Source organism: Netta rufina, assembly GCF_964035555.1.
Source record: "Netta rufina genome assembly, chromosome: 15".
Taxonomy (NCBI): domain Eukaryota; kingdom Metazoa; phylum Chordata; class Aves; order Anseriformes; family Anatidae; genus Netta; species Netta rufina.
In genome coordinates, this window is record NC_140138.1 from 6,564,952 (window position 1) to 6,695,663 (window position 130,712).

Here is a 130,712-nt window from a genome sequence, read left to right on the forward strand (position 1 = left end):
CAGCCCCCAGAGGTGTTTGGAGCAGGACAGCAGCAGCAGCATGTCCGAGTGTGGAGTCTGGCTGGGGTGGGTCAGGGAGAGGGGCAGTGGCTGGCAGGAGCTCTGGGGGCTGCACAGGCTGGCTTCTGGTCACCTGCAAACCTGGCACCTTCTGGAATCATCGTGTCTCTGCTGCACACCCTGAGGCATCACCAGGCACCTCTGCTTCAGCAGCTGCCTGCCCAGAAGGTGACCTGCTAGGGGAGGACCCTCTCCAGAGCTGGGACAGGGGGAAGCCACGTCCCAAGGTCACCCAGCTTGTCACCGATGGCAAGAGCAGGAAACCCAAGAAGTCCAGCCTAAACTCGTGAGAGGCAGAACTTTGTCAGGAGGCCTCCCAGCAGCACCTGGATGTGCGTGCTGGAGGTGGCCTGTCCTCATGCAGTGCTGGTCCTCTTCCACGCGCCCTCCCGCTCCTCCTTCCTTTCTCCCAAGGGCTCTTTATTTCCCAAGGCCTTTCTAGATGGTTCTACTCCTACACCTTGGGATTTCTGTCTCTTCCAAGAGGCTTTGATGCAGGAGAGCACTACCAAACACTTTGGGCACTCCCAGCCAAAACCATCTTGCTCCTGAGGGCACGGCAAGGCGCACCGCTGCACGAGGAGCAGCCCCTGCTCTGAAATGCCCTGCTCCAAAGCACCCCCGACTGATCTGAGCGGGGGAACAGCAAAGCTCTCCTCTCTCCAGGACTGCAGCAGGAGCTGCAGGACGGGGCTGGATTTGGTGTGGTGAGAAGGGGCGGCTGTTTCACCCGGCTCTCCCAGCCTCTCCCTAGCAGACCTCGATGGAGAAGAGCTGGCACTGGGAGCAATGTCCCGGGGCCGGGGTGGGGCGCCGTGACGTTTGCCTACAGCAACCCAGGGTGAGAAGAGAGCCGAGCTGCTGGGCGGTCAGGATGTGCCTGGTGTAGGGCAGGCTCCGGGCACAGCACCACGGCCCCAGCGTCACGGAGATCACAGGAGGGGTTTGCTGCCCAGGCGGTGGGAGGTGAGTTATCCCTGTGCACGGGAAAAGGGCCTGGCGTGTGGGGTGTCCCCTCCTCCCTCCTGTTTCCATTTCACCCATTCACATAGCCTCCAAGCTCCCCCAGGGCTCTGCTGAAGGGGCCCCCAGCCGTGTGTTCCCCAGCTTCTTAACACTGGCAAGCGTTGACCCTCGTGCACTGCTGATCCGGCACCCCGCATCCCAGCAGCCGCCAGCCCCTGGGGGCCCTGCTGAGAGCTTCAGGGCTCTCCTTGCCCCTGCTCTCCCCCGCTGGGCCCGGCGTCCCCCTGTGCAGGCACAAGCGGCCGAAGGGACGCCCTCTGCCCCACCAGGCCACCTCCTCGCGGCCAGGGGCCCTCACACCTCCACAACGCAGTCGGGTGAGTTTGTCCGGATGGCGTCAGAGATCATCTTGGCTCCCGACTGCCCGATGCGGTTCCCTTGCAGGCTGAGAGAGGGGAGGAAGAGGAGTTCAGGCTTGGACACAGGGTGCAGCAAGATCCCCAGTGGGTTCGAGAGAAGCTCCCCAGCTTTGCACCAGCCTCCAGCATCGCTTGCAACCTCCCCACGCCAGCCCAGACCTCGTGCGAGGACCTGGTCGCAGAGGACTCTGACTTTGAGAGCCCCGAGGCAGCCAGGTGAGCAGCTGCAGAACACCCCTGGGGAGCTGGAAGGGCTGATCCAACTGCACCTTGTGGTATTTTGGGGAGCATTTGACTTTTAGGATGGTTCTTTGCCCTGAAGGCATCCCCGGAGAGGAGCTGTGGGGTCTGGAGTGGCGTAGGGATGTTGGCTGCTACTCGGGAGGAGATCGGGATGCCCTGGCCCCCAGCCCCTGCAGGGCAGCTGGGGATGGGCAGTGCCAGCAGTGGGGAAGGTCTCCCCCACCCCTGCCTTACCATCTGGTTCAGCAGCCACTTACTTGACGTAGGTGAGGCCGTGGTTCCCCTTCAGAGCGGTGGCGATGCAGATGGCTCCGTCCATGCCCAGGGAGTTCTCCTGCAGGCTGCGGGAGGCAGCAGGGTCAGAGCACCGACCTCCAGCAAGGTCTGGGGGCGTTTTTCCTGCCTCGCCCCGGGGAGCAGGGCGTACTCACTTGAGCCTGCGGAGGCTCCGGTTCACCTTCAGCGCGTTGGCCATCGCTTTGGCTCCTGCCACGCCGATGGAGTTTCCTCTCAAGCTGCAAAGGAAGGCAGGCCGTGGGGAAGGACAGCCCGGGGTGACCCGTGGGCCCCGTGCTCTCCGTGGGCGAGAGGAGGAGGTGGGAGAGGCAGCCCCACATCAGCGAGCCAAGGGGCAGGTAAGTCTGCTAGGGTGTGACGTAGGGGGTGCAAGAGGTGATGAGCCAAAGACCGGAGCCTCAGACACCCCCAGGGAGCGGTGTCACCGTGGCGGGGACTCGCTGGCCCCACCGAGCACTTACTCCAGGATCTGCAGACTCTTGTTGACCATCAAGGCCTCCGCTAGGGCTTGGGCCCCAGCTGCACCGATTGAAGCCACCTGAAGGCTGCAAGAGAACAAGAGCCCTTCAGTGCACATCCTGAGGTGGCTGTGGTGCGCTAATTAGGCGAGCTAATCAGACCAGCTGCAACGCCGGGGCCCTGCCACAGCCCGGGCACTCACTGGAGATCTGCCAGGGTGGTGTTGACCTTCAGCGCAGCGGACAGGGCGGCCATCCCCTCATCTCCGATGGCATTCTCCTGCAAGCTAAGACAGGGAAATCCTGCATCTGCCCCAGCCCCAGCACCCAGGAGCAGGGAAACGGGCATCGAGCACAGGGCACGGTGTGCCAGAGTGCCCTGGGGGTCCGTGCCCAGGGGTGCCCAGGACCTGCCCGCCTGTATCCACACTTACTCGAGGCTGGCCAGGCTGCTGTTGGACTTGAGTGCTTGTGCCAGCGCCGTGGCCGCGTTTGCCTGAATGAAGTTCCACTGCAAGCTGCAAAAAAAGGTGAAGGCTGGGCTTTGGGGTGCCCTGGTCCCTCCGGGCTCAGCACCCATCTGCTCACCACCTCCAACGCGGTGGAGGCTCAGGGGTGAACCCATTCACCCAGTGCAAGGCCCCCACGGGTCCATGCAGGATGGCAAGCTCCACGTCTCGTGGAAGGGCAACTCAAGGAAGCCACTTGCCCACCAGCTCCGAGGGAAACTCACTGGAGGGAGGTGAGCGCCCTGTTCTCCTTCATCGCCAGGGCGATGGCCTTGCCGCCTTCGTCGTACAGCAGGTTGGCTGCTAAGCTAGGGGCAGAGGACAGAGGAGACACGAGTCACACGTGGTTTGGGACATCTCCAGCGACACCACGCAGCAGCGTGGGTGCCCTCCTGGCCCCGTGGGACTTACTCCAGCCTCCTGAGGGTGCTGTTGGTCCGCAGGGCGCGGGCGATGGCAGGGCCCCCCTCCTTGCTGATGGAGTTCTCCCGGAGGCTGGGGAAAGACAGAGGCTGGGCGGGGAGCACCAAGGCAGGGCATTGGCTGCCCCCCCCAGCCCCTCTGCCCCCTGCTCTGGGGCTGTAACCATCCGTGGCACCAGCATCTCCACCAGCAGCTGCATCTCCGCTCCCTGCATGGCTGTCTGCAGCGAAACAAGCTGCTGCTGTTCTCAGCAAGAGGTGTCCTCGGAGATGGAAGCCTGAAGTGTGACCTCGTGGTGTGGGGCTGTGCACAGACCGCCCCACTGAAAACAGGGATCACGGATCACAGCGTGGCCGAGGTTGGAGGGGATCCCTGGGCCTATCTCCTCCACCCCCCGCTCCAGCAAGCTGCCCATGCCCATGTCCAGGTGGCTTTTGGAGATCTCCAAGGAGGAGACTCCACAGCCCCTCTGGGCAACCTGTGCCAGGGCTCCGTCACCTGTAAAGCAGCGCTTCCTGGGGTTTAGACAGAGCTCCTGTGATTTCTGTGGGGTGGCATTAGATGGAACAGAGCTGCTGTCACAAGTGCCCTGCTGCCACCCCTCCCTGCAGCAGCCAGTTTTCGCAGCACGTCCCACAGATGTGAGCCCTGCCAGCTTATTGGGGTTTTTCTCAGCTTGTTTCCCTGCTGCGATGGCTTTGTTGTGAGAGACAGCTGAGCTGACACCACCTCATGGGGAGAACTTTAATGACTCCCAACCCTCAGCCTTTTTAGGGACCGAGGCTGCTTTCAGCATCCAGAGCAGTCGTGGAAGCAGCCGGGCACGAGCCCAGCCTGCCGAGGAGCTCCCGTGTCCCCTCTGTCCCGAGAGCTGTGCCCCAGGGCGGCATCGCTGGGATGGGGGGCAGAGGGGCTGCCACTTACTTGAGGTTGACGAGTCCCTTGTTGGAGCAGAGAGCCGCTGTCAGAGCCGCAACCCCGGCGCTGCTGATGGAATTGCTCTGGAGACTGACACAAAGAGGGGGGTGTTAGGATGGGCCGCTCTTGGCACTGCTGGGTGGGCTGCGGGGTTGTGTTGGGGGTTAAAAGCGCCTCTTACACCAAGGAAGAGGTCACCAAGGGGAGCCGAGGCCAAAGGAGCAAACGTGGAAGAAGCAGAGGGCACCCAGCAAAGGGCTTTGTGGCAGCAGGAGGGGAAGCAGCCAGGGGCTGCCGCATGTCGGGGACTTACTCGAGGCTTTGCAGGCTGTGGTTGACCTTCAGAGCTTCAGCCAAGGCGACCGAGCCGTTGTCTCCAACGGAGTTGCTGGAGAGCCTAAGACAGGAGGCCGAGGGAGCATTACCAGCAGTTGTGTCACAGCCAGAGCCCCTGCTGGCAACGTGGGGCCCACAGCCCCCTGCCCTCCAGTGGGACCTAAGCAGCTTTGCTGGCCTCCCCTTGCTGTGGCCATGCTTAGACCTGCTGCCAAGGATTCACCTGACCCAGCAGGAGTGCCACCACAGGGTCCCCATGTCCCCTGGTGTACCTTTGGGTCACGGGAACACCCTTGGGGTCCGACCACAAGCATGAATTTGCTGTGGTCTAATTTCCAGCCCACACACACCCGTGTTGCTGTACCAAAATTGCTTTTTAGCTGAAACCTCTTTTAATGTACCTACAGGGCCTGGAGCCCCACCGTTCTGGAGAGCAGCCTGGCCCCTTGGTTCCCTCTGTGGCTCCCTGCTTCCCCAGAGGTAAGCAGAGCATCTCAGAGGTAAGCAGAGCACCTCAACACCAGGACTATCCAAAAGCCATTCTGGCACACTTCCCACCCTCACCCACGATGTCCCCCTTGGACAAAGCCTGTCCTGACTGCGTAGCACAGCCCAGAGCCCTGCCCTCAGCTCCCAGGGACGCGTGGCATTGGCACTGCCATCCCTCGGCCTCGTGCTGCCCCTGTCGGCTCTCACATGAGTTCCTTGAGGCTGCAGTTCCTCTTCAGTGCTTCTGCGATTTTCCTCGCGCCCTGAGCTCCGATGGAGTTTTTCTGCAGGCTGCAAAGGAGAGGAAGTCACCCTGATTATCAGCCAGGCCCAGGCACCTCTCTGCTGGCAGCACCTGCACCCCCTTCCTCCCCTGTAGGTTACTCTGAGCTCTGGCAGTGCTCTTCCACCCTGAGAACGTGTCAGACTGGGAAAGAACTTGGGTTGTGACAATCTCTAGAGGTCTGGAAGGTCTTTGCTGACAGGGCTGGTGTGGGGATGGTAAACTAGGATAAGCAGCACAATGGGAAAGCCCCGGCTCTGCTGCTTGGCCCCCGTGGCCAGCCAGACACCGGGATGGAGCCAAGCTGGAGCCCGTGCAGGGTCTGCTGGTGGCTGGGAGGAGCAGGGGGGCACCGGGTCCCGGTCACTCACTGCAGGGTCGTCAGCTTGTGGTTGGTGAGCAGGGCCTCGGCCAGGAAGGTGGCACCGTCCTCGTTGATCACGTTGTGCTGCAGGCTGCAAGGAGAGGAGCAAGCTGTGAGCGAGTACCAGGGCGGGTGGCACCTGCTTCATCTCAGCACCCCCAGACATCAAACACCCATCCAGGGCTGCCACCAGTGCAGGGTGAGCAGGAACCCCCCTGATACAGCACTAAGGGGTTCCCAGCTTTGCTGCCCGCAGCAGTCTGCTTTGCTGTTGTGCAGTCCTGCATCCCAACGGAGATTTAGGGCCCCTCTGGCTGATGGGGATTTGGGGCCCCTATTATTTCCGTGCCCCCTGCAGTCAGGCTTGCTGCCCGGCACAGCCGAACCAGGGTGTGCCCAGGAATTCCTCATGAGGGCAGGGAAACCGTGACGTGCAGCCATGCAGGCAGCTCGTCCCATGCCTCTGCTCCTAGGGGTGCTGCAGAAATTGAGACTTACTTCAGGGAGAGCAGGACTTGGTTTTTTTTCAGTGCATCAGCCAGCGCTTTCGCTCCCGAGGGGCCGATGGAGTTGCTCCGCAGGCTGGGGCGAGGCAGGGGAGAGGTGAGCAGAAAGGACACGGTTAGCAAGGCACGAGAAGGGACTGTGGCAGTTCACCAACACGTGCCCAGCTCAGCTGAGTGCTGCTGTGGGATGCCAGGGTCGGGCACGAGGCTGTCCCCAGCTCCGTCGGGGAGCCAGGAGGGGTTTGGTTGCACAGGCACAGCGCGGAGCGAGCTGGGAGGGGGCAACACTTACTCCAGCACCATCAGGCTCCTGTTGACCATCAGCGACCTGGCCAGTGCTTTGGCACCCTTGTTGCTGATCTGATTTTCTGCCAAGCTGCCCAGAAAAAGAGAGCGGGTGTCTGTCAGGGGAAGGAAGAGGCTCTCACAGCCCCAGTGCGGCTGCGAGTGGTGCTGGGATGCAGCTGGGGATGGTGTAGCAGAGGAGAGCGATGGGGAGCGTTTGTTTGGTGGGTGGCATGGCCCTGTCTTGCTGTGCAAATGCTTTGGGGTGTGCTCCCCTGGTGTGGCTCTGCAGGGATGGGGTGGAAGGGGAGTTTCTAGACTTAATTCATGTAGTGAAACACAGAGCTCACAGTGAAGGGGCCTCTGTGTGCAGCCACAAACAAGGAAGGGAAGGGAGATGGGAAAGAGGGGACCCGTCTTCTCGAGGCCACACATCTCCATGCACCAGCTGCTCTAACCCATGCTGAGCCCCTCGTGCCCAGCAAACACCCAGGACCTTGGGAGGTGGGTTACCAAGACAAGCCAGCTGCAGCTTGCTGCCCAAATTCCAGGTTTAAGAACAGCAAGGAGGTAGGAGCCCAGCTAAAAATAACTGAGGGGGGTGGAACTGATTGGGCTTTTGGATGAATCATAGCCTGCACAGGGCTGCTGCTGGCAGCTTGTCCCAGGGAGCCTGGGCTCCCGGAGCAAGGGTAAGGTGCAGGAGCCCCCCACGTGGGGCTGTCCTTGTCACCTGGCACCCTGGGGAGCCAGCAGGACGGCCGCTCCTGGAGGCCCCTCGCTCTGGTTCTCCCCAGGACGAGCTCATCTGGGCCAGGTCCTACCTGAGCTTCTGGATCTGGCAGTCCTTCACGCTCAGCACGCTGCCCAGCAGCTCCATCACGTTGTCCTTAAACTGGTTATTGTCCAGCCTGGAGGAAATAGAAGGAAAGAGCAAAAGCCAAGGTACTCTGGAGAACAAAGAGTGAGGAAAAGACTACCCACAACTGCATAGGAACACAGCTGTCCCGTGGCGTCTGCGCTTCACGAGCAGAAAAACTCAGGCCCAGAAGCAGTCCCTGAGACTGAAGAGCTGGCCCCATGCCGTTCCCAGGACAGAGGACAGCTTCGTGCTGAGGGACAGCGCTGGTGGGCCTGCATCTCTTGTAGACCCCTGGGGTTTTGAGTCATGGGAGCAGTCTGGTGTCCCTGCTCGCTAATCCAAGTGCGGCCCCACTGCGCCTTACCTGAGGTTGTGGCAGAAGAGGAGCTGGGGGAGCAGGCTCTTACAGACGTTGTAAGTCAGGCAGTTGGAGAGGTTGGTCTCCTCCACGCACACGTCGGAGACCTGCAGGAGATAGGCCAGGACGGAGCAGTTCACTGGCGTGAGCATCCCGGCCAAGCTCTCGTTCTTCATCGCCTCCTCCACAGACTTGGCGATCTCCATGTGCTGGATCTCCTGCAGGCAGTGCACGGTGTTCACTGTCCTCGAGGAGATAACGTAGTCCGTGTTCAGGCAGCCCTGGAGGAAGCTGATGGCTTGGCTCCTGAAGCTGTTGTGCTCGTCCTTCGCCAGGAGCCACCCGGAGAGCAGCTTGTTCACCTGGGGGGAGAGCAGCCCCGAGAGGAAGCGCACGAAGATATCGAGCTGCCCGTCCTCGGCCTGCAGAGACCTCTGGACAGCGCTCTTGAAGTGGTTGAGGAAACCCAGCTTGGGCCAGGACATCCCGTTCTCCGTGAAGAGGTCGAATATTGCCCGCTTCGCAGCGGTGTAATAATAAATAGCTGCTAAGAACTCCTGTATGGTTAGGTGGGAAAAATAATAGGCTGTGGAGGACTGCATCTCCTCCTTGAGTAAGAGTCTGCTGCACAAGCTGCTCTGCAGCAAGGAGAGGTCTATGCCGTACGTCTTCATGTCCTGCTCGTAAAACACGTACTTCCTTTTGAGCAGCCCGTAGAAGGCCAGCCTGCCCAGGCTGCCCAGGATTTTCTTGCTGTTGTTCACAGCTTGCTCAATCCTGAGTGTTTCTCGCTGCTTTTCCGGCCAGTCGCTGCTCAAAGCCATTTTAAAGTAATAGGAATAGATTTCTGAGAGGGTCTTAGGAACAGCTGTCATTTCTTGGGACTGATCGGTGCTGGTTTTTAGGTAATAACCAATCGAAGAGCCAGAAATCCAGCAAAAGCCAGGAACGGTGCACATGATGTGTAAGGATCTGTTAGCCTTGATATGATGCAGCACTTGGCTGGACAAGTCTCTGTTGTCCAGGAACATCTGGTCCAAAAATTCTTTCATCTCAGCCGCTCCGAAACCTCGGATTTCTGTCATCCGGTCAACCAGCCCGCCGGGGATTTGGCTGGCTGCTGTCGGCCGGGAGGTGACCCAGACAGAAGCCTCCTGTAGCAGGTTGCCACGTATGATGTTGGTGATCAGGTTGTCCACCTGGATCTCCTTCTTGGGGTCGGTGCACACAACCGTGTTGGAAAAATCCAAGGGAGTCTTGAACTCATCCAAGCCGTCGAGGATGAGCAGCGTCCTGGCAGCTCCGGCGGGGATGCAGTTGGGCTCGGTGACGTGAGGGAAGGCCAGGCGGATCAGGCGCTCTGCAGAGAGCTTCTCGTAGGTGTTGAGCTCCCGGAAGGTGAGGGGCAGCACCAACATGATGTCCCTGTTCATCTCCCCCTTTGCCCAGCTGTGGACAAACAGCTTCACCAGCCTGCTTTTGCCGATGCCAGCCACCCCTACGGTCACGGAGATCCGTGGGGGGATGCTGACCTTGGACAGGGGCAGGAAGAGCTTCTCTAAAGGGATGCTCTTGGAGACGTTCCGGAGGCCTTTGGTGGTTTCGATCTGCAGGATGTCGTGCTCCTTCTGCTGGATGTCGGTCAAGCCTTCCACCAGCAGCAGGTTCATGAGGCGCTGGAGGGGACCCGTCTCCAAGCCATTCCCATAGTAGCTCTGGAGGCTCTCCAGATATTTCTGCACCATCGGCTCTGCCCAGAGAGAAATGAAACAGGAGGTGAGGGGGAGGAGGAGAACCACAAAACAAAAAAAAAAAAAAAAAAAGCAAAAAAAAAAAAAAAAAAGCAAAAGCCTATGCATGAGGCGTGTGCCAGGGCCCTGACTGGCCTCACCTGCAGCCTCCCCCCACACCTGCAGGGCCAGGAGCCCATTTAAGCCCATTTAAGCCTCCCATCCCTGCCTGAGCTGTGCTGTAGGAGCGCTTGTCAACAGCTCCAGGGCGCCTGTGCCTGCCGTGGGCCTTGTTGATCCAGACCCTGATCTGTGCACTGCCTTTGCAGCCTGTCCTCGGGCCCTCCTCAGCGCTCTGTGCTTTCCTGGGGGTCTCTGGCACGTGCCTGGCCCCAGTTTTCTTCCCTGGGCCTGATCCTGTGGCGTGACTCCCTGGTTTGGTCTCAGCCCCATTGCCACAGATCTGGACCCTTGCTTGCACCCAAACCCCAGCAATATTTATATTGAAGTGCAAGATAAAACAGGGGCTCGAGGGGAAGAAGGAGCTGGTGTTTTTGGGGCTGCTGCCTCTGCCTGGGGAGCAGAGGAGATGCCTCAGCTGGGGTGCGAGCCTGGGGGCTGCAGTCCAGCACTACTGACGTGGTCCTCTCACTTTCTGCCTCTTCCCAGGCTGTGGAAGCATCTCAGAGGCTGCGTGGCCCCCCCGAGGCCCTGCCCCATCCCCGCATTGCTGCAGGTGGGTGGCGATGGAGGATCCATCCCCAGGTGGTCCTGTCAGACTGCATGAGCTCCCTGGGATCCACCACCCTCCGAGCACAGGTACGGCATCGCTGCTGCACCCCACGGGGCTCCTGCTCTCTGCTGCGACTCTCGCAAGCCCTGTCACCCCCTTGTTGTTGTCCTTCCTCGCCTGAGGCTGGAGGAGGCCCTGAGCCAGCAGCAACACTGCCACGGGGCCGCAGAGCCCCTTGTCCTGCCCCCCCTGCGCGCTGCCTACCGTAAACAGTGATGTGGAGGTAGAGCTGGGAATTGGTGGTCTCGATGAAGGTCTGCAGGCACTGGGAGGCATAGCTGCCCTTGCCAGCCAGGACATCCACCACGGCCCTCACCTGCTCGGGCAGGGAGCTCGCCTCCTGCGCCCGGCTGGCCTCCTCCGCCGTGAGGAGGTCCAGCCTCCGCAGGTGGCAGATGATCTCCTCCAGGAACTGTGGTGAGATGGACCTCACCAGCTGCTTCTGGTAGCGACTGATCCAAGCCTCTGCGGGAGAGGAGAGCAGCAGGGTTGGCTCTGGTTTGAGGTTCGGGGGTGCTGGGGAGGGTGGCGGTGGAGCACTCGGTCTGGCTGTGAGGGCAGTCCTGCTGGGAGCAGGGTGTAAACCAGAGCCCTCCAGGGGAACCTGACAAAGTCCTGGAGGACAGCATCACCTCCAGGGAAAGTCCTCCTGGAGGCGATGCCATCCCAAAACTGTGGTGTGTTAGGTTTAGGAGGTGCTCGGTGAAGGTGGTGGCTATAGAAAATGGAGTTAAAGAAACCCAAGAACACAAGAGATGATGGAAACAAAGCCTACGTAGAGCAGGGTCTGAGGAACATCGTCTGCCTTCAGAGGCAGCTGCTCTCCCCATGCCACCACAGCAGACCCCAAGCCCTCAGACTGGCAACCACCATCAGTGCTCACACCTGGGTGCCCCACCTCACCCCAGTTTTGGACACAAACCCCACCAAGGCGCTGGACTTCCTTGTCCCACTGCCTGTCCTGCCGCAGAGCCCAGCCACAGCCAGACCCGAGGACCTGCCCGTGTCAGTGTCAGTGTCCCTGCAGCTCCCTCCGGCCACCACTCACCTTCCATCAGAGGCCTCCCGTGGCATCGGCGATCCTGGGGCGAGGAGCGCGGTGTTGGCAGCAGCACGGCTCTCAGCCTGCGCCCACCACCTTCCCATGGACTGCCCGGTGTTCCCTCGGGTGGGCACACAGCAGACAGCACGTCAGTGCGAGCTCTGGCTGCCCCGCTCAGCCCTTATCCATCTTCCTGCTGGAACGAGAGGAGCGGCGTGGGAGGGAGCTGCCTTGAGGTAACACTGCCCTCCCCACCACTGGCACAGGGGGACGTGCACTGAGCTGGTGGCCATCCACAGCCACTGCCACGAGCCCTCGTGGGCCCACTCCAGAGCTGTGGCTGCTGCGTGCAGAGCTCGGATGCCAGCCCTGCCCTGCCTGATTCTCTGACACTAAAATCCAGCAGCATCTGTCTTAGCTTGGGGCTCAGGTCAGCCAAAAGCTCAGACTGCTGTGGGCTGGGCAGGGGCTGAGCCCGTCATGCTGCAGCATCTCTGCCTGCTTGCCCAGACCTTGCTGCAGGCTTGGTGCCTTCGCCAGCACCGCTTCTGCAGGTGCCTTTCTCAGGCACTGTGGCTGCATGAAGTGCCCAGAGGTGTGGTGACACCCCTGTGCCACCCGCAGGGCACCCGGCAAGCGTTAGGGTGCCAGTCCTGTCACCCGTGGGTCAGCAGCACTGTGCGCTGCTCGTCAAGTTTGTTGTAAAGGAAGTTGTGGGGCAGCAGCAGAAAGACAGAGGACCCGTTTCGGTTTCCAAGCCACCTCGTTGCCGTCCAGAACCTCCGTCACAGCTTGCTGAGCAGTGGCAAACACCACATCCTGTTGCAGAGCTGTAGGTGCTCCACTTCAGTGGCAGCGCTGATGAATCGTAGCGCAGACAGAGCTCCTACCCACCCCCTCGTCTGCTGCAGGACCGCTGCCAGACTGCTCTTACTTTTGGTTTGTTGTTTAGAAGCACATCCAGTCACTAAGCCCCATTGTTTTTAAAGCAGAGAGTAGAGGTGAGGAGGGAAATACCGCTGAGCATGCTCCAGGCTTCATCTATATTAGCACTTTGCACCATGCCTCTTCGCCAGCCCTAAAACCATCGCTGTGGCTGTGTCCAGGTGGGAACTGCTCAGCCCGTGGAGCCAGGAGCCCCAGAACCTCCTGGGGCAGCTGCTTTGGGCAGCAGCAACGCAGACGCCGCATCCTAGTGCCCTGGCACAGCACCAGGGCTGTGTAAGTCCATGCCACCTCACCCCGAGGTGTGCCAGCCAGGTGCTGTGCAAGAAGTGACCCAGCTCACAGGCAGGGCTACCCTTGCCCAAACCCTCTCCTGAGCCCAACGTGGGCACCACAGGGGCTTTGTGCTGCCTGCCCAGCAGTCCCAGTTCTTGCTTGCTTTGGTCAAACAAACCTGACCTCTTCCAGAGAAAAAAACGTCAATACAGGTCAACCAAGGGAACCTGGAGGAGATTCTGGTCCGTGGTCAGGTCCATGGTACAAGGCTAGGATGGGGGACAGCCCCTCTGCAGTCTCCCCTGCTCGTCCTGCCAGGAGACCCGTGTGAGATTTGTGTTTCCCGACAGCAGACTTGAGGGGTGAGTGCCCAGGTTGCAGGAGGGAGGAGCGGAGCCGAGTCCTGGAGTCCCTGCACACACCGTGGGGCCGCTTTCTCCTCGAGACCCTTCATGATGAAGGGTGAGTGTGTCGGTGAGCGCGCAGAGGTGTGCAGCGACAGACACAGCTCTCCTACGCAGCCCATCCCTGTCCACCCGCTGGCAAGCCAAGGTTTGAGGCATGGATTGGGTGCTGGTGCTGTTTTAAGGGTTTTTGGGGTGCTGGTGCTGTTTGAAGGGTAGTTGGGTCTGAACCCACTCTCCCTCCAAGACAGAAAGCCAAGTCCTTCTGCTCCTCCTCGGCTGCCCAGCTCTGACCCTCTGGTTTCAGAGGCCTGGAGGCAGCTCAGCTGCCTCGCATTTCACCCCTCAGGCAGCCTCTAGGTCCAATTAAAATATCAGCACAAATTAAAAGAGCGCGGGGAGCAGTTCACAGCAAAATTTTCACCCTTTGATGTCATCTTGTCTCTAACTGGCCTGGAAGATTCAATTAAGTCTTTGCATGCAGCAGCCTCTAGGTTTCTCATCTTTGCTCCGCAACCAGTAGCGTGGTTGAAATGAAAGGGGTTTTTGCTGCTTGCAGTGATGTTTCCCTGTCAGCCCTTCCTCTGAAATGTGGCTGGTCAGGAAAAGCCCTTTGATGGGGGAGAACCTGCTCTAACGCTAGAGATTATTTGATCGCATCCCTTGGTGCTACATCAAAATGTAATCCTGCTGCTGGAAGCCAGCAGCCGTGGCTCAGCTCATCCAAAAACATCTGACACGGAGCAGAAAGCAGCAGAAGAAATGTTGCAGTGGCAGCAATTTTTTTTTCTGTTTCCGGCACGAAAGTTTCCCATGGACGCAGCTCCAGGACTGCCTGGTGGGTGCTGGTTTTCTCCAGGAGGGCAGAAGCTGTTATCTGCAGGGGCCAGGAGGCTGCAAGCACCGCGTGGCCACCCGAGGGGGATCCAGCGGTGGTTTGTGTCTGTCCTGCCTTGCTGCCATGCCCCTGGGGGCACCGAGGTGATAAGAGGGAGAAGGGGAAGCTGCACAGCTGAACTGGCATCTGTGAGCCCCAGGCAGGGAGATGGGGGATTTCGTTTGCAAGAAGGTGGTGGTAATCATCAGATGGGTCCCATGTAGTGGGATGCCACCAGATGTGGGGCTCTGGGGACATGGGGACCCCTGGCTGGGGTGAGCGGAGTGCCAGTGCATGGGGAGGCTTCTGCTGGTGAGCCCTGGGCACGGCGGAGTCCTGCAGAGTGCTTTGGTTTTAGCGCTGCTTTTAGCTTTGCTTTTGTCTTCCAGCAGAAGAGTCGCCCACCTGAGGATGTCCGGTCAGCACTCGCCTTGTCCCTTAGCAGAGCTGTGGCCCTACCTCCTTCGTCCCACTACACCTGCGAGCAGAGGGCGTGTGTCCACAGCACGTCCATGCCCAGGAGTCGCAGACAGGACAGGCTGGCATGGCATGGAGCCTTTGCAGATGCCAGACTGCCTGGAAAACTGTGGAAATTGGCTGATCTGCAGTATTGAGATATGTTATAAAGCTTCTTACGTTAATTAATAGTTGCGTTATTAACCAGGTGCCTCTAGGAGCAATGAACTGTCCATTCCAGTGCAGCTCTGTGCCCCCAAACCAGCAGAAACCCTCGGTGCTGCTTCTGCCTTCTCCTCCTTTCACGAGCACCCCGCTGGGGCTCACTGGTTAATTCGGGAAGCCCCACACCGAGCCCAGCAGCACGGTGCTCCTGTGCTCGCTGTCCCCCAGCCATGGCAGCAGCATTGCTCAGAGAGAAACCAGCCTCTCTTCCCACCATTTCCTGGCACACATGAGGCTGGGTGGCACCTTGCTCCAGCTGGGGCAGGTGGCGTGATAGCTCTGGGTCCCCAGGACCGGAGCAGGATCTGTCCCCACAGCAGCGGGGGCTCGGGGCTGTAGGTAAGGCTGGTGACAAGTTTGGAAGCCGAAAATAGAAAATTGCCCCTGCTCAAGTGATGTGGGAGGTGGCGGTGCTCTTGCTGCAAGGCTCCCTTATTGACGCGCCACCCCAGCAGCAGTGGGTGCTTTGGTTTTTCCCTGCTGCTTATCTGCGGGGCGGGGAGGGAGGGCAGCTCTCCGAGGGGCAGCACATCGCATGCCATCGCCATTGCACTGGGCTGTCCCCTCCAGCCTCTCTCCCTCCACCGATGGTTTGAGCAAATCCTCCCGGCGCAGCACGGGCTGCCACCTTTTGGCAGAACAGAAAAGAATTTCCCTGAAGCATCTTCTGCGTTAGACCCAATTTCGGAACCGACGGATTTGCAGGTAATTCACCCACCTAAGCTTGCACACCATTTTAAGATGCCACCTAATTTTATTTTTACCGATTGCACGTAATGTTAGCAAAAACGATTGTGCCCACACAGAGAGTTTCCTGTGTGCACTCTCCCTCCAGCCCTTCTTTACCAGAAAAGTTTTTTTTACCTCAAAACCACAGGCCCCAGAGGCTGTTTTACCCCAGCCACCACTCTGTAGAGCCTGGCCAGTGTAAAGTGTCACCAGGAGCCAAGGCTGGCCGGGCCTCGCACGTCCCAGCATCGCAGCAGGCAGTGCTCTCACTCCCCAGTAAATATCTTCTAGATGCACCACACCTAACCCCTACCAGGTTTGTTTTTTCCTCCAAAACCTCAACCAGAAAAGCAGGGCCCAGACCCAGCTTGGAGTTAAACAGCAAGCAGTGGAGGTGAGGAGCCGGGGAGTGCCCGCGGGCTGCGTGCTAGGAGCCCGAACACCAGATCTCATCAGCAAAAAGCAAGGATTGATCTACAGGTACCTCCAACCCGACAAAAATGAAGGTAATTTCAGAGAGAAGTTTTCCTGCAGGGTGCTGCTACACCTCGGAATCCTCAAAATGACAAATGAAGCACTTACTGAGCCGACCATGCCCCCGGGACAAACTTCAGCATATTATGTGTCTGCAGCTCACGGAAACGCAGATCCTCTCCCCATGAGCAGTTTCAGCCTCTCTCGCCCCGGGGATCTCCGTTCTCGGGATTTCAGCACAAACAGTGAGCAGGAGCCTGCCCTGTAGCGAGGCCAGCCTCGGCCCCAGCGGGAGGCAGAGCTGAGGGCGCTGAGCTGCCGCGGTGCTGCCCCGCCGCCGAGCCTTGGAGACCTGCCAGGTCCCCCAGGGCTTCGGTCACACGGCGCCTGCCCAGAGCTGCGGTTGTGAACCCCCAAAACCAGCTGCAAGTTCTCAAGAAACTTTTACCCAACACCCAACGTCCTCCGTGCTGCGCTCTCAGACTGCCCCAAATTACGTGCCTGGCCTTGGATTGCCCTCCACACAGCGCTCAAACCGCAGGCGTAATGGCATCCAGCCCCTGATCTGGCTGCCCTCTCCCAACAGTCCCCTGCCCCCAGGGTTCATAGCATCCCTGATGCTCTTTGGTACTTAAATAAGAGCAGGATTAAGCCTTACGTACTGCCCGCAGTGCCCAGCACGCAGTGTCACGCTGCAGGATGCTGGGCATGGGCATGGGCACACGGCCCCTGCCTCCTTGGCCTGCCCTGGCACCTGCAGTTCAGGCATCGTGTTTGGGATCCCCACAAGCAGAAAGAGCACAAACAGGTACCAGAAGCAGCCACTGAGCCTTCGGCCTCACTGTTTCTGTGGCTGGGCCCAGGGAGGGCTCAGTGATCCCTTGTCCTGCAGAAGGACGTGTGGGTGTAGCCCAGCAGAGAAGCTTTCAAGGCCCATCTGGTTTCATCCCAGCCCCAGGACCACCACTCGCTCTTTGATGTGCTGGGCTAGTGGGATGCTAATCTCATCCTTTCCTGTTTACACCACATAAATAGCACGTTCTATTTACGCTACATTTCTCTGGCTGTTTTTGAAGAGGACTGAAGTCACCAAAATGGCACGAACCTGGGGGCAAAACCTGGCGGTGCGTGAGGTGGGCAGGCTGCACCGGGCCCGTGTGTGCAGCCAGCAGCAGGCAAGGGGACAGAATTCGTGATGAGGAACAGATCCCTGCGAGGAGCCACGCATGTCCCCGTTGCACAGGATTGCTCCTGAGCCTCTCCCCCTCTGGCTGAGCTGTGAGGAGCCCAGACCAGGAGAGCCAAGACATCTCACAGCAGCGAAGCTGGTGCCGCCGCGTGTGGCTGCCGCAGCGAGGTGTGCAGCAGCTCGTCCCCACGCTGGGCGACCAAGCGGCACCCAAGCAGCACCCTGACATCCCACACGCCACCTAGGTGACAGCAGCCAAGCTCCAACCAGCCCCACCAGCACCTTACCTCTGCCTCGTGCTGCCTTCTCCACATCCCCGTGCGAGCAGGGCGGGAGGGAGGATGCCCCTAGTCCTGGTGGGAGCATCCTCCGCACCCCTGCATGGCCCTGCTCAGACGTTTCCCCAAAACTTCACTCTCTTGCCACCCGGATGCTCGAGCTTGAGTCAGAAAATGGAAGCTGAGCCCCTGCCCCTACCCCTCCGGGACCCGAGGAGGAGCTGGGGGCTGTGGGCCCCCACAGAGGAGCCGGGGCAGCACCCCAGGGGTGGTGGCGGTGCCCCCCGCCCGCCGTGCCGTGCCAGCCGAGCTGCTTTTGCTCTGTCTCGCTCCTTGCCCCTTCCTGTGCTGTGGGTCTTGCTCGATCTTCCTTCCTGTCGCGGCAGAGCTGTCGGGCTGCCGTGTAGGCAAATCGAAGTGCGGCTCTACCGAGAAACCCACAGCGCTGGTAACCACCCCAGCCCACGTGAGGCCCCGGCCACGGCTGCTCTCCTGGCTGCTGCATCTCCACCGAGCGATTTCAAACAAAAATTCCCCCCAAACAACAGCACCGGGGAGCCCTGCCTGGGCAGAGCTCAGGGGAGCTGGGTTCTGAACGTCTCAAAGCCAGGGCTGAAGCTTTGGGAAGACCCCACGGAGGAGGCTGCTGCCATACACAGCAGCTCTTCCCCTCGCTGGGCTGCACCAGGAAACCGTCGTTCCACTGGTAAATTCAAGTTGCATCTTGAAAACGAGCAGAAGGGGAGGAATAAAGTCCCGTTCTCCCAGAGCCGTTCTTCTACCAGCACCAGAGCAGCGTTTGGGCAACGCTCTCAAGGTGTAACTCGGGTTGCCCCGCGTGGAGCCGGGAGATGGATGCAAGGATCCTGGCGGGTCCCATCTGCCTCGGGCTGTTCGGTCACTCCGTGGGTCCGTCTGCAGGCCCCCAGCGGGTGTCCCCCACTGGGTGTCCATCACCATGCCAGGCCTGCCTGCTGCTGCCTGCACTGTGTGTGGGGTGGGGACAGCGTGTCCTGCGTGGGGAAGGGGTCGCTCCCCTTCTGACAGGTAGCACGAATGAAGCCCCACTGAGATCCCTGATGCCTGTTGTACAGCCCTTAGGTCTTGGGGAAAAGGGACATTTATTTATTTTTTCAGCTAGTATCATGTGCCCATATGTTTGCTTATATATATTAATACGAACCCGTATATATATAAAAGTATATATTAATATAGTAAATATATACTAATTTATATATAAAACTATATAAACATATTTATATAATATGTTTAATATGGTTAATGTATTAATGCATTAAAATTAATTAATTAATTAAAAAATAAATTAATTAATTAAAAAATAAAAATTAATTAATTAAAAATAAATTAAATTTATTTATAAAATAAAATTTAATAAATTTTTTATAAATAAAATTTATTTATAAAATAAAATAAATTTATTATAAATTTTTTAAATTAATTAAAAAAATAATTAATTAAAAAATAAATTAATTAATTAAAAGGTCCTTCGGTCAGCTCCACAAGGTGCTGAGTGTAAGGAGACGCACTTGAAATGCTTTTACACGAACGCACGCAGTATGAGGAATAAAATAGATGAGCTAGAAGTCCTGGCCCAGTCCCGCAACTACGACATCATCGGCATAAGCGAAACCTGGTGGGACGAGTCCTGTGACTGGGGTGTTGCGATAGATGGTTACAGGCTCTTCAGGAGGGACAGGCAGGGAAGGCGAGGTGGTGGGGTGGCGATGTATGTGAAGCAGGGGCTGGACTGTGTGGAACTTCAGGTCGGCGATGGCAAAGTTGAGAGCCTCTGGGTAAGGATCAAGGGACGAACGAATAAAGGGGATGTCGTTGTGGGAGTCTATTACAGACCGCCTGGCCAGGACGATAGCGCCGATAAATTATTCTTTACAGAACTAAGAGAGGCCTCGAGATTAACTCCCCTTGTCCTTATGGGGGACTTCAACTTGCCGGACGTTAACTGGGAGTGCCACACAGCTGACACAAGCAAGTCCAGGAGGTTCATGAAGCACCTAGATGATAACTTCTTGGTGCAGGTGCTAACGGAGCCAACTAGGAAAGGTGCCCTCCTAGACCTGTTGCTAGTAAACAGAGAGGGTCTGGTGGGAGATGTGGTGATTGGTGGCCGCCTCGGCCATAGCGACCATGAAGTGGTTGAGTTCAATATTTATGGTGACAGAAGGAAAAGTGCCACCAAAACCTCATCCCTAGATATGGGGAAAGCGGACTTCAGGCTGCTCAGGGAACTAGTCAGCAAGGTCCCCTGGGAAACTGCTCTTGAAGGCCTCGATGTCCACCAGTGCTGGTCACTCTTTAAGCGATGCCTCCTAGAAGCACAAGATCAGGCAATTCCAAAATATCGCAAGTCAGGCAGGCGGGGAAGGAGGCCGGCGTGGCTGACCAGGAATGTTCTAATGGAGATTAGGCGGAAACAGAGAGTGTTTTGCTACTGGAAGGAGGGCCAGGCGTCATGGAAAGAATACAGGGATGCTGTTCGTGTTTGTAGGGAGAAAGTTCGAGTGGCCAAAGCACAGCTAGAGTTGAAGCTGGCTGTGTCTGTGAGAGAAAATAAAAAGGGTTTTTTTAGATATGTAAATGGAAAAAGGAGAACTAAAGAATACATAGGGCCGCTCCTTGATAGGGAAGGTCTCCTCACAGACGATGACATAGGCAAAGCAGAGATGCTTAACGCCTTCTTTGCCTCTGTCTTCAATGCCGATGATGGGCTTCGGGACCGAGGGTGCCCTGAGCTGGAGGACCGGGATGGTGGGGATGACAAACTCCCAACTGACCCTGAACGTGTGCGGGATTTGCTACTCCACCTGGATCCCTACAAGTCCATGGGTCCGGATGGGATTCATCCCCGGGTGCTGAAAGAGCTGGCGGATGTCATCGCGGAACCTCTTTCAATTATTTTTCAACGATCCTGGGAATTTGGAGAGGTCCCGGTAGACTGGAAGCTGGCAAATGTTGTGCCAATTTTCAAGAAGGGTCAGAAAGAAGACCCTAGCAATTACAGGCCTGTCAGTCTCACGTCAGTGCCTGGTAAAATCATGGAGAAGTTGGTTCTTGGACTTATTGAGGCGCACCTGGGGGACAGAGCAGTCATTGGTCCCAGCCAGCATGGGTTTGTGAAGGGTAGGTCCTGCCTAACTAACCTGATTTCCTTTTATGATAAGATCACCCGTATGGTGGACCAAGGGAAACCAGCTGATGTGATTTTTTTGGACTTCAGCAAGGCTTTTGACACGGTTTCCCATAGGATCCTACTGGACAAAATGTCCACCATACAGCTAAATAAAAACATCATACGATGGGTGAGCAATTGGCTAACGGGCAGGGCCCAAAGGGTTATGGTAAATGGGGCTGCGTCAGGCTGGCGGGCAGTCACCAGTGGGGTCCCTCAAGGCTCCATTTTAGGGCCGGTACTTTTCAATATTTTTATAAACGATCTGGATGTAGGAATAGAGGGTATTTTGAGCAAGTTTGCTGATGACACCAAACTTGGAGGAGTTGTGGACTCAAATGAGGGCGTAAAGGCCTTACAGAGGGATCTGGACAGGTTGGAGAGCTGGGCGATCACCAACCGCATGAAGTTCAATAAGAGCAAGTGCCGGGTCCTGCACCTGGGACGGGGAAACCCTGGCTGCATGTACAGACTGGGCGATGAGACGCTGGAGAGCAGCCTGGAAGAGAGGGATCTGGGGGTTGTGGTAGACAGCAAGTTGAATATGAGCCAGCAGTGTGCCCTGGCAGCCAGGAGGGCCAACCGTGTCCTGGGGTGCATCAAGCATGGCATCGCTAGTAGGTCAAGGGAGGTGATTGTCCCGCTCTACTCTGCGCTGGTGCGGCCTCACCTCGAGTACTGTGTGCAGTTCTGGGCACCACAGTATAAAAAGGACATGAAACTGTTGGAAAGTGTCCAGAGGAGGGCTACGAAGATGGTGAAAGGCCTGGAGGGGAAGACGTACGAGGAACGGCTGAGGTCACTGGGCCTGTTCAGCCTGGAGAAGAGGAGACTGAGGGGAGACCTCATCACAGTCTACAACTTCCTCGTAAGGGGGTGTCGAGAGGCAGGAGACCTTTTCTCCATTAACACTAGTGACAGGACCCGCGGGAACGGGGTTAAGCTGAGGCAGGGGAAATTTAGGCTGGACGTCAGGAGGGGGTTCTTCACAGAGAGGGTGGTTGCACACTGGAACAGGCTCCCCAGGGAAGTGGTCACTGCACCGAGCCTGGCTGAATTTAAGAAGAGATTGGACTGTGCACTTAGTCACATGGTCTGAACTTTTGGGTAGACCTGTGCGGTGTCAAGAGTTGGACTTGATGATCCTTAAGGGTCCCTTCCAACTCAGGATATTCTATGATTCTATGATTCTAATTATATATATATTAATGCATTAATATATTTATGTATTAATATATTAATATGATGTGTCATTAATATATCAGCATGAATATTGATAATATATAATATATAGTATATAATATATAATATATAATATATATTATATATTATATATAAGATATATTAATATTAATATCAATATTACACAAATGGATACATATTACACCAACGGATATATTTCGGGTCACACAATGCTGTGTTTCTGTGGTTTCCATACAAAGGGCTGTGCTTGTTCTCGCAGCATGCTCGCAGCCGCAGCCTGCCCCGGCCCCAGCTTCCAGGCTGGCTGCAGGGATGTGAGGCTCCTTTTCTGTAATTAAAGTGATCCGAGTCTTTCTGTCCTGTAATAATAGGAAGTAACGCTCCCACGAGAGCACAGCCAAACGGGGCTGAATGCAGCTGAGCAGAGCCAAAAGGAGCCGAGCGGAGCCGAGCAGAGCCGAAGGCAGCCGAGTGGAGCCGAGTGGAGCCGAGCGGAGCCGAGGTGCCTGCGGTGAGGCCATGGCGGGCCGGGGGCCGCTCGTCGTGTTCGGGGCCACCGGTGAGCAAGGGCCTGGGGCAGGCTGGGGGCTGGGGGCTTGGCCTGGTAGCCCCTGGCTCACGGCCCCGCTTCATCCCCGGCCGCAGGGGCTCAGGGCGGCTCGGTGGTCCGGGCCCTGCTGGCCGAGGGCACCGGGGAGGTCCGCGCCGTGACACGGAGACCCGGCAGCAGGGCGGCCGCGCAGCTGAGGCGTTTGGGGGCCCGCGTGGTGGCGGCGGACCTGGACGATGGGCGGATGCTGGAGCCGGCCTTGGCGGGTGCCTACGGAGCCTTCGTGGTCACCGACTTCTGGGAGCACTGCAGCCAGGAGAGGGAAGTGGAGCAGGTAGCGCCTTGCTGTCCCAGACCCCTCACCTGGTGGGGGTACAGCCGTGTGGCAGCAGGGTGTGGGTGCTCTCAGAGCCCTTCCTGCAGCCTCGCCAGCCCCACTGGCTCAGACGCATGGTCAGGCTTTGCAAATGGATCGGGTCCTGGTCCTTGCAAAGCCAGAACTCATTCCCTGCACCCATGTTGTCACACAGTTAGATGCCCTGAGACTCAGGGTGGTGGAGGGTGGGCTGACAGCCCCACAGAGCCTTCCCAAAAGGGAGCCAGGACTGTGGCTGCCTGCGCTCTGCTGTACTTACAGCTTTGGGGCCAAAACATGTGGCAGCATCAGAAATCCCGGGGCTTTCCCCAGCGGGAGGAGTTCACCCTAGGGGAGGCTGGTGGCTTCAGAAGGTAAGATCTGCTCGGGCAGGTCCCTGGTAGGTGCTTAGGGTTGGGGTTTGTGCACGTGGCGGAGGAGCTGGAGGGTTTGTGACCCTTTAAAGTAGGATGTGTAAGCGGAGGACTGCTCCACCTGGCTGGGTCTGCTCAGCCCTGGCCAGAGCACGAGGTGTGTGGAGCATGTCCCCTGGATGCTGCCTGCCCTCCCAGGGGAACGAAGGGGAAGGGGTGTGTGGGGATGAAAGCTTGCGTGTGTCCCATGGGAGCCCTGCTTCTCCTCGTGGCCAGTGTCACTCTCCACGCAGGGGAAGCGGCTGGCTGATCTGTCGAAGCGCCTGGGTTTGCGCCACGTGGTGTACAGCGGCCTGGAGAACGTCCAGCAGCTGACGGGAGGCCGCCTCCAGGTGCCCCACTTCGATGGCAAAGGCGTGGTGGAGGAGTACTTCCAGGCCATCGGCGTTCCCACCACGATTATCCGAATGCCGTGCTACTTTGAGAATTTCCTTTCTTGCTTCAGACCTGAGAAGGCCCCACAAGGAGACGCGTTTGTCCTGGGTAAGATGGGGCCTCTCGCTCTGCAGCTCACTGCCCCAACTTCTTCTGTGCTCAGCACAAGCTCCCTGGGCTGGAGGAACCATCCCCTCTGCGGGCTCCTCCACAGCTCAGAACGTAGAGGCTCAAAATATCCCGTTTTTTCCACATCTCGTGTTCAGGGCCAGGGTGCCAAAAACTGGGCATCGCGGGAGCTGGGCTCTCACGCAGGGCTGCGCTCTGACTAGGATCTCTCTTTCCCCTACAGCGCTGCCCATGGGGGACACCCCCATGGATGGGATGGCAGTGGACGACCTGGGCCCTGTTGTGCTCAGCCTGCTGAAGTCCCCAGAGGAGTACGTAGGCCGAGTGATCGGGCTCAGCACCGGCAAGCTCACCGTGGCAGAGTACGCCGCTGCCTTCTCCCAGCAGACGGGCAAGACCGTGGAAGCCTCCAAGGTAGGAAGCCGCCCTCGGTGTGTTTGATGCTGCTGAGGGGGGTGGGAAGCTGGTGTTCCCTGCCAGATGGGACCGCAGGGTGCTCAGTGACACTGCCCAGCCACGTGGCTGAGGATTTGGGAGGCAGCTGCCTCAGGACGGATGCAGAGCAAGCTCCTCAGCATCTGCTGTGTGATGTCCCCCTACACACACTCTCCTTACGCTAGAGGAAGGATGGGCTGGGGGGCCTTGTGGACCCTACCCAATAGACTCGCTGAGCAGATCTTTCCTCACCCGTGGAAATTAATGCAGCAGACTGCTGTAACGCAGCCCTCTTTGGCTTCCCTGCATGGTGTAAGAGAAATGCCCTACAGCCTCTGCCCTGTGCAGACAGTGCTTTTCCTTGATTCTCTCTGCAGATCTCACCAGAGGAGTACGAGAAACTCGGCTTCCCGGGGGCGAAGGAGCTGGCTGCGATGTTCCGTTTCTACGCCCTGAGGCCAGAGCGCAACGTGGAGCTGACGATGAAACTCAACCCCAAGGCCCGCACCTTCCATCAGTGGCTGGCAGACAACAAAGCTGCTTTCTGACCATTCCTCCTCTCATCTTCCACCCGAGCTTTTGCAGCAGGTAGTGGGACCTGGCCGAGGCCGTGAGCCAGGCAGCTTTCTGCTCGTGCCTGGGGGCTGCTGCCATCCAGGGGCACATGCAGGAGCAGCGTGTCGGCGGGGCTGTGACTGTAACTGCCTCACACACTGAATTTAGGGAGGTGTTTAGTGATTTTGGGTGTTTTCACATCACGTCATGCACTCAGCTCCCAGTAGCGTTGTGCCCCACCAGGTACCCACAGCAGTGCCCCAAAGCAGCGCTGGGGCAGGCCAGGGTTTCTCCTTGGACCACGTTCAGGCATCACAGGTAGGCCAGGCCACGTCTGCAGAGACAGGGCCTGCTGCTGACAGCCCCAAGGGGTGAGAGCTCAATTCCTCAAGCCAGACAGCTCCCGGCAGCTGCAGCCCGGTCTTTGGGCTCCCAGGGCTGATTTCAAACACTGCCCTCAGTAGCTGAGTATAACTTTCACAATTATCCAGCCTTAGGATTTAAGACTTGTTTAAAAAGCTTTTTCCCTCCCCCAAAGGTACTGTTTGGGTGAGCTCTGAGCCATGGCTGTCTTCCTGCTTGAAGCCAGGTGTGGGCACAACACCCTCCCTAGCCCTGCACCCCCATCCCAGAGCCGCCCCTCGCCCCTTGCCCATCACTGGGGCAGGGAAGGGAGCAAAGACAAACCCAGAGGCAGGATGGGGGAAGAGCAAACAACGCAGCGAGGCACAGTGTTAAATATCTTTATCAATCTTATTTACATGGATACAGAATCACTTTACAGGCAATTTAATCAGGAGGCAACGCGTGCTTTATTTCAGCAAATTAAGAAGGGCAGGACTACGACATGTTCTTGTTTAGCTGGTCGATTAGTGTGTGGGCTGATGGTACCTGCACGGCATAGCTAACAACAGCGGGCAACTGTAACCATGAAAATACTCACTGCAAGAGCTCAGCTCCTCCTGGAAGGAGCGATCCACTTCACTTGCATTCTCACACATGTAGAACAATGACTCTGACCGATCGTTTATGCTATGGGTGTTGCACTAACAATAAAATAGTTTGTCCAAACTGGCAAAGGGCTTGGTGACAAGCTTGTCCCAGCTCAGAAGCAACAGCATCTCCGTAGTAACTTCAGGTGGTTGAGGAGGGGGAGGAAACCTGAGGCAAAGCGCAGATCCCACCTCTGCGCTTCGTGCAGGAAATCAGCAGGACTAAGAAACCCCATGGCTGCGGAGGAAGCCGGGGCAGCTGGGCTCTGACAAGTCCCAGCAGAAGGGAGACATCCTGCTGCGAGCGCGATGCAGGGCGGCTAGAAGGGCACGGGAGACTGTTGTGAAGACAGGCTTAAAAGCCACGGGCACACCGAGTCTCCTAGGAGAAGATAAGCAGTGCCAAGTTCACCATGCACATCTAGCATTCAGAGGGGCACCTGAGTGAACAGCAGCCATCTCGGGCTCCATACAGCAGACTGCTTCGCTCTGTGCTGGAAGGACAATTCTTTATTTTCACATTTCCACTGGTTTAGATTCTAAATAATACTTTTTTTTTAAACCAAATAAGCTTCTAGCAGCAGTATGGACAGTGGAACAACCTCAGGAGACACCCACATTACCACAAAGCTGGCATCTTCCATTGTTACCATTTCCTAGGACGCTGGGTTGCTTTTGTATCGTGATGAGGGTTGGTGCCGCAGTGCTTTGTGGCCTCCAGCTGGGATTCTCACTGTGCTGCTGACTGACATCCTTCGCTCTCCAGAGCCCGCTGCCAGAAGGATCCATCCCCAACTGCTAAGGTGATCTGCTGCTGCTGGCTCTTAGTTTCCAGTAGAACGTTTCCCTGCAATTGAAGCAAGCAAAATGTTTAATTTCTCCCGAATGCACCAGATTGAGGTGCACAACCCCTCCAGCCTGCCTTGGAGCACGAGCACATCCCACCTGACCTGCAGTCACCCTTTGTCACCCACAGGGAGCAGAAGAGTTTGAAGCTGAGCCCCTGGAATCCAAGGGGGTATTTCCAAGTGGGCTGCTGTCAGCCCACGACCAGCACCAGAGGCTCTGCGGGCCCCTCCTGCACCTTCCAGCAAGGTGCTGCTCCTCCCAGCAGCAGCAGAACTGCCCAGCCCCAGCTTTGCCAGCTCACAGGAACACCCTCAGTGCTTAGAGAAGGGACAGTCCCTGAGGGAACAAGTACTCCCAGGAGCTGCAGGGGAGGCCACCAACCTCCCTGAAGCTGTCTCCAGCGTTTCTGGTGCAGCAACAATGCAGTTGGGGCCCTGTTTTTTTGCTCCAGGTCGCAGGGGACAGCTAGGGCTGGTCACATCGGTGGCTGGAAGGCCTGAGGCTAAGTGAGAAGCAACGCGCTGCTTTCGCTTCTTCCACCTCCCAAGAAGGGCAAGTTCCGCTCGGTGTGGGGGAAAATCAACAACAAAACACAAGAGGCTTCCTACCTCGGATGGGTATCAGGAGCTAAACATTTTCTTAAGTTTGGAAAGGAATCCCTCCTTGTTCTCCTCAGCCTCAGGCCTATCCTCGCCTGCGCCAGCTCTAGCCGTGGCCCTGCCACCTGGACACAAACAGCAAAGGGCTGCAGTCAGATACGTTCCTCAGGCTGCCCCAGCTACGTCTCCCACCAGCAGCCAGCACCCCTGACAAAGGGAGAGAGTTATTTCAGACTGGGAAGGGTCGGGTCAGCTGGTTCTGCCAGCACCCTCAAGTATTTCTGCCCGTGAGGGGCTGCAGCAGGCAGCGAGCTGCGGTACCGGGGCCACTCTGAAAGCACCAGAGAGCCTGGACCCAGAAGGGGAAGAGAAGGACGTCAGCCCAGGTAGCTTTGGTTCTTTCTCTTCTCCTCAGCCCTCCAGCTGCCCAGGGGATTCCTGTGCTCTGCACAAGCAGGGCAGAGGCCTGACAGAACACAAGCACCCAGAACCAAGAGTCTGCCACTGAAAGCAAGTTCTTGACTTCACCCTACAGAAGAAAAAGCTACGCTAGTGGTCCCTGGAAAAATCTGCCCATGTTTCATCCATCGTCTGTGTCACATTTAGGGCAAAGGAGTGCGAAACCACAGCAGGAACCCATTGTAAGTGATTCTCACAAACAGTATCAAGGAGAAACTGAACTCAGGGTAGAATGAAAAAGGCTACAGATATCTCAGAACAAGTGCCCGGATAGGAATCTTACTGGCAGCAGCTGGCAAAGTCTTCCTATATAAAAGAGTCCTGAGAAGTTTTTTTGTCCTTCTGAGAAGTGGCTACAGCAAAAACAAAGGAAACCTCTTTGCTACTCTGTTTTTTCTGCAGCCTAACCATCCATAACAAAACCTAAAATCCTCCCCAGCCTTTTTTGGGACACAGAGGGCACAAAGTCCAGTCCTCCCCATCCTCCCACAGCCAACACCCGAGCTCAGACTGATGCAATGGCATGAAACACTGAAGCCTGTAACAGAACGTGCCTGCATCCACTCAGGGTACTTTCTGCCTCCCAGAGCAAGGACAGGCTTTTAGCAGCAGCCTGTCTCAATACTGCAAGCTACTGGCCTTGGTTTTAATCCACCTTGTTGCTTAATTGCATTTAAGAGATCTCTCCCCTTCCCTCCAAGATGCATCTTTAATGTTACCTGCAGTGGAAAAGACAATCCCATTCACTTCTGAATCAAAGCACTACAAAACATAACATTGGTAAGGATATGGCAGAGTCCACCTTCCAGTATCCTGAACTTCCAATATCACAGGCTTTGGCATGTGAGGTACAGAGGACCTGAATTCCCACAACCACTTGGCAGCTCTGAAAAGCTTACCTTTGCCTAGCTGTATGCAGTCAACAATGCCCTTTTTGGTTTCAACCAAAAATAAACCCCAATCTAACAGGCATTAAGAAGCTCATTGTTCCAGCGAGAGGAAAGAAAACACTGTTTTGCTAGCAGAAAAGACAAAATGTTTGTCTTGCCTTACTGTTCTGCATATATTTTGCCTGCAGCTGCTATTGCTGCCAGATACCTCACCACTGACACTTAAAAAACAATTGCTGGATCCAAGGTTTTAATCTGGGACTGAAAAAACAGCTTTGCAAAGCTCCCAGCTGACTTCATGCCTTCCCTCATGCTGGATGCTCTCTGCCGACTGGAGCCAACACCCAGCACCAACAAACCTTCCTAGCCAAGGTTTCCCCACGCACACCAAGTGTGGCTCAGAGTAACCTTGACAGCAGTACTCCCCTTCAGCTTTCAAGGAGAAACATCCCCACTGCAGCCAGAAGCAAACGCTGAGGACGGATTAGCTCACGCAGAGAGCTGGCCTGAAGCACATTCGCTTTTTCCACCTCTGCTACCATGACAAGTTACTTCTGGCCCAGGGGGAGAAGCCGGCAGCAGAAGGCATTCCTCACCACAGCGAGACTCACCAGAACTTGTCAGGACCTGGAGCATCGCAGTACCTGCTCTTTGTTCACACCGATTTTGCCCAGTGACTATCAGAGCAATGCTCCCTGGGAAGAGGCTTTGTGCCACAGCCCATTAACATCTCACTGAAACTGATTTCAAAGTAACACGCGTGGCAGGTTGTGCTGACACGCCGTCCAACAGTCACCTCGGCTCACCTTCTGCTGTCCCTCAAAGCCCCCGGGATGTGTTGTGCCCTCCCACACCACCTCCCCAGAGAAGGAGCACTAATTCCCCCAGCCCACCTGATGCTGTATTTGTGACTCCGTTCACTGTGCCGTCCACATCTCTCTCGTCCTCAGCATAGCTCATCATTAAGGCTCTCTGGCGATCCGTCAGCCTCCTGCAGGTCAAAGACAGAGCTGGTGGTTACGGCTGCCTTCAGAGACATCACCAGGCTGCCTTCACCTCCTCGGGCAGCACACGCAAGAAGCAGCTACTGGAAGCACAAGATTAATCTGGCATTCACCACGAATCCCTGTGACCAATCTATAAAGAGCAAGCCCCAGTGGAAGAGGAGAGAGATGACCCACTGCAGTTCACCAAACTGTAGGGAAACAGCAAAACCTTTTCAAGTGCTGCGAGAAACATCTGGAGCTGCAGCAGCACAAACATCTGTGGGGGAAGGCCTCAGGAAATGAACTCCCTTGCTGCGTGCAGCAATGCAAACTCAAAAGTTTGCTTCACCACAGAAGCAGAGGGTGGTGAAAAACAAGTGCCAAGGAGTTCAGTTACTTGAAGCTGCAGGTATAAGAGCACAGACGGACGTGTTGTGAGCCAGAACACTGAATTTACATAACTGGGTTCCTGACAAAAAGTGGCAGAAATCCATGTGCGTGACTGTTTATATATTTCTAGGGTTTAGGATTTTTACAGCTGTGTTGCCAAATTGTATTCTCAAAAACAGTAAGCAAACAAACAAAAAACACAACAGAAATCCAAAAGTCTGCCTATCTGCCTCACACTGGGGAAAAAAAAAAAGGCAGAGGAATGACTCTAACTGTCCAAGGAAAATTCAAAACAGATCTTGACAAAGCAGTAAGAATTTTGCACAAAATCTTTCTGAACAATTTTCTTTTTTTTTTTTTTTTGCAAAAAGCTCAACATTTCCCAGAAACTTGCGTTACTTACTGAGGAACTTTTATCTTTATGTGAATGTAGTGGTCTCCGTAGCCATAACTATTAACCTTGGGAATGCCTTTCCCACTCATTCGAATTCTCTGGTCTGGCTGAATACCAGGGGGTATCTGTGAACACACACGGGGCACGTTTGTTATTCCACTGTATGCATTTACATAGTAATTGTGTTGCGTGTTTGTAATCAATTATTTCTCCAGCAGGCTTCAAAATAAGATGGGAGAAATCTGGTAGGTTCATGCATCTGAACATGTACAGAGGCTGAGTTAACATGGACGGGAAAGCTTGTAAAGAACCTAGCAGGGTTCAGCCGACTTCGGAAGGGATTTGTGCAGCAATCCACCCAGCCGCTGCTGTCCCTGTCCCCACACGGTGAGCTGGAAAGGAGGTGGGCCCAAGCAGGTTGCAAGCTACCTGACACTCAGTGCTGAAGAAGTCTGGCACTTGATACTGGGGGACCTGGGAGATCTGCAGTATCTCTGCAGCAAAGTGGGGCTCTGATGTCCCACAGTGATCTATGCCCGAGCTCTTCCACGTAACGGTACCTACCGTGATATTGATTGTCTCGTACAAGCCTTGACATCTGGCTGTACCTCCCAGAACAGCCTGTGCTACTGAAATAAGGAGGTCTGAATGGATATCTGCGCCATTTCTTCTGAACACGGAACTTTTTTGAACCTGAAAAGCAGGCAGTTGCAAAAAGTAGTGAGCAGAACAATACAAAGTTATCACGGTAAACTGCTTGGAAAGGTCTCAGCAGAGAACACCAGAAAGCTGCAGCCAGACCCTTCACCGCCCACAAGCCACGTGGCTAACAAGTCTAGGTTAACGTTCAGTCTTCTAGAAAATCACAGCTCTTGACATAACCTTAGCTAGCCAGAGGCTCAGCGGAATGTTTGCTGCGTATCTCAGCAGCTCCCTCCTCTAATCCCGTCTGTTAATTCAGTGTCACTACGATTCTGCAGAGACAAAGACAACATCGTCTTGTCCAGTACCCTGAAAAAAGGAAAGCCTGAAGAGGGAAGCAGGAACCTTTGCAGTGGCCTCACAAGCTGGAAGAGAATTAAATCCTCCTGCACCACCAAGGTACTGAAAAAAAAAAAGTTTTCTCCCTGACAGAGCCGCATTTAACAGGATGCCTACAGGAGAAGTAACAGGATGCCTACAGGAGAAGAGGGCCCCAGCTACAAAGAATGTGCAAAGCAGCACTTAATGCAAATCTGCAACAGGACACTTGACCAGCCAGCCTCACGTGCATTCCTCCAGCCCTCCTCAGCACTCCCACCACTGCAGGCAGACGCCTCCTTCAAGCCTCCAAGTGGAATTCTTAAGGCACCAAGAACCTGCTCTGTGTTTTGATACACACTCCCACAAAGGCCTCACCCCAGAACCAGCAGCACAATTCTTCACGAGCAGACTCAACTTGTTACAATGCAGAACTTCTGCTATCTCAGAAAGTTCACACGGATCACGTTACCTCAGCTGTTTGGAAGGATCACTTGCTCTTCCTCCTCCCGTTCCCCATTTTGTCGGGCTTCCCAGGCCGTTGTGAAGGGAACAAGCAACCAACTTAAGAATGGAAAAGAGCTGTAAGGATACGTACCCTGAACGTGATGAAAATTTCCTTCTTCCCCACAGGCATCCGAACTGTCTGCCCGTCCTCAACACCTGCAGTCAGAAGAGAGAAAAAAAGAGGGAATGGTATCGTGTTCATCTTGTATTATAATCTGCATGCTACCGGAATACCACAGCTTCCCCGTGAGCTCCCTGCCACTGCAGCAGCGCCCGCACACCACGAGCGGAGGCACAACACCAACCAGAGGCACAGCGAGCCCCTCGCCACGAGCCCAGCACCACGGCCAAAGGGCAGAGGTCTAGCACACACCAGTACCCCAGAGGTGATCCCTACAGAGTTCTCCTGAGAAACGCATCAGCCTAAGAAACACTGGGCAGCCTCTACAAGCTACAGGAAGATTACATGCTGGTCACCCAAGGCGGTCTCAAAGCAGCAAGTCTTCAGTCCCACTGCTTGGTTTGTCCTCTCTGGTGAGGAAAGCAATCAGCAAACTTTTCTGAGCTAAGCTCAGGTTTTAAAGATTCCCACCCTCTCCACCAGCTTCACCAAGGACAAATGAAAAATTCAAGTTAAAATCTTTTGAAAGCGTCACTCTTCAAAAACTGCCGAGAAGGATCCATGCAAGAAACAAAACTTCAGCTCAAAAAGGGCAAAGCAAATATTTTTACCTGCCAGGTACAAACACACGGCCAGAAAGCTTCTCTCATTGCTAATGCCTTCAATTACCAAGCTATTGATCTGCTTTGTTCTGAAGATTAAATTATCTGCAGCAAAGCTTCTTCACATTGCCCTGACGTTTGTACCTGGCAAGTGCCTTGCTGAAATAACTAACGACAGCCCCTTTAACAGACAGCAGTGCACAGACACAGCACTGACCTGCTGGCACGGGAACCATCACTGTCTTCCTCTGTTTGGTTTGCCCCGTTCCTCGACACACCACACACGGGGTTGTGATGATGGAACCACGACCGCCGCACCGTCGGCACGTAGATCGCATTACAAAGGGGCCCGTATTTATCGTTTCCTGGTGAAGAAAACACAGATCATCCAAATATTTAGTACTGAGGTCGTATTTTTCACCTCCACGGCACCGCTGGCAGTGACTGGCCCAGCAGACGTGAGTCCTTCTAATCACACGTACAGCCTGACAGGGCAGGGGAGGGCAGTGTGATCTTTTAACAAGGGCTGGAGCAGAAAACAGGCTGAGAAATCCAAAGAGGATGCTGCCTGTGAGAAGCTGGATCAGGTTCAGCTTCCATCACCACATGCTGATTTCCACTGAAAACCATCACGCCTATGACCAAGCGCCTGCTGGCCTGGGGAAGGGAGACACAACACTTTCATCTCCAGGATGTAACGCAGAAGAACAAGACTCCTCGCAGTGCTATTTCACATGGCGTTACAAACTGTATCTTGAGGAGCCCAAGGACAAGCCACTTGCAGGAATTACTGCTGTATCCAGGAAAAGGTTATGGAGAATAAACTATGGACCAACCCGTCACACAGGGAGACAGTGGGAAAGGCTTGCCTTGTCCTCTGGCCAGCTGTGCCCGTTCTGCACAGCAAGCTATTCTGGCCACAGACTGATCGCCAGTTTCCATTTTGATGCATGGAAAATCAAAAGCCCAAGGCTTGATTATTTCTATACTAACTTCTTTCCTTCCTGTCAGCAGCACACATCTTCTCATTTCATGATTGTCCTTCAGCTATCCTTGCTCCACCCTCCAGCCCTCCACTCAAAGTATGCCCACGTAATGTCCGAATTGTTACATCAGGTAAATATTGTTTACTGGGCACGATACCAAACTGACCTCGTCCTGAAGGCACTGCTTTAGCTGGACAGAACACGCCTTTAACTTAGAAAAAACATTCCTAGCGCAGATTAACATCAAGTCCACATTAACCTGATTTCACCCAAGATAAGCCGATGAGTGCAGTTGGAATTCTTCAGCATGGAGGGGACTGACTTGGCCCAGTGAGGGAGAGAGGCAGGTTCTGCTGCGCTTTGAGCACTCACCATGCCAGTGCCGTTGCAGTAGTGGCAGTGCTGCGCTTTGGTACCAGGCTCGTTCCCTTTCCCTCCACAGCGCTCGCAGGAGTCATTGATGTTCACCACAATCTCCTTGTTAACACCTTTTGCAGCCTGGGTGAAGGTCAGTTCCATGATGTACTGCACAGGAAACAGACGTCAGTCCACAACCCATGTGTGGTGGGGTCTTAAGCAAACTGGAATTTTGCCAAATATCAAATTGTGCTTAAATGCGTCCGGGTAACAGAGGGGGAAAGAAACAGATGGATGCACAACTCGTTCGGAAATGTTCTGCCTCAATCTGGGAAGCAACAGCCTGTCTCATATAAATAAAAAGGATGGCAAACATTTCAGGAACGATGATTATACCATCGTGTAACAGAAAGGAGATTTTAAAAGAGAAAAGAGACAAGTATAAATACAAGTCATGAATTTTTCTGCTCTCAGGAAAGACCTTTAGTATTTCCAAAGGTTTTACTGAACAGAAATACATCAACAGGTAAGGACGGAGGCTTTCACTCCCAAAGAAAGCATCTGCTCTTCCTGAATAAGCTCTTTTCTTTCTTAGCAAGGGGATTCAGCAGAAAAGGGGACTCCACAAAACAACAAGTTCTGTTTGTAACAGGAAGGCCACTGCTAGCTGGAAGCACTGAACACGCATCTGAGGGCATCATGTGAATCCAGGCTGTCAAGACTTAAAGAGCGTTCAGCTGCAGCGCAAAGAACAAGAAATAGTTTTTACGTTATTATGGTCTCCACTGCAAAGTGAAGCCAATTAACTTGCAAAATTAAACCAATTAAGCAGTCAAATCCAATGCTGGAAGGCTTGTTTTATAGTTATAAAGGTATTTTGTGGTTTTCGTCATTACAGCACAAAGCAGACACATGCAAAGCAACTTAGAGCAGAAAAGTTGCCTATACAGAGATGAAAATTGCTTGGCAGCACTAACCGGGTCAGTAAACACCAAAAGTAGCTGAAGTCCACAAAAAAATGCTCGGTCTGGAGGCGTGGCAAGTATATCCATGTGGCTTACCATGAACACCCCCTCACACACAGCAGGACGCTCATGTGGTGATATTCCCAGAGTGAACACTTTGCTTAAACTCACTCCAGGAGCGACCTGGCAGCCCGCTGCCCCGCTCCAGCTCTGCAGCTTCACACCCCCAGGAAACGCGCGCATCTCCTTACCTCCTGCGGCTGGTCGAAGACGTTCTGGAAATCGCCGAAAGGGGACCCCGAGAACTCGCCGAAGATTTTCCTGAAAAGCTCCTCCGGATCAATGGATGGGCCGCTGCTCCAGTACTGGCGCCCAGCACCAGCACCGGCGCCTGTTGCGCCAGGATCAAAGCTGGCTGTGCCATAAGCGTCGTACTGCTTCCGCTTCACCTCGTCGCTTAACACCTTGGGGACAAAGAAAGGTGCCATCAGGACACCGAACAGGTCCTGGGCAGCCCGTTACCAGATGGTGCTCACTCAGACCTTTGTGTCCTCAGAAGAGCGCCCCAGCCTTCGTGATCATATAGATCACCGAAAAGCTTGGCATCAGCAACATGACAAGGTCTTAGTGGTTTGTAACAAGCACAAATAACTTGTGTTCTGTGTTTCACTGCTCATATGTTGAATGAAAGCTGGTGGTAAGAGTGCTGGAGGAAACCTGAAACCCGCCAGAGGGCAAACCAGCACAAAGCAAGGTGGAGCGCAGAAATGGAGCACGGTGGAACGTACCTTTGTCTCAGAAAGCTGGTAACTGCTGACAGGTTTGTTTGTTTGTTTAACCTAGGCACTAACTCCACCGCAGAAACCACCTTTCCCAACTCTGCCAGTCCCTCATTGCTAAGAGCCAAAATGCAAAGAGCCCAAAACATGATCAGGCAAATCAGAAATCTGGGCTAAATAACTCGCTGCAGACACCTCTAGGGCAGATGCCCTCACACCTGAAGCACAAGACATCAAAAATCAGCTGTCCTCTTACAGCAAACACGCACAAGAAGATGGTATCTCCACTCCACCTCCACCAAGAGCTGTCCCCACCTCTCCTCCCTCTCATGCCAGTAAACCCCCCATGTTACCTCGTAGGCTTCTGCCAGCTGCGCAAACTTCTCCTTAGCCTTGGGGTCATCCTTATTCGTGTCGGGATGGTATTTCTTTGCCAGCTAAACGAGAAAAAAAAACAAACATTAGCGACAGACAGCACCAATCTGCTGCAGCCGAGACCTCGCAGGCAGCAGGCAAAGCTTGGTGCCAGCGCCCTGGGGGCAGAAAGCAGCCCCTGGGCGGGCTGGGGGCTGTGTATGGCGGGGGCCGTGCCTGGTAGTAGGCCTTCTTGATCTCCTTCTGGCTGGCCGAGCGCGGCACCCCCAGCACCTGGTAGTAATCCTCCTTGGCGAGGGCCGCCGAGCTGCTGTGGAAGGAGGAGGCCGGGACGCGGCTCGGGCCTGAGGGAGGAGAAGGAAAAGAAGGAGAGGGACGGTGAGGGGGGCGGTGAGGGGGCCCCAGGCCCCCCTCAGCCCCCTCAGCCCCCCTCAGGCCCCGCTCCCCGCCTCACCCGCGGCCCACAGCCCGGCGCCCAGCAGCGAAGGGCGGCGTGCGGCGGGTCCCTGCGCGGGGCCGAGCCCTCGGAGCAGCCACAGGAGCGGCAGCCTCAGCGCCCCCCGCTCCCTGCCCCGGCCCGGCCCCGGTCCCCGTGCGCAGCCCCGCGCGGCACCGGCGGCGGCCCCCAGCCAGCGCGCGGCGCTCCCCGCCGCCATCTTGGCCCGCGCGCGGCGCTGCGCATGCGTCGCGGTGGCGGCGGGGGGCGGTATGGTGCTGCGCATGCGCAGTGGAGGGAGGGCGGTGAGGGGTGGAGGGGGATCGTTGCGCGGCTCCGGACCCCACAGGGGGGCACCGCGGGGTTGGGGCCGCTCTGCTGCCGCCCGGGAGGGGTGCGGGCAGCGGGTTAAGGCGCTGGCTCCTCTCCCAGAGGTGGCCGCGGTCCTGCAGTGAGGGCAGGAGGTGTTCCCAGCACCCATCTCCCTCCTCCATCACCGGGGCTGCCGCCGAGTCCCGTCAGCGGGGAGCGCAGCGCGCACAGCCGGCTGCGAATAACCCCGGCGGGACAAGAGGGGGCGGCAGGACCCATCCTCAGCCTCGCCGCACCCCGCAGGCCGTGTACGGGCACACAGCACCCGGTCCGCAGGCGGAGGAGCCTCGGCGGGTCTCGAACCCGCGGCCCCTGGAGCTGCATCGGGGTGTGTGTGGGGGGGGCGCCGCGCCCGGCCCGGCTCGGGGGCGTGGCCAGCGCGGCGGGGGCGTGGTTAGAGCGGAGGGGGCGTGGCCAGCGGCCCGGCTCGGCTCGGCTCGGTTCGGGCGCCCCGGTGCAGCCCCGCCCGGCCCGGCCCGGCTCGGATCGCCTCGGCTCGGGGGTCCCGGCCCGGCTCGGGGGGTCCCAGCCCAGCCCGGTTCGGCTCAATTCAGCCCGGCCCGGCCCGGCCCGGCCCAGCCCGGCTCGGTTCGGCTTTCCCGGTTCGGCCCGGCTCGGCTCGGCTCGCCATGAACCGCTTCAAGGCGTCCAAGCTGCGGCACACCGAGGCCCGGCTGCCCCGCAGGGAGGTGAGCGCTGGGGGGGGCTCCCCGGGGCTCCCCCGGGCGCGGCGTGGGGCGGCGGGGCCGGGCTGGGGCGGGCGGCACCGCCCCGGTCCCCCCCCCAAAAAAAAATTAACCCGGGGGTGCCGCTTTAGGGCCGGGGGGTGCCGGCCGAGAGGGTCCCGGAGCGGTCCCGGGGTGCTCAGCCCTTGCCGGGGCTCCCCAAAGCCGCTCCGGTTCCTGGGTGGCTCCCAGGCGTGGGTGCGGTGCCAGCAGCGGGCTGGGTGATGCTGCTGGGGGTTTTGGGGTCTCGCTGCTTTTGGGAAAGATTTGGGGCCCCCATGGGCATGGATGCGTTCAGCTCCCAGCCCCTGGGGTTCGGCAGCCTCCTTGCTTTTAGCTTCCCACCCCAGCTGCCCGCGCACAAATCCCGCACCCGCACCCCTGCCAGCACCTGGGGTGTCCCTTTGGGGTTAGCTCGGGGTAAGGGGGGGATGTGGCTGTCCCCACACGTGTGCCCAGCCAGCACGGGGAGCCCACGCTGGTTTTTGGGACTGTCACAGCCCCAGGATATCGATGTGGGATGTCGAGGGCCTGGTGTGCAGGGAGACATCTGCTCGGCCTCAGCAGCCTGAGTGGGACGGGGTCTTCCTTAGGGCATTCCCCATCCGGGTGTGAAGTGTGCCCCAGGGAGCCAGGACCCGTCCCCATGTCCCTCAGGTGTCCCTGAGCGTGGCCGCCTGCTCACACTTGCCCTGGCCGGATCAGGAAGCAGGGCGCAGCCACGAGGATCCCACCTGGGTCTCTTCTCCCTCCCCCGGCAGAGACACCCCGAGGGGCTGCGGCTTGTTATAGGGACATATCGGGGTGTTCACCCCCCATGGGTGCAGGAAGGGTTAAGGGGCCTGCCCCCGAGCAGGCTGCAGTGACAGGGACCGGAGGAAGTGCTGCAGGAACCGCTGCTCTCTGGCAGGCCCCAAAAGGAAGCCGTGCAAAGAGAGGAAGCGCAGCTCGCTCCTCGGGGGCTCGTGCAGCTCCCGTCCTGCAAAGGGCTCCGTGCGGGGCACGGGCACCCGCTGCAGCGTGGCACCGCTCCGTAGCCCCGCTGTCACCTCTGCACGAGGGTTGGACTTGGCCCAGGGTGTGCCAGGAGCTCCCATGGGCACGCGGTTGCGCACCGGTGTCACCGGGAGCGGGTCCGGCCAAGGTGGAGCCTCTCAGTGTCCCATGGGTGCCGTGCTCCAACACAGAGGTGGTGGGGAGCGAGCAGCCAAGTGGGATTTGGGCTCAGGAGCTGTGGTTTCATGGAGAGGCAGCGCTGGGAGCTGGGGTGCTCCCATCCCTGCAGCCCCAGCCCCTCTGATTTTAGGGCTGGAGCACGAGCAGCCGCGTTGCCCCATCCCTCCCTGAGGACGGGACCCTACAAATGTGGCTCCGGGTGGTGCCAGGTCCCTCGGTGAGGGAGCTCTGCTGGGACTGAAGGTCTCCAGCAACGCTGCGTCAATGCTTCGTGCTCTCTTCCCCAGCCATGCACCCACCATCTCCTAACACGGGCTTTGTTCTCCATCCCAGGCCTGGATTGGGGGTCTCCGAGCCGGCTCCGTCGCGTCCTGTGGGAACCAGGTGAAGGCCAGCTGCCAGTGGGTAGCGTTCAGCGCCGAGCCGACAGGTGAGGAAGGGGAGCTGGGATGGGTTTACCCCCGGAGCTGCGGTCCCTCGGGGCTGGGTGGCAGTGGCACGGGGCACAGGAGGCACGCGGGCACCAGGAATTCCCCCATGGGTGCTGGCAGTCCCGCAGGCCCATCTCTGGATTGCAAATCTGGGTGCTCCCCGCCGCATCCCTGGGATTTTTGGGTGCCCCCGTTGGCAGCAGCCGGGCTGTGGGTGGCCGGTGACCTGCTGCCGTGTCTTCTCCTGCAGGTGTGCTGGGCATCGTGCCGCTGGAGGGCAAGGATGGAGCCAAGAGGAGCGTGTCTCAGCTCTGCTGCCACTCAGGTGAGCCGGGCGTCTGCTGAGCCCAACACAGCTTGTCCCGTACTCCGCAGAGCTCTGCGCTGGGGCACCGAGGGGTCGGGTGCCTCCTCCTGCCTCCACAGCAGGCATTTGGCCCCGCATTTGGGGCTCAGGAGCTGCTTCTCAGCCTTGGGGTCACCCAGGGCCATCTGTGTCCTGGGAGAGGGGCTGCCGGAGTCCCCAGGGACCGCCACCCGCAGGCAGGGTGACCCAGACACGTCCCACTCCCGTGTGAGGCAGGGACCTGCTGAGTTGAGAGCCGTGGAAGCTGTGAGCACTCAGGACCCTCTCTCAGTGCCCTGTGCCCCTGGGCAGCTGTGCCTAGCAGGGGGTTTCACCTCTAGAGCTGCTGAGACGTTTCAGGCTTTTGGGGACCTTCCTCCAGCACGCCCTTCCCGTGTTGTGTGCTCCGGACTTCCCAGTGCAAAATGTGAGCGTTTTCCAGTGGGAAAAGCGCCCCTGGAGCATAAATCTAGACTGGACTCACCTCGAGCGTCCTGCAAAAGGCTCCTGGGAGCCACCCGAGGAGCAGCAGCAGAGCAGCCCAGGGGCAGGCAGCCTCGCAGGAGGAGCACGGGAGCAGCCCAGCACCGGGCTGGTGGAGGAGCTGGGATCCTGGTGGCGTGCAGCCAGCTCAAGCGATGAGGGGAACGGGAATGGGAACAGGAATGGGAACGGGAATGTCCCAAACATGAGCATCAAGGTGGGAGCAGGCTGCTGAGCCCGTCCCAGCACCGCCCCGGTGCGTGCTGTGCTCTGCCCGCCTCGGCTCTGCCCTTTCCTGGGGCTCAGCCCATCATCTGCTGGGCTCTTTTCAGCCCCCTTTCTGGCCTTGTTGCCCTTCCAGAGCTTTTTTCCAGCCTCCGTCCTGCCCTGGCAGACATCCCCGTGCCACCCAGCTCCCCGAGCTCCCGGAGGAGCGCTCGGTGGGGCCGGCGCGCGCAGCCAGCAGCTGCAGAGCCGTTAATGAGATTTCAGCACGAGCCCTTTGAAGCCGGCCGTGCCCGGGAAATGCCTCCCTCGGGCATTCGGAGCAGGGGGAGGGATTTTTGGATCCTCCCCGGGGCGAGCACGGCAGACAAGTCGGGAGCTGGAGTGAGTTGCTTGCCTTTTCGTGCCTCCTGGGCCCGTATCTCTGCCGCCTCGTGGAAGCGGAAAAGTACACGGTGACCCAGTTTCCCCAGCGTGCCGAAGCACCGGAGGGGCTGTTCGTGCTGGTGCCAGCCCAGCCTTGCTCCCGCGGGGCTCTGCCACCATCACGCTGCTCAGGGCCGTTACAAAGGGAGCGTTGTGGCCAGCGCGGGGCCGACGCAGGCGCCCTGGTGCCACGCGTGCTCCTCCTGCAGCTCGGCTCCGGGGATGGCTGTTGTGAAACCAGAGCCCAAGCTGGGCGGTGGCACCTCGAGGAGGGGAACGCAGCTGTTGGTGTGCTCAGGGCTCGCCGAGGGGCAGCGTGGAGGCTTGCGGGGAAGCTGAGCTGCCCTAAAATACCTCGGTGGGGCTGGGTCCCCCGAGGGGACCTCGCTCCATGCCTGTGCGCGGCAAGGGGCTGAGACTGGGGGGCAGCAACGGGGGGTGAATGTGCTGTGTGCGGGGGGGTCAGAAGAACAGTGGTGACACGGGGCTGGGCCTCTGCTCCTCTCCTTCCAGACGTGGTGACAGACTTTGACTTCTCACCATTCGATCAGCTCCTGCTGGCTACGGGCTCTGCTGACGAGACGGTGAGTGCTCGGTGCCGTGGGGACCCACGGGGCCGTGCTGTCCCCACCCTGCTGTGTCCCTGGGCTTCGCTGCAGAGCCTGGGGAGGTGGATGCAGAGAGACGGGAGTGCCAGGAGCCTGGGGAGGAGGGTGCAAGCCTCGGAGAGCTGTGTGGGCACTCCCTGGGGTGTAGGGGATGGGGCAGGCTGACGTGAGGGACGGGGACTGAGGTGCATCCACCAAGGATCAGCCCTCTCCTGTCACCCGGGATGCCTGCAGCCCCGATCCCAGCAGGGGTCACTCGATGAGGCTCACCTGGTGGCCCATTTTCCTGGCTCTGGGTAGAAGGCACCACAGCCTGGAAGAGCAGCAAGCACCCTCAGCTGGCTCCGTGCTGGCTGTGGGGTGCAGGGTCAGGGCTGGCTCACCCACCCGGGGTCTGACCCACATCTTCTGGGGTCCGCAGGTGAAGGTTTGGCGCCTGCCCGAGAGCGGCCAGGAGCTGCCCAGCAGCGCGGGGCTGACGTTGGGGCCCGGTGGGGGCCCCGTGGACGTGCTGCAGTTCCACCCCACGGCGGACGGGGTCCTGGCCAGCGGCACGGGGAAGCGAGTCACCGTCTGGGACGTGGGCAAGCAGCAGCCACTGGCAGGTTGGAAATTTGGAGACGCGGGTGCCGTCGGCCGCTGGGCAGCCAGAGCTGAGCTGGCCTGGTGTTGGTGGCAGCACGCTGGCATCACCTTGCTTTGGGTTTTGAATTCGGTGGCTTTGAGTCCAGAAGAACCGGCAACTGCCTCGTGATCCCCGTGTGGCAAACACAGTCCACCTGGGGAAGGGAAACCTGCTTTCTGGGGCAGAAGGGGGTCATTTGGCAACACCAAGCTGCTCGGGTGGAAAACCAGTGGTGCCGAGGGGAGCTCCTGCTGGGAAACTGTGCCAGCCCTGCCCTCCTGCTCTGGGTGCCCAGGGCTGGGGTGGGGACGTCCTGCTTTGTCCTCTGGAGCACGGAGAGGGTGCCCAGCCCTTCGGGAGGCCCTGACCGTGCTTTCCTCCCCCAGCACTGGAACCTCACGGGGACCAGCTGCAGAGCCTGGCGTGGAAGCGAGACGGCCGCCTCCTGGGCACCTCCTGCAAGGTGAGCAGCGCAGGGTGCAAGGAGGCTGCTGAGCACTGCGAGCACCTCAGCGGGCGTCTCCCGTCCTCCTCCTCCTCCGTGGGGTCTTTTCTGGGCTCTGGCTGGCTGCTTGCAGAGTGCTCACTGTCCCCCACGCACCACGGTCCTGGTGGCCACGAACCCACTGAGGAGCGCCGGCTGCTTGGCTGAGCGCAGGGGCTTTGGAAAGGGGGCGACCTCTTCGTGGCTGGCTACCCTGCTCCTGGGGTGCGCACGGTGACCCCCGTTTTGGGGAGAAAAGGCCCAATCTGAGCCCGGTGAGGGGCGCTGAGCAGCGCTAGATGGCGCCTGCTGCTCGGTGCCGGGCAGGCGGTGCGCAGGGTGCGTGGAGGCTGTGGAAGGAGGCTGAGCGAGCAGGACCGAGCAGGAGAGCCTGGCCGAGCGAGCAGCTGGAGCACTGCGAAGTGTGGCACTGCAAAGAGCAGAGCTGGCTCCAGGGCACCTCCCTGCAGCATCCCACCCGTCTGGCTGCGGGGTGCCGGGCTCGCCACGCCGCCCTCAGGGTGCTGGAGAGCGGTGGGAGGGTGGGGGCTGAGGGGTCAGCACGAGCCCTGGCTCTGCTTTGGAGGGAGAGTGGTTGTGGGGGCGTCTTGGAGCAGTTTTGGGGGTGTCGGGGCCCTGGTGAGGCCATGGGGATGTGTCCGTGCCCGCAGCATGGCGCAGGAGCCGGCACTGTGGGGAGGAGGAGGCTCGCTGCAGCCCTCTGCCTAACGTAGCCACACATCCTGCTGGCCATGGGGTCCTTAACCCCTCTCTGTTTTCTTTTTATCTCACCAGGACAAGAAGCTGCGGATTTTTGACCCCCGAGCCGGCCCGGCTGCATCCCAGGTACCGTCCTTCCCGGCTGTGCAGTGCAGGGTGCTCGGTGCCCCCCCCTGCCCCAGCCCTGGCAGGGCTCACAGACGCTCCAAGGGGCCCTGGTGACAACGTGGTGGCACAGAGGGGACGGGGCTGCCTCCTCCTTGGCCCTGGTGATGTTCACCACGTGGGGCTGGCGAGCGCTCCCGGGGGCTTTGGCACCGTCACCTTCCCCCCGAGGAGCCCTGCGGGCACGAGGGCTCCAGGGTGGCTGCGGGCTCCTGGGCTTTGTGTTGCCGTGCAGGAGCTCCTTTGGTTCCTTTGGAGCAAAAAGGCTTTTGGGAACGAGGACTTGCCAAGGGTGAGGCCGGGCAGCTGGATCCGCACAGCTCAGCAAATAACAGTGATTAGGAAATAAGGAGAGGGCTTGGGGCTCGCCGTCAGCATCAAGTTTAAGCAGCCTCTTATTAGAGGCTTCCTGTGGCTTTGGGGCTCTGGCTGCCGCCGTCCCTCCGTGCAGAAGTGGCGGGAGGCATTTGGGAGGGGAGGGAAGCAGTGGAGACCAGGGCAGGAGGGCTGCAGCAGGCTCCGCCGGTCCTCTCACCTCTCCTGCTCCCGGTGCTCGGGTTCTTGGCTCCCAAAAGGCCCGAGGGTGCTCTCTGCGGGCACAAGAGGTGCTCTGGCTCTCGAGGCAGCCGTATAAATACAGCAATAGAAGGTATTTACATACACCCAGCGACTGCATATGCAGCTGAGCGGGGGTGAGGTGCTCCCTGCCCTCCAAATTGCTTTGGGAGCCTCTCAGTGTCGCGGTGAGGTGCCCCCAGCTTCACCCCGTGCCCACCCGTGGGCTGCCCACCCCCCGTTCCTCCCCCTCCAGACCTGCCGGCTTGGGGACCGGCGTTCCTGCCGAGCCGCCAGCTCCGCGGGCTCGCGCCAAGTCTCCTCGGGAGGGTGGACTCCGTCTAGCTGAGCTCTTAAAAATAACGTGTGAATGATGGTGTCTGTTCAAAGCAGGCAGCTCGCTTCCCTCCGCTGCCTGGCTGAGCCAGACCGGGGCCGGCTGCGGAGCCCCGGCCGGCGCTGGGTTTGCCAAGAGAAATCTGCACCTTCGCTGCCGGGAGGCGCAGCGCCGCAGCCCTAACCCCGGCCGGCTGAGGATTGATGAAGATGTTTAGTCTTGGAGAAGTGCTGCGCCGAAGGGGAAAACTTTAAAATGCCATAAATCCTCTGGAAGCTTGCGCAGGGCTGGCTTGGCCAAGAGGAATAACACTCCTGTGTTTTGTTTTTTTGTGTGCTTTTTTTTTTTTTTTTTTTTTTTCTCCCCTGTTGCTGGAGGGCCGGGTTGCTTGGAAGGGCTCCTGCTCCCCGGAGCCAGCGTGGTTATGAAACCGAGTGATGCCGGGGCCGCTGCGTGGTGCCAGCACCTCGCCAGCTCCCCTCTTTGAAGTGGCCCGGGCGGCGCGGCGGTGCAGGAGGTGAGCGATGGGCTCCAGCCAGCCCCGCTCGGAGCAGAGAGGGCTGCTCCTCCGGCTGGTTTTCTTAATTTGCCAAGCCCGCCTCATTAAACCAGTCCTTTTTTAGAGCGGGGGAAAAAGGGTGAGAGGAGCTAAAACAGGAGCCCCTGGAGCAGGACGGAGAGGTCGCTGTGGCGGGGCTGCAACGCCCCACGGTGCTCGTGGGTCTCGTGGGTGCTGCGTTGGGGATCTTGGGGTGGCCAGGAGGTCGTGGTGAGGGCTCAGCCTCCAGAGCCAGGCTCGAAGCTCCTGCAGCCGTGCGTGGGGAGGGCCCGGCCCCCCCCAGCCCCCTCGCAGCTATTTCGGGCATGTCCCGGCCGCGGGCAGCAGCGTGTGACGCAGCGAGAGCGGTGACGAAGGGCAGGGTGGCGCGAGAGCGGTGCAGCCAGGGGTTTTGCTGACCCCAGAGGGTGCCCAGACTATACCCATGGCCACCACGTCCCTTGGGAGGATGGCGGCTTCATCCTGCTGGACCCACAGCCCCTTGTTGCAGCATCTGGGCTGGAAGAGGGAGGCACAACCCCGCCGGCCCCTCTGAGCGTTAGGGCTGTGCTTGCACCCACTCCCTGCTGGGCCTGGCTCCCTGGGGCCCCAAAAGTGCCCCTGGAGACACCTTGAGCCTCAAGCAGGGGCTGCTCAGCCCCACCAGGCGCTGGGGCCACCCTTTTGTTCCCACTGTGCCTCCCCATGCTCCCCGGCCCGGCTTGGGCTGGGTGTGAGCACTGCCGTCCTTGTGAAGAGCTCCCCTGAGTCCCATCCGCTGCCTTGGCCCCGTCCCCCTCCCAAGGCCACGCTCCCCATGCTGCAGCCTCCCACGGGCTCAGGGCTCGCTGCTGCTGTGCACAGTTGTCTCCTTGCCTTTACCCTCTCCTTGGAGACGTGTCGCATCCTCTTCCTCCTGGCTGCGGCCCTTTTGGGGCTCAGTGCTTCTCCCCTCCTGCCTTCACCGACCCTACAACACCTGGGCACGTCCCTCCTGCCTCCGTGCGCTCCCACATCCCCCGGACAGGGCCCTGGGGGTTCATCGTGTGCTGCAGGAGACTCCAGGCTGCGGGGCCGTGGCCGAGCGTGGCCAGGGTGGGACGGGGAGGGACCGAGCTCGTTCTCACGAGAAACTTCCCCCGACAGCCTTTCGGCAGGGCCGGGGGCGAGGGAACAGCCGCACGCGCCGGGCGAGCGCACGCCCGCGCTCACGTTTTAAAGAGCTCCCTCAGAGCCCGCTGCTTGCGGGGCCGGGGCTGGGGGCAGCTGGGGACAATTTGCAGGGGGTCCCCGGGGGTTTGTCCCCATGGGTTTATCCCTCCTGCCGTGCCTGCCACGGCGACGGGGGCACATTTGGGTGCCTGGCGGTGCCCAGGTGGGGACGGGGGGTGCCCACCTCTCACCGTGGCTGTCCCCCAGCCCCCTGCCATGAGCACAGCGGGGTTTGGGGCTCTGTGGCCATGCCAGCAGGGTGATGCCGTGGCCAGCTGGACACCCAGGCTGGGCTCACCAGAGCCCAGTGTGGCACCTCTGCCCCAAATCCTGCCGGAGCGATGGCTGAGCCTTTCTGCCTTCACCCCCACCCCCCCCCCAGCAGCACGGCATCCCACGCCGGGGTCACCCCGGGGGTACCTGACTCCCAGCCTCAGCAGCAGCTTCCTCCGGGCGGGGGGAAGGTCCGCAGCATCCCACATTCCCAAGGAGACCGTGGGAAGCTTTGAAAAAGTTGGCCTAGCTCTGGGCTGCCTATTTATAGCACCGCGCGCTCGGCGCTCTCATGCTTCTGTTCCCCAGCGTAGCTGCACGGGACTGTTTATATTTCCTCTGCTCCGCTTCCCCCCTCGGCCGTCCTTCGCAGGAATGCCTCTGGTATTGCAGACATGGGGAAGTCGAGGAGGATTCGGGCTGAGCATCACGAGGGACGTGGGCGCACGGGCATGCCGCTCCCTCCCGCGGGCGCGCTGGGGATGGCCGTGCCGAGGGGGCAGGCTTGGGGTCTGCCACTGCTTAATTCTGTGGGGCTGGGGCGGTTTGGGGCGCCCCCCCACCCCTAATCCTGTCTCTCTGTGGAGGTGGGAGGCTGCGGAGCCTGGCGGCTGTCCCCCTGGGAGCCCGCTCGCCTTCCTGCCCTTGCTGGGCCGGCGGCATCCTCGGGAGCCTTGCGTCGGCCTCGCCAAGCAGCACAAAGGACGGGACGGAGGCTGGGGCCTCTCCTGGATGTCCCACAGCATGGGGACACTGAGGCAGCGCCGTTCCCTTCCCGCTGCCACCCCACACCCCCTCATCCTGCCCTGGGCCGGTGCCAGCAGCGTGGTGGCTGCCGGAGCATCGTTGCCACCGCATGCGGTGACTGAAGCTCCCCACGGGGAGAAGCCCCGTGCCCCTCGTCCCCTGCCAGCCCCTGGCTGCCCGTGAGCACCGCACGCTGCTTCAGGACAGATCTGAGGAGGGCAGCTTCTAAATGCCAAAGCCACCCTCGCTGGGGGCTCGTGGCCCCTGATCCGTGCGCTGTCCCCTCTCTCCGAGCATCCTCGGTCGGAGGAGCCGAGCTGCAGGCGTGGGGCTGGCCTGCGAGAGGCTGCTCTGCACTCCTGGCCACCTCTGGAGTAAGTGGGATTTGGCAGCAGGAGTTCACATTCTTCTGCGGGGAGGATGCGTGGTGGTTAACCCCCTCGGCTCCTCCTCGGGAAGCCTTTCCCCCTGCCCCCTGTGCCGTGGTTGCTCTCCCCACCCTTTCGCTCCCTCCCGCAGGGGGTTCGGATGCCTGCGGGCTGCCAGAGGGCAGAACCGAGGGGCTCCCCCCCTGCCCAGCCCCACGGCTCTGCCCTGAGCTCCCCAGCCCCGGCCCTCCCTGCCCTCTCCTCCCTTCCCAAGGTAAATATTCCCCGCGGAGGCAGGGATCGCCCCGGCGCGGGAGCAGTTTTTGCTTTGTCTCGGGCTCTCCTAGGCAGCCGAGGAGCCGAAATCCGCCGGCAGCTGTTACCAGCTCGCGCTGCCCCGCCGGGGCTCTGCTGCCAACAGCTGCATCCGACACGCCGGCCGAGCCTCCCCGACCCTGCTCCCCCGCGGTGCTCGGCCACCCCGCAGCCCCCGCGTCCCGCAGCGGCCCTGGGGCCCCGCGGGGAGCAGGGCCGGGGACCCCCACGGCACCCAACCCGCGCCAGGAGAGGTGGGGAGAGATCCCTGGCACCCTCCCTGCGCTGCCGAGCGGCCTCGGAGGAGGGAGCACAAAATTTCTCTCCTCCCTTGGCCCGGGCTGCCTCAAACCAGCTGGGCTGAACCTGCACAAAGGGCTGGGAGAGGCCGGGCTGCCTCGGAGCTGGCGTGACCGGGTGGTGGCGGGGGAGCTGGAAGGCCCTCCTGGGCTCCCTGCGTGCCAGCCTGGAGCTGGAGGTGTCCTCTAGCCTCCACCGAGCCTGCCAGGAGGACGAGCAGCTCAGCGGGGACACGGAGGGGCTGCCAGCATCACCTGGGCTCAAAGCACTGGGTTCTCGCCCGGTTCAGGCAGCCCCAGGGACCCGCAGCTCCCCCAGCTCCAGCTGACCGAAGCATCCTGACCACACCGCCCCAGCCCAGCCTCGCCACCTGCCCACGGCCGAGGACAGGGGTGGGGGTCCTGGGGACGCCCCCCCGGGACCCGGAGCCGCTAGGTGGAGCGGCTCCCGCTCACCTCTGGCAACATCTGCACAGCCTGGTGTCTGAGCCACCTCCGAAACCGGAGCGCCCCGGCCCCAGCCTCCCTGCATATTTGCTGACATACGTACTGCTCAGCCCGGGATGGAACTAATGCAGAAAACATGTTTCCCCGCTGCAGCGTGCGCAACGTGGGCTGGGAGCGGCGAGGCCCCGCCAGGGCGCCGAGCTGGGCCCGTGCGAGGGTCCCGGCACCGTCTGCGCCCCGCAGCAATCCCGAGCCATGCCCCCGGGTGCTCGGCCCCGTCCCACCCAGCCGGGGACCGGCCGCGCATCCCCGGCACTGGCCGCGCACGGGAGCCAGCGGAGCCGGCGCGCGCGGCTATCGAATCTCCAGCTGTGGAGTTTTGGCTGCCGCGGCCGCGGGGCTCAGGTGCAGAAGCCATCTCCCCGCTGATGATCTGGGCTGGCCAGGGTTGGGCTTCCAGCTCTCCTGGCCCCAGCTCCCGGGGTTTCCTTCCCTGCTCAGCTCCGATCCTGGCTCCCGTCCGTCAGGCGGGCGGCGGGGCCCCGGGAGGGCTGGCAGCCCCCAGGCTGCCTCCCTGCAGCCTCGCTTTGGGCCTCTCCTTGTCCCCACGGCGGTGACACAGCCCTGCTCTGCAAGGGGGACGTGCCACGGGCCCCAGGAGCGGGATGGGGCCGGAGGGGTGCCGGTGCTGGAGCTGTGCGTGGTGCAGCGGGATGGAGCCAGCAGGAAAGGGGCACTGGGTCAGGGGTTCTTCAGGGGCCTCCCGTCCCCGCTGGAGAGTGCCAGTGTGTTAGATGTGGGGAATGGGCCCCCCCTGCCCCACATCCTGCCCCACATCCTGCCCCACATCCTGCCGCCGCTGCTGGGCTCGGCTTGGCCAGCGCAGCGCCTTCCCTGCGCGTCGTGCAGGCTGGCTTTGCGCCCTGTTTGTGCTGGCAAGGCGGCCGCGTGCCGGCGCCAGGCAGCGGACGCACTTGGCACCACCAGCACCTTCTCCAGCCCTGGCCGCAGGCCCCGGGCAGCTTGTGCGGAGAGCGGGCGTCCCGCTGGGACCGGGGGCAGCAGCTCCCGACGAGGCTTCTCCAGGGGGCAGGAGAACCCCGATGCCACCGGGTCCCGCGGGCCCCTCTGCGCCGCACGGGGAGCGCTCGGAGGGGCCGGATGCGCTGCGCTGGGCTCGGCTCCTCTTTTCCATGACAGCTCTGGAATGGTTAGCGGTTGGGCTGGCTTCTTGGCGCTCGGTAAAACGAGAACGAGGAGGCTCCAGCGCCTCCTGCGTTGCGGGGCGAGAGCTGGCTGCCGGGCCCTGCTGGGATGCCGGGAACCGCAGGGCCCATCTGGGGGCCACATGGGAGCCGGCCCGCAGTAACTCTTCCCTTCCCGTCCTCGGCACAGCAGCGCTGGGGCCTGGGGGTGGGACGGGGCTGGGGATGGTGCCGGGGAGGGCAGGATGAGGCACAGGCCTGCCGGGGGGGGTCCTGGCCCTGCAGGGAGAGGAGGAGGAGGTGTGGGGAGCGCTGCTGGGCTCAGTTTGCCATCGGTGTCTCGGTAGCCTCTGGACACCCGTGGGGCACCTGCCTCCTGCAGCCGGGATTTGGCACAGATCGAGAGCCCAGGGAAGCATCCGGGGAAGTAAGTGCCTCTCCCTCCCTGGCCACGGCCAGGGTCAAACATCTTCTGGTGCCTGCCAGCATGGAGCAGCTTCTGGGTGCTCTGGCCCCCCCAAACCCCCACGCTTGCCATAGGGGGAGCCCGGGCGGTGCTGGGGGACCCGGGATCCTTGCCATCACGCTCACGTTACCCGCTGCCACCCCCCGCTCATCCCAGCCACCACACCAGCACCTCGGAGGCCACCTCGCCGGCTGGGGACTCGGGACGGTCACTGCTTGGGGGCTGCCCCCACCCCGCTGGCACCGTGGGCACCTCTCGGTGGGGACCTGGAGCCAGCGCTCGGCCCCGGGGCTGGTCACGGCCGTGCTGTAGCCGCACGTGAAGCCGCACGGCGCGGGCGGTGGGAATGCTGACGGCCGTGTCTCCTGTGCCTTGCAGAGCGTCCCGGGACACGAGAACAACAAGGACTCCCGGCTGCTCTGGATGGGCGCCAGCGATTGCCTCATCTCCGTGGGGTTCAGCCAGGTACGGTCCTCGCTGCCTGGGATTTCCCACCCCGTGCCAGGGCCGCGGCGCGGCGTCCCCATGTGTCTCCTGGGCGCCAGCCCGGGCTCCTGCCCGGCACGGCGATCGCAAAGCAAGGGCACCCCCAGCTGCTTTGCGGGCTGCCGGGAGAGGACGTGGGGACGGCCACGCAGCCACCGATGCCGCGTCTTTGTCCCTGCAGATGCGCGAGCGGGAGGTGAAGCTGTGGGACACGCGCAAGTTCAGCGGCGCGACCTTCACCTTGACGCTGGACACCTCGCCCGGGTAGGGACAGGGACTCGCCACGGGGTGGTCGAGGAGGGATGTGGGGCAGCGTGGCAGTGCCGGGGTGGGGACGTGCCCTGCCGTGGCCACCGCCACCCCCCTGTGCTCAGGGACACGCAGTGAACACGGCGGGAGGGCAGGACCTGGCAGGGAGCTCCTGGCATCGGCAGCGCTTGGACACAAAGCCAAGGACAAGCCCGGGGACGATGTGGCTGCGTCCCTGGCACCACGCAGGTGGGGAGGGCGGGAGGTGGCAGTGCTGGGGACAGCGTGTCCATGTCCCCAGCAGCGCCAGGCTGGGGGGGGGAGCTCCGTGCCGCTGTGAGGGGTGATGGCAGCGCTGGCCACAGCACAAGGCAGTGTTTGGGGTGGCCGCGGCCGGGCAGGCGCGTGCTCCGGGCAGCACACGTTGCTTGGGAACGGGGCTGGGCCCCCGGCGCGCTGCTGCGGGCGAGTGAGTCCCTTTGGCACAGCTCGGCCCCGACCCCAGCTCGCAGCAGGGCTCGGCGCTTTGTGCGGCGCTGAGGCTGCCCCGGGCAGACGGGGGCTGGCTGGCGGCGGAGCTTTGCTCGTGGGGCGTCCTTTTGGGCAACGGAACAGCAGGTTTTTTGTGGCCGTGAGGGGTCAGCGCCTCTTTTCAAGGCTCGGTGAGGATGTCTCCTGTCTGCCTGGCACCACCGAGGCTGCGGAGGTGACAAACGCTCCGGTTAGGGCCGGCCTCACCTCTCCCACGCCGCCCCCGTGAGCTGGCCCAGGGTCACGGTGCGGGCAGGGAAATGGGGGCCACACAGAGAGGCAGGAGGAGGAGGAGGCACTGCCTTCATCCCACCAGGGTAATGAGGGTTTGGGACAGGGGCTTTCTGGGCTGTGCTGGAAGCCTCTGCCTGTCCCAGAGCTGCTGGCAGGGCAGCAGGACACCGGGACCCTCGCCGCACGCCGGGCTGGCTCCGTCACATGCGGCAGGGACACCGGGACCCTCGCCACACACCAAGCTGGCTGCGGCACGTGCCGGGCTGACGGAGCTGGCTGGGTGGTCGGGAGCCTCCGGGTGCCGATACGTGGCCTCTGGCAAGGAGCTGAGTGAGCTGTGACAGCAGGGCTGGCCCCTGGCTGCCCCGCAGCAGCCCCGCGCGAGGTGTCAGCCCCGAGCCGGCGCTGACGGCAGCTGGGACCGGCAGGAGGGGAGAGGAACGGCCGCCGGCGCTGCAGGGAGGTGCTGGCACGTCCCCACGAGGAAGGGCAGCGCAGCACGGTGAGCGGGGGAGCAGCAGGAGGAGGGAGGCACAGCAGGAGGCTCGGGGAGCATCCCTCGCCCTCCTGCGAGCTCCTGGGGCTTGCAGCTCGCCCGCTCCCCAGCTGTGCCAGGACAACAGGCAAAGCAGTACCAGGGGTGCTGTGCCCAACCTCTCCTTGCCGTGCCCCAGGGAGAGCGAGGTCGCTGCTGGGAGAAGCACCCCGGTGCTGGCAGGGTGCTGCTGGGCTGCGGCAGCCTCCCCGGGCACCAGGAGTGTCCAGAGCGAACGCCCTCGAGGGGAGCCAGGGCGCACAACACGCCGCCAAAGGGGCTGCTTTGGGATCCTTCCTCCAGAACCCACCCCGCTGCGCCTTTCCAGGAACCACCCCAATCCCTGCCGCTCCTCATCCCCCGCGCGCGTGGGCCTCCGTGCCGGCGCTCAGCCGGGGCGAGCCCGCCCGGCTAAATTGGATCCAGACGCGAGGCCGCGCGCAGCCCCGTTTGCTCAGGCCGGGGTTATTTTGGCTGCCGGCTTTATCGGCCGCCAGGAATGCGGCTGGCAGGCTCTGCCGTGCGGCGTGTCAGGCCGGGGCTTCGCGAGGTTGTGGCTGCGCCGCGAGGGGAGCTGATAAGGTGGAGGAGGAGAGGGGCCGCGGGGCGCCCCGGGGGCGAGCGGGGCCCCTGCTCCGGGGAGCCGGGGAGGAGAGGGAGGTGCTCTTTTTAGCGAGCCGCGCTGGGGCTGAGCGCTGGCAGCCGCCTTTCCAGCCCTCTCCCCACCTCTCCCCGCCTGTAAATCTCGTGGAGATGACAAACCGCGGAGGGGGATTTGGGCTCGCTCCCAGCAGACGTGCCGAGCGCGAGCCACGCTCTCCCTGCGGCGCAACCGCCCGGCCCGGCACGGCAGGGTGCAGGACGGGGAGGTGAGGGTTTGGGGGTCACAGGGATCCCCCCAGGAGGCAGAGCCTGCGCAGGGGAGCTGCACGCTTGGTTCAGGACCAACAGACCCCAAATGGCACGGCACCCGGCCCCGCCGGCACCGGCACCCATGGGTGGGGGCCGTGCTCAAGGGGCCGGGCACTGCGCCGGTGCTGGCCGCGGGTGCTGGTTGTGGGGCACGGGCCACCGAGCGCCGGCTGTGGCAGGAGGGGTGCCAGGCTGGCACGGCGGCCGCGGCCACGAGCCGTGCACGGGCAGCCCGGCACAGCAGCAGCTCGTTTAGGGTTTTTGAGGAAGCAATCAGTGGGCGGGCAGGAAGCTCATACCATTCATTACTGACGCCGGGCCGGCAGGAAGGGGAGCGCGTGCCCTGCCGTGCCCCGCCGCGGGGGCCCCTTGCCTGCTGAGCCAGCCCCACACATCCCTGGGCACCCCAAAATGGGGCAGGAGCGTGGCCCGAGGTGGGGCAGGGGGGGACAGCCCCCACGTGCCCAGCCCCAACGTCCTGCAGTGCCTATAGTCACCACGGCCCCACAATCGGCTGCGTCCCTGCACAGCGTCCCCAGGGGCGAAGGTAGGAAGGGAATCACTGCCCTCATTCACCCCACTTTCTCCTCCATGTCATTGAGTCAATTTGGGGACTTTCTCATCCCAAACCCCGAGCAGGTGAGGACTCTGTGACCACGTAAACCTTGTTCTGAAGGCACGGGGCAGCAGCCGGGCAGATAGCAGCACGTGGCACGGCCCAGCTTAGCCACTTGTGCTGGATGTGTCCCCGGGTGTCCTGCTCATTCTGGGCTGGGGGCACTCCTGGCCCTCCTCCCCAGTCCCTGCCCGGGGGCTGAGTCCCCAGCGGTGCCCAAGGGAGGCGGTGGCAGGAGCCACGGGTGGCCCCGGCCCCTCTCCGCGTCGCCGTCCTCACGTGCCGCCTTTTGCCTTTTTGCTTGCCCGTCGCTGCCTTTGAATCAGGTTTTGTCTCCCCTCCGGCCCCCTTTAATTGGATCAAGGAGCAGCAGGAAGGGGCCTCAATAGGTTATTGTTGCCCTAAATTGTAACCAGCACCGGTGGGGTTGGGTTACGGGCTCAGACTCGGGGTCAGCGGCCAGACCCCGCTGCCGCATGCCCGCAGCCCCGGGCCGGTGCCGCCTCGGTGCCGGGGCTGCCGAGAACAGTGGCTCCCTTGTTGTGCCACCCAAACCTTCCCCTGCAGAGCCGGCAGCCTCCAGCCCCTGCCACAACCCTCTCGGGGCTGGGCCGAGGTGACCGGGTCTTACAAAGTGTCCCAAAAAGTCCCGAAATGCCGGGAGAGCTGGGGAAGAGCTTTTTGGAGGGCTGAGTGCTGGGGCCCGGTGGGGCCGGCCGGGTTTGTGCTGCCTTTCGCAGTGCAAAGTCCAGCAGGGAGGTGCCCGTGGCGTGTTTGCTTGGGTTTAGCACTGCTTGGGTTGGGATTCGGAGGGCCCCGGGTGGTTCCCCGTGGGGACGCTGACCCGGGCTGCGCTCTGTGCTCATCATCCTTCCCTTCTCCAGCTCCTGGGGCTGGGCCCTGGCTGCTGCGAGCCCCTGGTGCTCCCCGCGGGGTGGGACACGGCTCTGCACAGCCTGCAAGTGGCCAGGGCTGGAGCACGAGCCCTTCCCGAGCCCTTCCCGACGGCGTTGCTCACCCGGCCACGAGGCTCCAGCTCTCGTGCACGCTGAGCCACGCGCCTCCACCAGCCCGCTGTCCCCTGTCCCCGTTTATTGGCTTTTATGGGACTTCTGCAGCAGGTTCTGCTGTGTTCCCCATGCCCTGAGCCCAGCGGGGCTCCCCCGTGCGACGCAGCTCGTCCCAGGGGTGCACCCATGCCACTTGGGGTTACTTTTACCCCAAATCCCCGTGCTGGCAGCGCCAGCACCCCCATCTCCCATCCCAGTCCGGCCTTGAAGCCACGAATGCTGGCTATTTCTGGGACTCAGCAGCCATTTTCTATGATTTTGGGTAGCACGGACATTTCGGGGGGTCTCCAACAGCTTCCACCCCAGGGGCAAGGCCTTGGTGGCAGAGCCCTGAGCAGGACAGGTCCCCGTCCCCATCCCCGTGCCACAGCCATCCCTGGAGAGCCCTGCCCTCGCCCCTTCTGCCCCCAGGCCTGTGCTGGTCTGCAAGAAAAGGGTTTTTCCCTCTGCTCCAGCCAGCCCCTGGCTGCTGCCACAAGACACAAGGAAGGACAGAAGCCACCCGACCAGGTGCCAGCCCCGGCGGGGACCGTCCCCGCACGGCAGTGGGGACAGACACTTCCCCGTGGCCGCACGAAGGGGTTAAGCAAAGCCAGGGTGCCTGCCCAGCCCCGCAGCCTGCCCCGCTAATTGCACCGTGTAAAAATAGCCCAGTGCCTGCGCGGCCGCTCCAGCGGGAAGGCGGCGAGCAGCCTAATTGCCGAAATCGCTCCCAGATGGGCCACAGCCTCGTCCCGGGCCTCGCGCTGGCCCGCAGCCGCCTCCGCGGGCGACCAGCGCTCCCCAGCCCTGGCCCCGTCAGCTTTCCAGGAAGCCAGCAAGATTTCTGCCTTTCCACAAGCTCTTCCTGGCAGCAAATGCTCTGCAGCAGCGCGGGGGGGGCTGCGGGACACTTGCACGCACGCCCCGGCTCCCCATGGGCATCCTTCACCCCGGGGTAAGGGGACGGGGACCCGGCACCCCCTTTGTGGCCCTGCAAAGGCTGCGTGTCCTGCTGCGGCTCTGCTCCAGCCATGGGGACGTTGGGGACCCGGCACGGGCTCCCTGGGCTGCTCGGGTGCTGGGGACACCGGGACTTGCCCCTGTGCAGCTCGCGGTGCTCTTCACTGGGCCCCTGTCCTGCTGGTGGCTTCTGCCCAGGGCTCTCGGTTAGCCGAGAACAGCGAGAGGGATTTTTTTGGTTTCATTTCAGGGGGTTTTGCAATCCTTCCCCTGCGCTGATTCAGCTCAGAGGAATTAGCAGCGCCGCACAATGTGCCGCGCTCATCTGCTCCTGGGGCTGCGGTGGAGCTGGCAGTGGCCGGGGGGACTTTTGTGCTGGGGCTAGGGAAGCCGTGAGGGCTTGGGGGGGAGCTGCGAGGACACTTTTTGGGTGCCACAGAGCTCCCGCAGAGCCACACGGGTGCAGATGTGGGTGCTGGGTATCACAGCGGGTCCAAGCACTGCGCTGTGCCAAGCTGCGCCGAGCCCCGAGCCTGGCAAACCTTGAGCAAGTGGGAAAAGTCCCTTCCTTGGGAGAGGGGCACATCGTGAAGCCAGGGAGGAGCAAAACAGCAGCTCCGGTGGGAGCGTGACCCTTGGAAGGGGATGTGGCTGTGCCAGTGCTTGGATGTGGGAGAGGGATTTGTGCTCCCTCCCCGCCCTCTCCAGCCTGGGCGGTGAAGGATGGGGCTGCCTGAAAGCGGGGAGGGGATTTCTCAGCGAGGTCCTGGAGCCGTAGGAATACAGGGAGGGAAAAGGAAGGGGCCAGGAGGGAAGAGGCGTGATGGCTCCTTGCGTGATGGTGCTGGGGCTGAGCCCGTCCCTGCGCCCGTCCCGGCTCGGGGGCTGCGGCAGCGACCGTCCAGAGGCACCCGGCACGGGGCTTGCGCTCCGCCGGGGAGTTTTCTGCTCTCCTCCTCCTCGCAGGGCTGGAAAATATACAAAGCTCGCAGTGAAAATATTTACACAGCAGCAATTTTCAGAGGAATTTGGGATGTTAATTTGAAAAATCTGTGGGGAGAGAACCACAATGGGCCCTTTGAGCGGGCGAGCGTGGCCCTCGCGCCTGCCCGCCCGCGCCGGAGAGGGGCCCCCGCTGCCACTGCGCCGGCCCTAATGGGAGCCAGCCCTGCCGGAAACCCACCTGGGAGCCGGGGGGGCCGCGCCAGACAGCCCCCGCTGCCGCCCCGTGCCCCTAATTGCATCCAGAGCACGCACGGGACCGGGTCAGGGCCACATCCTGCAGCAGCGCGGTGCGCCCGGGGGTCCCGGTAGGCTGGGAGGGGGCTGCAGGGCGCTCACCTGAGCTGCCAGCCCGGGAAGGCAGCAGCCCCCTTGGGTCGTGTCCCCTCTGTAACCCTTTGGGCAGCCGGCCCGCCGCAGCTCCGCTCGCTGCGGTGGTGGCGGCGCTTCAGCCCGCTTTGCTCATTTTCTCCAAATAAAACATACCTCCGCGGGCAGGGACCCAACCTGGAAAATTCCAGCCCGAAAGATAAAGGATTGGAAAACGATTAAAACCAGAGGTTGGAGCAGAAAGCACTTGGCAGCGGCAACCTGCCTCGCGCCGGCCCCGAGCCCCCCCCTGCCGCAGCCAGCGCACGAACACGGCTGTTGGAGGGGCTGGGGGGCTCACACCCAGGAGGGGGGGCCCAGCACGGGCTGCCTGAGCCCCGGCGTGGTGGCAGCCCCCGGTGCGAGGGGGCCATGGCCCTGCTGCGGGCTGAGCAGCTGCATGGCTGCGGATGAAGGCTCGGGCATGGCGCGGTGCCAGATGCAGGGCAGAGCCCCGGGCAGCCCCTTGGCGTGGGGCTGGCGTGGAGAGGAGGAGGAGGAGGAGGAGGAGGAGGAGGAGGAGGAGGAGGAGGAGGAGGAGGAGGAGGAGGAGGGTGATGTCAGGAGGTTATCGAGGTTGAGCCACGCTGTTTGTCCGACGCCCCGCGGCCATCTGGCAGCTGGGGCAGGATGAAGTCAGGCTGGATGATGCGCAGGGCAGGGTCTCATTTGAAACTCGTGAGACCTCTGTTTTGCCGGCAGCTCGCGCTGGGGGGGCAGCTTCACGGGGCTGAAATCTCCAAAAAACTGCCCTGACTCATCCAGTGCCAACAGCAACGGGGAGCACACGGCCGACCTGTCCCCCCCTCTGCAGGGGACACGGGCACTGCCACCAGCGGGGTCTGCCCGAGGGTCCCAGGGGAGCCGGGCTGTGCCGCCCTCGGCAGGGGTCCCGCAGCTCCCAAGATTGCAAACACCGTGCACGATTCCTTGTTGTTATTATTTTATTTTAATTTTTTTTTTTTTTTTACAAAAAAAGACACCCTTCTGGTCTGCCTTACAAAACAGATGTACACAAACCTGTACTAGAAAAAAAAAAAAAAAAAAAAAAGAGTTTTCCCAGAAGAAATGGGAAATAACCGTGTATAAATATTCTCTCAGAGTTCTTAAAGCTTCGATTCCCGGTTCGCCTGCTCGGCGCTTCCTTTGGCGCGCGGCCCGGGGGTCCCGAGGGTCCCAGCACCTCGGCCGGGCCGCGCCGCTCACATCAGCTTCCAGGGAGTTGAGAGCCACGGGCCGTGCTCCACTAAAGGGCCCTTGTTGCCAGCACGTTGATGCCCCTTAGCTAAGTCACCGCTGACTTTCTTTTTAGCGCTAGCTAAAAAAAAAAAAACATTAAAAAGGCCAACCCAAACCCCAAATTAAAAACGAAAACCCCTCTCTTTCGCTACCCACGTTCTACGTAGAGTCACAGAAGTCAAGGCACTTAGTCATGCGCCGAGCGGTAAAATTAGTGTCTACTCCCTAAGTGTGTAAGCCTCTCAGAAATTGCACGTTACGGGTTTGGGCTCTGTGCCTTCCTTCAGTTAACTCCTCGCTGTTCCTCGGCCCGGAGGAACGGGGCCGGGTGCCGCCGCCGGCCGCGCGGGGCTCCCCCGGCCCGGCTGCCCGTGCCGCCTGGCTCAGAAGTAGGAGGGCTTGAGCGCGGTGGTGTTGTTGTTGCTGGGGTAGTGCGCCTGCATGAGCGGGACCTCGCACTCGGAGCCGCCCGAGAGCATCGCGGGCTCCGGCCCCTTGCGGCTGTGGGTGCTCAGGTCCCCGTTGTCCAGGCAGGCTTTCACGCCTTCCAGCTCCAGCGGCCCGGCGTCCACCCCGCCGCCCGCGTGCGCCTTCGCCCGGCGGTGCCGGCGGTAGTACGTGACCGCCGTCACCACCACCACCAGCAGCAGCACGGCGGCCAGCGCGGGGACGATCATCAGGGTGAGGTTGTTGTCCTTGCCCTGGGTGACGGGCGAGTGCTGCTGGTGGGTCATCTGCAAGGTGTGCGCCTCGACGCAGAACTCCTCCTTGGAGACCTTCTCCCCCAGCGGCCCGACGCAGACGCGGTAGGTGCAGTTGGGCCTCAGCGCCCGCACCGTGTACTCGGCGAGCGAGGCCGGTAAGCGGAGCATCACGGGCCGCTTGTCCGGCCCGGAGAGGTTTCGGTAGCTCAGCCGGATGCCCTTCAGCTGCGCTTTGGACTGGACGTAGTTCTGCAAGTCCACCTTCAGGGACGTGCTGCTCACCTGCGTGATGCTGATCCGCCGGCTCGGCGTCGGCGCCTGGGTGGCCGGGGACGGCGTCGTCCCCCTCGCCTCCTCCTCCTCCTCGCAGTACGCCCCGGCGAAGCCCTGCGGGCACAGGCACTGCAGGTGGCTGCGCGCGTCCAGCTGGCAGGTGCCGCCGTTCAGGCACGTGCGCGGGGGGCAGATCTGCGGCGGGGGGCTGCTGGGGGCCGGGGGGGACGCTGAAGGACACGGGCGCGGAGCTGCCGGGGGAGGCCCTGGCCTGCGGGGTGGGAGCGGCGGTGCTGGGCGCCGGCGGGGGGCGGCTGCTGGTGGGGAGAGGCGCGGGGGGCCGCAGCGTGGTGGTGCGCGGCGTGGTGGTGGTGGTGGTGGTCGTGGTGGTGGTGGTGGGGCAGCCGAAGTCGGCGTACTGCAGGTGGTGGAGGAGCTTGCCGGAGTTTTTTGGGGGGAAGTGGCAGCGCGTCTCCTCGGGCCGCCGGAGGACCACGCTGCTGGCGTTCACCCACTGCACGAGCCAGCTCATCTGGCAGATGCAGTTGAAGGGGTTGCCGGCGGCCGTCACGGCCCGCAGCCTGGGGAAAAAGCCGGAGAAGTCCCGAGGGATGGTGTTGATGTTGAGGTTGCTGATGTCCAGCTCCTGGAGGTTGTGAAGGCTCTGGAAGTCCTCTGCCGGCAGCTGGGAGATTTGGGCATTGCCGGCCAGGCTGAGCTTGGTGAGGCTCCCCAGGCGCCGCAGCACGGCCGGGACGCGCTCCAGCAGGTTGTTGGAGACGTCCAGCTCGTGGAGGTTGTTCTGGGTCTGGAAGAGCTCCTCGTCCAAGCTCGTCAGGCCCAGCCCCGCGATCTTCAGCGACTCGATGTTGACGGCGTGGAAGGCCCCGGGTGCAATAGCGGGGATCTTGTTCCAGCTGATGTCCAGCAGCAGGAGGTTGGGCAGGTCGAGGGGGGGCACTGCCCAGAGCTGGTTGTTCTGCAGCTTCAGCTCCAGCAGGTTCTCCAGCGTGTCGAAGGCGGCGGCGTGGATGTGCTGGATCCTGTTCCTCTGCAGGTAGAGCCGCTCCAGCAGCCGCAGCCCGTGGAAGGTCTCGTTGGTGATCTCCTGCAGCTGGTTGGAGGACAGGTCCAAGTTGACAAGCTCCGTTAGGGGCTGGAAGATGTTCTTCTGGATGCTGGCGATCTTGTTTTGCGAGAGGTCCAGGAGCTGAAGGGCGGGCAGCCCCGCGAAGCTGTCCTCGCTGAGCATCGTGATGCCGTTCTCAAAAATGTACAGGGAGAGGGTGTTGGGGGGCAGCCCCCGGGGCACGGTGTGGCCCCGTCTGGCCGCGCACAGGATGGTCTTGGGGTCCTGGCACTGGCAGCCAGCGGGACATGCCCGCGCCGGCTCCCCGGGGACCAAGAGCAGCAGCGTGCAAAGGACCAGCTGGTTCATGGTGTCAGCTCTGCGGGAGAGAGAGGTTTGCATGAGGATACGTGGAGCAAGCAGCGCCGCGAGCACGGCTTCACACGCGAAACGCCCGGCTGGTTTGGCGGTGCTGAGGGAGGGGCTGGATCCCTGCAGTTTCTGGGCCCCCGACCTGGCTCCTGGTGGGACAGAGACAGCCAGGCTTGGGCACGCTGCTGTCCCCACCGCTGTCCCCACCGTCCCAGCACGGCACCACAGCCTCCCAGCCCCCGGCTGCCCACACAGGAGGAACCAAGTGGCCGTGCCACCAGCCCCTCGGCATCTCACCATCCCCTCCTGCCCTGCCCGGGACACTCCAGCCCCAAAGGGACCATGGAAGAGCCCCAAAACCCCCTCTGCGGTCACGTCTCCCCACCGCTGCTCCTGCCCGGGGCGTGAAGCAGCACACGAGCTGCCCACCCCAGCCAAATCCTCTCCCTTTCCCCCGGCCCCCCGGATTTAGGGCCGTCGGCGTCCACGCACCCCCAGCTCCTCCGTGCATGGTGTCCCGGCTCCGGCTCGAGGGGCTGCGTCCCGCGGGGCGAGGCAGCGGGGAAAGGGCCCCTCCTTCCCCCCGGCTCCTCTCGGCAGGGTGCAAACCAAACATGTGGGATGCGCCGCCTCCATCCCAGGACGCACCCGGCTCGGCCTCCGCCAGCGAAGGGGGTGGGAGCGCGCCCGCTTCCCGCACGCCGAGCAGGACTTAACCCTTTGCTTGTGCCGCACGGAGCTGCGCCCACGGGCAAAACCCACCCCCCGGGACCCCTGCCCACGCTGTTGCTTTGCCCCCAAAATCACTACAAGGTTCCGCTTTTTGGGGTGGGCACGTGGCCCCCAGCGCCAGGGCGAAGTGTAAGGCAGGGTTTGGGGTTTTGGGGAGAGGGGGTGAGTGCTTTGAGGGATTCGGATGGCTGCGCGGTCTCCAGCGCTTGGAACTGGAGCTGGTGGTGGCACCTCGAGGTGGCCTGGGCTAACGAAACGCTGCCAGGGCAAGGCTGTGGGGCCAAAGGAACCGGCTGCCCCAGCCCCATCGGGGAGGCTCAGGGTGCCAGGGACGTGGCCACGGGTGGCAGGAGGGCATCACAAAGCTGTCAAGGTGCTGGGAGCGGTGCAGAGCCACAAAACGCCCGCTGATGGGTGCTGCCAGCTCCCTCCAGCCCCTGCGTGCCGCATCGTGTCTGCGCGGGGAAGCAGGGAGAGGACAGCGCTGTGACCTTGGCTGCGGTCCCTTTGGCAGAGCAGAGCCCTCAGGAGGACAGGAGCCCCTGCCCGGTACCGTTCTGCTGCTCGGAGGGCAGCGGAGCCACGTCCCCGGGCTGCAGAGGGGGGCACGGGGCCAGGCGGTGACCCCTCGGCGGGCTCAGCCCCTGGCGGGCCTCCAGCCCTCTCATCTCCCAAATCCCTGGCTGCACGCTGCGACTTGGCGTCCCAGAAAGCTTCCTCTGTTGGCATCCCGGGCTTCTGGCACAGCACCGGCCTCGTCGGGACACAGAGCCCCCGTCCCGCTGGCGTGGGCAGGCGGAGGACCAAGGGGAGGAAGCTCTGGGTGTGCGAGGCCGTAGCAGCCCCTGCTCCAGCCCCTCCGTGCCAGGGGCCCCGAGGACAGACGTCCCGCCTCATGTCCTTGCCTAGGACGTGGCTGGCTCCTCTCTCAGCCCCGTCTTTCAGCCCTTTTAATGACGGCCCTAATTAGCGCTGGCGAGGGGTTGCAGCAGGGCCGTGCTTTCTCCGCCACCCCACTGCTGGCGCTCTGCAGGCCCTAGGGGTGCCCGCAGCCCCCGCAGCCCCTTCCCCAGCACCTCCTCCCCTCCCGCCGAGCCGCTCCGAGCTGTTAATAGCTTCAGGCAAATAAAACCCCCGCGGCGTGCAAGGGGCCCCCGCCGTGTGCGGGGGGCTACCGGGTCGCGCAGCAGCACGCGCCGGCTGCCCCGGCCGCCCCTCCGCCGTGGGGGGCCCCGGCCGAGCCTCACCGGCGGCACAGCACGGCCCCAAAAGCGCTGGGGGGGTGACACCGACACCCAGGGGCATCTCCATACTGGTGCCCCCCCCCACCACCCGCACAGGGTTAAGGCGGCGGCCGGCTCGTGGCCCGGTCTCGGGGTGCGCCCGAGGGTGGGGTGCACCCGCGCCGCTGGGCAGGGTCACCGCAGCGCCTGAGTCACTTGGCCTGGGGACAGCAGCACGGGGAGGAGCTGCTCCATGGCCATGGGGTCACCGTCACCATGCCCCCGCCCGGTCCCATCGGGTGGGTGGCTCTGCCAGGGGCTGCTGCGCCCCGTGCACCGCGGTCAGGCACGATGGCTGAGCTAAAGAATGTGTTGTACAGCCTCAATAAGGGGTTTTGGGGACACTGGGGGTGTTAAGGGGGCTGGGGACAGTGCTGGCACCGCTGTGTGAGCCCTCAGAGGGTTTGGTGCCAGGCAGAGGTCCCAGGTGAGTGGCTACAGGAGTGTGAGGCTGCCAGTGACACCTTGGGGACCTGGCTGCCCCTAGGAGCGAGGAGCCAGCCAAGAGCCCTGCACCAACCTCAGGACTGAGTGGGGAACAGGGGCACCCCGAGACAGCCCCAGCAGTGCCAGGACAGCCTGGGGGCCGGCACAGCGTGTGGCCGTGCCAGGCCACCCGGGTGGGCAGCGCCGGGTGCCGGTGGTGCAGGAGCTCGGGGCTGGGACCGGGTTTTGCAATGCCAGGGTCGGGTTTCGCTGACGTGTCCCATGCTGCAACCAGCTGCTGACTCCAAGTCTCTCGTCCCTTTAATTACGCTGGCATTTCCTCTCCGGCTGCCAGGCTCCGCTCACCCGGCCCCGGGCAGGTTGGGCCGGGCCGTGACCGCGGCCGAGCATCCCGCCTCGCCGGCCGGGCCGGGTGCCCGTGCGCTCCACCCGCGCGGCTCCCGCCTCCGCCACCTCTCCCTCGGCACCGCCGGCACGCGCCAGCATCGCCTCGGCACCCTGGATGGGCTTTCGCAGGGTGCTGAGGGGTTGATCCAGCCCGGGGGCTTGGCAGCTCCATAGGGGAGGGGAGCAGAACGGCCTCGGCGCATCCAGGCGTTGGAGATGTTCTCCTGGAGGTGCTCGGCCATCCCGCGGCCGCCCTGCCAGCGGCCTGCTGCTGCCTTGGCTGGGCTCCCCCCTGCCTGCACCGCAGATACTTGCCGAATTATTCATATTTTCCGGCTGCGGGAGGATCCGGGCTCAGCCTCCCCTGCTCGCGCAGCCTCTGCCTGCCAGCCTGGTGGGCTGGGAGCATCGGCCCCGCTCCCTGCTCGGGGTGGGCACCGTGGTGTCCCCGCCAGTGCACACAGAGCTTGGCAGTCCTGGGGACATGGCAGGGTCACCCCTTTTCCCCGTGTGAGGGGAAGCCTGATCCCAGCCCCGTGCAGCTGCTGGGGATGAGGGGCAGGGCTGGCTCCTCAAGGGGGTCCCCGTCCCCATGCCGTGGGTGACACCCGAGCAGATGGATCCTGCCACAGCCACAGGGAGGTGACCCTGGTGCTCGGTGAGCATCCCTTGTGCCTGGTGCAAGCTCCCACAGAGCTGCTCACCCTCCTGACATCAGGGGCTGGTGAACCCAGGGGTGCCAAACTGCGGCCAGGAGGGGTCCCACAAACTCTCACGTCACACCCCGTGTCACGACGGGTCCCTGAGCTGGGGGTACCCAGCACGGCCGGGACACCTCCTCCCATCACCGCCCGCACCGGCGAGCGAGGCCCCGCATCCGCCCGGCTCCTGGCGCCGAACAAAGCCACCGTTGTTGCCGGCACGCAGCCAAGCCCGGTGGCCACCCCGGCCGCTCACGGGCACCGGCACAGGCACAGCCACGTCCCCGCCGCCGCTCGGGGCCCCGCGCGCAGGAATGCGGGGCCTGCACCGGCGGCCAGCTCGAGTTGCAGGCGCCGCTCCCCAGCCCCTGCACGCGGGGCCCTCCCTAACGCCCCCCAAACAAGCCCGTGTCAGCACGTGCCCCCTCCCGACCCCCGGCGGGGGCGCAGGATTAGCCCCTAATCCCCCTTTTCCCTTCAACCCGCCCTCCGCCGCAGCTCCCACCTCCTCCCCAGCCTCCCCTCCCTATTTAATTAAAGTTTCCGCAGCAGCCCCAGAGGAATGCGGGCCTGGTTATTGCCTCCCCCTTGGCGCCAGCCCCTCGGCCCCGCTCCTGCCCCCGTGACCCGGCCGCGCTCCCGGCTCTCAGGTGCCGGGAAGGGGGGGGGGAAAAACCAGCAGGGTGGCTTCGCCGGGAGCCAACGCGCCCGGGAGCCCGGCGGTGCCGCCCTGCTGCCACGCGCGGATTCCTGCGGCCTGACTGTGGCCGCCGTGTCCCCAAGCGTTTCCTCCTGCCGCATCCCGCCGGGGCGGCGGAGCCAGCCGGGCAGGCAGCGCTTGCGTCAGGGCGACCCGGCCAGGCCACCCGGGCTTGGTGTGGCGGCGAAAAAATAGTAATTAGTGTCGTTCGTCACGCCGGCACGGCCCAGCGCCGTGTGGGCAGCAGCCCGGCCCCAGCTGGGTCAGGACAAGCTGGTTGCCACCACCAGGTCACCGTACAAAGGGACGTGCCCATGGCACGGAGGGGTGACACACGTCTGGCTGGCGCTGTCACCCGAGCATCTCCTCAAAGTGGCACCGGGATGCCCAGGCACTCGGGGCAGCGTGGTGGCTACAAGGGAGGGAGGTGACACGGCGAGGGGCGCTCAGCCCATGGCACACCTGGGGAGGCGAGGAGACCGGTGGCACCCTGGTGACACCCCAATGACACCGTGCTGTGTGACAGCAGGCACACAGCAGCAGCAGAGCTAGGGGGGCATCCCCTTGGCCAGGCTGGCTGGTGGCCCTGCTGGCACACAGCCCCACGGGGACACCAGTGCCTGCTGTCCCCTGCTGCCACATCCCTCGGGACCGCGCTGTGCCCCACCACCACCACGGCCACCCAGCAGCAGCGGGGGGGTCCCTGCAGCCACATCACACCCCCTGCCCGTGCCGGGGCAGCCCCAGACCCGGGGACAAAGCCGTGGCAGGGGCAGGCGGTGGGGGACAGGACCCGCGGAGGCACCGTGCCGGATGGGGACCCCGCCACCGGTCCCCTGGTCCCCGCGCACCCCGGGGCTGCCGACGAAGCCCCTTCCCCAGGCGCCGCCGTGCACCCGGCGGTGCCGATCAGCCCGGTCCCCCCCCCCCCCTCCTGCCTGCACCCCCGGGTCGCGGCACTCACCGTGGCCGGGCCGTGCCGGGCCGGGCCGTGCCGGGCGCTCAGCGCATGGCTGCGGGCGGGCGCTCCCCGCTCTGAGCGCGCCGGGCGCGGGGGGGCGGCTTTTAAAGCCCGGGGGCGGGGCGAAGCCTTGGGGGGGCGGGGACATCTCTCCCGACGCCTCCCCATTGGCTGAGGGAGTCGGGGGAGGTGGCTGGGGGGCGGGGCTTCCGCAAAGGCTCCGCCCCCTGCTCACCTGGGGCCCGGCGCGGGGGCGCCCCAGGGACCCCCGGGGACCCCCAGGGACCCCCGGACCCCGGGGCCTGCTCGGGGAGGGGCAGCCGCAGCGCCCCCAGCACCACCAGGCCCTGGTGCCCCTGTGGCCCCCAGCAGCCCCCCGGTGCCCCCGTGCCTCCATGGCCATGGGTGACCCCAATGCCCCAGCGGAGCCCTGGTGCCCCCTGCCCCAAAACCCAAACCCCAAACCCGGTCCCGGGGGGGCGCTGCCCCGATGTGGAGCCCCCCGCCACCACCCACTGGGGACAAGGGGCTCCGGGTGTCCCCGTGGGGCTGGCATCGCGGTGCCCCGGTGACAGCAGAGCTGTGCCACGCGCTCCAAGGGCTCGCCCTTCATTGCCTCGAGGTGTCCCGGCACCCAGAGGTGTCCTTGTCCCAGCACTGGGCCCTGGTGGCAGTGCTGGCAGCGGTGACCGCAGCCGGGCAGGGGACCCCCGTGCCTGCCGGAGCCACCCCAGCGCTGTTTGCCCAAGTTGTGCCAACAGCCACGGGCTGGGATTGTGCCGTGCCAGCCAGGGCCGTCCCCGGTGTCACCCGGCCACCCCACGATGTCCTCTGCAGCGTCCCCATTGTGGGGACCCGCTGTGGGCACAGGGCTGCCGGGGCTGGGCACCGGCTGGGGTGGGTGCACGGGGCTGGGCGCCTTTGTAGGGCTGCATTTCCTCAAAGTCGTTCCGTGTAAAACCCCGGCACTGCACGTGCTCCCTTCCCCCAGCCGGCACGACCACAAAAATGTCAACCCGAAAGTAATATATTGTCCCTTTGTTCTCCTGGAAGCTGCCTCTGGAGCTTTCTCCTCCACCCGCATCGTGGGGAAGGAAGAGAAGGGCTTTGGTGCTCCCCGTCCCCTCCAGCCACTGGGTGGGACGGGGACGGGGACAGGGACAGGGACGCTTTGGCCAGCCCAGCCGGTGGCCCCGACCGCGGGACTGGCAGGGTGGCGTGTGCCGGCGAGGTGTGCGGCGTGCCGGCTGCGCCCCGCGGCCCCGTGCCCGTCCCGAACAGGCTGAGCCGGCCCGGGCAGCCCCGGGGCAGTGCCACAGCGGGGCCAGGCGAGCCCCGGGCTCCCTCGCCCACATTTGGCATCCGTGTGCCCCGTCCCTGCGCTGCCGTGCCACGCACCGGGTGGCTGGAGGCGGCCACCAAGGTCTCGCGGCCATAAAGCTGTCACGGCGGGGCTGAGCGGGGCAGGGCCGTGCCATGGGAGGCTGTAAATCAGGGAGATGCTCAAGGCCGTTCCCATGCGCCTCACCGAGGGCACCCGGCAGTGCCCTGGTGCTGTGGGCACGGCCGGGAAGCCACCGGCGTGCGCCCACCTGCAGTGATCCTGGGGTTTGGGGCTGCAGCGGGGGAAAGGGCTGAGAGGGCAGGATCCGGCCCCGTGGCTATTGGGGCACTGCCACGTGCCAGGGCAAGGTGCTGAGCCCCGTCCTGCGGTGCTCAGCGCCCTCCTTCCCTTTGCAGGGCCATGATCCCGCTGTTCGACACCGACACGGGGCTGCTGGTGCTGGGGGGGAAGGTGAGGAGCCGCGGCATGGGGGGGCGGCGGGGTGCTCCCTGCGCCCCCGCTTACACCCCAGCCCCTCCGCGTCTCTTCCAGGGTGAAAACCTCCTGTACTGCTTCGAGGTGGTGCCAGCACAGCCCACGCTCACCCAAGGTAAGCAGGACGAGCCCCACGCCGGGCTGTCACGGCCCCCAGCCTCGCCCCCACCCCACGGGTGTCCTGTCCGTCCCCAGTCACCCAGTGCCTGACCGAGGGGCGCACGCGGGGTCTGGCCGCCGTCCCCCGCCTGGCCCTGGACGTCATGGCCTGCGAGGTGCTCCGCGTCCTGCAGCTCACCGACACCTTCCTCGTCCCCGTCAGCTACATCGTGCCCCGCAAGGTAAGGGGGCGCGGGGTTCCCTCGGGGGGATCAGCACCAAGCTTGGACCCCGTGTCCCCATAACCCTGGTGCCCGCTCCCTCCTGCCACAGATTTGGGGACTGACAGCAGCGTGCAGGGCCGCGGTGTCCCAGCCAGGTTCTCTCGCTGCCCACGATGTGCTCAGGCTCTTCTCCACTCCCTAAAGCATTTTTCTGAGGAAAAGAAAAAAAAGGGTGGTGGCTACAGAAATGCCCTTTTCTGTAAACAGACACTGTTGTGGAAAAAACTCACGTTTAAAAAAAGAACCAGAGCGTAAGCGCTGCCGCAGGGCGGCCACGGGCTCGGGGGGTGGGGGCTCTGTCCCCGTGGGGACATTTCCCAGGCAGGGCTCAGCTCCCCAGGGAAACTGAGGCACGGAGGCGTGCCCCTAGCTCAGCCCCATGCCCAAATCTATGGGCAGCACCATGTTGGGGGGCCTGGTGCCATCTCACGGGTGCCACCCCCGGGGGATGAAGGGCACCCAGGCGTGGTGAGGGGTGGCGGGGGACCCGTGTCCCTGGCCTGGGGGGAGCAGGAGAGGAGGGAAACCTGCAGGGAGCTGAAACCTGGGTGCTGGGGGCTGATTTCTGGGTGCTGGGTGGAAGATGCGGGGTGCTACCGGACCCCGCTGCGTAATGGAGGCTGGGCACTGGGGCAGGGGCCGCAGGGTGGGTGCTGAGAGCTGGGTGCTGCTGTTGGCAGAGCAGGGGCTGCATTTTGGAGGCCGGGTACTTTCAGGGGTGCACGGCGCAGCCCAGAGCTGGGCAGCGTCTGACACCTACAGGCTCCGGCGTGCAGCTCGGCCGGGGCCGGGGCTCCGCGGCCGCAAGGTGCCCGGGGGTCTCCTGCCCGGGGTCACCGGGTGCCCAGGGGACAGCGAGGGGCCGCAGGCAGAGCACCACCTCCGCCCACCCCCTCTCCCGCAGTCTGTCCAGGAGTTCCATGAGGATCTGTTCCCCGACTGCGCCGGGGTGCTGCCGGCCACGGATGCCCAAGCCTGGTGGGCAGGGGACAGCCAGCAGGTGAGTGTCACCCATGGTGTCCCCATGGCTGGCATGGTCCGGGGCTGGGGGCAGCACTGGTGCCGGCACAGGGACCACACCACAGCCTTGGGATGGGGACGGGGACGTGGAAGGGCATGTGTGGGATTTTTTAATCACATCCTTTTAATGGGAAGTGGAGATTCATACAAATCAAGTCTGTTTCCCAAACGCCAGTGGGTTTTTGGGGTGGCTGTGATGGTGGCAGGGCACCGAGGTGCACCCCCAAGAGGGTGCCAAGCACATCTTGACTGCAGAGTAGGAAGGAGGCCCCTGGGGACGAGCAGGGCTTCACCCCCAGCTGCAGGGCCCTGCGCTCAGCTGCTTCTGAATACGGCTTCAGGAGGTCTCGTCTGTCCTGCCGCTGACGTGCACCCACTGAGTTTAAAATGTTTTTCCAGCAAGGAACTGCTCAAAAACGCTCTCCTGAGCTCAGCCAAGTGAGCTCTATTTTCCATCTAGGTGCAGCTAAGAGTAAAAATCTAATAGTGAAAACACATTTCCCACCATATCCCTTAAAAACGTAGAGGTTGAGGCCGTATCCTTACTGCATCCAGAGCCACGGGCCGGAGAAGGGCCCCTCCTGCAAGCCACACACCACGAGCGGCGGGTTTCGGTGGGGGCGATTGCAGGAGGAGGGGGAAAAGGGAGTTTTGTGGGGGCAAACCTGCTCCTCTGAAAGCAAGCGGGTGGGACTCGGGGGCTCCTCTGCCCGTGCCCACTCGCAGCAGTGCTGCCGCTCTGCAGGTGGGGAAGGTGAGCCTGCACCCCGCACGCAGACCCACGCAGACCTTCCGCTCCCCCGTCATCGCCCCCGCGGCGCCCAGCACCCAGCTGCCCGACAATGGCCCCGCCGACAGCGACCGCAGCGTGAGCACGGGGGCGCGAGGGGCCGGGGAGGGGCTGGGCTGGGCGAGGGCAGCACCCCCTGCCCACACGCCGTCTCCTGCAGGAAGGCAGCGGCTACTCCTCGCCCTCCGGCTCGCTGGCCTCGCCGAGCAGCGCCGCCACCTCGCTCTCCGCCAGCACCGGCCCCTCCAGCGGCTTCGTCAGCAGCCCCAGCCAGAAGTCTCTGCAGAGCATTTTGGGTGAGTGGGTGCCGGGGTGGGCTCGGCGTCACCCCACCCGCGCGGCCGGAGGAGCCGTGGCACTCAGCGGCCCCCCCTGGCTCTGCAGGGCCCAGCTCCCGATTCCGGCACGCGCAGGGCGCGGTGCTGCACCGCGACACCCACATCACCAACCTGCGGGGGCTGAGCCTCACCACGCCGGGCGAGAGCGACGGCTTCTGCGCCAACCACCAGCGCGTCGCCCTCCCGCTGCTCTCCGCTGGCGGCCAGATCGCCGTCCTCGAGGTACGGCGGTGGGAAGAGGCTCTCAGTGCCACCGCTGTGCCCGGCACATGGGTGCCCGCTCCTGCCATGCACCCTGGGTGACACGTTGCTCTCCGCCAGCTCTCCAAGCCGGGCCGTCTCCCCGACACAGCCGTGCCCACCATCCAGAACAGCACGGCGGTGGCCGACCTCTGCTGGGACCCCTTTGACCCACGGCGCCTCGCTGTTGGTACGTGTGCTGTGCCCAGGGTGCGCTCCGTGGGGCACTGACACCCTGCCGTGGCACGCTGCGCCCCGTGTCACCGCTCACCCCCCGCCTGTCTCTCTCCGTGGTGGTTTCGGTGCTGCAGCGGGGGAAGATGCCAAGATCCGGCTGTGGCGGGTCCCCGAAGGCGGGCTGCAGGACACACTGCGGGAGCCCGAGGCTGTGCTGCAAGGTGAGCACGGTGCAGGGACACAGCTCAAGCACTGATTGTCCCTGGGTGTCCAGGCAGAGCCGCACGGGCAGACGGGTCTGGCGGCGTCCCCGTCCCAGTGCCAGCACTCCGCTCTCCTTACCAGGGCACACAGAGAAGATTTACTCCATCCGCTTCCACCCCGTGGCGGCTGACCTCCTCGTCTCCTCCTCCTACGACATGACGGTGCGGATATGGGAGCTGGGTGCTGGGCAGGAGGTGCTGTGCCTGCAGGGACACACGGACCAGGTAGGGTCAGGCAGCGCCGAGGGACCACAGCACCCAGACGTGCCAGGCCTCCATGTTGCGGCGCAGCTGGGTGCCAGCTCAGAGCTGGTTCCTGAACTACGGTGCTGAGATGCCATCGGGGAGGAGAGGTGCCCACGGGACACCCAAGGGGTGTACCTGGCCGGCCACCAAGTCCCCTGGGCCAGCCGGGGACTGTGGCACGGATCCCTGATGGGGGCACTCTCCATCTCCCAGATCTTCAGCTTGGCCTGGAGCCCCGATGGGAGGCAGCTGGCGACGGCGAGCAAGGACGGCCGGCTGCGGCTCTACGACCCCCGGCGCAGCCCCCAGCCCCAGCAGGTGGGACCACAGCAGCAGGAACGGGACAGGAGAGCTGGGAGGGGACAGGTCCCCACGCGGGGAGCTGCTGAGCACGGGGTGCAGCCGGTCACCCTCCTTCTCCCCACACAGGAGGGCCCAGGCCCCGAGGGGGGCCGCGGGGCGCGCGTGGTCTGGGTGTGTGGAGGCGATTTCCTCCTCGTCTCCGGCTTCGACAGGTGAGGGCGGGCACGTGGATGTCCCTTGCACCTCCCCGGGCATGGCCACCACTGGGCACAGTCCCCAGGGGACGAGCTGTGCCTCGGTGCTCGCTATGGTGACACCGGGCACATCGGGCCCTGCTGTGCCACCCACCCACCCCCACATCCCCACAGCCGCAGCGAGCGGAGGATCCTCCTGTACCGGGCACAGGCCCTGCCCGATGGGCCCCTCTCCGTCCTCGGCCTCGACGTGGCCCCATCCACCCTCCTGCCCTTCTACGACGAGGACACCAGCGTCGTCTTCCTCACTGGCAAGGTGGGAGGACCTGCGTCCAGGAGGGCTGCCGGCACAGGGCACCGCGGCGTGGGACCCGCCGTGCCCTCACACCAGCCCCCGTCCCGCTCTGTCCCAGGGTGACACCAGAGTGTTCCTCTACGAGGTGACCCCCGAGCCACCCTATTTCCTCGAGTGCAACAGCTTCACCTCCAGCGACCCCCACAAGGTGAGGGGGGGAGCCCGCCGGGGCTGTGCCGCCGTCCCTGCTCCCAGCCCCGCTCACCTGCCTGCTCCCCCAAGGGCTTCGTCTTCCTGCGCAAGACGGCGTGCGACGTGCGCGAGGTGGAGTTCGCCCGAGCGCTGCGGCTGGGCCAGGGCGCCCTCGAGCCGGTGGCTTTCCGCGTGCCTCGTGTCAAGGTAGCCATCGGGGCTGGCGGCGTGGGGAGGCCGGGTGGAGGCTCCCCTGTCCCTCACCACCCCGCGTCCTGCAGAAGGAGTATTTCCAGGACGACATCTTCCCTCCGACCCGCGTATGGTGGGAGCCGTCCCTCGGTGCCGGCGCCTGGCTGGAGGGGGCGGACGGGCAGCAGCGTCGCGCCGACCTCCGTCCCCCCGACATGACGCCAGGTAGGTGCAGAGGGGCGAGGTGGGCACCGTGTGTGGGGCTGCCCCCCCTGGAGCTGCCCCACATCGCGCCGCCCTCACAGTGAGCCAGGCCCCCAAGGAGCAGCCGGCGCGCAAGTTTGTCCCCGCGGCCGTGTACCTGGGGGAGAAGACGGACGAGCAGAAGAAGGAGGAGGTGAGCGCGGGGATGGGGGTGGTTGTGGGGGGATCCTGAACCCCCTCGTGAAGCCCCGTCCCCACTGTGCGGCTTGCCCCGTAGCTCCTCAGCGCCATGGTGGCCCGGCTGGGCAACCGCGACGACCCGCTGCCACAGGACTCCTTCGAGGGCGTGGATGAGGCTGAGTGGGTAGGTATGGTGGGGACGTGGGGACACTGGGACATGGGGACAAGGGGACACCGCGACATGGGGACACCAGGACACCGTGACATGGGGACACTGGGACACGGGGACAAGGGGACACCACAACATGGGGACACCAGGACACTGCGACATGTGGACACTGGGATGCTGCAACATGGGCACAAGGGGACACCACGACGTGGGGACACCAGGACACCGTGACATGAGGACACCACAACATGGGGACACTGGGTCACCGTGACATGGGGACACTGGGACACCATGACATGGGGACACCGGGATGCTGTGATATGGGGACAAGGGGACACCGCGACATGGGGACACCAGGACACTGTGACATGGGAACGCTGGGACATGGGGACACCACAACATGGGGACACCAGGACACCGTGACATGGGGAGACTGGGACACCTTGACATGGGGACACTGGGACATGGGGACACCACAACATGGGGACACCGGGACACCTTGACATGGGGACACTGGGACACCATGACATGGGGACACCGGGATGCTGCAATATGGGGACACCGTGACATGGGGACATTAGGACACTGCGACATGAGGACACCACGACATGGGGACACCGGGTCACCACGACATGGGGACACTGGGACACCACGACATGGGGACACTAGGACAGTCACATGGGGACACTGGGACGCCTTGACATGGGGACGCTGTGACACCATGACATGGGGACACCATGACATGGGGACACTGGGATGCTGCAATATGGGGACACCGGGATGCTGTGACATCGGGACATCGTGATATGGGGACACTGGAACACCGGGACATGGGGACACCGGGACACCTTGACATGGGAACACTGTGACACCGCAACTTGGGGACACTGGGACACTGCAACTTGGGGACACCTCGACATGGGGACACTGTGACACCACACCATGAGGACACTGGGGCTGCTTAAACATGGGGACACCACAACATGGGGACACCGTGACAGGGGGCGCGGGGAGCGAGCCCTGCCGCTCTGACCGCCCCCTATCCCCACAGGACTGATCCTCGCCGGATCCCACGGACTCCCCAGAGCCCCCGGACTCCCCATGGCCCCCGGGCTGCCCGGAGCCGACCCTTCAGGACGCGGTGTCGGCGCTGGGGCCGGCCCCGCCATTAAAGCCGTGCAGCCTCGCCCCGCTCCGCCTGCTGCTTGTGTGGGGCCGAGGGGCCGGGGAGGGCAAAATGGCGCCCGGCCGCTACCGGCAGCCGCCAGCAGGGGGCGCTGTGGGGGGGGGGGGGAAGGGAAGGAGGCGGCTCCGCCCCGCGCCCTCCGCTCCCTGACCCGGCCCCGTCAGGAGCGGAAGGGGCGGCGGGGACATGGTGAGGGGCTGGGGGGGGGACAGGGGACACCGGGGGGGATAGGGGACACCAGGGGGGTGGTAGGGGACACGGGGGGGGACAGGGGATGGGTATCGGGGCAGGGAGATAGAGGACAGGGCGCTGGGTGTGGGGCGGGGGACAGGGGACGGGGTGGGGGGACAGGACCCAGGGAGGGGGACAGGGGACAAGGGACAGGGACAGGGAGGGGGTGGTGGGGCTGTTGAGGGTCTGAGTGAGGGAGGAGAGAGCCGAGGGGGCAGGGGACAAGGCAGGGGACACAGGGGACACAGGGGACACAGGGGATAGGGAGGCCGGATCCGGGGGTGGCGTGGTGGGGAGGGGGGTGCAGGGACACGGCGGGGCCGGCGGTGACAGCCCCCCCGCTGTCCCCACAGGCCAAGTACCTGGCGCAGATCATCCTGGTGGGGGCCCAGGTGGTCGGACGGGCCTTCATGCGGGCGCTGCGCCAGGAGTTCGCAGGTAGGAGCCCAGCCCCCCCCCCGGCTCCCCCAAACCCGGGCTGAGGGGACACCCCAAGGTCCCTTTGTGCAGGGAGGGGACAACCCTGGGTCCCTTTATGCACAGAGGGAACACCCCCAGGCCCCTTTGTGCACAGAGAGGACACCCCCAGGTCCCTTTGTGCAGGGAGGGGACATCCCCAGATCCCTTTATGCACAGAGAGGACACCCCCAGGTCCCTTTGTGCACAGAGGTGACACCCCCGAGTCCCTTTGTGCAGGGAGAGGACATCCCCAGATTCCTTTGTGCACAGAGGGGACGCCCCCAGGTCCTTGTGTGCACAGAGAGGACACCCCCAAGACCCTTTATATACAGAGAGGACACCCCCAAGACCCTTTATACACAGAGAGGACACCCCCAGGTCCCTTTGTGCACAGAGGGGACACCCCCAAGTCCCTTCGCGTGGCCCTCAGGCTCCTGCCCCCTCCCCAGCGCTAGGTGCCGGGAGGGGACCTCACCCGGGTGGCCCCATGAGGGACACGGGCAGCTGAGATGGGGCTTCATGGCCCTGACCCGCCTGGAAGCCCCTGGGGTTTTGGGGTGCGGGGCCAGGCCCTGAGGCACCTTCAGAGGGCTGACGGTGTCCCCGGCAGCGAGCCGAGCTGCGGCAGACGCGCGAGGGCGCTCGGAGAGGCCCCAGTCTGCTGCCGCCTCCAGGATCATCGGCATCAGCCTGCAGGAAGCTCAGCAGATCCTCAACGTTTCCAACCTCAACCAGGAGGAGATCCAGAAGGTAGGGGCTCCCTCGGGGTGCTTGTGGCTGGTGGGGGGTGGTGGGGGGTCCCTGGAGGGTTTGTGGGTGCTGTCCTGGGCATGGCTCGTCCCAGGAGAGATTCGCTGCCCCAGCTTGAGCTGGAGCACGGAGGAATTTGCTTGGCAGAGCTGCCCGGGGATGGGGATGCTGCTCCCCAGAGGTACTGGGGGTGAAGCAGCCTCCACCCCCAGTGCCAGAGGACACCAGGATTTGGGGAGCAGAGGGTGCAGGAGGCAGCGACTGACGGGGAGCTTTGTTTTGGCAGAACTATGACCACTTATTCAAAGTGAACGACAAGTCTGTGGGAGGCTCCTTCTACCTGCAGTCCAAGGTGAGCGAAAGGAGGGGTGTGGGGTCCCCCCAGCTGTGCCCTTAGCCTGTCTGGCTTTGAGAGGAACCTTCCAGAAACATGTTTTAGGGCAACAGCGTCTCCTGCACAGGCTGAACCCACCCGAAGGCCGTGCAGGGAGGGTTTTGCTGCCTCTGCCTGGCTGCTTTGGGAGGGGTTGGGGGCTGTTGGTGCCAGCTGAGCAGAGCTGTGCTGACAAGGGGTCGGGAATAGGCTCAGTCCCCACCCTCTGTCATGCTGGAGGCCATCTGGGTGCCTTAGAGGGGGTGAGGGACCTGCAGCACTGACAGTCACTGCCAACGAGCCCCTTTCAGAGCCCTGGTGAGGCAGGAAGGACTCGGAGCCTGGTGGCAGAGGGCAGGGTGTGGGTTCTCTGTCCCTCTGTGTCACCCTGTCCCCTTGTCCCCGCAGGTGGTGAGAGCCAAGGAGCGGCTGGACGAGGAGCTCCGCATCCGCGCCAAGGACGAGAAGGAGAAGGGCTGGAAAGCCGAGACGTGACTCCTGCCACCCTCGCCCCCGCTTCCCTCTCCCTTAAGTTAAAGGTAGCCAATAAACGCCGTGTCCTCCACCGCCTGGCCTGGCTGCTCTGCGCCCCGGGGAGGGAGAAGGGGCGGCCCTGGCGCTGCCCCTGCCCTGCTGCTGTGCCCTGGCCCTCGGCTCAGAGCGCAAAAACACGACCCAGACGCAAGGGACTGGCACGGGCTGCGTCCTGTCCTGCGGATGACGGAAGGTGGAGGAGGAAGGAGGGGTGTCCCCAGCTGGGCCTCAGGGCAGCCAGGGCTGCCAGCGCACAAATCACGCCCGGGAAGGCCGCAGGAGCTATTTTAGTGGGGGGTTGGATGCTCTTGGCCCAGCTGCACACATGCCTCTGGCTCTGGACCACGTGAGAGCCGGGAGCTGCGTGCAGACAGGCAGCAAGGACAGGAGCTGGGTCGGGGCACAGCAGCGAGGAGCCGTGCGGGGACACACGGGGGCTGTCCCTGCTGCAGCCCCTGGAGGGGGCTCAGCCCCCCAGGGAGGCCAGGCAGAGCCAGCCGTGCCCCGGGACCCCAGCCCCAAGGAGATGGCGCTGGTGTCACCCCCCTGTCCCCTGGCACGAGCTCAGCACTTTGTCCCCATCTCGGGCTCCTCGCTGCCCTCGAGCCCCGGGCACAGACTGAAACAGGAACTTACTTCAACTTTGCTTTATTGTTTTCTTAATAAACTTCCTCTCCCATGGAGGAATATAGTGTTATAGTCGTTAGCTTATCTCTTACTTCTGTAGTCCTTAAACTCTATGCTAACAGCGATGGAGCCCAACAGGAGGAAAATAAAAACAACCCAGAAACTACAATAGAAAGGCACTTAGAGACCGTTAAAATACTGATGTCCTGGAATGTGCAACAACAAACCAACAAACGAGCAAGAAAAACGTACACCGGCCGGGGAGGCCTGGTCGATGGCCGAATGCCATGCTGTGGCAGTGCCGGGCGGCTGCCGCGCCCCGGCCCGAGGACGGTGAGCACGGGGAGACCGGCTCCCCGCGGGGCGTGCGGCCGGGGGACCCGACCCTCCCCGAGCCTGGGCCCCTCCTGGGGCTCCTTGCAGCTGGGTCGGGGTCGGGGAGACCCCCGGTTCGGAGAAAGCCGTGGGCAGGGGTCCTGCCCGGGGCGGGGCGAGGTACGCAGGACCCCCCTGTGCGCACCGGGGCGAGAGAGGCACCGGTGCCGCGGGAGCGGTCAGGGAGAGTTGGCCCCCGTGCTGGGGGTGGTCGTGGCCCCGGGTGAGTGCGAGCGGTCCCTCAGAGAGGGAGGGTCGGGGCTGGGGGAGCAGGGATGGAGCTCGAGGGGCCTCGGGGCACCTCCGTGGGGTCCCCATCCCCGAGGCTCCTGCCTCGTGGTGCTGCTGGCAGAGCGGAGCGGGCGCCCTGTCTGCCCAGCCGTGCCGGGGCTGCCCAAAATCTCTATTTTAGCCACGATGCCTGGTGCACCAGCGCTGCCCCACAGCATGGGGCTGGCACCACCCCGTTGGGGCCCCAGGGAGCCGGCACGGCACCGAGCCACGCGGCACCGAGCCGCACGGTGCCAACGTGCCGCTGGCAGCTGCCCGCAGCCCTGCCCGCGCTGCCTGCATGCGCTTCGTTACACGGTTAGGTATGAACATAGCTGAACGCGGTGGCTCTGCCCCGGTGCGGAGCCGGCGCGGCGAGCGGCACACGCGGCCGTGTGCCTTGTCACGGGGGGGGCCGGGGAGGCGGCGCGGGGTGGCCCAGCCGCGGAGCGGGCGTTTTGGGGACGGACACCCAGGAGCAGCCCCCCGAGCTGCCACCCTGCTGTCCCCACCGCAGCCCCGGGCTGGCACCGGCGGGGCCGAGGCCTCGGGCAGGGAGACGCCAAGTCAGCGACAGCAGAAGAGCCCAAGAGGGGCCCCGTCGGAGCAGGGGTCTGGTCGATAAATAAATAGTGGCGTCTCCGGCTGCCGAGGCCAGGGCTGGGCGCAGAGCAGGGCCCCCCCAGGCCCACCCCGCGGGGCCGTGGGGCTCAGGCCGGGCAGCAGCAGGGGGTCGCGGCCGGCTGCGTGCGCCGAGGGATTATTGCTATTCTCAGAAGAGTCCCATCTTCTTTCGTGAAGGTTAAAATCGCGCGCAGGCCCGCTGCCGGCGGAGGCAGCGCCGGGGGTCTCGGCGCGTGTCCCCCCGCCCCGATTCCGGGAGCGGGGCCATCCCCTCAATTCACCACGGCCGGCTTGAGCAGCAAGGAGCCGGGTGGGATGACGACCCAGCCGGGGGGCAGCGCCTCGGGGGGGCTGCCCGCCGCCCCGATCCCAGCCGAGAGGTCGAGCACGGCCCCCGGCAGCAGCGCCAGGCTCTCGGGGGGGGCCCGCAGGCGCCCCAGCTCCGTCCTTTCGCCGCCCGGCTTGCGGCTCTCCGGCCCCTTGCCCCCCTTGCCCCCCGCCGCCTTCTCAGCCTCGGTCTTGGCCCCGCCGGCCAGCAGCGACATGACGGGCAGCCCCAGGCCGCCGGCCGCGAAGGGCGAGGACAGCAGCGGGCTCTTGGCCAAGTTCAAGGGGCCGCCGTTGAGGGGCAGAGCGGGGCCGGGCAGGGCGGGCAGCCCCCCAGAGCCCCCCGCCCCGCAGCCCAACGCGCTCAGGTCGAGGGGGGCCGGCGCCAGCGGGATGGGCAGCCCCGGCAACCCGTGGGGGGCGAAGAGGGCGGCGGGGTTGGGGATGACGAGCTGCGCCCCGTTGACGTAGGGCACGTCGGCCGAGCCCAGGGGCGTCTTGGGGGGCGGGTGGCCCTTGAGCATCTCCTGGTGCTCGTGGGACACGAAGTGGCCGTGGGCTTTGATGTGCTTGCGGAGCGAGCTGGGGTCCGTGTAGCGCTTGTGGCAGCCCGGCATCTTGCAGTAGTAGGGCTTCTCCACGTAGTGGGTGCGGGTGTGCTTGAAGCGGTCGCTGGAGTTGGAGTAGCGCTTGTTGCAGCCTTCGTAGGGGCAGATGTAGGGCTTCTCACCTGCGGGACGGCACGGTGCCGGGTCTGGCGGGGCCGGACACCTCCGCCACCCCCCCCCCAAAGGGTCACCCCCCCGCCCCTTCCAGCCCCGCACGCTGACCTGTGTGCGAGCGGTTGTGGATCTTCAGGTTCTCCAGGCGGGAGAAGCTCTTGTTGCAGGTGGGGCAGCGATGCGGCTTCTCGTTGGTGTGCGTCCGGATGTGGATCAGCATCTTGTACCTGCACCCACAGCCGTCAGCTGGGGGGGGCCAGGGCCCGACCCCAAATCTATGCCCCCCCCATCCACCCACCACAGCTCGCAGGGACACCCGGTGCCGTCACCCAGTGCCATCACCCGGTGCCATCCACCCTCGCAGCCCAGCCCTCCCCGGGGTTGCAGCGCTGCCCCCCCCCAGCCCCAATATCCCCCACGGAGCCCGAGGCGCCCCCCCAGCCCGCACCCACCTGGCGTTGAAGCCCCGGCCGTGGCGGGCGCAGCCCTCCCAGTGGCAGCAGTACCCCGCGTCCTTCTCGGGCTTGACGTGGAAGTCGTTGACGTGGTCCACGAGGTCTTGCAGGAGGTCAAAGAACTGGTTGCACTGCGGGCACGAGGCTGGGGTGAGGTGGGGGGGGCTGCACACCCTCCATCCTCCCCCAAATCCCCATCCCCGAGGACCCCCCCCGGACTCCCTGAGGGGTTGGGGAGGTGCAAACGACCCCTTGCATCAGCCCCGTATACTTCTGCCCCCCAGCCCCACATCAGTGCCCCCCCCGGCTGACCTTGGACCAGCGGCAGACGAGCTGTTTGGGCAGGGGCAGCTCCGGGGAGAGGCGCTTGTCCTTGGGGGGGGGCAGGAAGGCGGAGGAGGGCAGGTGCAGGGCCCCCCCGGCCCCAAGTGGCAGGAAGAACTGGAAGGAGCTGGGGATGCCGTCGATGTAGCGCAGGGACTGGAAATCCTACAGCAAAACCCAATGGGGACAGCGGTCAGGGAGGGGGCCCGGGGTGCAGGGCACCCCCTCCGACCCCAAAAAAAAGAAATAGGGCGGATTGGGGATGCCAGGAGGGGGTCATATAGGTGGGGAGGGGGGTCCTGAGTGTACTCACGTGGGGGGCGGCGGGCAGGGGCAGGTCGCTCGCCCCCGGCCGCTCGGGGGACAGCGGGGCGCTGCCCCCCGGGGACTCCCCGCCGGGGGGGGGCGAGAGGCTCAGGTCCATGACGGGCACGGGGGGGAAGCGCCCGTCCCTTTTCTCCAGCAGCTTGGAGTGTGCCAGGAGGCCGGGGGTCCCTCCTGCCCGACGCCCCCCCCGTGCCGAACCCCGGCTCTCCCCGGCCGGCGGGGCGTCCTGGCGTGGAGGGGGGGGGGACACGATGGGGCCACGGGGTCGGGGGCCGGGGGGGCCCCCCCGTTCCCGTTTGTCCCGGGCAGCCCGCAGCTTGGAGATGCTCAGCTTCAGGTCCAGCGGCTCGTCCAGCGAATGCATGGCGGCGGCGGGCGGGGGGCTGCGGAGATTTGGGGATTATTTGGGAAAGGGGGGGGGGTCAGCACCGCATCGCCCGGCTCCCCCCCCCCCCCCAGCTGTGGAACCGGGGGGGTCTGGCACAGGCTCAAGGCCGCGGGGCGCTGGCACGGAGCCGGGGCCGTGCCGGTGTCCCCGTGTCCCCGTGTCCCCTCCCGCGGCGGGCAAAGGGCAGGGCGCAGCGCGGGGGCGACGTGGGGGGGGGGGCACCGAGGTGGGGTGGGGGGGGGCTGTGCCCGACCCCATCCCCATCCCCATCCCCATCCCCACCCCACTCCCCCCCAGGGGATTCCCCCGCGCCCCCCGCCTGCATCCACGGGGGTGGCCGCGGGGCCCCCCCTTCTCCTCCCTGGGTGCCCCCCCCCCGGCCCCCCCCGCCCTTTCCCAGGGGCGGCGGCGGCTCCAGCCCCGCCGTGACCCGAGCGCGTTGGCCCCAGCCCCGGCTTCCTCCCCCGCCGGGGCCCCTCCGCCGCTGGGGCCGGGCAGGGGCTGCCCGCGGCTCGGCTCAGCTCGGGGGCCCCCCCCGGCTCCTCCTCGGCCCCCCCCCCCTTCCACCCCGGTGCCCCCCCCTTCCCTTTTCCCCATCCTTTTTTTTTTTTTCATATTTTTTTTCCCTTTTTCCCCCATCCCGGTGCGTGCGCGCACAGAGCGGGGGGGAGACCGTGGGGCCGGGCAGGGGGGGGGGGGGCGCAGCGCACCCAGCACACGTGGCACCCCCCCCCCGCGTGTCCAACCCCCCCCCCCCATACACACACACACCCAGGGCCCCCCCCTCGCTGCCGCTGCCGCTGCCACCGCCCCGGGGGGCCCGGCCCCCGCCCTGCCCCGCCGCCGGGGCCCCCCGCTCTGGCCGGGCTCCAGCGCGGCGCAGACGCTGAGGAATGCGGAGGAGCCGCGGGGGGGGGGACACACACACACACAGGGGGGGGGGGGCCGGCCGAGGGGGTGGGGAGACCCCCCCCCCCACCGCACACACACACACACATATATCCCCCCCGCCCCATCCTCCAGCCGGCTGTGGGGCTGGCCCCATAGGGGGGAGCCCCCTCCCGCCCTATAGCAAGCAGCTGGAGAGGGGGGGCTGCTGTAAGAGAAGGTGATGCCCCCCCCCCCCAAAATAGAGCCCCCCCATGTCCAAAAGTGGGGGCGCTGCCCTGAGCCCCCCCCCAGCCTCTCCCCGCACCCCCAGGACGCACAGGAGGCACCCACGGGTGCGCGGCCCCACGGCACGCATTGGGGTGGGGGGGGCTGACCCCAATGGGGGGGGGTCGGGACACGGGGAGGGGGGGGCCCAGGGGAGGGGCGCAGCCCCAGGCCCTTTAAAAATCCCAAACCCACGGCTGGGGCCGCTTCCTCTTCCTGCCACCCGCGGCCCCCGCCCCACGCAGGGATGCGGCGATGGAGCCTCGCGGGGGGGGGGGGGGGGACGGGACACGGGTGGGGGGGGTTTTTTTTTTGGGGTGTGGGGGGGATGAACCCAAAAGCTGCCGGGACGCGGCCCTGTGCCAGGTGCCCCAAAAGCAGGGTGGCCACGGCGCTGTCCCCATCTGTGCCCCCACCCCACTCGGGACGGGGTTCGTGGGGTGCCGTGGGGAGGGGGGGGCACGGGGGGGGGGGCCACAGAGGGAAGCGGCTTCTGTCGGGCAGCGGAGATGGCTCCGGGGGGGGGGGGGGGGGGCAGCCAAAACGTCCCGCGGCCTCGCTGCGGGGACAGCCGGGGGGGGGTCCCCGGGGCTACCCACGGGGGTAGTGGGGAGGGGGGGGGGGGACCCAGCGGCGGGGTGACATCACCGCCCCCCCCCCCCAAAAAAATAATAAATAAATAGATAGATAGATAAATAAATATAAATAAAGGATAAATAAAGCCCCGAGCATCCCCCCCCCCCAAAAAAAAAACCGCCGACAAGGACGGAGCCGGAGGGAGGACGCGGTCACGGGTGGGTGACACAAAAGGCGAGCTTGGAGGGGGGGGGGCACGCCGGGAGCCTCCTGGGGGGGCTGTCACGCGTCCGGGGGGGCTCCCACCACCACCAGCACCACCAGCACCACCAGTACCACCAGTATGACCAGTACCACCAGTACCATCCCCGCTCCCCCCCCCCCCAGCCCGCTGCCTACCTGCGGGCGGCTCAGCGCGGGGCTCGGCGCACGGCCCCCCCCCGCCGTGGGGCCAGCGGGCGGCTCCGCCACATCTGCGAGGCGCCGGGGCCGGGGGCGGTGGGAACGGCGGGGGCTCTGCCCCCCCACCCCCCCACCCCCACCCACCCCACAAACCACCCCACCCCACCCCACAACCACCGCCCCCCCCCGGCCGGCCGGCAGGCAGCCCCGGGGCGGGGCGGGGGCTCTGCCCGCCGTGATTTATGGCCGCCCCCCCCCGGAGAGCCCCGCTAGGACCGGCCCCGCCGCGCCGCCGCCCCGGCAGCCATTCGCGGGTGGGAGCTGAGCGCATGCTTGGGACCGCCCCGGGGGGGGGGCGTGGGGGGGTTTTGGGGGGTTTTAGGGGGGTTTTGGGGGGGCTGCGGGGGTTGGGGAGAAGCGGGGGGGGCGCGCGGATGGGCAGGCGGAGACGCACGGGGAGCCCCCGTGGAGGGGACGCGCACACGCGTGGGCGCTGCTGCTCCTCCTGGGGGGGTGTCACGCGTGGGGGGGGGTAAAATAAAATGAGGGGGGGGGGGACGTGGCGTGGGGACCCCCCCCACCCCAGCCGGGCCGGATGCAGGAAGCGAATCCCCCCCCCCCCCCCCCCATAGGGATTTAGGGGGAACTCGGGTGCCTGGGGGGGGTTTGGGGGGGATTCGTGTTCTGCCGCGGGGGGGGCGGGGGGGGGGGGCGAATTTCCCGCGTGACGCCAGCGCCGCTCCGTGACGTCACGGCCTGGCAGGGCCTCCCTATGACGTCACCCCCCCGCGGCGCGCCTGGAGGAGGGAGGGGAGGGGAGGGAGGGGAAGGGGGCGGGATGGGGCGGGGGGGGCGCACCGGGGGGGGGTTGTCCCCGGGGCTCCTTCCGCAGGCAGGATGTGGCGGCTGGGCCCGGCGGGGGGGTGTCCCCGCTGTCACGCCCCACGCGTGTTTTTTTTTGTTTTTCCTTTTTTTTTGTTTTTTTTTTTTTTTGGGGGGGGGGGGGGCGAAATCCACGCGGGGAGGGGCAGGGCGGAAAGCAGGGCACAGCCCCGTGGCTGGGGGGGGGACATCCGCCACATCCGCCACCCGGTTGTGCCCCCCCCCTCCCTCCCCAGGGGAGTTGTCACCCATGTGGCACCCCCCCCAGTACAAAATCAGCCCCCCCCAAAAAAAATCCCATTGTGCCATGGTCCCCAAAGCCACCTCTGAGCCCCACACGTGGTCTGAGCCCACCCCCCCCAAGGCCACCAGCAGCACCCCAAAGTCCCTGCCTCCCCCCCACTTGCCCCATTTGGCAGCCCCACGGGGACGGAGTGGGGTGGGGTGGGGTGGGGATGGGGTCAGATGGGGCGGCACAGGGTGGACAAGGATGGGGTGGATGGGATGGGGATAGGAAAGGATGGGATAGGGCAGGACGGGATCAGATGGGATGGGATGGGGATAGGATAGGATGGGATAATGGGATAGGGAAGGATGGGATAGGATAGGAGGGAATGGGCTAGGGTTGGATGGGATAGGGTCAGATGGGATGGGGACAGGACAGAGCAGGATAGGATCAGGTGGGGGTGGCACAGGATAGGATAGGGATGGGATGGGGATAGGAAAGGATGGGATAGGGTGGGATAGGGTCAGATGGGATATGGTGGGTTAGGATGGGGACAGATGGGATGGGATGGGGTCAGGAGGGGATGGCACAGGATGGGACGGGAATGGGATGGGGATGGGAAAGGATGGGATGGGATGTGGTAGGATAGGATGGGACAGGAGTATGAAAGGATGGGATATGGTCAAATGGGATACAATGGGATGGGATAGGGTCAGATGGGATACAATGGGATGGAGACAGGACAGAGAAGGATAGGGTCAGATGGGGGTGGCACAACATGGGATAGGGATGGGATGTGGATAGGGAAGGATGGGGTAGGATGGGGTAGGGTCAGCTGGGACAGGGCAAAATGGGATGGGGACAGGATGGGGCAGGGATAGGATCAGATGGGGTGGCATAGGATAGAATAGGGATGGGCTGGGGATAGGAAAGGATGGGAGAGGGTCAGATGAGATAGGGTTGGATGGGATGGGGACAGGACAGAGCAGGATAGGGGCAGGTGGGGGTGGCACAGGATGGGATAGGGATGGGATGGGATGGGGACAGGGAAGGATGGGGTAGAGTTGGATGGGATATGTTCACAGATGGGATAGGGTCGGATGGGATGAGGACAGGATAGAGCAGATAGTCAAATGGGATAGGAAAGGATGGGATGGGATGGGCTGGGATGGGACGGAGATAGGAATGGATGGGATAGGGTCAGACAGGATGGGATAGGGTCAGATGGGGTAGAGTGGGATGGGGACAGGACAGAGCAGGATAGGGTTGTGAGGGATGGCACAGAATGGGATAGGGATGGGATGGGGATAGGAAAGGATGGGATGGGGTAGGACAGGATGGAACGGGGACAGGACAGGATGGGATAGGGTTGGATGGGATATGTTCAGATGGGATAGGGTCGGATAGGATGGGATGGGGATAGGACAGCAGGATAGGGTCAGGAGGGGGTGGTGCTGGATGGGATACGGATGGGATAGGGATAGGGATAGGGATAGGGATAGGGATAGGGATAGGGATAGGGATAGGGATAGGGATAGGGCCAGACGGGATGGGATGGGAACAGATGGGATAGGATGGGACAGGACAAGGCCAGCTGGGGGTGGCACAGGATGGGACAGGGATAGGATGGGGACAGGACAGGATGGGATAGGGTCGGATGTGGTATGTTTGGGGTATGTTCAGATGGGATAGGGTCGGATAGGATGGGATGGGGATAGGACAGCAGGATAGGGTCAGGAGGGGGTGGTGCTGGATGGGATAGGCATGGGATAGGGATAGGGATAGGGCCAGATGGGATGGGATGGGACAGGACAGAGCAGGATAAGGTCAGCTGGGGGTGGCACAGGACGGGACAGGGCTAGGACAGGGCCAAGAAAGAGCAGGACCGAGTAGGACAGGCCAGGACGGGGTCACACAGGACGCTGCCAGAACCCAGCAGACCACAACCCCGAGATTACCACCGCCCCCCCCCGCCCCCCCGCTCAGTCCAGCACCCACTGGGGGCACCACAAGCAGGGGGGGGCTCCTACACCCGGTGCCTACCAACACATCTCCCCCCACCCCCCCTCCGCCGACCCAGGGCGACCCCCACAACCCCCGAGCCACCCCTCTGCGCACCCCATCGGCGCCCCCGGCATCCCCCAGTAAACCCCCCCAACCCCCCCCCCAAACCCCCCTTAAACCCCTCTAACCCCCCCTAAACCCCTTCCAACCCCCCTCAGGAACCCCCCCGGAGCCCCTCTCCCCCCTCTCCCCGGCGGAGCCCGCGCCGTCCTTTGTTTACATGGGCCGGTGGCTGGCGGAGGCGGCGCCGCCGGGGGAGGGAGCGCTGCTGTGCTGGGCTCGGCTCTCCCCAGCTGTTTCCCGCCTTGTGAGACACACGCACACGCACACCCGCACCCGCACCGGCCCCGCAGCGGCCCCGCAGCCCCGGCCGGCCATGGAGTACTTCATGGTGCCCGCCCCGAAGATGCCCTCCCTGCAGCACTTCAGGAAATCCGAGAAGGAGGTCATCGGCGGGCTCTGCAGGTGGGGCACGGCTCTCCCCGCGCTTCTGCCCCTTTCCACCATTTTCTCCTTTTTTATTACTATCATTATCTCATTCTTCGTTTTTCATGTTTTTTATTATTATTTTTTTTTAAAATCTGTATTTTTATTCCTTTCCTATCCCGCTCCTTCCCCAGCACGTGGGTGCGCGCCCGGGGGCGCCGCGCACATGGGGCCGGGCCCCGCCAGCGGCCATGCGGCCTCCAAGGGGGGGGGGGGGGGGGGGGCTGGGGGGGGGCCGGGGCTGCTGCTACCGCTGGGGGTGGACGGGGGAGGGGGGGGGGGAGGCACCGAGCAGCCCCGTGAGCCCCCCCCCGGGCACCGGCACCGGGACACGAGGGGGGAGCGGAGCCCGGAGGAGGGGACCCGGGGGCGCCCCGACGGCGGCGGGGCCCGAGATTGGGGGGGTGGTGGTGGGGGGGGGGGGGCGGTGGTGGTGGCGGTGGAGGCGGCGGGGGGCGTGCGGTGGGGCCGGGGGGGGGGCGTGTGTTTACTGCGGGCCCGGCCGTGACTCTGCAGCCCTCCCGGAGGAGGCGGGCCGGGACCGGGGCCGGGGCTGCCGGGATTTGTAGTGCGGAGCCCCCCCCCCCCCCCCCCCCGGGCACCGGGCTCGGGGCCCCGGAGCACAAAGCCGGGAGGCCCCCGGGGAGCTGCTGGGGGACGAGGAGGAGGAGGAAGGAGGAGGATGATGGGGATGGGGATGGGGATGGCGGCCTCGATCCCAGCCCCGGTCCCGGCCCCGGCCCCTCCGCCCCGCCCTCGGCCCGGGTGCGGCCCCGGCGGGTCCCCACGCGGCTCCATGGCGGCGGGGCCTGCTCGGGCCTCTGCCGGGCCCCCGCGCTCACACACGGCTGTACACACTCACACGGACCTTTACACACTCACACGCACCCTTACACACGCCTTTACACGCGCACACCGACACCCACGCGGCCCCCAGCCCGGCTGCGGCGTGGCCGTGGCCCCCCGCGGGGGGCTCGGGGGCGCACGGGTTGGGGAGGGGGTGCTGCTCTCAGGGGGCCAGGGGGAGCCCTTGGGGGCTTGGGGACACCCTGCCCGCGAGCTTCCACTTGGGGTGCACCCTGCCCAGGAGATCGGGGAGATTGGGGACACCCTGCCCGTGAGCTCGGGGAGCTGGGGTGCGCCCTCGTTGGGAGCTTGGAGAGCCTGGGGGCACCCTGCCCATGAGCTCAGGGACACCGTGCCCATGAACACCCTGCCCATGGGTTCAGGGAGCTGGGGTGCACCCTCCTCATGAGCTTGGGGAGCTGGGGACACCCTGCCCGTGAGCTCGGGGAGCTGGGGTGCACCCCTCTTGCAAACTCGGGGAGCTCGGGGGCACCCTGCATGTGGGCTCGGGGAGCTCAGGGATGCCCTGCCCGCGTGCCTGCAGACACCCTGCCTTTTCCTGCAGGCTTGGGGGACCCAGGTGCACGCTGCCTGGGAGCTCGGGGACACTATCCCCTTCCTGCAGGCTTGGGGAACGTGTGTACGCCCTGCCTGGGAGCTCGGGGAAGCTGGGTGCGTCCTGCTTGCAAGCTTGGGGAGCTCAGGGACACCCTGCCTTCGAGCCTGGGGATGCCCTGCCCTGCTTGCATGCTTGGGTCGCCTCAGGGATGCCATACCTATGAGCTCAGGAAGCTTGGGGACACCCAGCTGGTGAGTTCAGGGTGCTTGGATACACCCTGATCTCGGGGACACCCTGTCTGAGAGCTTGAAGAGTTCAGCAACACCCTGCCTGGGAGCTCGGGGACACCCTGAGCTCGGGGACACCCGGAGCTCGGGGACATCCAGCCCACCGGTGCAGCCCAGGCCGTGAGCTGCGGGCACCGACAAACATGGGCTGGCACAGCGGGGCGTCCTCGTGAGTTGTGTGGTGGCTGCCAGCTTTCATCCCCCGTGGTTTTGCTTTCCTCGAGGTCCAGGCGAGTGTTGGTGTCCCCGCCGGGTCCCACGTGGGTGCCGCCATGCAGCTGGCGAGGGAAGGATCAAATTCTACCTGCCCAGCCCACGCCTCATGTCCGGGTGCACCCGCGGCACGGAGTGGGGGCTGTGGGCACCCCGGGGCTTCTCCCCGACGTGGCTTTTATGGCACGAGAGCTTCCGTGCACAGGAGTGTCCGGGGCAGGAAGGGAGAGCCCGGGTGTGCTGCTGGCAGGTCCCAGCACCGTGGGGCTGGGGCTGGGGCTGGGGCTGGATCTGCCCCGCTCGGGCACAGCCACCGTGGGCAGGCGCAGGCAGGCAGCAGCTGGGCACTGCGTGGAGATCCCGGTGTGGAGCCCATTCCCGGGGTGGCACTGGGCACCAGGACAGCTTTTGAATCGAGGCCTTTCTTTTTCCCCTTTCTGTATTTAGCTGTCACTTTTTAGGTCTCTTCCCAGGAAGAGCAGCTGGGGAAGGTTACGAGAGGTCTGCTGGTGAGGAAACGGGCCCTTCCTCCTTTTCTTGTATTTAAGAAAACGGTTCCGCGCTGCCCGGCCCGAAACATCCCCATCTAATTCCCCCTGTGGGCCTGCAGCTGGTGGCCCTCGGGCCGGAGAGGCGTCGGTGCGGGATGACGAGGGGCAGATCCTGCCCTGGAGGAGGGACAGTGACCCCGGCAGCCACCACGCTCACCCCACGACAAGTGGACGTGAGCCCGTGCCCGCTGCTGTGGCTGCCCCGACATCGTGCTGTGTCCTAACAGCCGCGATGGGCGCACGGGGGGCACAGCCCCAGAGCCCCGGGGCACCCCATGGAGCTGTGCCGGGGGATCTGCTGCCTCCAGTGCTCCTCACCCAGCGCCAGCCTGCAGCGCAGCGCTGCCTGGGCAGCCGGGCACCGACGTCTTCCCTGTCCCCGTGGGCTGAGCCAGGACCTTCTCCAGACACACGGCTTTGCGAGGTGTGGGGGTGGCATGGTCCTGGTTCCCTGTGCTGGAGCTGAAGATAACGCCGTGGCCCCGCAGCCGGCGCGATGCAGACGAGGGGCGAGAGGCGGCGGGGAGGCTCGGCTCGCTGTGCCTGCGGTGTGGCGTCAGCCCCTGGCGCTGCTTGGCACTTGGACGTGTGTTAAAACGCAGGCTGGGGCCGTGCACGGCGCTGCTGCCTGCAGGTGAAGGCCAAAGCCCCTCTTATCTGGCCTCGTGCCGGCCGCCTGTCCCCTCTGTTTTGTCTTCGGCGTTTCTCAGCTTCCCCAGCCCCGGCTCTGCACGGGGCTGGGAGCCTGGTGGCGGGGCCAGGCTGCGGCACTTTGGTCTCTGTCACCCCAGCACTGAGGCTCCATGTTGCCTCCTTGCTCGCTGCCCCGTGCCAAAATCACTGCCCTCTGCGTGCCAGCACCCCACGGGGTCAGGAGGCGCAGGGTGCGCGTGCTGCCCCTTCCCCCCGCCGCGGATCCCCTTTTGTTCTGCTCCTTTATTGCCCCATGGCTTGCCAGGATTCGGTCTCCCTGCTCCCCACACCACCTTGGGGCTGCTGAAGAAGCCGAGCTGGGGGGGTTGGAGAACCGTGACCCCCTCCAGCTCTGAGCTTCACCAGGGCGCAGCGCCCGGCCGGGGCACGCTGGCGGTGGCCGGCGGTGTTTCCCGGCCCAGCTGTGGGGCGAGGGCGCGCAGGAAGCAGGCGGGAGCTGCGGCTTCGGGCGGGACGGGGGCTTCTCCGCCGGGAGCTGTCATCTGGAAGCCATCAGCGGGGCGGAGGGAGCCGCCTTCCCGGGGCCACACACGCCGGCCGGCCCCGCGGGGACGCAGCCGGCGGCCTCGCCCTCCCGCCCGCGCCGGGTCCCGCGGCCGCTGCCAGCGCGTGGGCACGGCGTGGCACGGCCCCGAGGCGATGCCGGTGGAGCAGGCACCCGCACGTGGCTCCGGACAGGGCGTTTTTGCTCAGGGGGTGTCCGTCAGTCCCTCTTCCTCACGGCTTTCTGGAGCTTTCTGGAGCTCTGTGGGGACGGGAGCGTTCCCAGCTCGCCCCGACGGCAGCATCAGGCAGCCTCTCCCCGTCCTGCACAGGGCAGAGGTTGCGCTGCGTCCCTCCTACCTGCGGCTGGAGCATTCACCCCGCGGGCTCAGCATGGCCGTGCTGTCGGGATTCGGCTCTGCCCTTCCAGAGGGTTCTCCCCACGGTGTTCCCCATCCCTTCGGCCGCTTGGGGCTGCACATCGAGGCGGTGCGGTGCTGGGGATGCCGGTCCCTGGGGGTGCAGCCCCCCCACCTCTCACACCCAGCCTCTCTCGCAGCTTGGCCAACATCCCGTTGACTCCGGAGACCCAGCGGGACCAGGAGCGGCGGATACGCAGGGAGATCGCCAACAGCAACGAGCGAAGGCGGATGCAGAGCATCAACGCCGGCTTCCAGTCGCTGAAAACCCTCATCCCGCACACGGACGGGGAGAAGCTCAGCAAGGTGAGCCGGGGCTGACGTGGGTGATGCAGGTGTCAGTCCCACACCTTATGCTTCCCTACACTGCTTCTTGCCTGGGAAGGGCAAAGTAGGGGTCGTGCTGGCTGCAGGGAAATCCCAGGGGAGGTGCAGGGCAGGGGGCTTGGGGAGGGACCATGATTTCTGCCTCACCGCCCCCCCGGCTCTCCTGCAGGCGGCCATCCTCCAGCAGACGGCAGAGTACATCTTCTCCCTGGAGCAGGAGAAGACCCGGCTACTGCAGCAGAACACCCAGCTCAAGCGGTTCATCCAGGTGCTGCCCCGGGCGCTGCGAGGGGACGGTCCTGGGGGCTGGGGAAGGGACGGTTCCCACTGCTCGGGGTCCGTCCTAGGACATGGAGCGGGGGGGAGCGGATGGAGGTACCGACCCCGCATGCTGCCCGTGTCCCCAGAGCCCCTTCCTTTGTTGGGGAGCCCTGGGATGTGCTGGGGACGGCCACAGGGGTGGCACTGCCCAGCCCTGGTCCGGGGGGAGGGCAGCGCCAGGGCTGAGCCCCCATCCCCTGACACCGCGTCCCCGTGGCGGCAGGAGTTCAGCGGCTCCTCCCCGAAGCGGCGACGGGCGGAGGACAAAGACGAGGGCATCGGCTCGCCGGACATTTGGGAGGACGAGAAGGCCGAGGACCTGCGGCGGGAGATGATCGAGCTCCGGCAGCAGCTGGACAAGGAGCGCTCGGTCCGCATGATGCTGGAGGAGCAGGTGAGGCCGTGGGATGGGGCTGGCGGTGCGCAGGGCGGGCTCGCCCTCTAGCGGGCTGCACCGTGGGGATGCTGGAGGTGTTTTGGGGCCGGCTGCGTGGCTGGGATGAGCCCCTCTTGTAGCAAGCCCCTCTTGTGAGGAGAGGGTTCCACCGTCCAGCTCCCTGTCCCCAAGCTCGGCTGTGCGCTCTCCTCCTTGTCCCCACATTGTCCACCCCATGGCTCCGTGCTCGGGGACGTCCCAGCTCGGGTCGGGGCAGCGTGCACGGCACGGGCTGTGCTCCCCCAACACAACAGGACCCTCTCTGCTGGCAGGTTCGCTCCCTGGAGGCCCACATGTACCCCGAGAAGCTGAAGGTGATTGCTCAGCAAGTGCAGCTCCAGCAGCAGCAGGAGCAGGTGAGGTTGCTGCACCAGGAGAAGCTAGAGCGCGAGCAGCAGATCCGAACCCAGGTGAGTGCGGACGTGTCCCACCACCCGCCCGGCTGTGGGGACACCCCGGCAGCCCCCGTCCCTGCAGGTTTTCCCGTGGGATGTGCAGGGTGGAGAAGCACAAGGGGTCAGGGCGGCTCGATGAAGGGCTTGGCACCAGTGGGAGGCTGGGGTAGGCAAAGCGCTGGCGTTAGGGAGCTTGGAAGGGGTTGGTGCCGAGGGTTCACCTCTGACTGGGGGACTCCAGCTGATTTTTGGGGATGCCAGAACCGCTCGCTGCCACCTGCAAGGCTGGGACGGGCAGCAGGCACGCTGGCAAGCATCGCTGCCTGGCAGAAGCAGCAGGACTGCAGGGCCAGGAGCCTTCACCCCTAGGGGTGAGGAGTGTAAAAGGGAGCGAGGAACACCAGCTTCCTCTGTCGTTTGGGTTCTGCAGAGATGCTTCCCTGCAGGAGCCCTCCCGGCCGCCTCCTGGGGAAGCTCAGCCTAATTTTAGGTGAAGGCTCCTTAACCTCCTGCAAAGAGGGCAGCTCTTTGCACCCGCTATTTTAGCAGGGATTTTTGAGGGGTGCGGCGTGTTCCCGGCCGAGCCGGTCGGGGCGATAGCAGGGTGAGCGCACAGCAGCTGCTTGGGTCTGGCTTTAAGCCTCTGCCTGCCTGAAAACCGAAAGCGTCAGGATACGGGGGGGGGGGGGGAGGAATTCTTCAAGTTCATCTGGATGCCTCCTGCCCTGCCAAAGCCAAGCTGCCTGCAGCTTTCAGCTGGCGTCCTCTTGTGTCCATCCAGGAGGGGCGAGCAGCAGCTGATGGAGCTTTTATGGCCTCTCGGCAAGCGGCGCTCCCCATCGCCGCCTTGCCCGGGTCCAGGGGCTCCTGCCCGCCGTGTGCAGTTATGGGGCTGCCCCTCTTCTGGTTCCCACTTCGAGCCACGGTTATTTCAAGTGGAAACTGGGCATGGAGCATGGTGAAACACTGCTGTGAGCAGGAGGGATGGGTTAGGGCACTGCTTCCGTCCCTGATAACCTGCATCAGGGTGGCCACGAGGCCCCCAGTGCCGGTCCAGGGTGCAGCCCCGTGTTGGGGTGCTCTTGGGGATGTTCCCATACAGCTCACAGCTCTGGGTAGGGCAGAGGCAAATGGGACAAGGAGTTTGGGGCAGGAGCTGTCGCCCTGGGGTGGGGGGAGTTCCCCAGAGGGAAGCTTTGCCTTGCTGACTGGGATTTGCTTCTGTGCCCAGCTCCTGCCAGCACACGGTCCCCCAGCGCCCACCCACCACCCCACTGTGATCGTACCAGCACCGCCTCCTTCCCATCACGTCACCGTGGTCACCATGGGCCCGTCCTCGGTCATCAACACAGTCTCCACGTCCCGGCAAAACCTGGACACCATCGTTCAGGTAGGGAGGGTTTGCGGCAGTGCCCGGGGGGGGAGCACCGCAGGGTGCCCCGGGGACGTGGGGGGTCCCCAAACCCGACGTGAGGGTCTGAGGGGGGTGTCACCGTCCTGACGGCCGTCGGTTGCCCCCGGCAGGCGATCCAGCACATCGAGGGGACGCAGGAGAAGCAGCTGCAGGAAGAGGAGCAGCGGCGTGCCGTCATCGTGACGCCCACCCGCGCCTGCCCCGAGCCCTCCGCCTCCGACACCGCCTCCGACACGGAGGGCAACGACAGTGACTCCATGGACCAGAGCAAAGAAGACCCCTCGGGGGAAGGGGAACTGCCCTGACACCCCCCGGCCGGCAGCCGGGGCGGGGAGCGGGGCGAGGGAGGGAAACGTCAGAGAATATGCTGAAATTTTTAAAAAATACGATGCGATTTGGGTCTCTTTTATGACCTTTTTCCAATACTGTAAATCAGAGCGCTAGAACCGGGCGACGTTCGCTGCTCAGTTCCCAGCGAGCGGGGAGCCGGGGGGGGGCCGGGACGGGGGGGGGGCGGCGGCGGGCACTCGAGGGGGGACAGAACTGGAACCGGGACTCGGGGTGCAGCCGGGGTTTGGGCCGGGCGGGGGGTCAGAGCCCTCCCCCAGCCCCCCCCCCCGGTTTCATCAAACTCGCCCCCCGCCCCCGGGAAATCCTGCAGAACCAAAGCCGGTCCCGGCGTTCCCGCTGGCGAGCGGGCACGGTGCCGGCCGGAGCCGGGTTTCCCTCGGGACGCCGGGGCAGGGGGGGGGGTGTCGGTTGGGATTTTGATTTCTTTCCACCTCTTTTTTGTTTTGTTTTAAACTTTCTCGTGTTGTTTTTTTTTTTTTTTTAAGCAGGGGGGGGGCAGACTGCAAGCGACGCGGTCGCAGACACAGCACCGGCTCTCCCAGAGGGACGGGGACCCCTGTTCGGGGTGCGCCTTCCCCCCCCCCCGGCGTCTCCTGCTCCCCACGAGCATCCTGCACCGTGCCGGGGCGAGGAATCCCACCCACCCCGAGAGCAAACACCAGCGGGATCCGGCTCGTCGGAGCACGGGCTGCCCGGCACACCCAGCCCCTCCCACGGGGATGGGGTTTTGGGGTTTGATTTTTGGTGCCGGGCCCCGTGGGGCTCCCCTTCCCTCTCCCCTCCCTCCTTTAAGCACTTAATCCGGTTTGCGGGGTTCGTCAGGTGAGAAGAGCTTTTCTGTTTCGTGGTTGTGTCGCTTCTGTTTTTCGTTGTGGGCAGGGGGGGGCCCCACTTTTGTCCCGCCTCTGCCCCCCGCCTCTGCCCCCCCCTCATCCCCCCGTTTGGCTGTAGGGTTTTAGGCCAGTCGTGTGTAGAGCCTTGTTGGTATTTGGTAGGTTCCTCCCCAGCCACAGCTGTTTCTCTCTCGGTTTCTTTCATATTTTTTTTTTGTATTTTTTTTTTTTTACGATTTTCAGGTCTTTGTGTTCATTGAGAAGCTATTATATTTTGTTAAGAAAGTGAAAAAAAAAAAAAGAGGCTTGTGCCTTTGTAAAGAAACAAAATAAAGTTTGTACTTTGTTTTTTAGAAGCTCTGTCCCAGCCTTATGTCTGTGGGGGCTCGGGGATGGGGTGGATCCGGCCCTGGGGACGCTGCCCCCTGGAAGCCACTGGGATGTGGCAGGAGGATGCCAGTCCCAGGGGGGCTCCAGGGCTGGTTTTGATGCCGTGTCTCAGCTGGGGGGAGGCTGGGGAGGGGATTTCTGTGCCCACCGGGGGCCCCATGTGCCCCAGGATGAGGGTGTCAGGATGGGGGTGCCCCATGGGGCACTGTGGTGTGGGGAGGGGGGGCACCACCTCTTCTCAGGGCTTTTTGGGGGCACCCCCACAGGCAAGGCTGTCTCCCCATCTGTACCCGTTGTACCTGGCAGGGGCTGGATCCCGCATCCCCTCTGCGCCCCCCTCTCCCAGCACAGCCCGTGGCCTCCTGCACCGCCGTCCCCATCCCCACCACGCCCTGCTCTTGCTGGGCTTTGGGATGGGGGAGAACTTTCTCAAATATCCCCAGGACGCTGAGGGCTTGTCCCTATCCCTGAGGACCTCTGTTGGCACGGGACGGTGACCCCGTGGGCAGTGCCACCTCCCTGCCACCAGCCCTCCCCGTGCTGCCACCCCTGTCGTCCCCCGGCTGCGGGCCCCCGGGATCGGCGGCGGCAGCATCTGTGCAGGGCTGTGCTGACGGCCGCCAGCCCGGCCCCGCGGCCCCCGCGCCGTATAAATAGAGGCAGCGAGCGGCAGAGAGCTCCTGGCAGCCACCATGAAGCGCCTCAACCTGCTGTGCTGCTGCGTGGCCTCGCTCCTGCTCCTCGGCACGGCAGGTATGGCTCCCGCACCGTGCCCCCGGGGCTGGGGGTGTCCGCGGGGATTGGGGTGCTTATAGGGCTGGGGGTGTCCAGGGGGCTGGGGGTGCTTCTAGGGCTGTAGGTGCCTCTAGGGCTGTGGTTGCATATAGGGCTGTGGGGCTCTGTGGGGCTGTGGGTGCCCACTGGGGCTGTGGGGTGCCTATAGGGCTGTAGGTGTCTATAGGGTTGTAGGTGTCTATAGGGCTGTGGGTGCCTATAGGGCTGTGGGTGTCCATGGGGCCATGGGTGCCCAGTGGGGCTGTGGGTGCCCAGTGGGGCTGTGGGTGCACATGTAGGGCTGGGTGCCTGTGGGGCTGTGGGTGCCTGTGGGGCTGCAGGTGTCTTTGGGGCTGCAGCTGCCTGCAGGGCTGTGGGTGTTCATGGTTCTACAGGTGCCCATCGGGGCTGCAAGTGCCCACGGGGTGGTGGGTGCCCACACGCACCTTTGGGTGCCCGTGGGGCTGTGGGTGCCCGTGGGGGCTGTGGGTGCCTGTGGGGCTGTGGGTGCCCGTGGGGCTGTGAGCCCCCCCGGGGCAGTGGGTGCCCCATGAGCCCAGCCTGCCCCCAGGGCGCGTGCCCCATGCAGGACATGCTGCAGGGCTGCAGCCGGCTGAGCTCACCCATGCCAGGGCTGCAGTCACCCCAAAACTATGCGGGGCCACAAGGGCGGGGGGAGGCTGTGGAGGTCCCCACTCCATAGCTGGGGTGGGTGCAGGGGCTGTGCTGAGGGCAGCACCCATGGGCTGTGAGGGTGAAGCCCCCGCGTGGGGTCCGATGGGCTCCGGGGCACCCAGCACAGCCCCCTCTCCCCCCCCAAATGTCTGCCAAGCAAGACAGCATTGGGGTGACCCCCAGACCCCCGTCCCCGGGCTGCGACATCCCGGCTGAGCACCCCGGTTTCGTGGCGGCGCTCGGCTGTCCGTCCCACGGGGGAGCCGGCGACATCGCCGTTACCCTTGCTTGCCCTTGAGTTAATTTGGGCCGGTTCGCTGCCTGGCCGGGCTCGGGCGGCCGCGCTGCCGGGGGGGCGGCTAAGTATGGAAACAGCCCTGTAATGGGACACTGCGCTCCTGCGGCCACCCTGGCCCCCGCGCCACCACGGCCCCGCGCGCGGGCACCCGCAGCTGCTGCCTTCTCGCAGCCCGGCACCCCCTGGCCTGGCGGAGTTTTTTATCCTTTTAAGGGCATCTTTTACCCTTCTGGGGAATAAAAAGGGTTCGGGGTGTGGGATGTGTCCCGTCGGTGGTTGGGGGACCTCTGTGGAGTCGTGTGCCGGGGATGGGGACAGGAGTGCCAGGGGGATCCTCTCCGGGCATGGCTGGTGGCTGGTGCCACCCAGGGCCGGGCTGGTGGCCCTGTGAGGGATCTGTCACTGCAGGAGGTGGCCACCAGCCCGGCTGGGCTTGGCCCGGTGCTTGGGGCTTTTCCTTTGGTGCAGAGCCGGGCTCTGGGACACGCTCCCCTCTGGAGGCCCCTGTCACCCTGTGCCTGGCTTTTCCCATGGGTTCTGCTGCCATCTTGAAGGCCTCGGCTTCCCGAGGGCCGTGTAAGGCCCCGCAGCAAGGAGATCACAGGAGGACCCCACGGGAAGGGCTATCACAGGCACCTGGTGGCTCGGGGCAAGGGCTTGGGGTGGCTCCTACAGCCCGGTGACCAACCCCGGCCTCATCCTTGGCACGTGGGGGTGAAGCCCCCCAGGTTTTACGGTGTTTTTTAGCTTCTGTGTGCCCGGCCCTGCTGTGGTGACGCCGGGGGCTGAACGCGCTCGTTCAGCCCCTGCCAGAACGGCCCTCGGCCCACGTGGCCGGGGCTGGCAGAGCTCCCCGGCGTGGACGGGTGCTTGCCCACCTCCAGCTGGGCAAGGAGCTGAGGGAAGCCCTGGCACGGCGCAGAGGGCGTTACGGGGCTGGCACCCGGCTCTCCCCGTGGCAGCGGCCTCGGCCACCGCCACCACGCCCCGGGACTCCTCACCCTGCCTCCTCCCGGGTTCCAAGCACCCAGGACGTGTCAGCTTGGGGTGGAAGCCACCTCAAAATGTCATCTGGAAACGGGGTGGACATTTCCACCTGGAAAGTGTCATCTCGTGTTGCCTGGGTACATCACCTTGAGGAGTGCCCCATCTTCTGGGAACGTGTCCCAGGACATAACACGGGCATGGGCTCCACCAGTGGGACATGTCACCTCATGGGGAGCGCCATCACCACGTCCTCATGTCCGTTTGGGGTGATCCCCATCACCCACGAGATGTCACCACAAGTGGGCTCTATCATCTGTGACACGTCACCTCGTGTTGGGCTCCCTCACCAGGAATATGGCATCTAGGGGTGGGCAACATCGTCTAGGCCAAGTCACCTTGACGTGGGCTCTGTCCCCTCAATATATTACTTTGGGGTGGGCTCCAGCTGCCAGGATGGACGAAACACCTTGATGTGAGCTCCACCACTTGGCATGCGTCACCTCGGGTGGGTGGGACACAGCACCCATGGGAGAGCCCCAGCTCTGCCAGTCCCAGGCTGCCCACCCCAGCTGCCTCCATGGGCATCATCGCTGTTGGGTGCAGAGGCACAGGGCTTGGGGTGCCACAGCCACCCACAGATCTTGGCCATTTGTGCCACCTACATCCCTGTCACATCCCCCTCAGCTGGTGGATATCCCAGCCCTGGGGGTGACCAGGATTCCTCCCAAATTGTTGGCCAAGGAAAGCAAGGCAGATGTCGGGCACGCTGGTGTGATGTGACGCCCTGTCCCACCAGCCCCGACGTTTCTGGGAGTGCTCTTGGCACGCTGTGCGGGTGACATCCAGCCACACAGGACATGTGGATGGGAAACCTCGCTTGTGTGCAGCCCCCTGGGCACAGGGTCCCCATGGGGAAGGGGTTGGGAGCTGAGCTGCAGCCAGGGAAATGTCCCCACCATGTCCCCACCATGTCCCCACCACGTCCCCACTCACCAACCTGCCTGCTGCTGGGGGTGCCGAAATCCCAGCCCGTGAGGTAAATCCTAGAGTGACCAAATCACTCCTAAAATCACCTCATTCTTCAGGCGCCGCAGGAATAGCAGCGGTGCTGCTGGCTTGGCAGTGTTCCTCTGGGCTATTTTAAGCCCGCGGGGACATTTCCCTTGTAAGCGATAGCCCGAGGAAGCCATCGAGCTCGTGGGCTGGCGGTGGCTGGCGGAGGGGCCGGGGAGTCTCCAGCCGGGCACCCCGAGCCATGCCAGGGTGCTGGCACCAGGAGAAAAGCCCCAGTGCCGGCAGGGGTGGTGGGACCCCAGCTGAATTGGGGTCCGTGTCCTTTGTCCTGCTGCTGGGGCTCCTGGAGGGGGCTGGGTCCCTGCCTGGATGATCCCAAGGATTTAAGGATCCTGTGGGACAAAGCGTCCGCAGCAGCACCAAAATTCAGGCTGGGGAGCACCAAGGGGGTTGTCCTATGCAGGCGGCCAGGAGTCCCTGGCAAAAACGAGAAGAGGAACTGAAGGGTCATGACCCAGGCCACTGGGAGCCCTGGGGCCAATCGATGACACTTCCCCTCAGCAGTAGCCCGAGGACAAGGCCAGCGTGCCCTCTCAGGAGTGGCTCCCCAAAGCAAGGGGCTCCCCTGGGCTTTGCCCACCCTGGCATCTCCTCCTCCAGCCCCAGGTCCTTCAGCATCTCTCGGCACACAGCCTCCTGGCCGGGGAGTTGCTCACGGTGTCACTCCGCTGCCCCTGTCTCTGACAGGAACACCAGCGTGGGCACCCTGTGGGAAGACAGTTGAAAAACACCCCGCAGAAACGATTCCCAATTTTCATCTCTATATTTAGCGAGCCCTGAGCCTGGTCTAATCCATTTGGTGCATCCTGGTGAGGTTCCCTTACCCTGACTCCTTAATTAAAATATCATGCAGCTCTACCCCACTATTCACAGAAATGAAGTCTTTTCTTTTTTTTTTTTTTTAGTCTGACTAATCTGTTTCCTGTGTCAGCAATGCAATCTGCATCGATCAGACATCTCCCCCTGTAGGTGGGCAGCTGGGATTTCTGAGATCACGCTGGGATTTCTCCTGCAAAAAGGCTGGAAAACACATTGGGGTGGCTGGAACTGCCCAGGGTGGGAAACTGAGGCACAGGGTGGGGGCAGGCAGGAGCTGCTAGGTCTGGCTGGCGAGGCAAATCCTCCTCGAGGTGCTTGCCCTGGCAGCAACGTGGGGCATCCTCCCTTTCAGACCTTCTCCGCATTCCCCACCTGGTTTCCCCTGGGCTGTTTGTGCTGTAGCTGGAGGCGAGCAGGGCCAGCGCTCCGTCCCCGAGCAGAGGCAGGGACATCGCCGTGATACAGGGGGACTGCAGCGGGGTGGATGGCACGGCCGGTGCCACGGGAATCCCAGGAGGTGCCAGGCAGTGCCTTGGAGCCCAGCCACCTCCCGGCACCTCTGGAGGACTTTGTCAGAAGCAGGCACATGGTTTGGGATTCGTGCAGCCTTGCCAATCCTCAGAAAGAGGGAAAAAAGGGGCTGGGGGCTTCCTCAGGTCTGGTACAAAATTCTCCAGCAGGGAACGCATGCTTCCTTCTTTCAGAGCAGCAAGATGTCCCCCTAAGTCAAAGAGCCCATTTGACCAGAACCTTTCTTTGACCAGGCCTAAATAAAAGGAACGATGGCAAGAAATAGTGCTTTGGCAGCCAAGGCCCAGCCTTGATTTCCCTTCAGTCCTGCCCATGTCCCTCCGGGCAGTGCCACCGTCACTGCTGCCACTCCTGCTCCCACCGGGACGGGCACAGCCGCTGGAGCAGATGGGGACATGTGTCTGGGGTGTGGGGTCCCCCAGAGCCCCTCGGGGAAGGCAAGGAGAGGGCAGGGCTGGTGGTGGCCGTCCCCTCTGTGACCTTCCTTGCGGTGCTGGTTTATGGACTGCTGGTGGGACCACAGGAGAGCAGGGAAAGGCAAAGTTGGGGTTCGCGTGGGGCTCTGCGCCCCTCAGGGCATCTCGTGGTGCCTCCCGGGGAGCCGCTGAGCTCTGAATCAGCCACGCCGTCAGAAATAACTCCCCGCGTGCTGCAGGGGCTGGGATTCGGGCAGGGGAAGAGGGCGTGTGAAAAGCCATCCCCGCGGCGCTGCACATCGCCGGCCCCACGCTCGGGGCTCCTATTTCTGCTGGAGGGGGAGAGTGTCCTTCCCGGGGCCACCTGTGCCCATCTGTCCCTCCCGGCTGTCCCCAGCCCCGGCGCCGTCCTCAGAGGCAATCCCTCCCGGCGGGCTCTGTTCACCCGTGGTGCTGCCGTTTCATGCGGCCCTGTGCGAGGATGGCTGGAGGCAGCACGGCAGGGAAGGGTCATGGGTGTTGTAGCCATAGGGTGGCGGAGCCATCCCTCTTCCTGGCATCAGTACTGGTGTCCTGTGGCACACTGAGCTCACCGTGGGATTCCCGTCACGGCTGTGCCCCACACTGCTGTCCCCAGCCATGTGGGCAGGGCTGGTGCAAGCTTGGGGACCTGGGGTCCCACCACCAAGGGGGGGCAAGGTCTCCTCTTTGATGTTGCTCAGTACAATGCAGGGTGTGAAGCTGGGGAGCCCTGGAGTCATCTTACAATGGGTCTGCACCGTGTGGTTGTCCTGCTCTCTCCCGCAGTGCGTGGGGACAGTTCCTGGCCGAGGACGTCACCCTTGGCTGGCAGGCTGGCACCGGGGCCCAGGGGCTGGGGACAAGTGAGTGTGTGCCTGCAAGGGGGCTGGTGCCATCCGTGCCCCTGCTGAGCTGCTCCTCCTGACCCCACCGTACAGTTGCTGGACGTATTTTTAGCCCACAGAGGCCGGGCGGAGGGTGTTAAGCCCATAACCTTCGGCCCATTTTGCTGCGCGGCGCTCATCAGCCGGCCATCTGCAGATCAGCACAATTCGTCTTGTGATGGATTTGGAGACCATGTAGGGGAAACAGGAGGGAGAAGGAGGTGGAGAGGGGAGAGGGACTTTATATAATGCCGTGAAGGTCACAGGAAATAAAGCCCGTGGCCGGCACACCAGCAGGAATATCCCAGTTGGAGCGCGTGGGGAACATTTCCCTTCTCCCACAGGGGATGGCTCACAGCTGAGGGGTCCCAGTGGGTCACTGCCCAGGGGACACGTCCATCCCCTGCATTCAGTCAGAGGGGTCACACCAGCCCTGGAGATCTCCACTGGGGTCTCCTTTGGTCCCCTCCTCACCTGCCCTGACCCTCTCCAAATGCCCATTCAGGGATCAGCTTTCCTCCAAGCCCTCCAGGTCACCAGCTATTCTGGGGCCACACTGGGAGTCTCCCTGTCCCCATCCACTGCGTGGAGCCTCAGGGTGTGGGTGGGCAGAGCACGCCTCACACCAGCTGGCCTCTTCAGACCCTCTTGGGTGGGAGCTGCGTGGGGCTTGCCGTGCTCCAGGCTGGACGTGGAGCCTCCTGTACCTGTGAGCCGCCTGCTAGGACAGGATTTGGGAGGTCAGCATGGGCAGAGAAGGGTGACCGTGCATCTGTGACAGGCGTGGGGATGCTGGCAGCTCTGAGCCATGGTGCCAGGCTGCACATGAGGACTACGAACCCTGGCAGGCTGAGGCGGGCTGGTGCCTCCCAGCTGCCTTCCGCTGGCACCGTTTGTCCCCCAGCGTGAGCCCTCAGCTGTCGTGTGACTGCGGGCTATCAGCGTGGCTGGCCCCGGCATGGCACGGACAGACACGGCCAACTGCCCGGCACTCTGCTCCAGGGCTGCAAAGTGTCTGCAGTGGGCAAAGAGGCCTGGGGTTACCCCAACACTGTCCTGGGCTCTGCTCCTGCCATGCTCACACCGGGGATGGGTGGTACCCAAAATTTCAAGGGTGTTTTAAGTCACACTTGCTGAAGCAGCAAGCCAGGTCCCTGTGTCCCCAGCACAGCGCTGCAGGGCCATGGGGCACGAGGCCGGAGGAGGATGCCGGCTCCATGCCGCGTGCCGTGCCCGTGCTGCTCGCCGTGCCCGCTGCCTTCCCGCGGCCTGGGCGGAGGTGGCGTTACTCCCGGTTGGCATCTGCTTGCCAGCTGGAGTACAAAGGCATTATTTTCCTCTGAAACGCTTCCCTGGTATGCAGGCATTAGAGTTTTCAGGGGATTATTTAGGCTAGCAGCAACTGTTTGTAACGGAGACAGTATAGCTGGTGATATTTTATTTTTGGCATCAGTTGACTAATGTTAAATTGCAGTCGGAGGCCTATGGAAAATACAGATGACTTCTCCCGGACTGCAGAACAAATTCATTGTGTTCCAGCCAGTTGCACGGAGTGGCAAATGTTTTCCTAATGAAGGGACGCTCACAATAAATAGCTCCGCGCCCCGCCGCGGGGTCAGGCCCTGTGGTGCCGCCCGGCCCAGCCCTTCCTGCGCGCTGCCGGCTGCGGAAAGGCACGGCCCCGCTGCGGGGAGCTGCCGGCGAGGGGCTGGGGAAGGACCCTTTCACCTGCCAAGTGCCCGAGGCCTCTCGCACCCAGCGCCCCACTTTTGTATCCCCACCACCACTGGGTTCTCTCTTAGGGCTGCTTCACCGCCTCGCCCTGGCCCCACAGCGCTTCTGCGGCGCCCCACAGCCTGCACGGCCCCGGGGCCACGTCCCAGCCCCGCGCAGCAGCAGCGCTTCTGCCCGCAAGCACCTCTTTGCGTCCAGCTTCTTGCTACGGCCAGGGAAGCGAGCTGGAATCAGAGATGCGTTAGGAGAATTTAAAGTCTTGGTGGCAGCCTCCAACCCCCTCTCTTGCCCCCGCTGTCCCCCGGTGGCTGCGCGCCCCACAGCCGCGGGCGGGCGCGGGTAAGACTGACCGAGCTGTTCTCATCGTTTAGAGCCGCATGCCCCAGCCCCAGATGTCGGCCGTGCCGCACAACGCCCCTCATCGGCCGTGGAGCCCCGGCTGGAGGAGATGGCCGCCGCCGGCAGCCCCGAGGAGAAGGAAGATGGCGGCACCGCCAATGCCTCCATGCCCAGTGCTGCAGAGAATGGAGGCAGCACGGGGGAGGAAGAGTTGAAGGGAGGCCTGAGCGGGGCCACGGGGCTCAGCCAGGAGGGGCCCCACAGTGAACAGGGCCCTGGGGAGGATGAGGCCATGTTGGGTGTCCCTGAGGCAGCGGGAGAGGCTGCCCACCAGCATGGTCCACAAGATGGCTCCCGCGACCAGGAGGGTGAGGAGGCTGATGGTGGCACCAAGGAAGCAGCCACTGAGGAGCAGGGGAAGCCTGAGGGAGAGAAAACGGAGGAGCCAAGAGTGGTGTCTGCTCCTGAGAGAGAGGAAGGGGAAGAGCAGAGCTCAGAGGAAGATGACGAGCAGGGGGAATCTGAGGAAGAGGGTGGGGAGTCTGAAGAAGATGGAAGCAAAGGAGAGTCGGAGGAGGAGGGAAAGTCTGAGGAGGAGGGAGAGTCTGAGGAGGACGCTGCTGGCCCAGCAGGGCCAGAGGATGGAGCTGAAGGAAGTGACAAGGAAGACACCGGCATTTTAGGGGAAAGTGGCCACAGCAAAGCAGCAGCTGCCAGCAAGGGAGAAGCCAAGGATGGCCCTACCAGCTGCCATCACCCACCGTGTGGGGACGTGGAACCTGGCTCTGGCAGCAGCAGCCCAGCAACAGAAGAAAACCCACCTACAGCGGTGGAAGAACCAGCAGCAGCTGAAGACCCACCAGCAGCTGTTGAAACCCCACCAGCAGTAGTGGAAGACCCACCAGCAGCAGTGGAAAACCCACCAACAGCAGAAGACCCTCCAGTAGCAGAAGACCCTCCAGTAGCAGAAGACCCTCCAGCAGCAGAAGACCCTCCAGCAGCAGTGGAAAACCCACCAGCAACAGAAGACCCTCCAACAGCAGAAGACCCTCCAGCAGCAGAAGACCCTCCAGCAGCAGCCCCCCCTGCAGACAACCCATCGCTGGCAGAAACGGAGAGCCCACCCAGCCCCAGCGCCCACCCTGCTGCTGCTGAGCGCCAGCACAGCCAGATAGGTTGGAGTCTTTTGCTGTTGGTGTGCCATAGTGTAGTGAGCAGAGGACGGCGAGAGTGACCTACTATCAACCCCGGCGGAGCTGCGCTTGGCTCATTAAACTGCGCCTAATGCATGGCCCTCTCCTAACGCTTGTGCTTCCCGTGCCTGCCCCTAACTGCTGCACGGCCAGGCCAGCGGTGGCGCAGGTGGGAGCCCGCAGATGCCAGCAATGCAGGTGCTTGTTGCAGCGATACCGAGGCTGGCCAGCATTTCCCTCGCTGCACTTTAAGCCCATGACTTCTCCCATCTGTGGACACATGAACTTCTGCCCTTCCCCTCGGCCCCTTTCAGCAGCCACAGACCTGCTAAAGGACATTTGCCAGCCCTCAGAGTCCACCAGACCAAACTCCCGGCTCTCTTGGCATGCAGGCAGGATGCTGCCCAGGCCGGCAGGTCTCGTGTCCATCAGCCACTGGCCCGCAGCCCTTGCCATGTAAGGAACGTGTAAAGAGCCAATTCAGCCCGCTGAATTGCTGAAGCCACGGACAGGGTGTGTTTGGTCACCGAAATGTGAGCTAGCTCAGGAAAAGTGACCCCCCCTTTCCATGTTTTACTAGAAACGCTTACGGACTTTGGCCCATGGGCTAGGCAGCAACCTTTGAACACAGCTGATTCTTTTTTGCTTCCTTCCGTAACATCTCAGCTCAAAAAGCTCACGTTTGTGCCGAGAGGAAAACCCAGTTTGGAATCTGTGGCTTTACTTGGCAAGTCAAAAGGTCTTCCTCAGCCCCACGCTCAGGGGGAGGCTCAGCACAGTCCCTCGGGGCAGCCCCAGGGCCCGTCAGTGCCCCTGTTTGCCCAGGCACCTGTACCCCAGCCCAGCCAGTGGGGCACGTGTCCTTGAGGCCCTGCTCCAAAGCCCCAAGCCATGGGGCCCTCTGCTAGCACGTCTGGAGCTGGGACACTTCTGTCCCCCTCTGCGGGGAGGCTGGGGAAGGTGCCCAGGGCCACCTCCTGCCGCTCAGCACCGAACCAAGGAGGCTCCGGAGAGGCAGCCACCAGCCTGGCAGGAGGCAGAGGTGGAGAGACAGGAGGGAATCCCGTCCTCACAAACCCTCATGTCTGCAGCTCGACGTGTGATTTTTGGGTGGTAGACAGGGAGAGAGGCAGAACAGAGAGCACCCAAAGCTGAAGGGAGCTGCAGCTGCCGGGGGGAGTGGCAGGGTGGGCAGGAGCCCTGTGGGCAGCAGCTGCTCCCCAGCGCCCGAGAGCCCCTTCCAGGCACATCCTTCGCATTCCCCGCGAGCACCGGCCCTCGCCTTCCCCTCGGGAGACACCAGGGGCCTCCCCCACCGGCCCCTCCTCGGAGCCAAGCAGTTGCCCGCGACGCTTCCCCCGGCAGCCATGGCCCCAGCAGCCCCGGCCAAGCTTCCAGGAGCATTTGCAAAACAGAAAGCGAGCGGCGTGCCAAAGCTGGCGGGTGCCGGGTGCGCAGCGGGGCTGCGGGCTCGGGGTGTGCGCGCTCCCCAAAGCCCTCTCCCCAGCAGCAGCTTGTGTGAGCTCCCGTGCGGGTCCCCCGCCGCCAGCTCCAGCAGTAACGGGTCTCCTTGTCCTTCCCTCCAGAAGAGGTTGAGGATGCCAGCGAGCCCACCAAGCGCGACCGGTCCCACTTGGAGAGCACCCTCAAGCTGAATGAAGACAAACCTGCCGACGACTTCTCAGGTGAGGGAGCCCCGCTCAGATGAGGCAGCCACACTGCTGCCTGCTGCTCGGAGAAGCCTGGAGCAACTTATAATAAGGGGTTTTGATTTTTTTTCCAGTTACGGGTTGGGTATTATTCTTATAAGGCTTGCTTCTGCTGGTCCCATTGGCAGTCAGGACTAGAAAGGAAGCAATAAAAGTGGCTGGGAAATGCCAGCAGCAGGGGGGCAGCACTGGCTGCAGCAGGGGTCCCTGGGCTCTGTGGAGGACTTTGGGGATCACGGGTGTTGAGTGCTAAATGAGAGAGGCATTAATGAGAGAGGTTCCTTGCATCAGCTGCTGGCAAGCACAAGACCGGCAGGAGATGGGGACAGTGCCCAGTAGGAAATATTAGCAGGGCAGGGGCACCAAGATGCGTGACTTGGATCAGTTTGGCCAAGGTTTCAAGCACGAGCTGTGTCTCTTGATCAGCTGTCACCCTCCAGGTCTGCAGGGAATGCCCAGCAGCTTACCTAGGAGGGATGCAGCCAGGGTGGCTGGGGTTTGGCTGTCTCCCATCTGCATTCTTCTGCTCCCACAGGAGTACTGCAGCGGCTGAGGAAGATCTACCACTCCTCCATCAAGCCCCTGGAGCAGTCCTACAGATACAATGAGCTGAGGCAGCACGAGATCACAGGTAACGCTGCGGGCACCGGGGTCTCCGGCACCGTCAGGTCATTGGGATGCATTCAGACAGCAGTGCAGAGAGCAGATCATGGAAAGGCTCGGATAGTTCGTCTTCCTCTACAGCTTCCCAAGAAGGCCATGAACGTGCTGGGCTTGGAGGACGTGCCCTAGTGAACCCAGCACCCAGCGGCAGGCATTCCTGCATCTGCCTTAGCCCATCTGCTGTCAGGACCATCTGTGTAGGCTGAGCATTGAACCCTGCCTGCTTTGGGTCCTCCACCTGCTCAACATCAATGCTCTGTACCCGTGCCAAGCAGAGATCATGGCCCAGCAAGACAGGCTTGGCAAGGAAGCTTAGGACCTCTCAAGGCTGGGGTTGAGCTTCCTGGGGGTGGCTGGAGCTGGCATCCTTCCTGCTCCATATGGGACACGGCCATGTGGGCAGGGTATTCCTCAAGCTCGGCAGCCTTCACTCATCCCGGGAGTTAGAGTTTCCACCCCTTGGCAACAGCAGACACGTTGGATCAGGTGAGCAGGTTCCCGTGGCCATGGGCATTGGCTTGGGCTGAGCCCCAGCAGTGTACGAGTCCCTCCAGAAGAGGAAAAGTGCAGCTCTGGCCCCAAGATGCTCACACACCTGGAGGCTCCTGTGACCCTTATGACATGAACCACCCCATTTTCCAAGCACAGATGGCTCCAGACCTGGGTTAAGCCCTGTCCCAAGTTGGGACCAGGTCCCCCAGTTCTTTGGCTGCATGCTCACGTCAGCCTCCTGCCAGGGTCCCTCCTAGCCCCGGGGTTTTGCTTCCTCCCCCAGACATCTTCAGGGCTTTGGCCTCACACCCTGGAGCCATGCCTGCCCCACCGGAGCCAGAAGGACCCCGCACACCACCCTGACCTTCCTCTGCAGATACTCATGTGTCCCCTGCTCGTATGGGCAAACCCACAGGACACATCCACCTAGAGCAGAACTCCTGCTTTCCAGGGGCCCCCACTGCAGCCCAAATTCCACTCCTAGGTCAGTGCCAGACTTCTGACATTTGGCAGGCAGCCTTCCTCACCCCCAGCCCGGCCAGCTCCTCTCCAGCTTGGAGCCAGTGGGGAGCACAGGGGGGGACCCACGGGACAGCAGGACAGGGTAGGGACAGGGCTGTGGAGCCCTCATCACCAGCCCAGGTCCCGTCCCCACACCTCACAGCACACCCTGGGCATCGGCCACCACCCACCGGGGTCCTGGGGCGGGCGGTTGGAGGTCTCACACGACCAGAGGCACACGCAGCCTGCTCCGTGCCGCTGCCTTCGCGCTGCCTTGGCCTGCCTCAATGTGCCTGGGGGCCACGAGCTGCTTGTCGTGCTGGGGGGTGGTCGGGGGGGGTCACAGCAACAAGCATCCGCTCTCAGCTCACCCTGGGGCACTGCGTTTTGGAGACCACTTGGGGTCGCAGGGGCAAATGGTGGACTCTCAGCTTCTTTCCTTATAGGATGCAGCCCCTGTGCACAGCCCGGGGCCTAGCTCAGGACACCTGGGTCTGCTCCTCAGCCATCCCATGCCCAAGCAGCACCTCCCTGCTCCCTGCTAGGGAGTCTCAGCTGCCTGGCACAGGGCACAGCCAGGCACAGCCCCACTGGGCTGCGAGAAGCCTGGGCCATCCTCCCACGGAGCTGTCTCACCTTCCACCAAACTCCTCAAGTACCTCTGGAAACCCCAACCCCACCATACACAGTCGCATCCTAAAAGCCTAAAGCACAGCACTTTGCCTTTTATACCCACTGACACGTTTTCCCCCAGCCCTTCATTAGTGGTGCAATTAGAGCAGCCTGCAGATTAATTAGAGGGTTGGCTGAGGGAGCCCCTTTGGCTTTGTAGGGTGGGCGAGGGCACGGTGGGGCTGAGGGAGCCTTCTCAGCTGCTTCCACCGTGCGGTGGGGTGAGCCCCTGTCCTGCCTGCGGCCACAAGGGGTTCCTGGCACCGTGGTGCCCCTGTGAGCAGGAGATGCCCCAAACCTCCCCCCGTGGTGAGCCCCCACGGCCCGGGAGGCTGGAGGGCGCGGAGCTGGCTGGGGGGGAGCGGGACAGCTGGGCGAGCGGCGGGGCAGCAGTGTCATGGAATATGCATGACCTTTGAAGGTGTAAGCCAATATAGAGGGGTGCCACGGCAGGCACCCTCGCCCCTCCATTACGCGGCAGCCCTCCCTCCATTTTGTCCACCTTCCCCGGGCTCCCTTTTGGCCTCCGCTTTGGAGCCGCGTCAGCCCCAGCGTGGGTTTGAGCCGAGCGGGGCCTCCCCACCACGCACAGCAGTGCCCTGGGGAGCTGCGACCGGCGCCGTGAGCCTGGCTGAGGCTCGGAATTGCAGCCCCGAGTTCACCCAGCTCCCTGCTCACAGCATGGCCAAGCCCGACAGGGGACGTCTCCATCCCATGCTCGGCATGGGCTGGGTCCCCCGTGCGCTTGGTCACCGCAGGCCACCCATCGGGGATGTCCCTCGCTCGGGGAGCCTCGCAGCCTGGTGATGGGAAGCTTGCTGCCAGGCCATGGTGCATGCTGCTGATGCTAATTACCGTGTATGTGCCAATTAGCCTGCCTGCTTAGGGGATGGCCTGATGATCGCCTTCACCAGGCAGTCTAGGGAGGCACACATAACCGTGGGGCGGTCAGGGCACGTGTCTGGGTTGCTTGCTGTCCTAAGCGTGCCTCGTGTGGCTCCGTTTGCTTGGTGATGCTGCCAGGGAAGGCAGGGGCAGGAGGATTGGGGCGCAGGGCATCCCCGGCGAGGCAGCTCTGCCTGGGTTTGGATTCTCATCCTGGTAGCTGCGGGTCTCGTTGCTGACAGACTGTAACTCCTTCTTTCCTGCTGGAAACGTGGCCGTCCTCTGGCTTTGTCCTGCCTCCGAGAAGGCCAGGGCCGCTGTTCAGCTCCCTCTTCGGCCCGGGCCAGACCCAGGCAGCCGCATCCCTTCTTCGACTCACGGTACCTTTTCTCTCTCCCCGTGTCCCCTGCTAACAGCTTACCCCGGACGCACCCTGGGCTCCTCCGCCACAGGTTGGTATTGCTGCCTGCCCCCTGCATGCTGCCGGCGCTGCCTGAGCTCCTCACTGGCCTCTGGCTTTCCTCTTCACCCGCCCCAGCAGAGCCACGGCTCGGCTGCTCCCGCGCCCCACGGCACCCAGCAGCACAGCGCTGCCCCGGCACTGCCCGCCCCGCAGCCGTCCTCGCCTCTGCCAGGCTTCCAAACCTTTTTCCCTCGTGGGTTCAGTCTCAGGAGGGTGCGAGGTCCTCTAGTGATGGCTCAAGGGCTTTTCGTGGTGGGCCCACAGGTCTGTCTCCCACCCACAGGAGTGGAGCAGAGCCCACACTGCGGGGGTGATCTCTTTTCACCCTTCTACGTGCAGAAACTTCCCCAAATGCCTCCCCTTGATCCCCCCCGGCTGCAGTTTAAGCCGATGACCCAGCAGCAGCTGTCCTACTAACACAGCCTGGCCCCTGCGCGGCGGCCTCAGCTCTCTCGGGAGCTGGAGCTGGCTCCTGTCCCGTGTCATGCACTGGGGGAGCTGCCAGGGCCCCCGGGAGCACCAGCCCGGAGAAGCAGGGGCTGGGAGGGAGGCCAAGAAGCACTGGTGATCACACAGCCCTTCCCCTGGGTCCCTGCTGTGGCACAAGGCACACAAAGGACAGGGAATCCCATCTTTTCGTGTCCTACCCCACGGCCCCTGCTCTAGGATCCTGCCAAAGTGGGCTCCTCCATACCCGGCCCCGAAGCGGCAGAGCCCCAGTGGTGCCCGAGGGCCTCTGGCTCCCTGTCATGCCAGCGTGCAGGCAGTGGAGAGCGTGGCAGATATATTTAGCGTGTCAGATAGCTGTGTTATCTGCGTCTCTGGCTGCACAGGCACACGGGTGTGCGTGCTTGCTGCTTGCGTGGGTGTGCGCACACGGGGCGAGCGCACGGAGCACCACACAGGGCGAGTAGCCACGCGCAGCTTTCCCCCCGGCCGCGGGCACACGCGTCCTGCACACAGACAGGAGGCTTCGCAGGGGGCTGGCCTGGTGTTTGAACCCTCCTGGTTTGGGGGCAGAGTGGGATGTTTGGGTCAATCCGAGCCAGGAGAGGAGGGAGGCTCTGTCCACGTCCTCTGCTTTGCTGCGTGTCCTCGGGATGGATCTGCACCGCGGGGTCGCCCTCACCCCACGGGGCTGAGCCAGCACCCGGCACTTCTGCAGGGTTTGAGGAAGGAGAAGACCCAACCCAGGGCTCATCCTGGCCTCAGAGCAGCAGGGCTCCCACCTGAGGGCAGCCTGGCCCTGGGAGCAACATGGAAAAACCACCCACAAAGCCACTACTGGAGGAAAAAATCCCTCCATGAGCGAGAGAAGCAGTTCTGTGTCTTCCCCTGCAGGCAGCAGCCCTTCCAGGAGCAACAAGGCTCCGGGGCATGGACTAAGGCAGAGTGGGACAGGACGAGATGAGCACAGCCTCTGCGGGGGAGATGTGGCCTGCCGGCCCTGACTGCCAGGTGCTTTGCGGCGTCTCAGCGTGCTCTGTGCTCCAGGAACCCTTAGAGAAGCAGCTGCTGTGATTTAAGCAGAGCCACAAATGAAATGCAAAGAGCTGCAGGGTCTGAGGGTCCCCCCGCTCACATGCAGGGCGAGATCATGCCCCGACCGGCGTGAGGCTGCCCTGCAGACACCACCAGGACGAGCTGGGATGCACTGGGACGAGCTGGGATGAGCACCAAGCATGGCGTGAGCCAGGCTGGGCTGGGAGCGAGCAGCCACAGGGTGGCTGGAGAGAGCCGTGGTGGCGGAGCTGCCGTCATCCCGTGCTGGCAGGGACGGAGCCTCTTTTCCCCTGGCAGCAGCACCAAGGTGACGCAAACCCGTGCTGGAGGGACGCAGCGGGGGGCACCCAGCAGGGCAGGAGGCCTGGCCAGGCACCCAGCGGGGTGGGAGGTACGCTCTGCTTCCCCAGCCCCACACCGTGGGCAGCGGCGAGGAGGACTCAGGTCCTCCAGGGCCCAGGAGCTTTCCAAAGCAAGGGAGGGGATGGTTTTGGAGAGCTGCTGGTGACCTGCAGAGGGGCTGCCTGTCTCGGCACGGCCACGTGCGGCCCCGGTGCGCAGGGAGGGTGCTGAGCCACGCACCTCGCACCCCGAGGAGCCCCCCCGGCACGTGCAGCGGAGCCGGGGCTCGCTGGCTCCTGCCCTCACCCAGCCACACCTGGCCGGGAACCTGTTATGAAAGAGCACGCGGGGACCCGCCTTCAAACCTCTGGCACAACATCACAGGGGATAATAACAATAATCATCCGAAACCCAATTAAAGCCGGCGAGCGAACAGAGCGGCGGTGATACAGTGGTACGGAGGGATGATTAGTAATGAAAGCCCGAGGTTTCGACACTTGTTTTTGTCCCGCATGGGAACAGAAAGTCAGATCCCAAATATTTTGGGGAGACGGGAGTGGGAAGGCTGCGTCTTCCCTGGCGGAGGAGACGGAGGGGGTTTGGTCCGACTGCCCCCAGGTGACGGCCACCCCGCTGCCAGACCCTGCCTGCCTGGTGCTGCCTCACACCTCGGGGGCAGGAGCAGGGCTCGGGGCTGACCCCGCTGTGGGTGCCCTGTCCTGTCAGTGGGGGAAGGCTGTGGGACAGGGGATGGGGATGAGCTCCCCACAAACGGGAGCTCGCTCATCCAGTTTTTACTTCCATTTCTGGTCTTATTTGGCCTCGAGCCGACTAGCATGCTCCCACCTGCCCAGGGCACTGTCTGGGGACCAGTATAGCCCAGGGGCTCCCCTGGTGCAGCCAGCCCCATGCCCAGTGCCATTTGGGCAGTGCATTTGGGTTGATGGTGCTGGTCAGCCCCAGCACCTCCTGGAGCTGCTCCTGGGCAGGGGACAGGTCGTTACGGGCCCCACGCCAGCCCTTGTGTGCGCTCCATGAGCCTCTCAGCAAAGTGTGGGGCTTCCAGAGCATGAGCTGGGGACTGTGGTTAATTCTCCTCCTGCCTTTCCCCGAGCCCAAAGCAGGGCTGTTGGCTGAGCTTGCCCTCCCTGTGCCGGTCTGGAGCCCTGCAGCCTTCAAACACCCCAGCTCCTTTTGCACGAGGCATTTACCCTCCTGCAGCATGGCCACGTCCCCTGCATGCCCAGTGCTTTGTGGCGCCTGCCCTCCAACAGCCCCCTGCAAACAGCCCCGAGCTCACCCTGGCTGAACTCGAACCGAGCCGAGACCCGATCTAAAAGACCTTCAACTTGTCCTGTAGTCTAAGAAGGGCCAAAGCTCAGAGCAGGGCAGACAGGGTTCGATCTCGCCGCGGTGCCAGCACGGGGCCCTGCCGGGCGATGCCGTGGCTCAGCGGTGCCGGGAGAGCAGCCCCGAGGGCGGCCGTCTCCCCGAGGCTCTGCGGCCCTGCCGCTCAGCTGGGATGTTCATTACGGCAGGGAGTTAAATGCGCAGCGGCCACGGCTATTGTTTCTTCACTTCCTCTTGTTATTTCCCCTCTCCGCAGATGGGGAGATCACTTCCAAGCCGATGGTGCTATTCCTGGGACCGTGGAGCGTCGGTAAATCCTCCATGATAAACTACCTCCTAGGGCTGGACGACACTCCCTACCAGCTCTACACAGGTACCTCGCTCACCGCGGCCCCGCGGGCTTCTTCCCCTGCCACATCCCCATCCCTCAGCGCAGTGCTCGCCACCCCCAGCCCCCTGGGTGCAGCACAGCAGGGAGCCTGCATGGCTGCGAGAGCAGCAGCCATGTAACGAGGGCATCTTGATGTCTTCTCCCCATCCTGCCCCAATTTATTCATCCTCCCAGGAGAAAAGCCTTTCCCAATCCTCTTCTCTGCTCCCACCGACATCGTCTTGGAGCCTGGGAGGTGCTCCCCATCTAGGCCTGGGCCAACCCCTGCAATGGCCGGTGCCTGGCACAGATTTCACGGCTCTGTTTTGCCTCTTGTGCTGGACAGGGGCAGAACCCACCACCTCCGAATTCACCGTCATCATGCACGGCCCCAAGCTGAAGACCATCGAGGGCATCGTGATGGCTGCAGACAGCGCGCGCTCCTTCTCGCCCCTGGAGAAGTTTGGGCAGAACTTCTTGGAGAAGCTGATAGGGATAGAGGTGCCTCACAAGCTCCTGGAGCGAGTCACCTTCGTGGACACGCCAGGCATCATTGAAAACCGCAAGCAGCAAGAACGAGGTAGGGCTTTACTGCGTTCATCCGAGGGACTCCAGAAAAGATGCTGTTACAATGAAGGATAGCAATGATGACTGAAACTTTACGGGGAAGAGCCCTAGGCTACAGGACGGGGCTGTTCTCACTTTGAGGGGGATAGGGAAGTTTTCCCGTGGCCTGGGGAATGTACCCGGCCATCATGGCTCAGCATTTGCTGTCCTGTTTGTCACTTGGAGCCAGGTTTTGCCAATGGCTGGCGCTGCAGCAGCACCCAGAGGGGCACCTGGCACTGGATGCCAGGACAGGCCCCGCAGGGCTTGCTGACCCTCTCGGTGCCCACTGGGGAAAGCGGTGCCGTGGCCGATGCCTGCTGACAGGGGCAGCAAGAAGCTGTGGCTGGCATCAGAGAGAGCAGAGGTTTGGAGGTTTGTAGGTGAGGCTGAGGGTGACGTGCAGTCACAGGCCCAGGCTCACAGGGATGAGTTTTCATGCCCAGAAATTAACTCTGAAGTGCTTTAGCACACGAGAAACGGGTTCTGTGCCACTTGGGAAGTCAGCCGTCTCTCACTGCCTGTCCAACCCAGACAGGGGGTGAGCCGCAGCAGGCTCGAGGTTTCTCTGTCCCTTGACCTGAAGGGACTCCCGCTGTGCTGGCCATCGCTGCTGGATTTCTCTTTCCTCTCCTCAAGGTTACCCGTTCAACGACGTGTGCCAGTGGTTCATCGACAGAGCCGATCTCATCTTTGTCGTCTTTGACCCTACGAAGCTGGACGTGGGCTTGGAGCTGGAGATGCTGTTCCGCCAGCTGAAGGGCCGAGAGTCCCAGATCCGAATCATCCTGAACAAAGCCGACAGCCTGGCTACCCAGGAGCTTATGAGAGTCTACGGTGCCTTGTTTTGGAGCCTGGCTCCTCTGATCAACGTCACAGAGCCACCCAGGGTGTACGTTAGCTCCTTCTGGCCCCACGAGTATCATCCGGACACCCACAAGGACCTGTTCCTCAAAGAAGAGATATCACTCCTGGAAGATCTCAACCAGGTGATTGAGAACAGGATGGAAAATAAGATCGCCTTCATTCGCCAACACGCCATCCGGGTGCGCATCCACGCCCTGTTGGTCGATCGCTATCTCCAGACCTACAAGGACAAAATGACCTTCTTTAGTGATGGAGAACTGGTGTTCAGAGACATTGTGGAAGATCCTGACAAGTTCTTTATCTTTAAGTCCATTCTGGCAAAGACCAATGTCAGCAAATTTGACCTCCCCAACCGCGAGGCTTACAAGGACTTCTTTGGCATCAACCCCATCACCAGTTTCAAGCTGCTGTCTCAGCAGTGTTCCTACATGGGCGGGTGCTTCCTCGAGAAGATCGAGAAGGCCATCACCCGCGAGCTTCCCGATCTGCTGGGGAGCATCGGCCTGGGGAAGAAGCCCAATGTCCTCTCCTGCGACATCACCGGCTGTGGCGAAAACCCAAAGAATCGCTACAAGAAGCCGTAAGGTTTCTGTAACACAGCCGTCCACGTGTTCCTACCGGTGAATGAGCTTATGTCTTATCTGTCCAAGAAGCCGTGGTCTGTTAACCCTTTGAGTGCCACACTGGCAAAGGCTACTGTACGATGAGGACTTTGAGTCATTGACACCAATGGCAGGGGAAGATGGGTGGGCATAAGAAAGAGAATAAAAACTGTGAATTCCTGACATTTTATCTTTGTTCTTTTGAGTAGAAGGCAATGTTTAAGCTGTAAGTATGAGCAATGTGTGGTGAGCTAGAACTGTAGCTGCTTCTTCACTGGTGCCGAGATGGGCGAACTGGAATTTCAGCCTCTGCATACACGAAGCCAGCAGGGAGCGAGGACGAGGGCACGGCGAGAGCACAGGGGCGAGCAGTGACACAGTAACCTGGGGCATCACCGGGAGCCCCGGGGCACGGCGCTGCGCAGGGAAGCAGAGGCCAGGTTCCAGCTGTTGTTTTCAGGCACAGAAATCCTGCAAATCTCTGCGAATATTGATCCTGTTTTTCCTTCCAAGGCTTTTAGGTCACCTGGTAGAGTCCTCCTTTCATGTAACAGCCGAGCTTAACTTTGTTCTGCAGCCTTCACCTGGGCGTGAGCCCTAAGAAGGGATTCGGTCCCCCTGCCAGGCGTTTGCAGGGGCATTTGTTGCTCCAGATGGATCACCGTGATGGGATCTGCAAGTCCGTGACAGAGCAAGAAGTGGTCTGGAGAGGAGCTGCAGGACCTGGCTGAGTTGTGCTGGAGGAACAGGGGCAGCACCCCGCATCACAGAGTCCTGCAAGGAGCTGTCAGCAAGTTCTCTCTCCAGGCCAGCACAGAGACAGGGCACTTCGTGCCTGCTCCTGCCATTAACCTCAAAAATCCATGCTGGCAAGTCAAGCCCGAGAGTCAGCAGGGCTCAGAGGGTTAATAGTTTGGCAGTTTGACCTCATTTAAGTCCTCATTGCATGCTTTCTCCAAGCAGCCCCGGGTTTTTGTGCTCTGTGGAGGCAGACAGGAATGGGAGATGACGAGCCACATCCTTTTTTCCCCTCTGCTGACCTGTTCTCCCCAGGACAATCCAGGCAGGTTTCTGTGGCTTATTGTCCAAACCTCACCCATTTTAGCCAGAATTTTGTTGGCTTATCTCTGTGCATCGGCACTCAGTCCTGGGAGTCACAGGAGAATGACTTTTGCTTCAAAGGCAAATCCCAAGCAGGCGACCTTCCCCGGGGAAGCCGACCTTGGAACCTGGCAGCGAGCGCTGGAGGATGACGGGTGGCCCCCGCCGCCGGGCTGCGCTGCCCAGCACAAGTGACAAAGATCTCCCAGACAGAGCCTGGTGCCTTCGAGCCCAGCCACAGCCTGCTGAGTGGCTTTTCTCCTTCCTCCTGCCAAAGGACCACAGCCACCGCTGCTCTCCAGGAAACCTCTGGAGCAGAAGGACTTACCTTTGGCAGGAACAAGAAGAGGTGGAGGTGCCGGGTGAGGCAAGAAGAAGGCAAAGGGAATGAGCGAGGGAAAGAGAAAGCTGGAAACAGAAGGCTCTGCTGTGATGGGAAGGGTGTGAAGGGCAGTGCCCCTTGTCACCACGTGCCCCACGGGACGTGGGCCAAGGCAGAAGGTCCCTGGGGCCCCATGTCCCCAGGCACTGAGGCTGGGTACTGCAGAGAAGAGGTCCCCTGAACCCAGGTGGGTTTGGGGTGATGCCGCCCAGGGATTTCCCAAGCTCCTTGCCTCTGCTTGGGGTGAGGACTGTGCAGCTGAACTAGAGCCGACGAGACACAAATCCACCTCCAAGCATGGGAAGGGGCACGTCTTGTGCAGAGGGGACTGGAAGTAACGAGTGAAGGCAAGGAGAGATGTCAGAGAAAGCAGAAGCCAGGATAGCCTGGAGAGAAGTGATGCACTCATGAGTCAGTGCTGTGAGGTCTCAGACCTGCTGCCTCCCTTCGCTCCTGTTCCTTTTTCCCTCTTTCACGTTATCTCATTGCTCATCGCCGTCCCTCTCTATCTCACCCACTCTTTCTCGCCTCTCACTGTCCTCCGCTGGCTGAGTTTGCATGGTTTTCTTAAGAGCTAATGGCACTGAAATGCCAAAAGAAATGTGCTAATAGAGTTGCTGTTCCTGCCGTTGCGCTGTGTGTCATTGTCACAGTAAGTCCATCAAACCTTCTATTTGCAAGTGCCGTGTTGTGCCATCTCTTTCTTTGCTGCCTTGTCCCTCCAGGGCCTGTGGGCTCTGCCCGGGGTGCCCCATGGAAAGCCCCCGGAGCCCAGGAGGAGCCTGACCTCTCCCTGATGGCCTCAGACCTGAAGGCAGCATCACTGTGCTCTCAGGCTGCTCCCATCCTTCTCCCAGCCCCTTTCCTTTCCTTTTCTTTTGCTCCAGCTTTTCTTCAGCACTCATTGCCTTCTCTCCCATTTACGACCCCTCGCTCTCTCCTCCACCGCCTGCAGCCCCGTGCAAAGCACTGGCACGAGTGTCCCGGATGGGGCTCCTCTGACATGGCCAGCTCCTTTTCCTGGCACACTGCGCTGGGCTTCCCTCTCCCCCACGATGTCCCACGCAAGAGCGATGGCAGTGGGGGGGTGTCCGAAGCTGGGGCCGGGCCGGGGACACCTCCTGCTGCCCCCGTCCCCACGTCGCGGGCTGCGAGCATCTCGCCTGAGCGCATGCTGGACAGACACTCGCAGGAGGACACACAGCGGGGACACAGGCCTGTGTAGGTGCCCGTGATCGAGTGCATTTGGATGAAACTGTCAGCTTGAACATCGGCCTGTCTAATAAATCCTGGCATTTTCCAAACACACTCTCTGCTGGTGCCTGTTTTTTTGTCTCTGGCCAGAGGCCAGCGGGGTGAGGGGGTGGGGGGCAGCAGCCAGGTCCCCATCCCTGAGGCTACAAGGAGCGCATCCCATCCCATGTGGGCTCTCCCCAGCACCGGGGTCCCCCCGCTGCCCCCAAGCAACACGAAGCCCAAGGGCACGCACAAGCAGCTGACGCCCTGCATGGCTGTGGCTTCTCCCCCTTGAGCATCACTTTGGCACCCGCTCTACCCTGGGGTCCTGGTGCCCCCCCAACTATCTGGCTAGCTTGCTGGTCAGAAGGGGTTGTCCCAAGAAAGCTGGAATAGGCAGAGGAACATCTCACTCAGCCACGGCTCCTTTGGAAAGCCTGGAAAATCCACGGCATCTCAACGTGCGTGAAGGTCTGACTAGCGAAAAGCACAATTTCTTTCCAGAGCTACTTTAGAGACGTGAATCATGAGAAATTAACACTCCTGGCAGAATAAAAACCGATTCCACTGAGATGCGGTGCTGGCAGCAGCCCTGGCGTATCTCTTGGATGGAAAAGGCAAACATTTATCCCAGGACCTCACCGGGCAGGAGCTGCCCATGCTGCTGGTGGCCCCCGGCACAGAGCCCAGCTCCTGCCTGCACCCGGGGCCAGCTCGGCAGCGTTCCCAAAGTGTGGCCGTGGCACTGCCGATGTCCAGGCACAAGCTGAGGGTGTTACTGTCCCTGCTGCCTCCTTTGCCCCAGGACTTACCCCAAGGTCTCCATCGCTTGCCCCAGCGGTGCGTGGAGGTGATGGGACGTACCCGCTGCGGGATGTTCCCACTTCCCCCTGTGCAGGGCTCAGAGACCTGCATGAGCCCAATAGTAAATGAAAAAGGGCTGTGTTCTGCCTGCTAAAACACACCACTCGTAACCTCACCGCCCTCGGTAGCATCTCTGCATTTCAGAGATGAAAATATCCCAGTGGCTCTTTTGCAATGAAGTTGATTCCATTTCTGTTTGTTTGTTGTGTTTTATTTGTTGCTGTTCGGTTTTGGTTTGTTTTGTAGACATTATATTACACTTTGCAGGGGTGAGGAGCGATGCCTGTAACTTGATCAATTTTTCTCGCTGCAAGCACAAGGCCAGTGCTTCTCACTGTAATTAATTAATTAAGCCCCGCACCTCCCCAGCTGTACCTTCCCTGTGGAGGAGCACCTGCCTTTCGTTAGTGGCAGCCGCACGCGGGGAACTCGGCTGCCTGCTGCATCTTTCATGGAAGAGAACCAAAAACCAGGCTGCGCCTACATGGGGTAAGCTGGAAATCAGTGGGTTATGCCTGGGGCACGTACACGCTGAACCACAAAAGTGCACAAAGCCTTCACAGCCCAGTGGCACAGTCAAGACCCGAGGGAGGCTCAGGGCAAGAGGCAGAGGCTCAGAGGAGGTCGGGCAGCGTGGAGCCCTGGGGAGGTCGCCTCAGCCTCGCTGTGTGCCCAGCAAGGGCAACGCAGGAGAAGCGGGGGCTGCTGGTGCAGGGGCTCAGCCACCAAGCTCCCCTGGGTCCTGGGAGTGCAAAGGAGGAGGGAGGGGGGCGGTGGGTCAGGGAATGGGGTCCTGAAGATAGAGAGATGGGATGTCTCTGCAACAGGAAAAATACTGCAAGACCACAGACATCAGGAGATCTGCTGCAGCAGCGAACAGCCTGTGACCTTCAGCGGTCCTGGTGGCAGCGGGGACCGGATCGATGCCTGCAGCAGCCTCAGCAGGGGATGAGCAGGGTGAGCCGGGGGCATCAGCGGGCACCCTGCACCCCCAGCACCGGCTGTCGGAAGGGATGGCAGTGGGGACAGCACCTCTGGGACCTGCAGACACCGGTGTGTAAGTGTCTGGGTCCTGTTTCCATCAAACCCTGGCTACACAGGTGCAGCAGCACTGTGACACTCGTGCTCCTCGTCCCCACGCGTGCTTCTAAAGCTGTCGGCATGGGGAAGCCCTTGCTTCCTGGCTGCTTTCTTGCGCCGTCTGCCGAGGGATGGGAAAGGCCGAGCAGGAACCGAGCGCTCCCAGGGATCGCAAGTGCTGCCCAGCACTTCCCAGCACCCGTGATTAATTGTTGCTCTTAAATTCAGCGCTTTTATGCAGGATGGAGAACGGCCAGCCAGAAGCCCAGCTCCTGCCCCACCTGTCAGTAAAAAACATTGCGGTTGTATAGTTGTGGAAGGAAATAAGAGTAAATGCATCCTCTGTAAGTGGCTTCAGCTTTCTACGCACATCTGCATCCTACCATTTCCGCTTCGGTGGCCGGTCTGCTTCTGTTTTCCCTCTTCCCATGACCCGTACACTGCTTTTCTCCTTAATCCTGTCTGCGGCTCCTGACGTGGGGCTCGGGGCAGTGCTGCAGCTATGGATAGCGGGGAGGAAAGGAGCCACAGCTGCCTCTGGCCAACTGCAACTGATGGAAATTTTGGGTAAGCTGCAGCTGCAGCTCAAGCCCCATCCAAACTCAGGGCTACTCCAGGTGCTTTCTCCTTCCCTGATGCACAACGCCCTCTTCCCTCCTTTGGTCTGCCCCATTTTAACACTAGGGAGGGGAAGCTGGCAAGCCAAAAAAACAAGTAAGTGAGTGCAGGGCTGCACAGGGAAGCAGCACGGAGTTGGGACACTCAGCAGGTGCCAGGATGGCTGAGCCCACAAAACTGGGGCTGGTGCAGCCCTGGTGCCCGTGGCGGAGCTGTGATCCCAGCAGGAATGCAGGATGGGCTTTTTGCAGCCTGCATTGGTGGCAAGTGCAGCCAGACAGCATTTTCCCTCCTAGAGGTTATCCAGCTTTGCTTTGGGTGCGCTCCCTCCACAACCTTGGGTGGTGGGAGGGCAGAAGCATGATTAAAACTTAGGGCAAGGAAGAGGAGATGGGCTGGAGAGGCAGAAACAGTCAGATGTGACAAATCCAAGCAGCTCAGGGTTGGCATGGTCGGACGCCCCAGCCCTTCCTACAGAAGACACCAGGATGATTTTGGTGTGCTCGACACTGGGAAGCACAGCCCTGTGCTGGTCCCACCACCACGAGCTGGGAGATGATGGATGCTTGGCGCCTCACCACGGTAAAACACATCAAGACAAGAAGAGACCCAAGATGAAGAAGTTGGAGGTGAGGAGGATCGAGGGCAGCAGCTCCTCCTGCACCGGGCCTGGGGCTTGGCAACATCAGTGGGCAGAGGAAATCCAGGGAGAGGCACCGCAGAAGAGGGAAGGGCTCGCGGGATCGCAGTGCCGCAGAAGGAGGAGTTTTTTTCCATTGCTTGCAAACATCATCATGTTGTATATAAACACAAAATGCCAAAATGTGAGTCAGCTTAATGGCAGTTTGGCTTGCACACAGAAAGAAGACGATAAATGTTAGAGGCACAGTTTGCAGAGGTGATTTATGGGCGTTTCGGAGGTTTTCAACAAGTCGCTTCATGGCAGGTAGAACATGCTTCCACAGTCTAATAAATTTTTTGATGAGTTGCTTCCCATCAGTGAGGAGAAACCTCTCGGGCCCGGCTAGTGGCCAAGCTTACTTTTTTCACCTTTGGCCTTGATATACTTTAGAAAGTGCAAATGCAGATGGTGTCTTCCTATGGGCAATAGGATAAGAATACATAACAGTGTATTTTTAATAGCTGCTAAATAAATTTAGTGGCACAATGCCCTGATCCAGCAGAACAAAAGATCCTATTCACATGAGGGAGCAGATTTAAGACGCACTCAGGAATCTTAATTCCCGAATTCCCCCCCCCTCCCCCCCCTTTTTTTTTCAACATAAAGCATCTCAATGAGCCAGTTGCGGAGACTTTGATATAACGTCATTTTTGTAACAAATGCTATGGTCAAAACGTTGCTCCGCAAACATTTACGCATGTACTTAAATTTACACGTGTAAATAATCCCATTCAGGTCAGCAAAACTAACCACATATATAAAGTTAAGCATGTGTGAAAGTGTCTGCAGGATTGAGGCCAATGATTGCAAAACAGTTTAAACTATAATCCTCCATTTTCATTAGTTCTAACTTTCTTGAAAAACTTCTACCGTGGGCTTGAAATTCTCCATGTCTTGTTGAGCCAAAGGCGATTTTTCTCCCCAGGAAGCCCAAGCAAAACCCTTCCAGCTGTTTTCAAGTTGTTAGGCTTCAAAATTGCATTTCCCACCAAGGACATTCTGCCCTTTCAACTTAGATAGCTAAAAATCTATTGTGTAAATACAGCTAATTAAAGCCAGTTATTACTTGCTATACATGAAAGCCCTCAAACACCACAGCCCGGTAGATTTGGCTGCTTTTGCTAATAAATCAAGGAACTCTCCGAATCATTCAGGAAGCTCCTTGAGCTTTCACCACGCTGCAGAAACACTAAATACAAAGTTTACAGCCTACCAAGAAGTTTCCCAAGCCTCCTTCTTTTCTGTAAGACTTAAGACTTCCAAAAAGTGGAGGTATTTCGGAACGCAGCATTTGGTGACCCACGTCCAGCTCCCTGCCCGCCATGGGCGAGCACCGGGGGGCAGCCCAGGGAAACCTCTGATTCCCAGGCCCCCAAGAAGCCAAGGCACTAACCTTTAGAGGCCAGTCTGTCAGGCACAGCTGCCCATCCCTCGCACCCTCTGTCACAGCAGTCGAGCCTGGGCTGGTGGCAGAGCCGTCCGAAGCACTGCTGTGGTATGGTTTGCACAAATATAAGTGTGAACCTTTTGGCAAGTGCGTTCACGCAGCACCACAGTGGAAGAAGTCCCTGGCTGCATGGAAGGAGATGCAGAAACGAGCTAGCTGGTTGGGCCTGGTGATCTTGAAAGTCTTTTCCAAAATAAATGAATCTACGATTCCGTGATTTTCTTTTCTTTGACCACTGGGACTCGGCGCGGGACCGCACTCCCAAATCTCCATGGGTTCATCCTCTCAGAGCATCGCGGCGCTGCCTCCAGCCCCTGGGCACAGCAGTGGTGGGCTCCCATCGCAGCTCATCATATGCCCCATCACACGTGGCAGCGAGCAGCCACGGCCATCTCGTGGTGAAATTTCTCACTTGTACAGTCCAGGTGTCCTGCTTTTTCTTGGACTTGTTTCAGCAGCTGGGAAGAGCATGGAAGCCTCGTCCTCCTCTCCAGGCGAGGTGACAGAACAGACAGTGCTGCCTCAAAAATAAAACATGACAGTCATTAGGCTTCGCGTGTTGGGGGTGTAGTAAAACAGGATTTAATAGGTATGTGTTACTTGAACAGCCATGAGAGGGGCCATGGGGAATTGTCACTGCTTTTCCACTGAGCCAAAGCTAAGGAAGGAACTGAAAAAAGGAGGGTAAAAGCGGAGAAATTAGAAGACAGGAAAAAGCCACTTAGTTCACCAAGCCTGCTCCTCCGTGGGGTTGGCTCAGCCCCCGCGCTCCCGTCTTTCCCCAGGGACTCACGTTGCTGCGTCCTGAGGTCGGGGAGCGCGGAGCCCCGGGGTGCTCCGGGTGCTGCTCTCCTGAAGCATCGTCCGAGGGCACGGGATCGCTGTGTGAGCACTTCAGCCAGCGGCACATCTTCATAGCTTATCCAGGAGCAGGTTCTGTGGGATCCCAGGAGCTTACTCCTAATAACGGAGATGTTTTGGCTAGGCAGATAAGATGCAATCCGGTTGTTTGTTTGTGCCGGAGAAATACCGAGAGGCCATCTCAGCTCCTCGTTTCCTTTTCAGCCTTCTAGGAAATAAGCTACCAATTAGCGGACAACATGCAGCGAGGAGATGGGGTCACACACAGTAACACGTCAGGCTGCCTGGCCTGCACCAAGTCCCCTTTTAGACACCCTGCAGTACTTCACTCACCTGTCCTGGTCTGCCTGACACAACACCTGAGCAGATCCTGCAACGCTATCAGGGGGGCTCCGAAAGCTGCAGCCTGGTAACAAACCTCGTTGGGAAATGGCCAAAAAGCCTGCCATGGTTATGCTTTTTTCTGATGGTGTCATTCAGAGCTCAGCTCATGTTGTGAAGCATGAGGGCTATCGGATTTTTGCTTATCACGTGTGGCTGTCAGTGCTCCCATATAAGCAAAGAAGATTCCCTCTTTATAAAAGGACAAGGGCCCCACTCCTGAATCATGATTGCAGCTAGTCTGGACCACGTAATTTCTCATTCCACAATCTTTCATTTTTCTATATGCTACTTTGTTTTTCCCAACTCACCTTTTTACCAGATTCTTGCTGTTTTCAGCACCCCAGAACTGATATTTCTCCCCAGCTGCAGAAGAATACACCTCACCTTGCTTCCAGTTTCAGTCACTGACAGAGCAGGGTTCACATTGCTCCATACGATTTCTTCTTGCTTCATCAAAGCTTTAAACCTACCACCACGGCAGAAGCTCCTGCTGCCTGTGCTTCATGACAGTAGCAGCAGGCTCCTTCCAAGCTCACAGAACACCAGCGCGTGTAAATCATCACTAACGCAGGCTGGAAATGGAAACAATCATTCCTCAGTGCCTCCCACATCAGCCTCTTAAATCAAACGCCCGCTGCTCAGGGGCATTTGCTCGGGGGGAGCAGTGAGTTATCCACGATCCTAGAGAGCACGGCAGCCGCGGCCACCTAGGAGAACGCCTGGGTAGAGCTGAGAAGGTGGCTGCTTTTGGTCTTCTTGGGGAGAAAAAAAAAAAAATCACCAAAAAGCTGGTATTACAGATTTTTTTTATTTATTTTTTAATGATTCTGGCACCCACGCCACAGAATAACAGATTTGCAGCTAAAATACTCTGTGACATTCTGAGAAGGGGAAAGAGAAAGTGAACGTGTTAGATGGGAACGCCGTGTTACTCAAACACAGCGCCTGGCTCGGGGCAGCAGCAGCTGCCACCACGTCCCCCAGTGCCACCCTAATGGTTCTGGCACCCACAGGCCTGGGAACAAGGGGCTGGGCCTGAAAAATGCAAGAGCATTTTGACCTCGGAAACCTACACTTGAAAAGGGGCTTGGTACACACACCACAAACGTTCTGCTAACTTTTAAGTTGTGTAATTCCCTGTGGCACTTGGAGTCCTGGAGCTGGGATTTTCTGTGGATTTGCAGCAGGTCTTTCTTCAAAACCTGTGGAGTGTGCACAAGGTGGTTGCATAAGGCTGTAATTATGCCTATAAATTCTCATCCCCACCTCTTTTCAGTTGAATAATCCTAAACACTAAATATAAAATGTGTTGCAAGTTGCAACTGTACTTTTGAAAAAAAAAAAAGTAAAAAAAAAAAAAAAAAAAGTTATGCATTGCAGTGTTCACACACATTGCACAAATGACAAATGATTTTTTCCAAATCTCTATAATTTCTTCATAATAATGCAGGAAAATCCTGTACTGAGTGTCACCCTAAAAGGAAACCGGCCTGTGAGGTTATACAAATAGCTCAGGTTATTCTGAGGGTATTCCATGGAAGAGAAAACCCTTATCCCTAAGGATCTTCCCACAGAAACTGTGCAGTGAAGACAGGTTGTCTAAATAAATGAGCTGGTATACCAATTTTTATTTTATTTTTATTTTATTTATTTTATTCTATTTTATTTTCTGTTTCTCTGTAGCATTGGCTTCATAACCCCTATTTTGCAGCATCACCTAAGTCATGATGTCGTCAAGGTAAAGCAGCATGTACGAGGTCTTCGTGGTACTGCAGCACATAGGTCCCCAGCCCTTCTTTAGACGAGATGGAAGTCAAATTTCCTTCTTGGACCTGGAAGACAGCAAGACCAGCCTGCAGCAGGCATCAAGGGAGAAATGAGGAGCAGTGCCAGGATGGTGGCACACAGCCTGATGGCCCCGACACATTTTCTAAAGGCTGTCTTTCTGTAGTGTGCTAAAAAATAGCGACAATCTATCTGCAAGATAAAAAGCCAGCTGAGCAACTTGAGAAGAGGAAAACGGGTGAATTAACACTATGCCTATTTTCCTACTTATCAGCCTGACGTGGAGCCACAGAAACTCCTCCCTAACGCACACCCTGTATGGACTATTTTTACATGCCTTTTCACTGCCTTCCACCTACTCACAGAAGTCCTGCCCATGACTTAACACCACTTGACTGCAACTGTTGATCGTTTTCACTGTTTTTTGGTACTTTGTGTTGTGCTACGAAGCTGAGAGGTGGCCTGGCAGTGAGTGACCCAGCTCCACTTCAGGCATCCTGGGTGAGCATTTTCATGGCTCATCTCTCACCAGCTGTTTTACAGCTTCATGGCTTGCGGCTTTGTTTTAGCCAAGCTGCAGGCTGTCCCTTGTCCCCCTGCTCTGCCCTGACCGTCCTGCAGGTAGATGTGCTGGGATCTTGATGCTTGTCTGGGTGAGTGGACATCAATGCCTGCTGCTCATCCATCTCCTGCTGTTTATTCCTTGATGCTTGCACACCAGAGCGCCCCATTCACACTGATCTCAACTTCTCTAAGTAAAAAAAAAAAAGCCTTTTTTTTTTTAAAAAAAAAAAAAAAAAGAAAAAAAAAGAATGCCATGCAAGTTCCTCCAGTGAGAAGTTGTAGTTATAAAAAAAACAGCACATTAGATGTGGCAGTGTTTGCAGACAACAGTGGTACTTCCTGTGCTCGGAAGCTGAGCAAGTTTCTATTTCAGGCTTTGCTGACTCAAGGGTGAGGTACCCACGCTGATTCAGCAGCTTGGCAAGTCAGGAGAACTTCTCATTACGAATGGCACGAGCAATAAATTTTAAGTTTGCCTGCATCTTACAGACATGCATTTTAAGTGAAGCCACCTCCTGGTGGCAGACAATTTGCCAAATAAGCAGTAATGTCTGCACTGCTTTCAGGGTAGATAGCCACTTGAATGAGACACCCGTAAAGACTGCAAGGAAAAGCCTCATCCTGCAGGAGCCAGCGCTTCCCACTCAGCTGGGCCAGGATTTATCCTTCCTATCGAGGTACAAGTCATGCAGAAAGACCATCTATTGCTTACTTGCTTCCGTTATCCATGCATCTTGTCTGGGACATGAAATTGTGTCGGTAATATGAGTGATTTGAACCACAGCTTCAGAAGGATGAAAATACAGCACAGTTAAAATCAACCTGGCTACCTCACAGAAGTAAGAAGAATGCACCACTTAACTTCCTTTGCTTTACAAGGAAAAGGTGCCAAAGCTAATCCTTGTGCTCTTCTTTTATGGCAAAGTGCAATAAGCATCGCGATCAGTTTCTGAATTTAAAGCAGATGGGGTAACAATCCTCCCAAATGTTTTACCTGTTAGCATGCAACCAGAAGTCAGAACAGTGTGCTTCTTGTCCAGACACGAGCTCTCTCACCCAGAGGTTGGCAGGGCTCGGAACAAAGCTCTGAATGAACACTACTAGGCCAGCTATGATGCAGAGGCAGAAATTTGTCTGAAAGTGAGATCCTGCTATCTGGTAAGGTAGGAAACTAGGGAAAGGGCTGTCTCTTCTCTCTCCTTTGAGCTTTTCTGTCTCTGGATGGACTAAACAGGTTTCAAAACATTTTTTTTCTTAACATTCTTGCTGTTTCCAGAGCCAGACAGGACAAACAGTCTCCATCCATTGCATCCATGTTGCCTTTTCTTCCAGGCTGTAAGTTTTCCTTCGCCAGCATACAATAAAAGCCACAAACTTCTGAATAGCATTCCTCCTCCCCAGCTACTCCGGCATTAATATACTTTGTTGTTCTAGCCAGCAGTTCCCATGTCATATTCTTCTGCCTCCTGAAGGCGGTTTGTGAAGTCTAAAAAAGCATCATGTGGGTTGTCACATTTTAGAACCCCCCCTAAATAGTTTTGCACAGCTCCATCAGATAAGCAGTGAAGTAAAATATTATGAATGTCAAACAAAAGCTAATCAGAAGAGCTGACAAAGCTGTGCCTCTGCGAAGGGAAGCAAATCAAATTCTATAGACTAAATATGTATATTTAGTGGCATGAATTTAAGAGAAATGTGCAAGTAGGATATGCGTTTGCCTAACTATTGCACTGTAAAGTATTTCCTCTAACTGGGTCTCTGAGAAAGGAAACCAGCCACAGTATATTTTGGAAGGGCGGCCAGAATTCTTTACAGGAAAACAGCACAACCCAGAACTACCAGGCGCTAGAATTACCCCAGGACTCAAAATCAACACTGCCTGGTAGCTTCCAGCTCAGTCAAGGTGTGCTTACTGAGACAGTGACCAGGAGGAGGCATCTTCCTTGGAGGGTGCTACAAAACTCACCCACCTACCTTGGAGGGACACAGCAACAGCATTATACGCCACAGGGTTCAGCTCTCTCCGGAAAACTAATCAGAATGGAAGGGGGGGAATAACAGATACAGCTTTGAACCACTTCTTGCTTTCTAAGACAAATTTTACTCAACCACTTGAAATAAATACTTATATCATTGGCATTTCTTGATTACCATTTACATGCATTTCATCTGCTTCTCAAATTCAACAGAGGTATCTTTGTGACAGAAGCAGAGGAAAAGAACAGCACCCATAACAAGGTCGAAGTTTCAGTCTTTTGGGAGGCAGCCCTTAGTTCTTCCCAGGCAGTAGAGCTAACGAAAATAAATACCAGGCAACTGTTCTCCCTGCTGCACACGTAGCTTGTGTCTGTATGGAAGTGGATGATGGCAGTAGCCGCTGGGGCACGGTGAGGCTGGTGGGCAGCCACAGTGCAGCATTTTGCAGTGATTTGGCTGTTAGAGGTTTCATCTGGTTATTCCAAGGCAGGGCTTGTTTTGGGGGTGAACGGCTAACACCGAGCTACTGCACCAAAGATCAAAAGGAGGAGCAGGATGGGAGCCTGTGGGTAACAAACCTAGTGGAAGCTTCCTTGGGGGAGAAAAAACTCTGAGAAATCCTGAAGTTGGGGTCTGAAGTCAGATGCCTCCTTCAGTCCCATGTCACTGTCCCTCAAGCCAGCATACAATAGCTGGGAAAGAGGAGACTACTTCACTAGCAGAGATCAAAAGCAGTCTCTGACTAGCAGGCAGCCAAAATTTGGGATCATGTGGGTCACTCCATTAAAACTTGTGATGTAGTCAGCATCTTTGATGTGATTCTGTTTATTATAAGAACACACAAAGTCTTGCTTTATTGAGCATGGGGGGAACAAGACATGTCTCTTGCTTTTGGGTCAGAGCTCTGCCTCTTCTCATTCTCTCTCCCCTGGAACATGCACACCCCATGCCTGACGTGGGGGTCTCTCCTGCGTGCATAAGAGGGCAATGCACAGGAGCTGCCCCTCTCCTCTGACCCAAGCACTCATGCACGAGCACTGTTAAGCACCCGAGCCACCTTCTGTCTGTGTGCTCACGCCCTGTGATGCACACACAAGCCACTGCCCGATGGTTTGGCTTTAATGAAGGTGTGATCCCACATCTCCATGCCAGATACTCCTGAAAATTGAATTAAAGCCTACCCAAGCAGGTTTCAGTAGTAAATAACAACCTGAGGGGCTTCATCTTCTGCTACCTTCCAGACAAGCACTGTTTTACTCACTGACTGTTGGCGTGCTCCTAGTCACTCTGAACCAAAGGAGCTGAATGAAATCACAGCTTTGTGCTTGCCAGAGGGAAACCTCACATCTTCAACAGGAGGAACACTTACCCTGGCATTCTTTTCAACGACATCCTGATTTACTTACGCATAGTAAGGGCTTAAATTATTTCCTATTTCCCCTTTTCTTCCCACCTATTTCAGCTCTTTGCTGGTTCTACCTTTTTCAGAGGGGTATTGCGGGAACGCGGCTGGCCCAGACTGTCAGCTGGTGGAGTCTCTTGGAGGGGATAATGACAAGCCAACGCTCTCACAGAGCAAACAGTGTGCTTGCCTCCCAGTGCCTATCACATCTGGAGCTTCGAATCGCCCCATCTCAGCAACAACCTAAGTCGTAGAGGACCATTTAGCAATGCTAAATGACACAGGTAGCGTTATGTTAAATTGAAGTCAAGGAATCCCTTCCTTTTCCCAACAAATCTCCCCAATTCCTCTGAACCTTTGGAAGCCTGGCAGCCTGAAGACACCACCCCTCGTGCAGTAACTCAGGGTACGCTTGGCAGAGCGCACAGAAAGCTCGCCAGGAGCCCCAGCAGCACTGCCCATTACTGGGGACCCCCAGCTGCCCTCCTGCCTTCCTCTCGCTGTCCCCTGCTGTATTTCCATGAGAGTGGCCCCGGGGAGAGGCTGGGGGCCGGGGGGCCTCTTATTGACAGCGCCAGGACCCGAAGCCCGTCCCCGAGGGGCGCCTGGGCCCGCTCCGCCACCGGGAGCCGTCGGGGGCCGGGAGCGAAGAGGGGACAGGAGGGACAGGAGGGGACACAGGAGGGACAAGGGGGGACACAGGAGCGACGGGGGGAGCAGGCAGCGCCTGTGGGGACGCGATAAG

At 61.8% G+C, this 130,712-nt stretch overlaps 8 protein-coding genes across 14 annotated transcripts; 4 read left to right on the forward strand and 4 right to left on the reverse strand.

Annotated features, from left to right (window-relative positions):
* Positions 1 to 1,380: 1,380 nt before the first annotated feature.
* Positions 1,381 to 11,373, reverse strand: NLRC3 (NLR family CARD domain containing 3; the record flags this gene model as incomplete). Its single annotated transcript, XM_084296154.1, has 18 exons — positions 1,381 to 1,471; positions 1,946 to 2,029; positions 2,120 to 2,203; positions 2,447 to 2,530; positions 2,647 to 2,730; positions 2,878 to 2,961; positions 3,177 to 3,260; positions 3,364 to 3,447; positions 4,300 to 4,383; positions 4,607 to 4,690; positions 5,326 to 5,409; positions 5,773 to 5,856; positions 6,264 to 6,347; positions 6,564 to 6,647; positions 7,381 to 7,467; positions 7,783 to 9,526; positions 10,504 to 10,862; positions 11,348 to 11,373. The coding sequence occupies 18 exons, from the start codon at positions 11,371 to 11,373 to the stop codon at positions 1,381 to 1,383; spliced, it is 3,399 nt and encodes a 1,132-aa protein (XP_084152280.1).
* A 10,725-nt stretch (positions 11,374 to 22,098) lies between these two features.
* NMRAL1 (NmrA like redox sensor 1) lies at positions 22,099 to 25,073 on the forward strand. Its single transcript, XM_084296055.1, has 5 exons — positions 22,099 to 22,164; positions 22,251 to 22,489; positions 23,178 to 23,427; positions 23,672 to 23,862; positions 24,261 to 25,073. Exons 1-5 carry the CDS (start codon positions 22,125 to 22,127, stop codon positions 24,429 to 24,431), a joined length of 891 nt encoding a protein of 296 aa, XP_084152181.1. The 5' UTR covers positions 22,099 to 22,124; the 3' UTR covers positions 24,432 to 25,073.
* Positions 25,074 to 25,165: 92 nt separating this feature from the next.
* DNAJA3 (DnaJ heat shock protein family (Hsp40) member A3) lies at positions 25,166 to 36,380 on the reverse strand. Of its 2 annotated transcripts, XM_084296039.1 has the most exons (12): positions 36,164 to 36,380; positions 35,926 to 36,053; positions 35,688 to 35,771; positions 34,807 to 35,019; positions 33,606 to 33,758; positions 32,465 to 32,612; positions 31,616 to 31,680; positions 30,562 to 30,690; positions 30,007 to 30,122; positions 29,121 to 29,218; positions 26,888 to 27,003; positions 25,166 to 26,277 (listed from the first exon to the last, which is right to left on the reverse strand). In XM_084296039.1, exons 1-11 carry the CDS (start codon positions 36,363 to 36,365, stop codon positions 26,900 to 26,902), a joined length of 1,440 nt encoding a protein of 479 aa, XP_084152165.1. In that variant the 5' UTR covers positions 36,366 to 36,380; the 3' UTR covers positions 25,166 to 26,277; positions 26,888 to 26,899. The 2 variants fall into 2 exon arrangements, with proteins under 2 accessions (XP_084152165.1, XP_084152166.1); XM_084296040.1 differs by lacking the exon at positions 26,888 to 27,003.
* Positions 36,381 to 36,952: 572 nt separating this feature from the next.
* LOC311215164 (mitochondrial import inner membrane translocase subunit TIM16-like) lies at positions 36,953 to 76,076 on the forward strand. Of its 3 annotated transcripts, XM_084296194.1 has the most exons (31): positions 36,956 to 37,206; positions 38,752 to 38,848; positions 39,100 to 39,174; positions 40,843 to 40,913; positions 41,359 to 41,542; positions 41,949 to 42,025; positions 42,842 to 42,892; positions 50,072 to 50,158; positions 50,361 to 50,443; positions 67,248 to 67,302; positions 67,384 to 67,441; positions 67,522 to 67,667; positions 68,614 to 68,709; positions 69,475 to 69,597; positions 69,680 to 69,815; positions 69,904 to 70,079; positions 70,179 to 70,287; positions 70,409 to 70,495; positions 70,620 to 70,762; positions 70,997 to 71,101; positions 71,213 to 71,298; positions 71,455 to 71,596; positions 71,694 to 71,783; positions 71,858 to 71,974; positions 72,049 to 72,184; positions 72,265 to 72,356; positions 72,441 to 72,527; positions 74,283 to 74,367; positions 74,999 to 75,138; positions 75,425 to 75,490; positions 75,920 to 76,076. In XM_084296194.1, exons 1-31 carry the CDS (start codon positions 37,147 to 37,149, stop codon positions 76,004 to 76,006), a joined length of 3,147 nt encoding a protein of 1,048 aa, XP_084152320.1. In that variant the 5' UTR covers positions 36,956 to 37,146; the 3' UTR covers positions 76,007 to 76,076. The 3 variants fall into 3 exon arrangements, with proteins under 3 accessions (XP_084152318.1, XP_084152320.1, XP_084152319.1); XM_084296192.1 differs by lacking the exons at positions 74,283 to 74,367; positions 74,999 to 75,138; positions 75,425 to 75,490; positions 75,920 to 76,076 and adding an exon at positions 73,564 to 73,700 and having other exon boundaries at positions 36,953 to 37,206; XM_084296193.1 differs by lacking the exons at positions 36,956 to 37,206; positions 38,752 to 38,848; positions 39,100 to 39,174; ... (22 more) ...; positions 72,265 to 72,356; positions 72,441 to 72,527 and adding an exon at positions 73,817 to 73,887.
* On the reverse strand, positions 58,121 to 60,932 carry VASN (vasorin; the record flags this gene model as incomplete). The annotated part of the gene is given in 5 exon segments (XM_084296195.1): positions 58,121 to 59,080; positions 59,082 to 60,303; positions 60,789 to 60,835; positions 60,838 to 60,879; positions 60,882 to 60,932. Coding segments are annotated over 5 exon segments (2,181 nt in total). The 3' UTR covers positions 58,121 to 58,261.
* A 601-nt stretch (positions 76,077 to 76,677) lies between the features above and the next one.
* Positions 76,678 to 82,751, reverse strand: GLIS2 (GLIS family zinc finger 2). The gene is made up of 6 exons (XM_084296196.1): positions 82,615 to 82,751; positions 80,083 to 80,479; positions 79,758 to 79,934; positions 79,443 to 79,576; positions 79,099 to 79,217; positions 76,678 to 78,998 (listed from the first exon to the last, which is right to left on the reverse strand). Exons 2-6 carry the CDS (start codon positions 80,458 to 80,460, stop codon positions 78,214 to 78,216), a joined length of 1,593 nt encoding a protein of 530 aa, XP_084152322.1. The 5' UTR covers positions 80,461 to 80,479; positions 82,615 to 82,751; the 3' UTR covers positions 76,678 to 78,213.
* Positions 82,752 to 86,162: 3,411 nt separating this feature from the next.
* On the forward strand, positions 86,163 to 93,621 carry TFAP4 (transcription factor AP-4). The gene is made up of 7 exons (XM_084295757.1): positions 86,163 to 86,254; positions 90,488 to 90,653; positions 90,844 to 90,942; positions 91,219 to 91,389; positions 91,704 to 91,841; positions 93,058 to 93,216; positions 93,351 to 93,621. Exons 1-7 carry the CDS (start codon positions 86,166 to 86,168, stop codon positions 93,543 to 93,545), a joined length of 1,017 nt encoding a protein of 338 aa, XP_084151883.1. The 5' UTR covers positions 86,163 to 86,165; the 3' UTR covers positions 93,546 to 93,621.
* A 1,772-nt stretch (positions 93,622 to 95,393) lies between these two features.
* Positions 95,394 to 118,375, forward strand: SRL (sarcalumenin). 4 transcript variants are annotated; one of them, XM_084296086.1, is made up of 8 exons: positions 95,394 to 95,567; positions 103,399 to 104,541; positions 106,146 to 106,244; positions 106,804 to 106,899; positions 109,898 to 109,933; positions 113,396 to 113,512; positions 113,856 to 114,089; positions 114,755 to 118,375. In XM_084296086.1, exons 1-8 carry the CDS (start codon positions 95,507 to 95,509, stop codon positions 115,564 to 115,566), a joined length of 2,598 nt encoding a protein of 865 aa, XP_084152212.1. In that variant the 5' UTR covers positions 95,394 to 95,506; the 3' UTR covers positions 115,567 to 118,375. The 4 variants fall into 4 exon arrangements, with proteins under 4 accessions (XP_084152212.1, XP_084152213.1, XP_084152214.1 ...); XM_084296087.1 differs by lacking the exon at positions 109,898 to 109,933; XM_084296088.1 differs by lacking the exon at positions 103,399 to 104,541.
* The last annotated feature ends 12,337 nt before the right edge of the window (positions 118,376 to 130,712 follow it).

Coding starts and splice junctions, on each gene's coding strand:
- NMRAL1 (XM_084296055.1), top strand. CDS start 22,125: ATGGCGGGCCGGGGGCCGCTCGTCGTGTTCGGGGCCACCG. Junction 22,165..22,250: donor CGTCGTGTTCGGGGCCACCG/GTGAGCAAGGGC, acceptor CCCCGGCCGCAG/GGGCTCAGGGCGGCTCGGTG. Junction 23,428..23,671: donor AGGAGACGCGTTTGTCCTGG/GTAAGATGGGGC, acceptor TTTCCCCTACAG/CGCTGCCCATGGGGGACACC.
- LOC311215164 (XM_084296194.1), top strand. CDS start 37,147: ATGAACCGCTTCAAGGCGTCCAAGCTGCGGCACACCGAGGCCCGGCTG. Junction 71,597..71,693: donor TCGTCTTCCTCACTGGCAAG/GTGGGAGGACCT, acceptor GCTCTGTCCCAG/GGTGACACCAGAGTGTTCCT. Junction 72,357..72,440: donor ACGAGCAGAAGAAGGAGGAG/GTGAGCGCGGGG, acceptor CTTGCCCCGTAG/CTCCTCAGCGCCATGGTGGC.
- SRL (XM_084296086.1), top strand. CDS start 95,507: ATGAAGCGCCTCAACCTGCTGTGCTGCTGCGTGGCCTCGCTCCTGCTC. Junction 109,934..113,395: donor CCTGGGCTCCTCCGCCACAG/GTTGGTATTGCT, acceptor CCCTCTCCGCAG/ATGGGGAGATCACTTCCAAG. Junction 113,513..113,855: donor TCCCTACCAGCTCTACACAG/GTACCTCGCTCA, acceptor TGTGCTGGACAG/GGGCAGAACCCACCACCTCC.
- GLIS2 (XM_084296196.1), bottom strand. CDS start 80,460: ATGCATTCGCTGGACGAGCCGCTGGACCTGAAGCTGAGCATCTCCAAG. Junction 79,935..80,082: donor CCCTGCCCGCCGCCCCCCAC/GTGAGTACACTC, acceptor GTTTTGCTGTAG/GATTTCCAGTCCCTGCGCTA. Junction 79,218..79,442: donor GGCCGGGGCTTCAACGCCAG/GTGGGTGCGGGC, acceptor CTGTGGGTGCAG/GTACAAGATGCTGATCCACA.
- TFAP4 (XM_084295757.1), top strand. CDS start 86,166: ATGGAGTACTTCATGGTGCCCGCCCCGAAGATGCCCTCCCTGCAGCAC. Junction 90,943..91,218: donor AGCTCAAGCGGTTCATCCAG/GTGCTGCCCCGG, acceptor CCGTGGCGGCAG/GAGTTCAGCGGCTCCTCCCC. Junction 91,390..91,703: donor GCATGATGCTGGAGGAGCAG/GTGAGGCCGTGG, acceptor CTCTGCTGGCAG/GTTCGCTCCCTGGAGGCCCA.
- DNAJA3 (XM_084296039.1), bottom strand. CDS start 36,365: ATGGCGGCGGGGAGCGCCGCGCGCTGGCTGGGGGCCGCCGCCGGTGCC. Junction 31,681..32,464: donor GATGGTTCCCGTGCCAGCAG/GTCAGTGCTGTG, acceptor TTCTGACTGCAG/GTGTTGAGGACGGGCAGACA. Junction 27,004..29,120: donor AGTCACAAATACAGCATCAG/GTGGGCTGGGGG, acceptor GTTTGTGTCCAG/GTGGCAGGGCCACGGCTAGA.